General features: G+C 36.5%; 7 protein-coding genes across 18 annotated transcripts; 6 read left to right on the top strand and 1 right to left on the bottom strand.

Moving 5' to 3' along the window:
* Positions 1-25,146: 25,146 nt before the first annotated feature.
* ptgfr (prostaglandin F receptor (FP)) lies at positions 25,147-27,864 on the top strand. Its single transcript, XM_051911903.1, has 2 exons — positions 25,147-25,953; positions 27,224-27,864. The coding sequence occupies exons 1-2, from the start codon at positions 25,147-25,149 to the stop codon at positions 27,539-27,541; spliced, it is 1,125 nt and encodes a 374-aa protein (XP_051767863.1). The 3' UTR covers positions 27,542-27,864.
* Positions 27,865-30,240: 2,376 nt separating this feature from the next.
* Positions 30,241-33,953, top strand: btf3l4 (basic transcription factor 3-like 4). Of its 2 annotated transcripts, XM_051911904.1 has the most exons (6): positions 30,241-30,343; positions 32,099-32,160; positions 32,982-33,095; positions 33,181-33,382; positions 33,466-33,525; positions 33,606-33,953. In XM_051911904.1, exons 2-6 carry the CDS (start codon positions 32,107-32,109, stop codon positions 33,650-33,652), a joined length of 477 nt encoding a protein of 158 aa, XP_051767864.1. In that variant the 5' UTR covers positions 30,241-30,343; positions 32,099-32,106; the 3' UTR covers positions 33,653-33,953. The 2 variants fall into 2 exon arrangements, with proteins under 2 accessions (XP_051767864.1, XP_051767865.1); XM_051911905.1 differs by lacking the exons at positions 30,241-30,343; positions 32,099-32,160 and adding an exon at positions 32,826-32,849.
* A 1,263-nt stretch (positions 33,954-35,216) lies between these two features.
* Positions 35,217-56,500, top strand: zfyve9b (zinc finger, FYVE domain containing 9b). 2 transcript variants are annotated; one of them, XM_051911901.1, is made up of 16 exons: positions 35,217-35,560; positions 39,073-39,672; positions 39,747-39,846; positions 39,938-40,071; positions 41,413-41,527; positions 42,172-42,294; positions 42,565-42,720; positions 43,783-44,013; positions 46,238-46,320; positions 46,427-46,531; positions 47,980-48,130; positions 48,879-48,959; positions 49,134-49,296; positions 49,394-49,499; positions 53,614-53,790; positions 55,263-56,500. In XM_051911901.1, exons 2-16 carry the CDS (start codon positions 39,178-39,180, stop codon positions 55,422-55,424), a joined length of 2,382 nt encoding a protein of 793 aa, XP_051767861.1. In that variant the 5' UTR covers positions 35,217-35,560; positions 39,073-39,177; the 3' UTR covers positions 55,425-56,500. The 2 variants fall into 2 exon arrangements, with proteins under 2 accessions (XP_051767861.1, XP_051767862.1); XM_051911902.1 differs by having other exon boundaries at positions 35,223-35,560; positions 43,786-44,013; positions 55,263-56,496.
* Positions 56,501-59,823: 3,323 nt separating this feature from the next.
* elovl1b (ELOVL fatty acid elongase 1b) lies at positions 59,824-99,325 on the bottom strand. 6 transcript variants are annotated; one of them, XM_051911891.1, is made up of 10 exons: positions 99,274-99,325; positions 98,924-99,008; positions 75,130-75,216; positions 67,801-67,901; positions 65,278-65,468; positions 64,986-65,066; positions 64,818-64,874; positions 64,609-64,714; positions 64,199-64,335; positions 59,824-60,686 (listed from the first exon to the last, which is right to left on the bottom strand). In XM_051911891.1, exons 4-10 carry the CDS (start codon positions 67,859-67,861, stop codon positions 60,348-60,350), a joined length of 972 nt encoding a protein of 323 aa, XP_051767851.1. In that variant the 5' UTR covers positions 67,862-67,901; positions 75,130-75,216; positions 98,924-99,008; positions 99,274-99,325; the 3' UTR covers positions 59,824-60,347. The 6 variants fall into 6 exon arrangements, with proteins under 6 accessions (XP_051767851.1, XP_051767852.1, XP_051767853.1 ...); XM_051911892.1 differs by lacking the exon at positions 99,274-99,325 and having other exon boundaries at positions 98,924-99,026; XM_051911893.1 differs by lacking the exons at positions 98,924-99,008; positions 99,274-99,325 and adding an exon at positions 74,729-74,926 and having other exon boundaries at positions 75,130-75,375.
* A 778-nt stretch (positions 99,326-100,103) lies between these two features.
* On the top strand, positions 100,104-112,922 carry mob3c (MOB kinase activator 3C). 5 transcript variants are annotated; one of them, XM_051911897.1, is made up of 5 exons: positions 100,104-100,234; positions 108,557-109,085; positions 110,252-110,454; positions 111,827-111,917; positions 112,289-112,922. In XM_051911897.1, the coding sequence occupies exons 2-5, from the start codon at positions 108,668-108,670 to the stop codon at positions 112,333-112,335; spliced, it is 759 nt and encodes a 252-aa protein (XP_051767857.1). In that variant the 5' UTR covers positions 100,104-100,234; positions 108,557-108,667; the 3' UTR covers positions 112,336-112,922. The 5 variants fall into 5 exon arrangements, 4 of the variants coding, with proteins under 4 accessions (XP_051767857.1, XP_051767856.1, XP_051767858.1 ...); XM_051911896.1 differs by lacking the exon at positions 100,104-100,234 and adding an exon at positions 105,901-106,227 and having other exon boundaries at positions 108,559-109,085; XM_051911898.1 differs by lacking the exon at positions 100,104-100,234 and adding an exon at positions 105,905-106,227 and having other exon boundaries at positions 111,872-111,917.
* Positions 112,923-116,281: 3,359 nt separating this feature from the next.
* mknk1 (MAPK interacting serine/threonine kinase 1) lies at positions 116,282-126,824 on the top strand. The gene is made up of 14 exons (XM_051912802.1): positions 116,282-116,480; positions 117,560-117,595; positions 119,247-119,334; positions 119,475-119,576; positions 119,800-119,897; positions 120,008-120,087; positions 121,534-121,607; positions 121,691-121,795; positions 121,882-121,937; positions 123,992-124,087; positions 124,197-124,391; positions 124,475-124,639; positions 125,171-125,214; positions 125,294-126,824. Exons 1-14 carry the CDS (start codon positions 116,421-116,423, stop codon positions 125,481-125,483), a joined length of 1,389 nt encoding a protein of 462 aa, XP_051768762.1. The 5' UTR covers positions 116,282-116,420; the 3' UTR covers positions 125,484-126,824.
* Positions 126,825-138,523: 11,699 nt separating this feature from the next.
* atp5f1b (ATP synthase F1 subunit beta) lies at positions 138,524-142,592 on the top strand. The gene is given in 11 exon segments (XM_051912643.1): positions 138,524-138,704; positions 139,342-139,515; positions 139,632-139,806; positions 139,958-140,079; positions 140,984-141,168; positions 141,274-141,345; positions 141,347-141,433; positions 141,521-141,643; positions 141,719-141,931; positions 142,022-142,223; positions 142,334-142,592. Coding segments are annotated over 11 exon segments (1,557 nt in total). The 5' UTR covers positions 138,524-138,598; the 3' UTR covers positions 142,432-142,592.
* Positions 142,593-144,179: the final 1,587 nt, after the last annotated feature.

Here is a 144,179-nt window from a genome sequence, read left to right as displayed (position 1 = left end):
CAAAAGAGTAAGCAGGTGAGAGAGGATGGAAAGTCAAAGGCAAGGAGACATAAACAGACTGAAAAATGTCTGGAAGTGATCTAACAGTGCAGATGAGTAGTGGCAGCCAAACTTAGGATGCTTTCTGCTTATTAATTACAAGAGAGACACTCCGTCTCAGTGTTTGTCCCTGATAGGATGGTGTGTCCTGATTTTGCAAAGTTGGACGCGTTCCTAGGTCAACATATTTTGTTGATCCTGGGACAGCATTCATGTCCGAAAATGTAATCCTAACCATATCCCTTCCCTCTAAACCTAACCCTATCCATAATTTATCCCTAAAATCAGAGGGAAATGATAGGTGAATAACACTGATGTAGAAGCACCAAACACTGGTTTTAAGCCTATACTTGGCATAAAATGCAAACAAAGATGTTGATCCAGGAACATGTTGCACTTGGTGAAATCAGGTTCTGCGATAGGATGAGCCTGTGCTGTTAGACTATGTGGTTAACATTTATTTATCTGTTATACAGACTTAAATGGATAGTTAAATGGATAGTTTAACTGATGTCAGATGATATCCCACTCTGGTGATCTGCAAGAATTTCGACACAGAAACTGAAAACTATGTCCAGTTGCCTAATAAAATTAGATCAAAATTATATTTTAAAAAAAGACTGGTAGATCATCTCTCTGCAAACTGAAAAAAAAAAAAAGACTCAAAAAGTGCATGAAAACAGTCACAAAAAGTCATACAGTGTCCAAACCTTCAGAATACCTCTCTAGCTGTCATTAGACTTAAAGGATTAGTTCACCCAAAAATGAAAATTCTGTCATTAATTACTCACCCTCATGTGGTTCCACACCTGTAAGACCTTCGTTCATCTTCGGAACACAAATTAAGATATTTTTGATAAAATCCAATGGCTCAGTGAGGCCTCCATTGCAGGCAAGATAATTAACACTTTCAAACACCCAGAAAGCTACTAAAGACATATTTAAAACAGTTCATGTGACTGCAGTGGTTCAACCTTAATGTTATAATGTGACGAGAATACTTTTTGTGTGCCAAAAAAACCCCCCACTGATTCGAAACAAAAGATTCGTAAAGCTTCGAAGCTTCATGAAGCAGTGTTTTGAAATCGATATTGTTGAATAAAGTCGTTATTTTGTTTTTTTGCCGCACAAAAAGTATTCTCGTCGCTTCATAACATTAAGGTTGAACCAGTGAAGTCACATGTTTTTAGTATCTTTCTTGGTAAATTAACTTGCTGTCAATGCAGGCCTCTCTGAGCCATCCGATTTTATCAAAAATGAACAAAGGTCTTACAGGTGTGGAACGACATGAGAGTTAGTAATTAATGACACAATTTTCATTTTTGGGTGAACTAACCCTTTAAATGGATAGTTCTCTTAAAAATGAAAAAAAGAAGATATTTTGAAAGATATTTGGGAGCTAATCAATGGCATCCAATGTTTTTTTTTTTTTTTTTTGAGTGAATTATGACAATTTTCAGATAAACTATCCCTTTGAGGCACAAAGCATGCCAAACATTTACTATTAATATTGTACAGAATGACATGCACGTCTTCAGGCTGCTATCAGGCAAACATTAGCATTTTAAAAGAGTGTAAATAAAATATTTATCCATGCTGTTTCCAATCCAGCACACACCTGCAATCCACCAAGAGCCTATCCAAGAAACTGATTAACCATCTGTCTGGAGAGGCAATAAATCAGCCATGGATGACCCACAATGTCCTTATGAATAATACAGATATGAACTGGACATGCATGAAGAGCTTACAATACATTTTCACCAAAACATCTTGGAGATGTGAAATGCTAAATATGAAATGTTTTTCCCCTCACAGCTTACAGCTGACTTATCGCTTTACCTAATAGCAAGACCATGTAGCCTATTTGTTTACCTACAAACACTAATTGTTGGACACAAACCAGCTGCAAAGAGCTATTTTCTGGCTGTGAATATGGCTGTGGTCATCAACATTCATAATTTGTTTCATCAGATGCCATTTGCAAATGCCCACAGAGAACGTTGTCCTCCACGCGAATGAATTCAACCTTGAATCGCAATATCCAGACTTTCATTAAGGTGCTGAGAGAAAAGACCTGACTGAGATATCCTCTCTCTCCCCTCATCTGTCTCTCTCTCTTCCTCTTGTTCACACACTCATATGCTTAAACTCAGACACTCAGGATCAATATCATCCCAATGAATCTGAAATTTCCACACCCTGAATGCTTATCTAACGTAACCACATGTAATATAAAGTTAGCTCTGATCAATAAGGCAGATATGACTTTAACCAAGATTACATAAGAGAGAGCAATTCAATGGTTCTTTAATAGACAGAAATATGAGTTTAATATACTGAATTGCATCACATAAAGCTATTCATGTGATGAATTCATTCTGAATGTACAGCAACACTCATAAAGCAAGCGGATTCCTGAATGTGATGTTCACCTTGAACTTACTGAACTACAACTAATTGTGGATCAATACTGTTCTGGTGTAGGTGCTAGTATCCAGTCATAACACCTGTTCACATATCAGCCCTTCATAATTCTTCACGGTTATTTCTGTGTCATGGAATCAGAATTACATATAAGCAGCACATCTGAGCCCATATATGACCTCTGACCTCAGCAGTGCTCCATACTGTCTGTCAATGCTAAGATTGTGATTGTATGCATGAACATGTTGCTCAGTGACATGACACTGTTTTTTTTTTGTGTGTGTGTGTGTCTATTTTGTTAAAGGGATAGTTCAAATTCTCTCATTTACTAACCCAAGTCACTCCAAACCTGTATGACTTTCTTCTGTGGAAAATTAAATAAGATATTCCAAATAAGGTCTCAGTATTTTTGCCCATATAATGAAAGTTTATAGGGGCCAGTTTTGTTTTCGACCACACTGGTTTTTGGACAGGAACATTCTTCAAACTATCTTCTTTTGTGTTTTTCAGAAGAAAGAAAGTCATACATTTTCATTTATGTGTGAATTATCCTTCATCATTTATGCAATTTATACATATAATGATTTAAATATACTTGTTCTATGATGACCATCTATTTAATTTCTCAGAATTAATTTAGATATTTTTTAGGTACAGTCAAAAATATCAGCATGATACAACTGTCTTGATATAATAATGAAGAAAAAACTCTTCTTCTTGAAAAGTAAACCTTATGTAGTTTGGCTTAATCTTTTTGGAAAATAATCATTGCAATAAAATAAAAAATACACTCACATTTATTCTGTCATGATCCCCCTGTGTTCAATGCATGGACTTTTATTTTGATATTCCTTTGTCTTGCTGTGCCTGTGTTCACTTCCTGTGTATTTAGTTCCTGTTTCCCTTGTTTCCACTGTCTAGTTAGTTTACATAGCTACCCTTTTTATCACCATGACAACTAATCACCTTCACTTGTTCGTTGTTAGCCTCTTGTTACTCAGTGGCTGTGTCCGAAATTGCCCCCTATACCCTCATTCACTATTCCCTACATTAGACCACTAATATAGTTCACTTAAAGAGTTAGTTCACCCAAAAATTAAATTTCTGTCATTAAGTACTCAACTTCATGTCGTCCCAAACCTGTAAGGCCTTCATTCATCTTCAGGACACAAATTAAGATATTTCTGATGAAATCCAAGGATTTCTGAAGTAGAGACCCGCCCGCTCCCGCAGGATTCTGTCCCGCTCCCACCCGCTCCCGCAGGATTCCGTCCCACTCCCGCAAAATTTTTTTATATTTTCCCGCTCCTGCCCGCGACATTCATGTTTTGTCCCGCTCCCGCCCACAAATTCCCGCATAAAAATAGCTTATATAGAATTTTGTCCGTACATCCATGAAATAAGTTATGTCACCACAACATCCCAGGATAAACGCTTCTGATAAAATATTTGTTATTAAAGCATCAACATTCACAAACTACAGTTCGTTTTTACCGAAAAGTAAGCTGCATGGTTTGGTATGGCAGAATGTGTGCAAAGAGCGCTCCCTTTATAATGACTAAAAAGCTGACATCTCAGTTCATCGCGATCTCTCAAAGCTCTGTTATAACACAATGAATATATGAACAATGAATCTTTCATAATGTTTACACTTCGTGTGTTATAATAATAGGATTCGTGAGCGCGCAAATTTCAGCACTGCATAAAAACTCCGGCGTTTTGAGTGATGAGAGGATTCTAACATAAACACCTGATTGTGTTACGTATACATTGCGTCTCAAAAATCAACAGATATGTCTGTGATTGGCTAAACACTGCAAACACAAGTTATAAATAGAATCTCGCTTGCGACTGTAAATCGGTTTTATTTTATATTAGTTATTCTTGTTGCTTTTTTTTTTTTTTTTGCAATATATGAATAACAATTTATTCGTTTTTAGATATTTTATGTTTAGATATTTCTAAGATATATATGCAGGAGTGCAGGTCTCTATTCTGAAGAACACATAGACAGCAACATCATGGCACCTTTTAAGGTTTGTGCGCAAAAACAAAACAAAAATGGCAAATTTATTTACCAATTTGAACTTTTACCATACGCAGTTGACATAGTGAACGCAGTTCAGCGCTTCCGTGTTCTACGCCAGAACATCGGCTCATTATTGGCTGGCTACTGCGTCAGCATCACACACGTGAGTCGTGCTGCTCACGTGTACAGTGTCGGCCAATACTGAGCTGGCATTCGGACATAAACACGGAAGCCTTCGCCGTGCTTACTGCGTCAACTGCATATGACAACAGTTTAAATTGGTAAATAAATTTGTTATTTTTGTTTTGTTTTTGAGCACAAAAAGTATTCTCATCACTTCATAACATTAAGGTTGAACGATGTCTTTATTACCTTTCTGGACCTCAAAAGGTGCAATGACGTTGCTGCCTATGTGTGCTTCTGAAACCCTCGGATTTCATTAAAAATATCTTAATTTGTGTTCCGAAGATGAACGAAGGTCTTACAGGTTTGGTATGAGGGTGAGTAGGCCTACTTAACGACAGAAATTTCATTTTTGAGTGAACTATCCCTTTAAGTGAGGGAATGAAAACGAGTGAGTGAATTCGGACACTGAGTGCGTCGGAAGGGCTGCCACTTTTGCATAGTTTGTGCTTGCTGTTTAACAATTATTTGAAACTTAGCAAACTGTCAGCACCAGTAGTAATAAAAATATTTATGTTGAACTCTGTCACGGAAACTAGCATGTATAAACCTTAATTTAACAATTTTTTAATCGATTAAAAAGGAATTTATACCTGTATGATATTACGCTGTAGCCACATTGGACCAGCGGTTTGGAAAATGGATGGATGATTCAGCTGCAGGCGCCATCTTCTGGTCAGACGCAAGAATTCATTTGGCACGTGACTCTTGAAGTGCATTATAGGTATTCCCTAGCCGTTGAGCACACTTTGGTTGTACACTCATTATTGCGGTGCATTGTAGGATTGAATGAGTGCACTCAATAACATCAACTATGGTTTTGGACACCACTAAAAATGCCTGTCCCCTAAATAGTGCCCTATTTAACAGTATACACTGTCACAAAAACCACAAACTGCCACAAAAAGCAGTCAAACTACCCAACTAAAGGAAACACTGATCACCACAAAGGTAACCAAATATGTTCAATAAAACATCAACAACTAAACCTGTTAATTCTCAGAACTGTGGACAAATGACAAAAAATAAAGTCAGTCTTGTAAGAGATAAGAGAGATTTAATGTCGTTTCAGTTGATTTCATCTAATGCTTTGGCTGAAGTTAGTTGTAGTTCTTGCGTTTCTCTTTCCTTCAGTGATTCTGCTTGTTATCATCAGGTGTCTTCAGTGTTGCCAATAAAAACTAAAGAGTTCTTAATTCATCTTTGACGTCTGTCTGTTATTTATATCTGTATGTCAGATATTTTTGTTTAAATTTTACTCATTTTAAATGGTTGACTTTTAAGGAATTAATTTCATTAATTCTAACTCAATTCTTATTTGTTGAATTTAATTAATAATATTGCTTGTAGTCTGTTGCCACAATTTTATTGAGTAGATATAACACATTACTTTTTACAGTGTAGGGGGTGATTTCAGACACAGCCAGTGTTATACCCCTGTGTTTCAGTCCTTGTTTGTCAGTCATCTTTACAGTTTCATGTGAAGCTGTTGCATCTTCTATATTTCCTAAGTCATGTTTAGATTATTGCCATCGGCTTCTTGTTTGGATTATCTTTGTGTTTGTTTGTTAGTTGAATAAAAACTGCTTGCTAAAAGATCCTCAGCTCTCCTCATCCCTGCTATTCAAGATATAAGGAATGGCAACACTTTTTACGTGGTTACACCACATGACATCTTGAAAATGGTACAAATGTTTTTTCAAAACTGTTCAAAACCAACACGACAGCAAAGAGCACATTTCTTAGAATTCCAGATGTAGTGGTTTAAAGGTATAATACACTCCACTAAAACCTGAAATACTTGAGTGTGAAAGGTTATTTCTACTACATAAATCCTTCTAGTCCAAATTGATTTCATGCTGAAACAGTCCCTCTGTTCCCGCTAAGATGCAAATGAGTTTTTACGCTTGTGAAACACCATCTCTCTCCTTTATTTTTCATCTTTTCTCTTGCCACATGGGGATTAACACCAAACAAATTGATTTTTAAACACAACTCTCCCTGTAGTTTAACCACACACAAAGACAGTGGCGCAGATATCTGTAAATCTATATGATAACAGAGCTGCCAATCAAACGCTGCTACAAGGACTTTTGTTTTAAATAATGAAATCGTATAGAAATCGTTTTATAGAAATCGTCTGCCCCCATATGATACAATCTGAAACACTCAATATATTAATGAATAATTGTATTTGGCTGTCTTTTATTCTAATACAGTACATTTGACGCTTAAATGAATTTCATTAGAATTGTATTATTTAGGACTTATCATTTGATCTGTTTTTCTGTATGCTGTTATTTCATATAACTTCTGAATAAATGCGGAGTCTTTTAGGTTCAGTAGATATTCTTAGATTTCATTTATACTCTGATAAGTATTTAATGCATTCAAGGCTGTATTATGTACATCTTTTTTTCCTTTCTCCTGCTCTCTCCATGTGATGAGATTATGGCCACCTGCTGCAATACTGATGAGGCTGTTGGTTAAGGTTCCAGTGGGACTTTCATGAAAATACATCCGTGATAATTGCAACAATACATGATTTAAGACCTTTAGCTTGAAACTTTAGCTGCAGACTGAAATATCAAATGAGTGAGGAGTCTCTTTCTTGCAGCTGCTGCTAGTAATCAGACTATGCAGTGTAGGTTTTGGATGTTTTCCAGACCTTGACAAACGTCATTAACAGCATTGTCTGTTCTAACTGTGCAGACAAACAAAATTATGGGATTTAGGATCCTCATTCAGATGTTCACTTTTGATAAACTGATATGTATAATTGTTTTAGTTCTCTGCAGAGATTGGACTTTTTCCAAGTTGCCTCTACCAAAAGCAAATTTTCACAGTGAGTAGGGTGATGTCACCACAAATGAACAAATCACTGCAGAGTCAAGACAAACAGTTCTGGATCAAACACCACAGATGAGAACCAACAGACAGGGACTTAACACTGAAGGTTACATTTAATCAAACTCCCACTCCAACTATCAGAAGCTTTCTTTAAAGGTGAAATGTGTGCACTTTTTGCATTACTGGTGTCACCAAACAGAATAAAAAAATAAGGAAAACCTGTTTGTTAAGAGTCATTATATTTTATTCATTCATTGGTCAAAATAACACATAGCCCCGCCCAAACTCATGTATGCCACGCACTCTTTTCACATTTTCGGGGTTGGGGGTTCTCAAAAGTCATCATGGTTGGGTAAACTTCATTGTGGTAAATGGAAACTGTAATGTTGTTATCAAGACCACCTAAACCAAAACCAAGTCAAGACCAAGAGTATGTTGAGACCAAGACTTTAAGGGGTTTAAAGAGTTTTAAAGGATTGGTTCACTTTCAAATAAAAATTTACCACAAGCTTTACTCACCCTCAAGCCATACTAGATGTATCTTTCTTCTTTCTGATAAACACAATCAGAGATATATTAATATCCTGACGCATCTGAGCTTTAAAATGGCAGTGAGCGAGGAGGATCAATGAGTATGAGCTGAAGAAAGTGCATCCATCCACATCCATCCATCATAAACATACTCCACGCGGCTCCGGGGGATTGAAGCGAAGTGAAGCGTTTGTGTAAAAATAACAGAATATCCATATTTCACATTTGAAGTAAAATATCTAGCTTCCGCCAGACCGCCTTCCGTATTACTTACAAAGAAAGTGTAAAACTCTTGCAGTTCAAAAAGCTTACACTACGTCCTACGCTTTCCCTATTCAACTTACGTAAAAAGCTTAACTGATGCGATGCCAGTTCCATTTTTTTCTGTAATTTGAACACAGAAGGCCTTTATTAACCCCCCGGAGCTGTATGGAGTATGTTTATAATGGATGGATGTGGATGGAGGCACTTTCTTCAGCTCATACTCGCTGCTACTACGACCTACGTCTACTGACCAGCCAATGAAAATGCGACATGAAATCAACGCGACATGGCGCTAAAACTTAAAACTGTTTACCTCAAGCTCTTTTCCCTTCTTCTTTCGTCGCTTCCTTTTTTTTCAGCACACATAAAAACTACAACTGCTAGTGTGATTCAACATGGTCTTTTTGTTTACCACTAGCACATGCTGATGATGTTTTATTCTTCTATAGAAACTTGCATCGTAGCCTACGATTCAAGGTGTCATCATCGTGCAGTCTACATGCATGTCGTACCCAAGTTTAATAGATCCATGTCGTGTGTGATAAAGTAATGATCTTATAGGATTGCTAAAATTGTGCAGTGTATCCCGGGCTTTAGTCTGACACAGAGACAAGACTAAAATAGTATGTATACTATATACTATACTATAGTATAATAAGTATACTATAGAAAGTATGTTCTATAGTATGAGTGTGTGTGTAGTATGAATGTAATCCGGACGTACTACATTTGCCATGCTGTCATTATCATGTGACCTACCAGCGTCAGTTGCATCGCTTCACTGTCATTCACAAATCTGTGGCCTCAAAGTGTCCATCGTATGCACACTTCAGAATCTCACCAGAAGTAGTAGGTCATCCGGGTACTTTTTGCCTACCTTTTATAAGTACTGTGAATTCTGACATTCTTCTTTTGTCACATAGCCAACTCTTTTTCGCCTACTAAATAGTAGGGAAGAATGCAATTTCGGATGCAGCCCAAGACAAGTCTCGAGTACTACAACACAAGGAAACTATTCAACAAATAATATTTGCGTTCCCATTTTCTCCAATAGCAAATTAGCAGGGGCTTTAAGATAATATAAAGGTAAGATTATAAAATAATTTCAACTCCACAAACTGTAATTATTTATTTGGTGTGTAGCCACTCTGTGTCGTTGTTCTGATTATTTTGTGATAATAACTGGCTGACTGTACATTATCCCTTAAATATACTCAATACATATTAAATTGGGATAGGGGAAAGTATTTAACATTTTAAAAATGCACACTTTGTTTTTAAATAATGCTTTTAAGTTTTGATCAGGATTATATACTTGTAAATCATGTAATTTTCTGGTTTCTAAAATCAAATGTATTCAGACAAACAACCATATATCAAACACACCAACTAGAAGTTTAAACTGCTTCCTGAACTATTATAAGATGCCGTCAATGGGTTTGCCATCTGGCCTGAATGAGCAATGAATTATTTTGTATACATATTTTTATTATTCCTGCTTTAAGTATGCTGGAGTGGCAGACGGCTGGGATCTGTCAAACTCACCTGGACTCATTAACATCAGCCTTGGTCTATGGCCATGAATCCCCTACTGAATTTTCCACTGTAAAAAGTAATATGCTCTATCTACTCAATAAAATTGTCGCAACAGATTACACGCAATATTATTAATTAAATTCAACATATAAGAATTGAGTTCAAATTAATCAAATTAGTTCCTTAAAAGTCAACCATTTAAAATGTGTAAAATTAGCAAACACCATTACAAAAATCACAAACTGACATAAAAAGCAAAGAGTGAAACTGCCCAACTAAATGAAACACTGATCACCATAATGGTACAAACATTTTCAATAAAGTCAACATCAACATCTAAACCTCTGTTAATTCTTGTGTTTCTCTTTCCTTCAGTGATTCTGCTTGTTTTCATCAGGTGTCTTCAATGTTGGCAATAAAAAATAAGTTATAATTCTTAATTCAACTTTGAAGTCTGTCTGTTATTCAGATATTTTTGTTTAAATTTCACTTAAATTTTACTTGTTTTAAATGGTTGACATTTAAGGAATTAATTTGATTAATTCTAACTTAATTCTATTTGTTGAATTTAATTAATAATATTGCTTGTAATCTGTTGCCAAAATTTTATGGAGTAGATATATCGTATTACTTTTTACAGTGTATAATATATTTCAGCTCTATGCAACTGATGGAAAAAAAAAAAAAAAAAAAAAAAAATACTGAAATAAAAAAAGGCCCAAAGGCAGGGAAAGCAGATCTCCATCAAAGTCCACTAATTATTAATTATATATAATTATAGTAATAAATGATGAAAATATTTGCAACCCTGAGGATATCTGTGATGGATGAGCTGCCAGTGGTTATGCTCTACACTATACAGATTATCAATATTCTTTTATTACAATTAGCTTCATTGTATTTTGGCCCTTTTAAACACAAAAAGCATTGGGTTTTCCTGATGACCTCTAGCGAATCTGCAGGGTCAGTGACTCCAATATCCCGCCAGACGATAGTCAGCAAATACCAGAGCTCTCATGTAACTGATTCCAATAGAGGTGCAATGACCCAGCAAGGGCGTTAAGTGACAGAAAAAGAGACAAAGAGGAAGACAGAGAGAAAGAGAGCAAGAAAATGCGACATATGCAGACTGAGAGATGGAAGAACAGAGTGAAAGACAGATGATTTTTAAGATTCTTGGTCTGAGAAGGGCATCAGTTGAACAGTGTTTTCTACAGGTGCTAATAAAGGCAGGAACTCTGTATCTTTGCTCTTGTGGCTTTGACAGTGGTGACAGATGTCTCAGAGTGGTGCTTCTTTCCTTGCCCTAATAAGAAACAGAAATAGATATGGATACGACCTGGCCACCCACAGTTCAAAAGTATGACATATTTTTAACAAAAGCAATATCTAGAGGAATATCTGCTCGAGAGCACACCTGCACATCCCACACTGCTGCTGCTTCAGAAAGTTCATTGTTACAAGTTCTTATGATATGGTTATCTGCTGGATTCAATGAAATGACAAAATTGAATGTTGTTGTTTTGTTTGTAGTATAATTTCGCACACTGTGCCATATAATAAAACCTCAAGATGCCCTGTGTAAGATCCTTTTTTTTCCCTTTCTGACTGTGATCTAAATTTGAGGGTAGCAGCTGGAATATTATTACTGACAATTGGTGGTTGTGATTTATCAGTCTTTTATGAAAACAAACTTTTTTTTACTTTTGCTATTACCCCTTCTGTTCTCATCTTACAAAATCCCCTCAAAATACAGCCACACAATGGCAGTAAATTATTCATAATTTATTGATTCTCCCTAATTCTTCTTTTTACTCTATAAAATTTCCCTTTCTAAAAAAATCCTGTCAAACCGTTTAGCTTTGAGTATTCACAATATAGAATGGCCATGTAAATGTCATGTAAATAAATTTACAATGCTGCTAATTTTGGGGACAAAAGCACCTCTTATTTACACCATGAGATGAATAATTCTTAATATATCATATGTCAGTGCCATTGTTTTTTCCTCAAGAAAAAAGTAATGTTTTTTCTAAGCTACTTAAATGTCCTAATTGAACTAAGGCCTAATCCTGGCTTAATCTAAGCCCTGTCTGTGAAACCAGGCCTAAAAGTAATCAAAAAGTAGTCAGAATAGATTACCTAAAATAAGTCATTTAGATTACATTACTATGTAATTTGTAATCGGTAACAGAGTACAATTTGCAAGTAATTTGCCCAGCATTGTTAGCTTAATACTACATACTGTACAGTATACACTGCATAGGCTATTGCCTACTAAATTTTTTAAATTAGTAAGTGCAGCAGTATGTAGGCTAAGCAATGCTAAATGTTTAAAATAGTAGTATGCTACATTGCATGGTAGTGGTATCATTTGAGATATACTTTTTTTTTATTATTCAATTTTGTGTAAAAATATGAGAAGAAAATGAAGAACTGTTTCCTATGGAGCCCCACACATGACATGCAAGAAAAAAAAAAAATTTGCTAAATCGTAAATTGAGGGAATGAAATAGTAAATCGTGCACACGACTTAATAAATCGAGGGAACAAATTAGTAAAGCGTGCACACAATTTAGCCTACTATTTATTTCCTGCATGTCATGTGCGGGGCTCCGTAGTTTCCAGTTTATTTGGCACACTTTATTCAGGGGTGTCCAAACTCGGTCCTGGAGGGCCACTGTCCTGCTGAGGTTAGCTCCAATTTGCCTCAACACACCTGCCTAGAAGTTTCTAGCCTATATTAAGACCTTGGTTAGCTGGTTCAGGTGTGTTTAATTAGGGTTGGAACTAAACTCTTCAGGACAGTGGCACTCCAGGAGCAGGACTGGACACCCCTGCTTTAAATGAAAGGTCAAGATGAGCATGTTGAATTCTAAGATATTTTTTATATATTTTGTTGTGCAGTGTGCATAAGCTCCTGCATATTATGGCAAATGTAGTGGATGGCATTCAATGCATTCATTATGCATAATATATACTGTAGAAATAGAAGTATATATCATGCGAACCTGAGTGAAATGATGCAGTGATCTTTTGGTAAAGAAGAAGGGGTTAGGTTGGATTTTCTACTTATTTGACAGTTACATAGACAGACTTTGCCCTCTAGTGGCACTTGACTTCCTTACCGTACTGAAGGTTGCTTGGAACTCTGGATGTGTTATGAAACTAATGTGAGTTTACCACACATTATACATTTAGATGCTTGTTATTTTAGCATTTGATTTTATCCAAAGTGATTTATAGAACCTTAATTGAAGGGGCATGCCTCCTGCAAGTGTTCTGCAAAATAATCAGTGATGACAGAGCAGCTTAACTTTTAACTCTTAACTTTTATTTGGGGTTGAACCTGGTTTGTGTATTGAGGATCTATAACCAATCATGAACCAGAAAGGGAACCAGCCGAAAGTGACCTCAGTCCTTTTGGTGTTCACAATCTAGTGGACTCAAAAGAGAACCCAGTTCTTATTTTGGTCCTCTTCAGCACTGAAGTGATCTCAGACACTTTCTTGTTCACACCACAATTTCATAAGAACTCAGACCCGGGCTTTCTGTGTTTTCAGTAACACTGCTGCATCTTTCCAATTGTTAAAATAAATAAATACAGAAAAAAATAAGCAGTGGATAACTGTTCAGAAGTTTATCACATCAAACGACTGGCTCAACCTAATCAACCTCATACTATAATCTTCATGTCTGCTGTAAATCTTTTGTAGCTCAGAAAAAAGAACAATAATAACACTTCACAATAAGGTTACCTTTGGTAATAATTAGGCTATTTTATGTATCATGAATTAACAGTATTTATATTAGGGGCGTGCAGTGGAGCCTGTATCTGTAACAATATAAAAATTATTAATATCTGTATTCAAAAAAAAAACTGGAAGTGACAGAGCTTTAACCAAAAGTTTTTACAATTACTTGAGAAGACTGTTTGACTTTTTATATGCATACAAAAAAACCCTGTGGAACTTATATGAAATATAAACGTAATGGGTTAGCAAATTTTAATATTAACCAAGATTACATGCTGCTAGTGATCATTAGTAGTTTATATTAAGTGTAACAAAGGAATGCAATTTTTATTTTATATCGCAAATATTAAGCATTCCCCCCGAAACGCGATCGCGAATGGACCTTGTTGTCAGCCGTGACGGAAAAGGCGGAACAGAGAGAATGGCGAGCCTGAAGGTACACTTGTCGAAACGAAACGCAAAGCGGACCGGGACCTCGATGCTTTCACATATCACGAAGAAATCGAAGTATAAACAGACCTACAAACCAACCGGAGGTGGTCTGAGTACGGTTCGCTTTTGGGTCCTTTTAGGGGGGGTCTGAGATCACTTGGTTTGTTCACATATACACACTGAACCGCTCCGAGAGCGTTTGAAAATGAACTAGGTGTGAAAACACCCTAAATGGACAAACCTCCTTAAAAATTACTCCAGTAAGATATTCGCATCTAGACAGGTGTCTTGTAAAATCACACTGCTGTCATTTTACTTTTCAAGAAGCTCATTATGTCTTTTTACCCCTGTGAACCTGATCGCAATGCAGTGTAATTTAAAGACAGACATTCAGAGATATCATTAGATGAAAAATATTCCATTACTGCTGTCATATTCATGCTTTCAGACAGCACTCAGAGCAGCACTATGCTGAAGTTCATCTGAGATTCACACTCTAAAATCAAATGTTAACTAAAAAAAAATTAAAGCAGCAGTTTGCATCAAACTTTGAGTTATGACAACTAATGAAATTACAAGATGCGATAAGGCGTGAACTCACCTTTTAACTCGTATAGCACTTCAGTACAATGAACAAGTAAGACTGTAAGTCAGGGGTGCAAAACTTAATTCCTTGAGGTCCACAGCCTTGCAGAATTTAGCTTCAACCCTAATTAAATGCACCTGATCCAGCTAATCAAGCCCTTTAGGCTTATTTGAAAACTACAGTGTGTTGGAGCAGGGCTGGAACTAAATTCTGCAGGGCTGTGGTCCTCCAGGAACTGAGTTTTGCACCCCTGTTGTGAGTAATTACTTGTCATTAGCATTAGCGCAGTCATTGTTCATATAGGCAATGTAATATAGGCTTCAAGTAGCCACTCACAACCTAATCACGAGCACTACTCTTCAGCACAGTGGTAACATTACTGTCAACAGAACTCATCAAAACAATGTTTGCAAATTAAAAGTTTTAATTAAAACAATAAATAAATATATTTTAACTTGAAACCATGCATTTATTTAAGTTGTGGTAATACAGTAGGTCCCCTAATTTTCCTTTCAGAGTAATGAAGAGAACATCTGAAATTACAGACCACAGATGAGCTGACCAATGGGTTATGACAGAAACTGGACCTAACGGTTGCTGGACCAAAGTACTAGAGTCTGGAGAAACGAACACCACAAAACCACACTCTATTTTTCCTTTTTTATGTGATACAAAGAGTAATGCAGCACATCTCAGTGTGTACTTCTGCAAAGAGATTCTTTCTGACCTGCCCTGAGAAAGATGTCCTCGCTACAATACACGCTAAAGAGATACACTCTTCATTCTCACTTTCGAAGCCTGGAGATGTGTATATCATAATCCATTTTAGTATTACAAACCTTGTTCTCTGCTAGCACAAGTACTCTTTCTCTCCTTTCTCTTTTCAGTCTCTATTATAGTGCAAATCTGTGCTAGACATCTGTATTTCAGAGCCAGAGGTCTCTTTTTTTGTCTGATATTCCATCATTTTCCCCCCGCTTTTTTATTGTTTTTGGCCACATTTATTTTTGCAATCACATTAATGTTTTAAAATGACCTTACATTCACAAGATAAGAGGCCTCCATAGATTTATTTTTATGGTTTTATATTTTCTTTAGGCCACTTAGAAGCCTTTTCCAATAAGTACAACCTGCCATGAGCCAAATATATTTTCTGAGATTGTCCTGCTCTGAACCCATCAGGCTGACTTGTTATCATAAATGTAGTGATTAAAACAATTTGCACCTCAGGTTTCTCTGGTTTAATCATGCAAATTTGGCCCTAATTTAGAATTAAGTTATATTTTAGACTTTGGTTCATCCAGGGTGTATTTTAAAGGCTCTACTGATGTTGACTTGAAGCAAGGGGTTAAAAAACTTGTTGCTTTTCATGCGGACATAACAACCTTTCCGGTACATACTGTGTCCTTGGATACACCTGTTGTTCTAAATGATGATTAGTTTCAAACATTTTTTCATGCTATTAAAAGCTATCTATTTTTTTCTAGTCAAGTCACCTTTATTTATATAGTGTTTTATACAATACAGATTATTTGTATAAGCAGCTTTACAGTGATAAACAGGAAAATAATGATTCAATTATGTAAACAGAGTTCAATTCTGCTGTAATTTACCTCTAAAAAGACAATTGTAATGTTATGAGTAATCTGTGTCTGTTTCTGTTTTGGATGTTTTAGTTCAGTTTCCTGTTTCAGTATGTTTCTATGTTTTTTCACTGATTGATTAAGTTTTACACCTGTGGCTTGTTCGTTGATTAGTTTGCATTGTTTTTTTAAACACTGTGTTTATTCTGTTCATTGCCTGGTCACGTTCATTGTTCATTGTTCTTGATTGTTCTGATCCTGTTTTTGCCCAGCCCAGAGTGTTTTTGTTTTGCTTGTTAAAGTTTATTAAACTCTTACTGCCCGTTCTCTTCTCTTTTCTGCAACCTACCATGACAGCTGAACCAACCGATCTAATGGATCTAGCGGTAGTACAAATCCTCCTCCTCATGCAGGGGGAATGTTCCCTTGAGAGACACACACAGGACTTATTTATACCATTAATACTATTCTAGTCCACTATGACGGCGATAGCCTGTGCAATAGCCTGTTTTCCGGGCAGGTCTCAATGTGGTGACAAGAATGCACCTGACTGGAGACAGTCCTCGAAGGACGTTTGTGGAGTATGTAGAATGGGTGCTTCTACACAGTGGTTCCCCCTTGACCATCTGTGAGAGAGAGAAGGAGTCCAGCGCACCTGTTGCATCTGCAGCCACCAGCCCAGCAAACAGAAAGCCAGAGCCCATTGCAGACATGGAGCCTGAGCCTGCCACGATTTTTATGCCAGAGCTATAGCATTCAATCACAAACAATCATCGGACCCAGAGCTCAGCAACATGTCTGATCAGGTGCGTGAGCTGGCAACATTGTCTGTCCCCAAGGGAATACTGGTGGAATATGAGGGGATGTAGTGGAGCCCTGTGTCAGATGCCTCTCATCAGCCATTCTTCTTCTCCTATGCTGCCTGTTCTGTACTTTGTGGATCAGCCTTGGACTGCTAGTTTGTCAGCTCAGCCTTGGAGTATCATCCCTATAACTCTGCCCAGACCCTCTGAGCCTGTCTCTCCAGTGGACCAGTCAGCTCCACCTGGATTCACCTCAGCCACTCGTTCCCACGGCTCTGTCTTGGTTTTCAGGAGCTTCTGTGTCACCTGGTCTTTTCGGCTCTGCCTGGGTCTCCACCACCATCGGTCGTCCTGTTTCCACCTGTCAAGTCGCCACCATGGCTCCTCCCTCCCTCCCTTGACCCCTGAGATTCCTGCTGGGGGCTCTGCCCTGGCTCCTCCTACCATTGACTCCTCCCTAGCTTCCTTCGCCATCGTTTCCTCCGTGGATTCTTACACTGTTGTCTCCGCCCTGGTTACTATGGTTGTTCTGTGGTCCAGTCTTGCATCCACCTCCTAAGCCCCCACCCTCCTCCTCTGTTGGACTCTTTGCATTTTTGATGTTTGTTGTTAAATCAATTTTGGGTGGATTTGACAGAGCCTGGTCTCATTAGAAAAACGTACCTGTGGGAACGTTTTCGCGAGTCGCAAAATACGTACCAACACGTACATATCACTGCAGTTTCAATGTGAAATGTCCGCTATGAAGTGGCGCTAAAAGCATGTTCATTTTTTTGCCGGAACAGATAAACGTGAATATGGTACGTTTTTATGACATTGGTTTTTATACGAATCACCACAGTTCTGATTTGAAATTTGGTCCGGTGAGTGGTGCTAAAAGTGTAATGCTCCATTATTTTTTAAAATAACATCCCACCAACACTACACCTAAACCTACCCGATAGTGTTAACAAAAGCAAATGTGACATAAAAAGCATCCGTAATCGTGCCGTTATAGCTTGTTTTGATCTCTCATCTTTGAGCTCTTTTACCGTGACTCCTTTTTCCCCCGGATTTGTACCCAAGGCTTCCTCGTCCAAAGTACAACTCCGTACCAGCTGAGCTACCGAGCAAGCTTGTTATGTTAGAAAAGCAAAACATATGGAGCTGGTTAACCGATGCAAAGTCCGAAGTATATTTGTTTACAAATCGTGCACTTTGGTAAAAAGTGTTTTGAAGTCATAACATAATATTGTGCAAGGAGACGTTAAAAACAAGTCTTTATTAATCCATACTCTTTTTTTTATTTTTTATTATTGATTAAGTTATACACATGTGGCTTGTTTAGTTGATTAGTGTGCCTTGTGTATTTAAACCCTGTGTTTGTTCTGTTCATTGTTTATTCATGTTGCATTGTTCTCAGTTGTTCTGTTTCTGTGTTTGCCCAGAGTGATTTTGTTTTGTGTGTTAAAGTTTAATAAACTGTTACTACCTGCAATTAGATCCTGCCTCTCACCTCTTCTTGTTACATTCACCAGCTGGAGTGCCCATGATCTCCAACAGAGGGCACTCCTCTCGACTCCCTTGCTTTCCCATCATGAACTTCAATTCCCATAACCCATTTGACTCATTATTGTGTGATCACTTTCAACTGTGTCTCATTACCTGGTTAAACTCTGCCTATATAAGCCCTGTATTTTAACTTATTCCTTACAAAGTCTTGTATGTTGTTACACTGCGTTTCTGAGCATTCTGACCTGGTTTCCTGTGTCTTGGTTTTTTTGATTCTCTGACTGTTTTCTGGATTACCCTTTTGCTTGTGTTTTCTGCCTGGTTGCTCCCTGTGGCCACGGAGCTTGGCCCACCACAGATTGCAGCACTTCCAAGTCTGGTGATCGCTAGTCCAGTGCTCTCAGCGCTTCCCAGGCCTGTAGTCCCAAGACCAGAGCCTCTTCACAACATGGCCGCTACTCCAGAGCCTCTTTGCAACATGGCCGTCACACCAGAGTGTCCAGCCATCATGGACGCCATGCCAGTGTCTTCAGCCATCATGGACACCACGACAGTGTCTTCAGCCATCATGGACACCACGACAGTGTCTTCAGCCATCATGGACGTCACGCCAGAGTTTCCGGCTGGCTTGAACATTGCACCAGAAGCTAACAAGACGGTCCCTAGGATTTTGAGACTGGTTTCCAGTTTGGCGGACACATCGTTGATGTCGGTGCAAGCAGCTGGCATCTCTGTGGTGGTATCAAGTCTGGGGGTCTCAGAGGTTCTCCCACCATTGATTGCACTCCCTGTAACAGCGATGGCCATTCTGTGTGTCTGGGCTGCATATGCTTCTTCATTTTCTCAAGAGGTGGCGGCACCTGATCTAGTTTTGCCCGAGGCGGTGACATCTGCTTATGAACTCTCTGCCTCACCGTCCGTCTGTGAACTGCCTTCCTGTCCTGTTACAACCTTTGTGGTCGCCTGTGAACTCCCTGTCTGCCTAGATACGACTACAGTGATCATCCTTGAGCTCTCTGTCTGTTCTTTCATGACCACAGAGGTTGTTCCTGAGTTTCCGGTCTGCCTAGAGCTTTTTGTCTGCTTAGATACAACCATGGAGGTCGTTTCTGAGTTTCCTATCTGCCTTGATCTCCCTGCTTGTCTCGTCTAGGCCAGAGAGGCCGTTCTAAGTTCCTAAGTCTCGTCTCAAGAGGCCACGATTAAAGACTTTGTTTCCTTGTCATGGACATTAATCCTGGATGTCTTGCCTGCTCTTATATGGCCTCAGTGGCCATTATGGAACTCTCTGCCTGTTTTTACATGGCCACAGAGGCCAACCCTAACCTCTCTGTGCTCTTTGTTCCAGTTCCGCCTTATCTGCCCTGGTGGTCTTCAGCTCCAATGTGGTGGTCACCAGTCCCATCTTCTCCACGTGGTGGTCCTCAGCTACGCCTTGGTGGTGTTCTGCTCCGCTGTGGTGGTTCTCAACTACGCCTTGGTGGTCTTCAGCTCTGCCGTGATAGTCACCAGCTCCACCTGCTCCACCATGGTGGTCATCAGATATGCTTTGGTGGTCTTCAGCTCCGCTAGCTCTGCCATGGTGGTCAGCAGCCTGTCTGCTCAACTGTGGTGGTCTTCTGCTCCACCGTGGGGATCTTCAGTCCGCCCTGGCTACCTGCTCTGCCGATTTGTAATATGCTCCTTAATATGCTAATATGTTCCTATGTTACATCCACCAGCTTGAGTGACGATGATCTCCACCAGATGCACTGTAAAAAATGAATGTGATTTTAACAGTGAAATATTGTAAAAACACTACGGAAAAAAATTGTAAATAGGTTAACAGTAAGTTCCAGTACTATATACAGGGAAAAACTGTAAAAGCTCTTACCAGACATTTTATGTAATTTTCACAGTAAAATGCTGTAAATTTTACAATTTGTAGAAGTAAAAAAGAACAAATCAATGTATAATTTACAGTCAAAAACTGTAGATATTCCCACAATTCCCTGTGTGACACTCCACATTTGAAAGTATTTTGTTTAAAAAATCATGTTTCTTAATAGTTTTTGTTATCAGTTATGTACATTAGGGTTTTATGTTACATCTTCTGTTGTTTAATGAATGTTTATTGCATTATGTAAGTGTTGTGGGTTACCATGACGGTGTTTTGCGTTTGCGTGAATGACTCTTTGCACCCTCTTTACATTAGTATATACTTCAGCTCGTGGAAAAGCTACTTGTGATGAACTCTGATTCTTCATGTGGCTTTCTCTTTTACCACCTGCATTATTATGGTGGTTGTCAGTATATGTTAAAGGTACAAAACAGATTTTAGTAGTTCAACATTGTTGAATTTACTTGTTTACATTCAAATTTTCTTGTTTGTAAATTACAGTTTTATACTGTAAAATCGAAAGTTTGTTCTGTAAATGAGTTTACAGTTTTTCTGTATTTTTTACAAAATTATTCTGGCAACCACAGCTGCCAAAATTATTTTGTAAAAACTATGGAATATTTTTTACAGTGTGGCACTCCTCTTGACTCCCTTCCTTTCCCATTGTGAACTTCAGTTTTGGATGTAGGTTATCAGTACTGTGATTGACATGACCAATAAAATCTGCAAGGGCGGCATGGGCCTGGCTTCTGATGTCACACTTGGATGTGGGCCAAGTTGGATGTCCACCACAGGCTGCAGTGAGATGCTTCTCTGTGGATGCACGCTGGTGTCCTCACAGGTCCAGGAGAGGAGCAGGGAGGGATTCCCGCGAAATGATTCCGTAGAGCCCCGGACTTGTTGGCCCGCGCCACGATGCCCCGTCAGGCTGAGAATAGCTGGGCCGCTTTGCCCCTTAAGCCTTGCCCCGCAACCCTTCTCAACACTGCCTTTCCCTCACAAACCCCATCACAGCGACGACACCTTGTTAAAACCCTGTTAATTTAGACACTTTATTTCCTTGAACATTTTATTTCCCCTTTGTGGACATTTTATGTTTATTTTTGTTAATAAATGCCTCTCCAAGGCTTGACGCCACACCCACTGTGTCTGTCGTGTGCTCCTCCCACCACAACCTGTCGATGCCTTAGCTAAATTTAATGATAACCCTGTATAATTCCTTTTATTAATAAAATAAAAAACATAGGTTCTATTCAGGGTCTGTTCAAAAGGGAACTGCACATACTGATAATATGCATAAATACAGCAATCACTTAAAACATTATCTATTAAATGCAAGTTTAAGCATTATGCTAAACTAGTTTAAACTTATGCTAAACTAGTTTAAACTATCTTTGCCATGTCCTGGATTCATGGCACTACTGTATTGTTCAACAGAAAATGACAAAATTATATGAACTAGGGTTTGAAGCTCAAAACAGGCAATCAAACCCATCAAACATCATTTTGGTTGCTTATTTTGACCATTTTTAAATTAAAGAACTTATTTAATTAATAAAATATTAGAAATGTATGAAACATTTTTCAATTTTAAGAAATTTTGGTAACACTTTACAATAAAACTTCATTTGTTAACATGAACTAACAATGAACAATACTTCTCAATTTATTTATTATAAATTAATTCATTTATTAATCTTATAGCTAATGTTAATCTCAACATTTACTAATACATTTTTAGGATTAAAATTTGTGTCTCTTAACATTACCTAATGCACTGTGAACTAACATGAATATGAGCATTTTTATTAACTAACATTAACAAAGGTTAATAAATGCTGAAGATATTGCTCATTGTTAGTTCATGTTAACAAGTTAAATTTTATTGTAAATTTATTGTAAATTTTATTGTATTTATATTGTGTTACTGAAAGTTCTATATGTTTGTGGACCCTTTTAAAAAACTTGGCTCTAGAAGATTTGGCCCAGAGCAAGACCTTATGAGGTTTGTCTCTCTGCCAATAAATGACATGAATAGTTTTTTTGTGACCTTGTAAATATTTTTTAGGGCTTTATATTAAGCCTCCTCATCTGTTTCAGTTTTATAAATTACTGCTGTTTGGCCACTTCAAAGAACAGTGGTGGTTGAGTTAGTCTCTTCACAGACAAACTAATTGAAAAGTTACATTCAAGCTGTACTTCATGCAAATCCTTTGTATGATGTAAACTCTATATCCTGCTGTGCACTTGTTACAAAAAACATATAAAACAGAATACATCTAGTTTATGTTTTACTTTTGATGTAAAAGGTTAAAAGGTTCTTTTCTGAATGTTCCAGCAAGTGAATTTGAGCACATTTTAAATCACATTTGTGCCATGTCCTACCAAATCCTCTTTGCTGTAAAACAAATATGCACATTATGATGAAAACAAAATATAAGGAAATAAAAGCTAGCATTGTGTCTTTTTCTTGCTTTTCTTTTTCTTCCTTCCTTTTTCTTCCTTGTCATGAAAATTAAAAAGGACTTAATGGTTAACACTTTATGATAAGGTTCCATTTGTTTAATTGTTTAACTAGCAATGAAAAATACTTCTAAAGCCTTTATTAATATTAGTAAATGTTAATTTCAACATTTACTATTAAAAGTTCTATTTGTTAAAATTATTTAATGGACCTGAGCTAACATGAACTAACAACAAACAGCTGTATTTTTATTAACTAACATTAACAAGATGAACTTTATATTAGGTGTCATTACTATGTACTTACATAAAAATAAGTACAATGTACTTATTGTGTTCATGTTATATGTGGGTAAAAGGTTAGGACAGGTCTGGAGGTTTGGTTTAAGGGTGGGTTAAGGTGTAAGGGAGGGATCAACAGTGTAATTATAGATGAAATTACAGAAAAGAATTACAGCTGTAATTACATGCAGGTATTTTTTTTAAAATATAAGTAAAAACATGTATATACACAATAAGTTCATTGTATCAAATGATTATTTTAAATGTTAGTATGTAGTTGTTAAAGACACCTAATATAAAGTGAGACCTAATGCTTTAACAAATCTATTGCTCCATATTAATTAATGTTAGTTAATGCATTAATTAATGCTAACTTATGGGACCTTATTGTAAAGTGTTACCACTCACCCCCAGGCTGTGCGTCAACCCTATTACCAACACCTTTTCCCCTTGTAAATATTAAATAAATAAGAACTAGGTCATAATGACATCGAAATGCTTTCCTCATAAAACATAAAAACATTTAGTACAATGCAATTTATTAACACTTAAACGTTATTTTATGAAAGAATTTATACAATCTAAGAGGCCAGGAAACATCCCGTGCGTAATGGCGCGTAATGGGACGATTTGGCACGCGCTGCGGGCGTTCTGCTCTTACTGGCCCCGGTAGAAATAGAATGTTGTAATATCTATTAGAGTGATCGATTATATAATCAGACGAAATCATTTATTATATTTTAATGATAGACCAAAAAACATAGGACTGTCTGCTGTATTGAAGAAATTTTGAACAAACCACATCTCGACCAGACTGATGCGTAATGAGGAACTCGTTGGCCACTGTGGTGAATTCAGAGTGCGCATCTCAGTCTGATATTTCAACACAGTACAGCACCGTGGTTTTGCCCAGGCAGCAGCTGTTATTCACACTGGAAGAGCGAATGAACCTAGACCGCTGAGGCTCGTTTGATTAGCAGATTACGGTGAGTAAAACTGAAAGAATTCATTTAGAAAGAAGAGATTAGAATCATGAAGCATTAAAAGTGATTGCTGTAATATGTGCATCATGTTTAATAATTTGTGCGTTCAAATTATGAAAATACATTTTAATAGAAATCTGAACTCAAGACTTATGTTATTTATGAAGATGTAGGTTAAGACTAAAGCAAGTTAGCTTTAAACTTACTTAGTGAGCTAATGCTATTTTTTATATATAGGCTACGTTAATTATAGCTATATTTTAAGCAGAGCATTTTATTTTTATTACTCAATTACGGCTAAACTGTACATGTAACAACAGCACAATAGTTGACTAAATGTTGTACACATGTTATAAATTAATCTGAGAGAGAGAGAGAGAGAGAGAGAGAGAGAGAGAGAGAGATTTAGTTTTTAAGATAGATAGATAGATAGATAGATAGATAGATAGATTTAGTTTTTAAGATAGATAGATAGATAGATAGATTTAGTTTTTAAGATATATAGATAGATTTAGTTTTTAAGATAAATAGATAGATAGATAGAGAGATTTAGTTTTTAAGATAGATAGATAGATAGATAGATTTAGTTTTTAAGATAGATAGATTGATAGATAGATAGATTGATTGATAGATTTAGTTTTTAAGATAGATAGATAGATAGATAGATAGATAGATAGATAGATAGACTGACTGACTGATTGATTGACTGATTGATTGATTGATTGATTTGGTCCTAGATCATATGTAGCCTACTATAGCTTAAAAATGTTTGCATACATGCTGTTTCAAGTAAACAACATATATTTAATAAAACAAACAAAAAGTTATACATATTTGTTTAGTTCTGATTTTGGGATCTGGCTGCACTGAGAACAAAATGAAGGTATTAAAATTGCACACATTCGTTTTTCTAAATTACTGTAAATGAGGGCAGTAGACTTATCTTGAGTTTTGTTTAATATAAATTTTACATATTAATATAAATCACTTGAACTAATAATCTGTTTGTTTGCAGTGCGAAGTGCCGATCATGTCTTATAATGGGTCAGCTAATGCTGGATGTTTGGTGTCGAGAGATGTGTGTAATGGGAGCTGTACCAAAAGGGAAGTGTCTGTGACCTCGACTGCCATCTCAATGACAGTGGGCATTGTTTCCAACACTCTGGCTCTCTTTATCTTGATCAAAGCCTACCACAGGTTCAGATTTAAATCTAAAGCAGCCTTCCTCCTGTTTGCTAGTGGTCTGGTGGTGACTGACTTCTTGGGGCACCTGATCAATGGTTCTCTGGCTCTCTATGTTTACGCCTCACAGAAGAAATGGGAAACATTCGACCCTCACAAGTCTCTGTGTGACTTTTTTGGAGTTTGTATGGCTTTCTTCGGTTTGACTCCTCTGCTGCTCGGGAGCTTGATGGCAGTGGAGCGCTGTATCGGAGTGACCCGTCCTCTCTTCCACACCACTGCGCTGGGGTCCCATCATGTCAAGAGTCTGCTGGGTCTGACCTGGCTCCTGGGTCTGCTGGTGGCCCTGCTGCCCATCCTGTTTCAGCGGTCGTACCAGGTACAGCATTCACGAAGCTGGTGTTTCTTCCGCCTGCAGGGGCCGCGTGACTGGGTGGATGTCCTTCTGTCGATATTGTTCTCTGTGTTGGGTTTGCTGGCTCTCCTTCTCTCACTAGTGTGCAATACCATGACTTTCCTCACTCTCCTGCGAAGTAGGGTACAACTTGACCGTGATCATAATCGACATTGTCGTAACACATCACACCATTCTGAGATGGTCTGCCAGCTTTTGGCAATCATGCTGGTTTCCTGTGTGTGCTGGGGGCCAATTTTGGTGAGAAGGTGCTTCTTATTTCTACTGGCTGGTAAATTACTAACTAATGAAATAAATAAATAAATAAAGAGAAAATTGTCTAATTATTATATTATAGTTATATTATTTATCTGTAAAAGTAAGAATAAAAATATTAATTGAGTAAATAATGAGAGAATTGTAGTTTGTGGGTGAATTTGTGGGATAGGCTATTATAATTCAGTAAAAACAAAAATTATAATCATTATAATTATAATATAATAATTAATTATGATATTATATTATTATTATAATATTAAAATTATAATTACTAAAAATAAATAAAATGTATCTATTTACATGTATAATTACACACACAAATATTATAAAATAATAAATATATATTTAACAAAAATATACGATTATTAAATATAAAAATATAAATGTATAAATCTTAATATAATATAAATCTTCTATATATATATAGTAATAAAATTACATATTACATTTTTTTATCTTCAATAAATGTTATTCTATTTTAAAAATATAATTATATATATATATATATATTGAAGATTTTTTATTTTTAAGAAATGTATAAATATATAGTTCTATTTTTATTCTATATATATATATATATATATATATATATATATATATTTCGTAATAAAATAATATAATTTTATCTTCAATAAATGTTATTCTATTTTAAAAATATAAATACATGTATATATATTTAGTACATAAATAATAAAACATAAAATAATAAATACAATTTTATATTCAAATATTGTTATTGTATTTAAAATATATAAATACATTTATATTTAATTAATAAATAAAATGTATCTAATTATTTACAAGTATCTAATTATACACACACATAAACATTATAAAACAATAAATATATATTTAACGAAAAAATATAAAATTATTAAATATAAATAAATAAATCTTATTATAATATAAATCTTCAATATTTTTATTTGTAATAAATATATAGTTATATTTTAACCTATATATATATATATATATATATCGTAATAAAATAAAATAAAATAATATAATTTTATCTTCACTAAATGTTATTCTATTTTAAAAACAAATACATTTATATATATATATTGTTTAGTATATAAATTAATAACATTTAATATTAAAATAATGTTATTTTATTTAAAATATAAAAATGCATTTATATTTAATAAATGTTTAAAATTGGTTGAAAAATATTTTTTTTCTGCTTAGAGCTACACACAGATGTATAATTTTAGTGTGAAATGGTTTATGCATTGTATAATTTGGTCCCCAGGTAACAGGCATCGTCTTCAGCATACAGGATCATGGTGAAGATCAGGCGTCTTACACTCATATGCTGTTGGTTGTACGCATGGCAACATGGAACCAGATCCTCGATCCATGGGTGTACATCCTCCTGCGCAAAGCGGTTTTGAGGAGACTTTTTCTTGTGGCATTGAGACTTTGTAGTCCTCACTTGAAATTTAAACTCCAGTGGCAGGCCAGCACTCTGGGGAGCTCCACTATAGAGGCCAAGAGCAGACCCGACTTCATCTGCCTGGATGGACCTTTTCTACCAGACGCTGTCATCCAATCAGCTCACCTCCCCTGAGCTGAAATGGGGGATATGAGACCTTGATTCACAGATATTGGATCATTACAGTGGAAAAGACTGTTTCTGAGATCCATGCGATGTCTCTTGTTGAGGAAATTTGCATTCATTTAAAAGTTCAGTCTAAGGTCAATCACAGAGTTGTTCTCATTAAGTACAATGTGTCAGAAAAGTTCAAATAGGGACCAAAAAAAGCCTGCTGCAGACTGCAACTTAAGACATTTGTTCAAATGGATAGCAGGGTCTCTTTGAAGATTTGGTTTGATAGTGTGTTGTGTCAACCAAGTATGTTTTGAAACTTCATGTGAAAAAAAAAATCTGGTTATCAGCAAATTTAACAAATGATCATGGTTAAATGTATCAGTCATGTTATGTGCTGTTTCCATTGTCTCTCAATTACAGCATATAATGTAATTAGGAATGTAGCTTTTGCCTTTTGTAGTTTATGCTGAATTTTTTTTCTTCAAAAATGTTGTCCAAGGTGTTATGCATGTAAGTAATTTACAACCCGAATTTCGGAAATGTTGGGATATTTTTTAAATTTGAATAAAATAAAAAAAACCTAAAAGACTTTCAAATCACATAAGCCAATATTTTATTCACGATAGAACATAAATAACATAACAAATGTTTAAACTGAGAAATTTTACAATTTTATGCACAAAATGAGCTCATTTCAAATTTGATGCCTGCTACAGGTTTCAAAATAGTTGGGACGGAGGCATGTTTACCATGGCGTAGCATCTCCTCTTCTTTTCAAAACAGTGTGAAGACGTCTGGGCATCGAGGTTATGAGTTTCTGGAGTTTTGGTGTTGAAATTTGGTCCCATTCTTGCCTGATAAGTTTCCAGCTCATGAAGAGTTTGGGGTCGTCTTTTTTGACGTATTTTTCTCTGTAGATGAAAGATCTGGACTGCAGGCAGGCCAATTCAGCACCCGGACTCTTCTACGACGAAGCCATGCTGTTGTAATAGCTGCAGTATGTGGTTTTGCATTGTCCTGCTGAAATACACAAGGCCTTCCCTGAAATAGATGTCGTCTGGAGGGGAGCATATGTTGCTCTAAAACCTTTATATACCTTTCAGCATTCATAGTGCCTTCCAAAACATGCAAGCTGCCCATACCGTATGCACTTATGCACCCCCATACCATCAGAGATGCTGGCTTTTGAACTGAACGCTGATAACACACTGGAAGGTCTCCCTTCTCTTTAGCCCGGGGGACACGGCGTACGTGATTTCCAACAAGAATGTCAAATTTGGACTCGTCTGACCATAGAACACTTTTCCACTTTGAAACAGTTCATTTTAAATGAGCCTTTGCCCACAGGACACGACGGCACTTCTGGACCATGTTCACATATGGCTTCCTTTTTGCATGATAGAGCTTTAATTGGCATCTGCAGATGGCACAGTGGATTGTGTTTACCGACAGTGGTTTCTGGAAGTATTCCTGGGCCCATTTAGTAATGGTCATTGACATAATCATGCCGATGAATAATGCAGGGCCTAATAAGGGCCCAAAGACCACGGGCATCCAATAAAGGTCTTCGGCCTTGTCCCTTACGCACAGAGATTTCTCCAGTTTCTCTGAATCTTTTGATGATGTTATGCACTGTAGATGATGAGATTTGCAAAGCCTTTGCAATTTGACGTTGAGGAACATTGTTTTTAAAGTATTCCACACTCTTTTTTTACGCACTCTTTCACAGCTCTGCCCATCTTTACTTCTGAGAGACTCTGCCTTTCTAAGACATCCCTTTTATAGCTTATCATGTTACAGACCTGATATCAATTAACTTAATTAGTTGCTAGATGTTCTCCCAGCTGAATCTTTTCAAAATGTCTTGCTTTTTCAGTCATTTGTTGCCCCCTTTTTTGAGACCTGTAGCAGGCATCAAATTTGAAATGAGCTCATTTAGTGGATAAAAGTGTAAAATTTCTCCGTTTAAACATTTTTTATGTTATCTATGTTCTATTGTGAATAAAACATTGGCTCATGTGATTTGAATGTCTTTTAGTTTTCATTTTATTCAAGTTTAAAAAACGTCCCAACATTTCCAGAATTCAGGTTGTACATATTAAGATACAGCGTGTTTATGTCATCATGATGTTTGTATTTTGTGATATCCATGGATTTTGGCATTTTTTTATGAAATTGTCTCGATTTAAAATGTGAACATTTTGCTTGGCTACTGTAAATGGTCACATGACCAGAGTTGTTTTACTATCAAATATGAATATGTCATAATAAAGACAGCACTACCATATTTAGGACCTATAATGTTTATGTGGTCTATTATTAAATTATTATCAAATTTGCTCTGTCTCATATAAACTGTGGTCATAAGTAAACATGTAATTTGTTACATTTGTGACCAGTAGAATAACACAGAATAAATACTGTATGCATTTATTATTGGGTTATCTTTTCCTAACTGTTAGTAAAAAAAAAAAAACCAATTAAATTATATACAATTATGTAGTTATTGTTTGCCATTTTTATTGGTCATATTTTCTCCAGGAATAAAGCACATACTTCCAGCACATACTTTTTTTCAAAGCATGCAGTTTGTTTATTGGGCTTTGCGTAGAATATTTTCCCGCAAATTTCTACATTTACTATGTCAGCAAGTTCATACAAGTTTTAGCTGTACGTTTCCATTATTTAATCCCGAACCGCTAGGCGGCAGCATCACTGCTGTTCGCCATTACAACAACAAAAACAACGTGACGTTTTTAGTCTGACCACTTCCGCCCTGTTCATTCAACGCATGCTTCTCTGAGCAGCTGCGTTTATCAGGTCAGTAATGAACGCCGTTATGTGTTTACTTTAAATATATTACAACCACGATTGCTTCGTTGTAAGTGTTAAATGTGTTAAAGTCGCTCGGTGCCGTGTGTTTATGATATGATTGTGAGATGTTTGCGCATGTGTGTTATGGTGGACCGATGCACTCACTCAGATTATGCACCGTCAGGATTTGTCTTTATTCTCCATCACTGCGTATGCCATCACGTCATGTGTGAGGGACAGAAACAATATTTAAGATGGAGAAGCCTGGAATGTTCCTCAAACCGACGAGTGAGCGGTTGTACTGAGATACTTTCAATATATGCCGTATTTTTCCTATCTGGGTTTTGTAGCCTCCTGACAGGCGCATCGGCAGCAATTCTCTCTGTAAGGACGACTGTCACTCCACAACTGTGAAAGGGAGAAGAACACAGTTTCACAATACATTGTGTGTTAGTGTAGTTAGTTACGATGTGAAGTTTTATGTATAGTTGCAATGTCGCGTGCCGTTTGTAAAATTTTGTATACAAATACTAATTTTATTAATTGTAAAAATTATTTTAGATAATTAAATGTAAAGGCCTGGTAAAATCATAAAATCTTAAAAGTCATGGATATTTCCATGAGTATACTCTTTTTAATTTATTACGTGCTATAGTTGTAAAAGAATATAAGATGGAGAAATTATAATCCAATACTTTAGACTTTTTTTGCAAAAGTTTTGTACTCCCCTGAGAAATTTTGTTTGTGCCCAAATGTATTGCATCCCCCCAATAAATTGTGCCTTAGCTTGCAAAACTTATTTGATCACATTCTTTGTGAGTGAATGCAAATTTTCTTGGGGGAATGAATGCGAAAGTTTTACAAGAAAACACAAATGTTTTACAGGCAAACGTTATGCAAGCTTTGTATAGCATTGGCTCGAAATTGTTTTTGAGTGTTTTTAAGCATGATTAAATGTACAGAAATCTGACTAAATGTTTCATTAGAAAAATAGATATTTATTTGTGACCCTGGACCACAAAACCAGTCATAAGGGTCAATTCTTTGAAATTGAGATGTCTACATCTGAAAGCTGAATAAATAACCTTTCCATTGATGTATGGTTTGTTAGGATAGGACAATATTCGGCCGAGATAACTTTGAAAATCTGGAATCTGAGGGTGCAAAAAAATTTAAATATTGAGAAAATCGCTTTTAAAGTTGTCCAAATGAAGTCCTTAGCAATTCATATCCACTCACAAAAATACATTTTTGATATTTACAGTAGGAAATTTACAAAATATCTTAATGGAACGTGATCTTTACTTAATATCCTAATGATTTTTGGCATAAAAGAAAAATCGATAATTTCGACCCATATAATGTATTGTTGGCTATTGCTACAAATATGCCTGTGCTACTTATGACTGGTTTTGTGGTCCAGGGTCACATTTATTTATTTGTTTTGGTCTAGTGATAGTTTTCATTTAGCCTGCAGGGGAAACTCAAACTATATATGCAGTCATTTTTTAGTAAACCAGGCCATATTGAAACTTAACATATCACCATGTATTTTAGTTGCATAAATTACAACTAAACATTTTGGTAAAAATGATTACCAAAATTACATCTTTGACATTTTGGTAATGTTCCATGGCGTGGCAAAGTCAAACTAATGTCTAGTGATGTGAGGGTTAGTAGATGATGACAGATTTTTCATTTTATAGCGAAAAGTGAATGGATCTTAAAGCATTTGAATAATGAAGCATCTGTTTGTTTCAGAATTCAGTATGAATCAAGAGAAATTGGCTAAACTTCAAGCCCAGGTCCGAATAGGGGGCAAGGTAAGAAGTATTATCAATGAAACCTGAACGTTAAAGGATTAGTTCACTTTCAAATGAAAATTACCCCAAGCTTTACTTATCCTCAAGCCATCCAACAAATATCCTGACGTATCCAAGCTTTATAATGGCAGTGAACGGGAAATGAGTATGAAGTTCAAGTACTCCACACGGCTTCGGGGGTTAATAAAGGTCTTCTGAAGAGAAGCGATGCGTTTGTGTAAGAAATATCCATATTTAACAAGTCAAAGTAAAATATCTAGCTTCCGCCAGACCGCCTTCAGTATTCAACGTACGAAGAAAGTGTAAAACTCTCGACAATTCAAAACGCTTACGTTACGTCCTATGCCTTCCGTATTCAACTTACAAAAAACGCGCAACTGACACAACATCAGTTAGGCTTTTTTCCTAAGTTGAATACGGAAGGCAGTCTGGCGGAAGCTAGATATTTTACTTTATAACTTGTTAAATATATATATTTTTCTAACACAAACGCATCTCTTCTCTTCAGAAGGCCTTTATTAACCCCCCTGAGCCGTGTGGAGTACGTTTATGATGGATGGATACAGTTTCTTGAGCTTCATACTCATTGCTTCCCATTCGCTGCCATTTAAAAGCTTGGAAGTGTCAGGATATTTATTAATATAACAGCGATTGTGTTCATCAGAAAGAAGGAAGTTATATACACCTAGGTGAGTAAAGCTTGGGGTAATTTTCATTTTAAAGTGAACTAATCCTTCAGTGATTTTGGACATTTATTTTTGTGTTGCTGTTGTTATTTTTCTGTCATTACTCAGTTTTGATTTTTTTTTTTTTTTCTATAGGGCACTGCACGCAGGAAGAAGAAGGTGGTGCACAGAACAGCAACAGCTGATGACAAGAAGCTCCAGAGTTCATTAAAGAAGCTTGCTGTCAATAACATAGCTGGAATTGAAGAGGTAGAGCAGTAGCTCTCCAGTCTTTCTTTACTGATCTCATTCTGTCCCGTTCAGAGGGCATTGAGAATTTGATCTTGTTTTACAGGTGAATATGATTAAAGATGATGGCACGGTCATTCACTTCAATAACCCCAAAGTGCAGGCGTCTCTGTCTGCCAATACGTTTGCCATCACGGGCCACGCAGAGACCAAACAGCTCACGGAAATGCTCCCAGGAATCCTCAGTCAGCTCGGCGCTGACAGTCTCACAAGTCTGCGCAAACTCGCTGAGCAGTTCCCCAGACAGGGTGAGTAAAGAGGTGGCTTTGAAATATGGGCGAATTTACAGTTTAGTGTAGACACTGACGTTGTTGTTTTATTACATTTCAAGTTCTCGACAACAAAGCTCCAAAAGCAGAAGATATCGATGAAGAAGATGATGATGTCCCAGGTATGAAGTTTTGTAGTTTTTCTTTTGAACAAGCAGTAAATGGTAAGATGCAGATTTGTCATTTTATTCTCTCTTCGCAGATCTTGTAGAGAACTTCGACGAGGCATCAAAGAATGAGGCAAACTGATCATTGGACCTTCCGTAACTCCTGTTCAGGACAAAGTCTCCTGCACTATTTTTAAATTAGAGTGACAGACATATCATTTCAACACTATCCAGTGAAACCAGAGACTTTTATATCATAAATTGGCTTTTCCAGATCCATCCCTGACCTTTCTCCTACATTTATACTTTAAGATGGACGGATACATGGTTATAAATCTTAACCACAATGCTAGCTGAAATGCAAGTTTTGATGGCTGTGGCTATGAAATTAGTCTTAATTATTTTTTCTGTTAATTAAATAAAAATAAAACTCATAAACCTTTTCTATATGGTGCTTTGGTTTTCTTATAGAAGATTTAAGAGATTTGTCATTAGTCATATATTATTATAAGAGTAAAATATGTTTTCACTTTGAATTGCTAAGCAGGTTATGCCAAAACATTATCGCTACTACTTTTAGCCAAAATGGTGTTGTACAATTGATAATATCCTATGTATTTAAATGTCATGATTGTTTTTCTTTTAATGATTACAGCATGACAATCACCTAGAAACGCGCAAATGTGTATTTTTATATTAAATATATTTGCAAAGTCCTAAACGCAGAATAAAGGTGGTTAAAGTGGCAAATGCTGATATTCACACATCAACAACTGCTACTTCTGGTGATACTGTAAAACAAAAAAAGTTCATTACGTTTAGCGATGACAGAAGTCACTTTCAAACCAAGCAATTTTCTGTTGTTAAACGCAGAGAATTTGTGTGACCAACCCGATGCAAAATGTGCGGAAATCTTTCGCCAACATTAAGAGAAATTCCAGATCGCATAGATTTCTATTGAAATGACTGGATTTTACCCACGAAAATTTGATGACCGCCTGTAAATATAACCACACCTTAAAAATAGGATATTTTCTAATTAGGGTTTCATTTGAGATCTATAGATTATGAGAAGCATCTAAGAATATTAGTACTATTGCTGGGCAAATGATTAATCGCATCCAAAATAAAAGTTTGTGTTCACATAATATATGTGTGTGCGTTGTGAATACTTATTTTGTATATTTACACACACATGTATACATTTAAGAAATATTTGCATGTGTATATACTGTACATTTATATAATTTATATTATATGTAAATTAAATTTTTCTTAATATATACATGCGTGTGTGTATTTATACATATTATGTAAACACAAACTTTTATTTAGGATGCAATTAATCGCGATTAATCATTTGCCCAGCATTAATTAGTACTATTTCCTGAAGTTTTTCTTCTTCTGTTGACCCATTAACATTGTTTGTGTAGGCTACTGGCATTATTTGTTTATTAATTTGCAGTTATCAGAACATGAATGAGTTCAAGTACGTTCACATTCACCGATGTTCGGCGAATTTTCGCGGGCGAAATCCACAATCAGGTAAAATCTCCCCAGATTTCGCAACGGGTTCAAGTTGGTAAGGCGAATTCGACGCAAACCAACAGAAAGCTGGTTTGAAAGTGACTTCTGTGTGAGCTGTGCTTCATACATTGCCACACTATTGACAATGTACAATGAACCTTTTTTCTTTGCCTGCGAAATTTCGCGTACGTCACCGCACCTTTACGGCTGGTTCAGAACGTGTTATCTGCAATAATGAGACCTGTATCTTATATCGAAGTGATAGAAATAGCAAGGCAATGTTATGTTAAAACGATGGGCAATATTAATAATTATTAAGAAAAAGAGAAGACCTAAGAGAAAATGAAACTTTGTCAACGCAGATAAAAACTCGTCATTGTGCACCTCTTGACTTCTCAAGTGATTGCGACGCCCCTGTGAACGCGCGTTCATCTCGAGCGCCGCTGTACAGCCTCGCGCAGACCTCTGATGGCGCGCACAAGTCAACAGTACACTGAGGTGGCGATGGGATACAGAGATCCTGGTAATTACTTACATTCATTATATTTATTTATTTGATGTGTCATTATCGAGCGCCAAAATGATCTCTATAATTCCTGTGGGAGTTTTCGGGGTTTTATTCTGAGATGATGTCTGTAAGTGAGGATGTGGTAATTGGCTCTTGTTGACGGTACTGTGTCGCATTGCTGTAGTCACCAGCAGCCACAGGCGAGAGTGATGTGCATCAGCCATGAACACATGCGTTTGCTGGTGCTGCTAACCAGAAGTGATGCTGAATTACCACTGGAAAACTGTGTCCATGTCAAAGGCATTGAAGATGTTGTCTTGTGTGAGGGTTGCGGCGGCTTGTCTGCAATGCAGTGCTGAGAGAATAACCAAACGCACATTCAATTATTCCTGCAGTAACAGATGCAACACTAACTTTTTGGAAAACAATTTCGGATTAGACGGAGAATACACAAAAACTATAATGTTTTGACACTTTAGTGCGACGCGCAGACTAGAACGCTCCCCTAACTGCAAGCGCGCGACGCGTTCTAGTATGTCGCGTCGCGTTGCTGGTAGAGTAGATGGGGTGAGGCGACAAACTCGGGCTCTAAATCAGAAAGCGATGCTGCTCAGCATTTTTTTTTTTTTTTTTTTTTTTTTTTTTTTGCAGCTGTTGTTGTATTTATATCTATGAATTTGTATATTGAATACGCAATGAAATGCGTTAGTATTTGGATTTAGTTGCGTTCAAATGCATCATTATGAATAAGTGTATCTGCATACACCCATGCAGACGAGTCATTCTGCCTACTCAGCAAATCCTCACTGTGAAATAGTGATGCAGGACCTGTGTCTGTGCGTCTGAGACAGTGGCACAGCATTAAATACAGAACACCAAGGAACATGGAATTTGGACATATATCATAATTATTACCAAAAATAATTACAATAGCACAGGGGTCTTCAACACTTTTAAGGCCAAGGATAAAGAGATAGAGCGTCATGGTACATATTGTGTAAAAGTAAGTTTTCAAAGGTCAGTAGTAGACTTATCATACAATGTTTATATTGTAAAAATCATTATTCAGCTACTCAGGAGTCATATATTTGTACTTTACATTTAAACTTAACATTTAATGGTAATTAAGTTTGATATATTATGCTTTTTAAGATTTAATAGGCCTATTTAACATTTATTATAATATTGTACTAAATGTATTATAATAATTTATAATATAAATATAGAAGTTTAATCAAAATGTAACAACTGGACCTTCCGGGGAAATAAATTTTTCTCTGGTGATGTATGCAGGACTTCTCCAGTCATTTAGTCCGCTTAAATCCCGCCCCTCCACTTTTGAGTGCAACGCCAACATCTCAAAATCCAATCAACAACCAACGCAAATCCCCATCCTACATTTTTTTTCTTTTTCAATAATCTGTTACACTCATCTTGGAAGAAAAGGGTACATTTCATCACAACTTTAATAGAATAAGTCAGTGTTTTACAATCATCTCCTTTCTTACTCTTTAACCATGTAAAGCCTGACATATTAAAAAATAAAATTCTACAAAAAATTATTGTTTTTAAATGGAACAGTTTATTGAACTTTTAGGCAAAATCTTTTAAAAAAAAAAAAAAGCATGATTTTTTTATTGAGTATCATATTTGATACATCAGGGGCTGTATTCATGAAACATCTTAAGGCTAAAAGTAGCTCCTAACTTGATGATTTAGGAGAAACTCTTAACAATAATGGGCGTGTCAGTCTTAATTTTAGAACTCCTAAATTTTTCCTCTAATATTTCACAAAGCATTTTAGCACTAAAATTAGCTCCTAAATCTGTGAAAAGTTAAGAGTAGTCAAGAGGACGCCTAAGTCACTAATACCAAATCACAAACAATCCTAATGGCCGTTGCTGCCAATCTGCCTAAAGGCACTGTACACCATTGAGACAATAGCATTAGAGCCTATGGTGCTGAACTTTTTCTTCATGAATGCAATACATATTTTGATTTATAGATTTGAAACTGGTAAAACGCCAAAAATAAACCTTTAATAAATAAATGAATAATGTCCGATTTACCTGTAGCAGTTGTTTTCACGAGTTAGAGTAAAAAAAAATGTCCAAGGGAATCGAGGGCTCCGAGCCTGGAATTTATCCCAAACCCAGAGTTCTCCTCCGTATCCCCAGCCAAGAGTGAGGAGTGGCGGAGGGATGCAGAAAACTGTGGAGGTAACTATGTGAGTCGGCTCTCGTCTTGTGTATATATACCTCCTCTCAAGCTGATTATAGACCGTTTGAATGTGCTTCTCCCAAACTTTGTTTATAAAACATAATTTGTCGCTTGAATTCTGCATTCTCTCGAGACGCAGGCATGTAAGAGACTGACAATTAGCTGAACATATACTTGTTTAATTAGTGACACTTAGCCTACATTTTAAAACCTTTATTTGAATATGGCAACATTTTTATTTTAAAACCTTTATTTGCATATGGCAACTTGATACCTCATTCTACAATATTTCTATGATTAAATCACTGACAGAGAACCCTCCCCCATCAGCCAATCACTGTGGTCATAGTTAGTAAGCGTGTTGACATCATCCATAGCAAGGTCAACCCCGCCCTTTCTCTTAGCTTAAGACTTCTCTCTATTCCTTAGTAAAAGTTGGTCCCAGCAGCTTTGTGAATAGGTTTTAAGAGAAAACTCTTAACTAAGTACTTTTACTGCCATTTAGGAGAACTCTCAGTGGTAAGATAAAATGTTTTGTGAATACGGCCCCAGGCTTTTATGGCTCAAATAGTGTGATAAAGTGAGATTGACCCCCGGTTTCACAGACAACAGCTACTTAAATGCCCTAATTGAACTAAGGCCTTATCTTGGCTTAGGCTAAGCCCTGTCTGTGAAACCGGGCCTGAGATTTTTTATTTATTTATTTATTTTTTAATTCATTCTTTTTTTATTTAATTTAACTGTAATCATTTTTCAGTAACTTAAAAAAAAAAAAAAAAAACTCTTATAAAGCTCACACTCGGGGAGGAAAAAACTATTTTATTCAAAGGCTGAACTGAGCAGAAATATCTCTGAACATTATGTCTTAGATGATATTTAAATGTTTAGTTTTATGATCAAAGCTCTTTTATTTCTATTATGGGGGCTTATAATACATACAGTACTTTTTTTTTTTTTTTTAATATTTCCAACAATATAAAAATTATTCTTATGTTTACTTTATAAAAAATCATTAAAGATTTCACAGCAAAAAGACGTGTTCCACAACCTGAAGGTGGACATTTTTACAAATATTCTAAAAGGCCTTTTACTTGCTTTAAAAAGTATAAACTATCAATCAAATGACAGAAGGCATGCAGTCGATTGTGTACACCTGGTATTTTAGCAAAGTTTTGATCATGTTGATAATTTAGAAGAAATTTGTGTATCAAATATGATATACAGGGTTAAAAATGGAGACAGCCAAGCAGTCCTGACAAATCCATTGAGCTGCTGGGAATTAATATATCTGACTCATCTTTTGGCAGGACTTTGTGCAGGCCATGTCGTGATGGTTTGAGGATAAAACACAGCTCGGGTGGGCTAAAATATGATCAGTAACCCTCTCGCGTTGACCTCCCTCCACTGAGACTATGAGGCAAGCAGTAACCGCCACTCTGTCTGTGTGGGGTGAGAGGCGTTTCGGGTACTCCACCCTCAAGGACTCCAGCGAGTCTCTGTTAGACGAGCGCAAGCTGAGGCCTGGGCTGAAAGAGGACTCTGTCATTGAAGAAAAAGAGCGGGCAGAGAATGAGCAGGAGCAGCTGGAGGCTGTGCTGGGACTTCCATCGTCCCCAGTGGAGGACACTCAGCAAACAGGCAGCACGGAGCTTTCAGACTCTACGCTGGAGTCATGCCAGGACCATAAGAAGAGTGGTGGGCTGGAAGCATCACTACTGTTTGGCCCTAAGAACACTGACTCCGCGGGGAGGAAGGGTTCTCTTGGAGCTTTGCCTGTGCAGCGCTGCAGTTCCCTGGGCACCACGGCCCCTCAGTGGGTCCCTGATTCTCAGGCACCAGCATGCATGAAATGTGGATCCAAATTCTCCTTCACCAAAAGACGTCATCACTGCAGAGCTTGTGGGAAGGTGAGAGATGCATGCGATTCTGTAACCAAAATCTTATTCGCCTTCAAAACATGAAAAGTCTGTTTGGTTTGCAGGTTTTTTGTGTGGTTTGCTGTGACCTGAGATTTAAATTGACTCATCTTGGTGGGAAAGAGGGGCGTGTCTGTGTCACCTGTCATTCAACTTTGATTAACCGTGAGTGTCATGGTGGAGTCCCCTACTTGTGTGCTTATATGTACTGTTATTACACATTAATTACAATGTTATAATGATGTCATTTCACCAGGGACACTTCGGAAAGACCAGAAGAAGGTTTGGTTTGCAGATAATCTCCTTCCCCAGTCTGAGAGTAGAAGTGCCAACAGCTCTCCTATTCACAGGAGTGCGTCCCACACACAGAGGGCTGAGCTCGCTCAGGCGGTAGGACGGGAGATCTTTCTGCTTCTCTGCTTGTCTTTTATTTTATTTTATTTTATTTTATTCCCTTTAAACTTTTTTAAAGTCACTTTTAAAAAGCACTCTTGCAATAATCCTATTGAGATTTTATTTTATTCTTATTTTTTATTTAATTTCCCTGTAATCTTCGTTCAGTAACTTTAAAAACACTCCTATAATGATCCTGTTGAGATTATATTTTATTTTATATTTTCATTATTTATTATTTTTATTTCTCTTTTACACTCTCATAATCAGTGTTGGGTAAGTTACTCTAAAAAATTAATTAATTAGCTACTAATTACATATTCAACAGTGTAATTAGATTACTGTACTAATACTAAATACTAAAAAGTATTGCATTACTTATTACTAATTACTTTCTAAATCCCATATCAATCTCGAACAGTTATCACGAAACTGCTCTTTTAATTCTTTTAAATAAATAATATAAAATTGCATAAATTATTCTTAAAATAACCAAAGTATTTAAATGGAGAAAGTTAAAAACATACATTTAACATTAGATGTTAAATTTTGATGTTAAATCCACTATTGGTTTATATGGAATTACTAAATACTAATCTATATAGTATTTAGTGCAATTACATTAGAAGTAACTAATTAAATGTAATTAAACTGTAATTAAAAAAAAAAAAATATATATATATATATATATATATATATAAGAGTAATTCCAGTAATACTTTATTTTACAGTGTCCTTGTTACTATAGTAATAACTAAAAATATGCATAATTATGTGCAACTAACCCTATACCATACTTAATCCTAACCCTAACCCTATAGTAAGTACATGTAGTTAGTTAATATTACTCAGTACTTAAATGTATAATTACACTGTAACAAGGACAGCTTAAAATAAAGGGTTACACTTTATTTTAAGGTGCTCTTGTTACAGTGTAATTATACATTTAAGTACTGAGTAATAGAAATTAATAGCATATACTTAGTAGGCTTAGGGTTTGGTTTGGTTTAGGGTTAGTTGCATGTAATTATGCATAATTTACTGTTATTACTATAGTAAGTACATGTAACTTATGTAACAAGGACACTAAAATAAAGTGTTACCTAATAAAGTGTAACCGTAATCCCTTACTTTACTTTTTCAAGGGAAAAGTAATTAAATTACAGTAATTACTTAGTAACGAATTACACCCAACACTGCTTATAATGACATATTGTATTAGAGAGGACAATTTGTTTTATTTGTAATATTTATATTTGATATATATCTTGAAATAAACTTTAGAAAAAAACTTTTCTAACTCAAAGCACTTTTTTTTGTTTGTTTTTTTTGTTGTAGGAAGTAACTGACCTTAGAGCAGGAGATGAAGTCAGGGGTCTTAGTGGTAACTCCTCAAAACCCACTCCACCAAAGGACCTTCCTCCTATTCTGACATCAACAGGGGTCAAAGGAGGTATGAATGTGTCTACACACTCACTGCTAATAAAGACATTAGCTCTGGCTTAAATTAGGCTTGAAGGGTTAGTTCACCCAAAAATGAAAATTCTGTCATTTATTACTCACTCTCATGTCATTCCACATCCGTAAGACCTTCGTTCATCTTCGGAATACAAATTAAGATCTTTTTTGCGTTGGATCTCTATGGAGGGACAGCAATCTCTCAGACTTCATCAAAAAAATCTTAATTCATGTTCCGAAGATGAACGAAGGTCTTACGGATGTGGAACGACACAAAGGTGAGTAATAGATGACAAAATTTTCATTTTTGGGTGAACTAACCCTTTAAAGGAATAATTTACCCAAAAATGAAAAGCATTTTCCAAACCCTCATTACTTTCTTCTGTGGAACAAAAAGATTGTTCATATAAAGAATGCATACAGTAGGACCACAAGCTACCAAAAAACATAAAAAAAGCATCATAAGTAGTCCTTTTATTGTGGGAATGACATGAGAGTGAGTACTTGATGACAGAAATCACATTTGAATGAACTATTCCTTTAAGACAGGTGGAGGTGTTATTCATACTTACTTCTAAAGTATTTCATTGAAAGTTTGTGAATGATTTTGGAGTTTTGGTGTTTGTGTTTTCTCTGCAGACTATACTCTGGAGGAGAAGAGAACAGAGTCGTCACTCTTAGAGGAGTTGGAGAGAGGTCTTGCAGAGCCTTTGGTCTTTGTGCTTAACGCAAACCTGCTGGCCGTGGTGAAGATTGTCAGCTGTACGTTCCTAATGTCTCACTCCACAGTTGATGGATTTATGGTTTTGGTGATTTGACATGTGGAACCTGTGCGAATCGGTATGGTATAATATACTGGGATTGAAGCTGTTCTGTAGTCTGTGTAGTCAGTCGTTTCCAAACCGTCACGGGTGTGTGTGTGTGTGCGCACATGTGCGTCTGTCTCAGGATGTGTGTGCATGTTCTGTACATCTGATGACAAGATGCTGGTGTATTCATGTGGATCGCTAAGGTGTTTTTGTGTTCCTGTAGATGTGAACCGGCGGTGCTGGTGTGTTATGTCGAAGGGTATGCATGCTGTTGGACAGCCAGAGGTGGTCATTTTATTGCAGTGTTTGCCTGAGGAGAAGAGATTCCCAACGGATATTTTCAGTCATTTCATTCAGATCTACTGGGATGCCCAGACAGGTGACATTTGTATCCAGGGCCTAAAATTAACACTTGCCAAGTGCCAAATGTGAGTAAAAATTGGCGTTGGCGAGTATATGGTGTCACTCACCAGTTGGCCGGTAACATTTTTATGAATATCTAACAATGCATAAACGTGCATGAACAAATGTGAACAACGCTCGGGACAGTTGACGGGCCAGCGCTGCATCGTCACGAAAGTTTAAGCCTTGACAATTTAAATATTTTTTACACAAGAAGATGTGAAAGGGAGCTCATTTCAGGGAGTGTGGAAAGTTTTGTGTGCGCACATATCCGAAGCGCCCGCCCAGAAGTCTCAGACAAATCTCAGAATCTAAACTGAGCTCTCTTTGACGTCTCTTTATGTCTTAAGTGAACGTAAACAGTTAAGAAAGAAAACGCATATATACAGTATCAGTATATTAGATCCGTGCGTTCGCTCTTAAAGTGACAGCAGCCTAATATTCCTGCTGCTGTCTATGATTTTAATGTTAATCACACAACAAAAGGACAAAGAAAAAAAGAGCTCACTGCTCTTGACTGAATAAATTTTGTAACTTTAATAAGGATTAATTAATCAGGATGTTTAATTTATACAGTAAAGAATATATGCAGTGTTATTTTACATTTGCTTACTTTATTAAATTTCTGTACCTGAAAACTACTGTCAGACCTAAATGAAAAACCTGAAAAGCACTGTTTATTTCATTTGTATCTTTGTTATATTGTATTTATTTGTGCTATTGCTTGTAATTTGATTATTTGTTCTTATTTTATTACTGACTGTTACGGGTCTTTAAAAATGCTTTCAATTTATAGTTAGGCTAATAGTTTTAGCTGTGGTTTCGAAATTGAATTTTGGTGTCATTACTGCCTGTTTTTTGCAAAAACAGTTTCATGGCTGGTAAAAAAATATTTATGGTGGTAAAAGTTGCCGGCTATTGGCAGGTGTGGCAAAAAGTTAGTTTTAGGCCCTGCTTGTATCAGATGCTACTTAACCATAAAACTAAGATAAAAAATTAGCAATGACTTGATAAACCTTGATTTTGCTGTTTCTCCAAGCAGCAGGAAAGCTTCTGAATCACCTAAGTCACTCTTTGGTATCCCGGGGGTTTCTGGGTAATAATGAGCATGCAGGCTTTCTTTACGTGCGTCCGACATTCCAGTCTCTGGAGGGCCTGCCGTTACCTGTGCCTCCCTTCCTGTTCGGGCTCCTCATGCTCCGTGCAGAGGCTCCATGGGCCAAAGCCTTTCCCTTGAGACTCATGCTACGTTTAGGAGCCGAGTACAGATGTAAGAAAACAGTCTCAAAATAAGATAAATACGATTTTTTAATGTTTTTGAAAGAAGTCTATGTAAGACTGCATTTATTTGATCAAAAACAAAAAAAACGAACAGTAATATTGTGAAATGTTATTACAATTTAAAATAACTGTTATCTGTTTTAATTTATTTTAAAATGTCATTTATTCCTGTGATGGCAAAGCTAAATTTTCAGCATCATTACTCCAGTTTTGTTCAAAACTTTGGGGTCAGTAAGATATTTAATGTTAAGTACTATTACAAAAGATTTTTTTTATTTCAAATAAATGCTGTTCTTTTGAACTTTCTATTCATCACAGAAGCCTGAAACAAAACATTAAGCAGCACAACTCATAATAGTGATGATATTAAGAAATATTTTTTGAGCAGCAAATCCGCATATTCAAATGTTTTCTGAATTATCATCTGCAGAGTTGGGTGTAACTTGGGTGTAATTAATTTAATTACTTTTCCCTTAAAAAGTTTAGCAAGGGATTACTCTAAATTGTTCTGTAATTTAATTAGTTACTTTTTGGGGACACTTGATATCCACCATGTTTTTGATCTGCCTGAACTGAACTGAGCTGGACGATGACGTCACTGTTTTCTCCAGAGCTGCTGTATAGATAAATTAACTAAATTAATAACCAATTATTTTTTACATCAGAATGAATCAATACTGAACTTACTTAAGCTGGACAATGACACTGTTTTCTTCTAGAGCTGCTTTACAGCTAAAATTATGTTCCCTCTATCACTGTAAAGCTGCTTTGACACAATCTGTATTGTAAAAAGCACTATATAAATAAAGGGGAAAAAAGTTCTGATGTAATTGCATACTGTACAGATTATATAACAATTATATATAAAACAATAGTTGATTTAATATCAAAATGTAACATCTAATGTTAAAATATCTGCTTTTAATGTAGCCTTCTCCCTTTGGTCAGTTCAAGAATAATATATGAAATATTATTTATTAGAATTAAAAAGGCATGTTTCATGTCTATTCTTGTATTGTTCAACTGGTTGAGGTTGATATGGGATTTAGAAAGTAATTAGTAATGGAATACGTTTTACTAATTACACTGTTGAAGATGTAATTAGTATCTAGTAATTAATGACTTTTTTAGAGTAACTTGCCCAACTCTGACCATGTGACACTGAAGGCTAGAGCAATGATGCTGAAAATTCAGCTTTGCCATCACAGGAATAAATTACATTTTAAAATCAAATCAAAATAGACAACAGTTATTTTAAATTGTAATAATATTTTGCGATATTAAGGTTTTTACTGCATTTTTGATCAAATAAATGCAGCCTTGGTGAGCATAAAATATCTTCATTTAAAAACATTATAAAAATCCAATTGACCCCAAATTTTTGAATGGTGATGTAGTATGATTTGGGTTAACTACTTATTTAGCATGCTATTTAAAGGGTTAGTTCACCCAAAAATGAAAATAATGTCATTAATTACTCACCCTCATCTCGTTCTACACCCGTAAGACCTTCATTCACCTTCGGAACACAAATTAAGATATTTTTGATTAAATCCGATGGCTCAGTGAGGCCTGCATTCACAGCAATGACATTTCCTCTCTCAAGATCCATAAAGGTACTAAAAACATATTTAAAACAGTTCATGCGAGTTCAGTAGTTCTACCTTAATATTATAAAGCGACGAGAAAAAAAACAAAATAACGACTCACTGATTCGATTCGCAAAGCTCCGAAGCAGTGTTTTGAAATCGGCCCATCACTATATTGTTGAAAAGTCATTATTTTGTTTTTTTGGCACACAAAAAGTATTCTCGTCACTTTATAATGTTAAGGTAGAACTACTGAACTTGCATGAACTGTTTTAAATATGTTTTTAGTACCTTTATGGATCCTGAGAGAGGAAATATCATTGCTTTGAACGCAGGCCTCACTGAGCTATCGGATTTAATTAAAAATATATTAATTTGTGTTCTGAAGATGAATGAAGGTCTTACGGGTGTGGAACGACATGAGGGTGAATAATAAATGACATTATTTTCATTTTTGGGTGAACTAACCCTTTAAGGGTGGATTATAAATTGAGATGCAATGTTGGTCTCTGCTATCTTAAAATCATTAATATCATTCATAATCTTCTGTATGCATCATTTTAATGAGCGCTGACCTCAGGAAGTACACTAATTGAGTCGTTTGTTCGTTCCACTGTCCTGTAGTCTATCCCTGTCCCTTGTTCAGTGTGCGCTTCAGAGAGCCTCTCTTCGGACCCGTTAACAACAGTATCATGAGACTCTTAGTGGTGAGACTTATGACCTGTTTCATTTACTATTTCCTGTCATACAGCTTCTTATTTAGTTTGTCTGATGTCTTTTAATGTATTTTTTATTCTGTTTTCACTCTCAAAGGATTTCCGTTTTTACCGTTACACACTGCCGACGGTACCGGGGCTCGTGGTTGATCTAGAGGCTAGAAGCACCTGTATAAGAATCCCTAAAACACGTCATCCAGAGGTACCATAACCATGAATTGCTCAAAATAGAAATTGCATCAGGAGTACCATGGTATCATGTCCGAAGTAGATAGGATGATAATAGCATGATATTTTCTGAATATCCGAATATACACAGATCAGGCATAACATTATGATCACCTTCCTAATATTGTGTTGGTCTCCCTTTTTTGCTGCCAAAACAGACCTGACCCGTCGAGGCATGGACTCCACTAGACCCCTGAAGATGTGCTGTGGTATCTGGCACCAAGATGTTAGCAGCAGATCCTTTAAGTCCTGTAAGTTGCGAGGTTTGGCTTCCATGGATCGGACTTGTTTGTTCAGAACATCCCACAGATGCTCGATTGGATTGAGATCTGGGGATTTTGGAGGCCAAGTCAACACCTTAAACTCGTTGTCGTGCTCCTCAAACCATTCCTGAACCATTTTTGCTTTGTGGCAGGGTGCATTATCCTGCTGAAAGAGGCCACAGCCACCAGGGAATACCATTTCCATGAAAGGGTGTACATGGTCTGCAACAATGCTTAGGTAGGTGGTATGTGTCAAAGTAACATCCACATGGATGGCAGGACCCAAGGTTTCCCAGCAGAACATTGCCCAAAGCATCACACTTCCTCTGCCGGCTTGCCTTCTTCCCATAGTGCATCCTGGTGCCATGTGTTCCCCAGGTAAGGCACCCGGCCATCCACGTGATGTAAAAGAAAACGTGATTCATCAGACCAGGCCACCTTCTTCCATTGCTCCGTGGTCCAGTTCTGATGCTCACGTGTCCATTGTTGGCGCTTTAGGCGGTGGACAGGGGTCAGCATGGGCACCCTGACTGGTCTGCGGCTATACAGCCCCATACGCAACAAACTATGATGCACTGTGGATTCTGACACCTTTCTATCAGAACCGCATAAACTTCTTGAGCAATTTGAGCTACAGTAGCTCGTCTGTTGGATCAGACCACATGGGCCAGCCTTCGCTCTTCACGTGCAACAGTGAGCCTTGGCCGCCCATGACCCTGTCACCGGTTCACCACTGTTCCTTCCTTGGACAACTTTTAATAGATACTGACCACTGCAGACTGGGAACACCCCACAAGAGCTGCAGTTTTGTAGATGTTCTGACCCAGTCGTCTAGCCATCACAATTTGGCTCTTGTCAAACTCGCCCAAATCTTTGCGCTTGCCCATTTTTCCTGCTTCTAACACATCAACTTTGAGGACAAAATGTTCACTTGCTGCCTAATATATCCCAGCCACTAACAGGTGCCGTGATGAAGAGATAATCGGTGTTATTCACTTCACCTGTCAGTGGTCATAATGTTATGTCTGATCAATGTATTTGAGTATCAGAAGCATTATCATCAAAATTACATTCAGTAGATAAGTAGACCTGAGAAAGAGTAATTTCTTAATTTCTCGGGATAATGTGTGTTTTGTCTCTGTCACTGCTGGTGTTTTAGCTGCTGAAGGCTCTGAATAAGTCTAATGAGAGAGTGCTGGCCTTGGGCGCCTCCTTTAATGAGCAGGCCGACTCTCATCTCATTTGCGTGCAGACGGCAGATGGACAGTACCAGACCCAGGCCATCAGCATTCACAGCCAACCACGCAGAGGTGAGAGCGAACATCCGAACGCCAAAGTGAGGTTATAGACACAACTATAATATCTGTTGGCTCTTTTTAAATAATTAGTACATGAGCCCCTAAAAGTGTTTGGACACTTTTTGCACCTACAGCTGTAAAAATGTGCAAAAGTATCAAATCTAGTAGCATTTTTAAAACCTAATGAAAGTTTACGCTTGGCAGTGGTCAAAAAGAAATTACAAAACAGCTTTTGGATTGATGCCTTTTTGAGATGTAGATTCAGACGGCAATTAAATTATAGTAGGTATTTGGCTGGGAATTTTTACACGGGTGTTGGGAGAAAAACAGACATTCGGACAGCAATAAAATCTTCCTCATGAGAAACAGTTTGCATCTGAATAGGGCTAAGTGATGAACTACACTGGTGGTTACTCTGCTATGACACCTGAGTGAACTCGAGGACCATTTCATCCAAATTTCATTCATTCACTAAAATGTAGAGTTAAAAAATCACTTTAAATGTATTTAATATTATTATATATTTTTTTAATATGACCCAAACAAAAGAGAAAATGCTAAGGAAAGTTTATGAATGTACACATGAAAACTGCATCAACAAAGGATGATACATTTCCTTAAATGCTCACTGGAGGGCGCTGTCTGACAGTCTTGGAAAGCGCAGTCACTTTGAAAGTGTTCAGTTCACCCGTTTGTTGTATTCATTGTTGACTGGATTTCTCTCACTGAATCTAAATCTTTGTTTTTATTCACCTTACAGTCACTGGCTCGTGTTTTTTTGTGTTCAGTGGAGCGCTCAAGCCTTCATCAGGGTATTTGGCCAAGTCCAGCATTGTAGAAGGTTTTCATTTCTTTGTTTCATCAAATAAGAACATTTCTGTTGTTTCTTGTTTCCCACTTCAACAGTGATATAATGTTAATGCCTATCTTTCTATGTTTATCTAACTTGAATGTGTATGTCTAGAAGTTTAGGTGCGCATGTGCTAAGATTCCATGCGTTTGCTTATCATTACAGATGGTTTGATGGTGCAGGTAACCATGGAGACCATGGCTGAGTTACGCCGATCTCTACGGGACATGAAAGACTTCACAGTCACCTGTGGAAAAATCCACCCAGCAGAGAGGCAGGAATATGTGCACATTCAGTGGCAGGACGAAGAGCCACGCTTTAATAAAGGGTTAGAGACATATATATATATATATATATATATATATATATAGCAGATTAAGTTTAAACCTATGCTGGTTTCCTCTCATTCTGTCTTATATCCACAGCATTATCAGCCCCATTGATGGGAAGTCTATGGAATCTCTCACAAACATCAAGACCCATCAGCGCTTAGAATACAAAGCCAATGGGAAGCTCATACGCTGGACAGAGGTAAACACTAAACTGGATTATGCTTGTGTACTGTTTGCGTTTGTGTTTAAAAATGGGGAAAAAAATCAGTTGGTTCACTCTGAGCAGAATCAGTATTTTAACGTTTCTGTTCATGCGCTCCTTCTGTAACATTATCATTCCGAAAATGGCTTGATTAGAAAAAATACCGGTTAATAATGTTAATTTTTTTAAATCGTTTTTTGGCCTGTACTTTATACAAGAGTTGTGGGCAGTTGTGGCCTAATGGTTAGAGAGTCAGTCTTGTAACCCGAAGGTCTCGGGTTTGAGTCTCAGTACCGGCAGGAAATTGAGGTAGGGGGAGTGAATGAACTTCGCTCTCTTCCAGTCTCATTACCCACAACTCAGGTGCCCTTGAGCAGTGTTGAGGGTAACGCATTACAAGTAACTTGAGTTACGTAACTAGATTACTTTTTAAAGTAACTAGTAAAGTAATGCATTACTTTTTCAATTTACAACAAAATATCTTACTTTTTCAAATAAGTACTACTTTTTCAAATAAGTAACGCAAGTTACTTTTTCACATTTACTGACTGACAGCTCTCCTGTCCTCATGTTGAGAGAAATAAAGTGCAGAGGCGTTGTGTGCGCTGTGTGAACATGATGATTATAGTTCTAGACTAAATGTGAGCATGCATTTACTCATCTCACTTGCACAAAAACATTCAGCATTCCTCGAAATGAATAAAAGCAGTGAAATGCAATCTCAGAATTTTATGCAAACCTGTAATAATTAACTATATTAAAGTACACAAATATACTTTATGTATTTAATCTCACTTTATTAACCAATGTCTTTGCTGCTGACCTTCAATGATCTAATTCAACCATAGTAATAAAGAAAAATTACTTTAGATTAGATTTAGAGTAAGAGTCAACGTCCTTCTCCTGTATCCTATTCTTCTTTAATCCAGAATGGCAGCACAGCTGAAAAGGTTTGTTTGAGCTGCGCCCTCCACTGTACAGGTGTAAATATGCATTTCCTTCAGCCTGAGGCTTATTCACTTCTGGTCTGAAAGGGCCTTAACATTTCCTCGTAAAAACTCATGAGATCCAAAAGCTAATATCAGCACTTTGCCATTGCAACTTGACAACTGAGTGCATGCATCTCACACACGTTGGATGTATCAGCATCACATTTGCATAGGCCATGGGCCTACTATTTGAATTCATGATTGTTTGACTGCCAAATTAAAATATTAAACAGAACGATAAAATAACATTATTAACCGGTTACTGGTAATTTCAAATAAGTGTTTTTGTTCAGAACAATTAAACTGGATTTCACTTTCGTTTTTTTTTTTTTTGTTCCTTGAACTGGTTTAGAGCCCTGGTTTGTAGTATTACTATTACTTAGGCATGAGTGTATACCAGACCCCAGAACCCTAAGATATAAGTATGCAACTTACAGATATATGCAAAAGAATAGATATGTAAGATACTAAAAATCCTGAGGTGCTGTTTCTTTTCTACCAATACAACACATAATTTTCACCTGGTGGCAATAAAACAGGTAAAAAAAACTAATCCTAATGCCTAGAAAACAAACACTCAAGTCAAGTCAAGTCACATTTATTTTTGTAGTGCTTTATACAATACAGATAGTTTCAAATCAGCTTTACAGTGATAACAGGAAAATTATTCAATGATCCAAACAGTTAATTTTGGCTAAGAAAAATAGTGTCATTGTTCAGCTGAAGTCAGTTCAGTCTTGATTCAGTTCCATTGAAAAGATCATCAATTATTAAATCAGTTCATTTTATCTATAAGGCAGTTCTGCAGGAAAACAGTGATTTCATCGTCCAACCCAGTTTAGTTCTCACCCAATAGAGTAAGTGCAGCCAAAGCAATTTAATATTTATTATTAAGTGTCCCCAACTAAGCAAGCCAGAGGCGACAGTGGCCATAGAGTCTGTGTGGAGGACCTGTCTGGTTCTTTGCTGAGGATCTGTGCCACTGTCTGTCATGTCGAACGAGGCCTTCACAGGGGATTGTCTAGTAGACACGGTCTCTGCTGCTTCAGGGCTGCGTTGTGGTCATGTCTAGGATACGGCTGACCCCAGTAACCTCGGGATAAACAGAGAGAATAATATTAGCATATATGCAATTCTTCTTATGATAAAACAAGTACATCGGGTGTTATAGGAAGTGTTCCCAGTTCCAGTTGACCTAATTTATGCAGCCTAACGATCATTTAACAGGATGTGAATTATAGAAATGTGATAACGTGTTATGTGTATTCCAGGTTAAAGAGATGTGTTTTTAATCTAGATTTAAACTGACAGAGTGTGTTTGCTTCCCGAACAAGGCTAGGAAGACTGTTCCAGAGTTTAGGTGCTAAATAGGAAAAGGATCTACCTGCCTGCAGTTGATTTTGATATTCTAGGTATTATCAACTGCCAGAAATTTGAGATTGCAATAGACGAGATAGACTATAATGCATTCTCAAGTATTAGGGAGCTAAACCATTTAGTGTTTTGTAAGTTGTAGGAAACTTTTTCCTCGTCGAAGCAGAGACCAGGAGACGTTGGGATATCTTTCAAGCAGAAGTTACTCTTTATTGAGAAACGCGCTGTGCGTCGCTGTAGTCTTCCAAGTCCAACTAAGGCAGTGTACTTGGTAGTTCATATACATTCAAGGGGGAGGGATACATAGAGTAGAGGTGGAGACAATCTAAACAAAGCATGCAAATGCAGTGCAGGAATCAGCCCATTCCCTACATTTCCCAGCCATGATCTAATCAGCATAACGGTGTCATTCAAATGCATAGGTGCTAATCCACTCAGTCTGACAGTATTGCCCATACCTTTACATTATCATAGAGACAAAGGCACCGCTGTATCTTGAGCTTTGTCCTGCCAAATGGTTAGGAAGTGCATGAAGACAAAAGGTTAATGTTACAGACACCTGGGCTGCCTGCCTTGATCTCCTTAAATTGTCATTATCTTTACCTCAAAATGTTAAATACAATATACTTCACCTTAATATTTCATGTGAGGTTATGTCAGGATGTAGGATCAGCAGATCTTAAACAGATTCTTAAATTTGTAATCCCACAGTAAGTAATTAGCAAGATTTTAAAATGAATGCGATGTTTAATAGGGAGACAGAACTGGGCTCAAAACACCCTAAAGGCCCCAATATACTGGTGTGACATATTTTCTAACAAAATCAGGCCAAAAAGAAGTTCGTTTGGAGAAGTTCGCTCTTGTTGGTAAACACCTTCAAGCTACCATTGGTCCATGGCGATTACGTAATAGGTATGTGCGCTTTCCGCCCCTTCACTTGGAAATCTATTCTGGTTCATTTTCTCTGTTGAGTCCGTCAAGGTCAGATGTCGGTGAGTGAAAACATAAACACTGGAGAGCTGCTTTATAGTAGAAATTGAAGTGTAATCCTAATTGAAAGCACCTACACTGTTTTTTTTTTATGTTTAATACTGTAAAGCTGTTTGGTTTAAAGCATTCTGTTGTATAAAGTGCTATAGAAATAAGCGTAAAGTGTCTGGAGTGTCCAATTGCAGAGCTCGTGCAAACATCCAAATTGGTATTAGCAGATGCTTTCTTAACTGCTGTTTTCTCACCGTGGTCATTTTGGTGTGTTTATTTTGTTATTAAGAGGAAAGAGAGCAGTACATATTTACATATTTATCTAAACGTCACTCTCAGCAACATTGAGATGTTCGCTAACAGTATATTGCTGCAAAGGTATTTCGAACTTCTTTTTACGCCTAAATGAAGAACGAAAAAGAACTTCGCTGTAGGTATATCAGGGCCTTAACAATAGCATAACAATTTAAAAAGGAAAAGGACCCTCTTCCTAAAATATAAAAGGCAGCTATATATCTTAATGTATAAAGACCCTTTTTATACTGTGACTAATAAAAATATTATATATGTAAAATATTATCTGGAATGGATAATATTTTGTTTCTATGTATTTGTTTGTTTGTTTGCTTGTTTATTTGTTATTAATATTAACATAAAATGTAATCAAAATCTACCTAACAAAATAATGTTAATAGTTTATTTGATTTATAGTTATGCTTTTGAAAACCACTTTCAACAATTGGTTAATTCATGTTTTAATGTCACAGGTGTTTTACTTGCTGAAAGACCAACATCCAAATGGTCTTAATAACCACACCAGCCATAACCGTCTAACAGAACGTCTTGCACGTGCGTTCTGCTTGGCACTGTGCCAGTCTCTTTGTTTGCTGAAAGAGGACGGCATGACCAAACTGGCACTGAGAGTAATTCTGGATGGGCAGAAGGTGAGATAGTGATAATGATGTTCACAGCTGTGATGCCAAAGATTCTTTTTTTACCCCCATTGTGCTATTTTATTATACACAGAAAACAATAAACCACTATATTATTATCAACAATATAGTTATTTAGTGTAAAAATGGTGTAAAATTATTATAAATTATATTATTCATTTTTTTATTTTAAAGGGGTGGTTGATTATTTCACTTGTTTAACTTTAGTTAGTGTGTAATGTTTCTGTTAGAGCATAAACAGCATAAATGCAAAGTTACGATGCTCAAAGGTCAATGCAAAGGGAGATATTTTCTTGTACAGCTTTTTAAGGACTACAACAAATGGCTGGTAGGGACTACAACGAGCTTCGTTCTGGGTTAGGGACATCACAAACCCCAAAATTTACATAAACCCTGCCCCTGGGAACACGCAACAAAGGGGGTGAGGCCATGTTGGGCTGCTTTAGAGAAGAGGAAGAGTGCTTCACAGGACTGCTTCACAAACAAGGGTCAATTCAACGCTGCTTTTGCACAAAATATTAACATGGCAGCACATGCTAGTCAATGAGTTGAATCAACTCCAAAGCAACTACATAAATTTATCCACTAACCATTCAGAAACGTCCAGTTGCATTCTAAAAGTTGTAACTTCTTCCTGAGTCTCTCCATCAGTGTCTGACTCCGGTTTGAACAATGTAAGGCTGAACACCGTTACTGAGCATCGACATTTTGACTGCGTGAGATTCTCCAGCTTTGTTGTTGTTGAGCAACCAAAGCGTGAGCTGTTAAAGCCCCGCCCTCTTCTGGAAAGCGGGCTGGGAGCAGCAGCTTATTTGCATTAAAACGACACACACAAAAACGGCGTGTTTTTGCTCACCTCCAAATAGGGGGAAATTTGACAAGCTATAATAAATTATCTGTAGGGTATTTTGAGCTGAAACTTCATTCTGGGGAAACACATTCTGGGGACACCAGAGACTTATATTACATCTTGTAAAAGCATTATAGGTCCCCTTTAATTTATAATATTTTTAACCATTTTTAACCACTAAATATATTGTTATTGTTGATAATTAATCATTTTTATTTACAGATTTTCTGCCCTCATTCTTCAAAAAAAAAAAATTATTTTCATATATTGTATCTTATCTATTGACTTTTCCAAGTCTGCTAGTTAACTACCAGTTATGTCATTTTTATTACTCCTTTACGCATGTACCCAGAACTATATTTTCAATCTTAGATTCAATCTCAGATTCAAGATGTACATTTTCAGTTCTTTTAATTACTGTTGTTCAGTATTGTGTAAGGGCAGGTCAGGAGTGTAGCATGTGAGTATGACGTGTCTGATAGTCTGCCCACAGACGCCAGTGTTCTGCTTTATTTAAATAGTGCTGTATTTTGATTAGATCTCTAGGGTTTTGAACAAAGGTCAAGACATCAAAGGACAAAAGTTATCTTATGTCTTTTCTTTAATCTTTCAGATGGAGTTTTTGGCAGGCAGTAACGGTCAGCGCCTTCCAGCACCGTACCATGACTGTCTTAACCAATCATTAACATCCGTGGTGCAGAGTAACTCTCAGTACCAGGGTCTCGCCGCTTGCCAGCTGGAGCTCATCTTCTATATTCTTGAGGATACGGCATAGAGACAGACCACACCACTGTCACATGTGCCAATACTCCCAGAAACCTCCTGAGCATAACCTTTGAGTTCAGTATAATTTGAGAGTGGAATGTAGTAGACGTCCCCATGGGGCAGCTTATTTTAGAAGTTTATTCAATACCATACTGCTCACTGTGAAAGGGTCTGGGGTTAAGACATCAAATGGCTTTAAAAACTACTAACATTTCTCAGTCATCACTAGTGGTCGACTGATATATCATTTTTGCTGATTGATCAACACCAGTAGTAGCTCTTGAAACTATTATACAATGGCAAAAATGAACACTGATAGTTCACTAGGTGCCACAAGGTTCTTATGGAAGCGCATTTCCATTTCAAAGTTAAAAAAAATTGCTACGTTATTTCTCATAATCGCATCCTCAGATCTGGCTATTGCAACTAATTGAAAAATTCTCTTAATTGTGACTTTATATCTCACAGTTGCAACTTTATTTCTCGTAATTGTAACAGTATCTCACAACTGTGACTTATCTCACATGTGTGACATTTTCGTGTAATTGCAGCTTCATATCTTACTATTGTGACCATTTGTCATAAATGACTTCATGTCTCATAATTGCAACGTTTATTACTCATAATTGTGACCTCATATCACGCCCTTGCGTCTATTTGTGACTTTTGTAATTATGACTTTATTTCTTGTAATTGTAACTTTATATCTCACGTGTGCGACTATTTCTTGTAATTGCAGCTTTCTGTTGTCACCATCTCATAATTATGACTTTATTTCCACCCGCAGTAAAAAAAGAAAAAAATAATTGCGAACTTGTATCTCGCTATTGCTATATTTGTCTTAATCATGACTTTATACAGTTGTAAGAAAAAGTATGTGAACCACTTGCAGAATCTGTGAAATGTGAATAATTTTAACAAAATAAGGGAGATAATACAAAATGCATGTTATGTTTTTATTTAGTTCTGTCCTGAGTAAGATATTTTACATAAAAGATGTTTACATATAATCCACAAGACAAAAAAAAATTGCTGAATTTATTAAAATAACCCCATTCATAAGTATGTGAACCATTGATTCTTAATACTGTGTGTGGTTACCTGGATGATCTACGACTGTTTTTTTGTTTTGTGATGGTTGTTCATGAGTCCCTTGTTTGTCCGGAGCAGTTAAACTGAGCTCTGTTCTTCAGAAAAAATCTCCAAGTCCTGCAGATTCTTCAGTTTTCCAGCATTTTTTGCATATTTGAACCCTTTACAGCAGTGACTGAATGATTTTGAGATCCGTCTTTTCACACTGAGCACAATTGAGGGACTCAAACACAACTTTTAAAAAAGGTTCAAACATTCACTGATGCTCCAAAAAAAAAAACATGATGCATTAATAGATGGGGGGTGAAAACATTTGGAATTTGAAGAGCAAGGTAAATTGTATTTAATTTGTCTTTCGGGAAACATGCAAGTATTTTCTGTTGCGTCCGAAGGGCAGTACTAAATGAAAGAAAATGATATTCAAGCAAAATAAGAAAAATTTGGACCTCTTCATCCTGTTCAAAAGTTTTCAACCCCCGACTCTTAATGCATCGTGTTTCCTTCTGAAGCATCAGTGAATGTTTGAACCTTTTTTAATAGTTGTGTTTGAGTCCCTCAGTTGTCCTCCATGTGAAAAGATGGATCTCAAAATCATTCAGTCACTGTTGTAAAGGGTTCAAATATGCAAAAGATGGTGGAAAACAAGAATTTTTGGGACCTGGAGATTTTTTCTGAAGAACAGAGCTCAGTTTAACTGCTCAGAACAAACAAGGGACTCATGAACAACCATCACAAAACAAAAAAAGTCGTAGATCATCCAGGTAACCACACACAGTATTAAGAATCAATGGTTCACAAACTTTTGAACTGGGTCATTTTAATAAATACAGCTATTTTTTTTTTTGTCTTATGGATTATATGTAAACATCTTTTATGTAAAATATCTTACTCAGGACAGTACTAAATAAAAAATAACATGCATTTTGTATGATCTCTCTTATTCTGTTAAAATTTTGCACATTTTCACAGATTCTGCAAGTGGTTCACATACTTTTTCTTGCAACTGTATCTCATGCAGTCTTCATATCTCACAATTGTGTATGAATTTCTTTCTTCTACTGAACACAAAAGAAGATATTTTGAAGAATGTCTGTAACCAAACAGTTGATGGGCCTCATTGACTTCCATAGAAGGAAAAAAATACTATAGAAGTCAATGGGGTCCATCAACTGTTTGGTTACCCATATTCTTCAAAATATCTTCTTTTGTGTTTAGCAGAAGAAAGAAATTCATACAGGTTTTAAACAACTTGAGGGTGAGTAAATTATGACAGAATTTTCATTTTTGGGTGAACTATCCCATTAAACTTAAAAGGGTTAGTTCACCCAAAAATAAAAATTCTGTCATTAATTACTCACCCTCATGTCGTTCTACACCCGTAAGACCTTTGTTCATCTTCGGAACACAAATTAAGACATTTTTCATAAAATCCAATGGCTCAGTGAGGCCTGCATTGCCTGCAATACAATTAACACTTTCAATGCCCAGAAAGCTACTAAACACATATTTAAAACAGTTCATGTGACTACAGTGGTTCAACCTTAATGTTATCAAGTGACGAGAATACTTTTTGTTCGCCAAAAAAAACAAAATAACGTCTATATTTAACAATATCTAATGATGGGCGATCTCAAAACACTGCTTCATGAAGCTTCGAAGCTTAACGAATCTTTTGTTTCCGAATGAGTGTTTCTGAGCATGAATGTCACGTGATTTCAGTAAACGAGGCTTAGTTACGTCATAAGTGTTTCGAAATTTCAATGGTTCGCATGACTTTGGCAGTTTGATTCACGCTCCGAACCACTGATTCAAAACAAAAGATTCGTTAAGCTTCGAAGCTTCATGAAGCAGTGTTTTGAAGTAGATATTGTTGAATAAAGCCATTATTTTGTTTTTTTAGCACACAAAAAGTATTCTCGTCGCTTTACAATATTAAGGTTGAACCACTGTAGTCACATGAACTGTTTTAAATACATCTTTAGTAGCTTTCTTAGTGTTAATTGTCTTGCTGGCAATGCAGGCCTCACTTTTTATGAGAAATATCTTAATTTGTATGCTGAAGATGAATGAAAGTCTTACGGGTGTGGAACGACATGAGGGTGTATAATAAATTACAGAATTTTCATTTTTGGGTGAACTAACCCTTTAAGTACTAACAGTACTGACTTCAACCAGTCAGTAATTATACTGCTTGAAGTTATTATTCACATTCATTCACAACAGATTTAAAACAAAAAAAGACACTAACTAAAAATGTTAATGTTTCCTATCAATATTTTGATTTCTTAGTTGAGTATCAGCAAAACCTATTGTCGGTCGACCTCTAGTCATCACAAACTGATCATCTGTGACAAATTGAAGTAGCTATCTGTAGTTTGTTCTATAGTCTGGACTCCTTCTAGAGACTTCGGCTTGGTCAGAGAAAGGATTTGAAACCTAAGGTCAGACTCCAGTTTAAAACATGCTGACAAATGAGGACCAAAGTGTGACACGACTCTATTAGAATGACCTTATATTGGAGAGAGACTTAGTTTCTGCTTTTCCTGAATCTTCAGTCTTCCACATGCAGAACTCATTTGTAGCCATGGCGATCTCTGTTGTACTTCCTGATATAGGCGTGAGGATGACATCCTAATGAGTCACTGTACAAATCCCATGTAACGCCCTGTTCTCCCAGCTTGCCGAGAGGAGCGCCCTGAACTCTGCCCTACATTAACGCACACCTGCTGGGGAAAAAAAAGACGGAAGGAATTTAACCAAACAAAGGCGACGCTTGGATAAACAGGAGTGCAGACTCTTGTGCACTGTGAGCTTGAAGTCATTTGTTCCTACACGACCTTGTTGAGCTTTGTTCTGACCTTCTCCCTCGCACACATACGGCGTAGGACGCTTGCTCATCTGGTCTTCCTCTGTTGCTTTTCAGGAACTGAATGGACTTTTTGTTTACATGAACATGCTGCACATACTCGAGATGACAATTGCAGATTATGAAGGAGAAGTGCGACATGCACACACTGCATTTCTTTATAAATCACATCCGATGGAAGCCAACCAACTGCCCTCGAATGGCCGATCAAATCTAAAACACAAGCGCGAACGCCCTGAGGTACTCCTGCATTTATGTAGATGACAAAATGTTATACAAAAAGTATTTTAATATGTCAACCATTTGCACTGGAGATGCCAAATACCATGTTGGAATGTCAGCTGGAATTGTAGGTCAAATTCCTTTGACCTGCACTGATTTTATTCAAGGAGGAACTACAGTGTGCCATCAAACAGCATAACTTAACATGAAATAAACAGATAACAGTGTATTTTAAAATGGAATTTATTATTTTTTGTATTTATTTCAATAGTAACAATATTTTTTACCGTATCAATCCCGTTAGTTTATATGGTGAAACTATTTACAGGTGTAATTCAAATTTACTGATGTTGACTGTACAGTGTCTGCTATTGGGGGAGTATGAAAGACACACAGATGTATGTGTGTGTGTGTGTGTTTGTGCCCATCCATGAATTTGTTCGGTTTAAATGAACCTCATGAGCAACATCAGCGGAGGATGCATCCAGTCAGTACTCTTCCTCTTCTCTTCATACATTTTGCTCAATAATTATATTTTTTAGATTAATTTATGACCAAAAAAAAAAAAAAAAAAAAAAAAAAAATATACAAACGGGGTCAAAAGCATTCATATCCCCATGTACTTGTTTAATGTACACATTAAAAAGAACTCAAGATTTGAAAATGAAAAGTCCCAAAACACTCTTTGGACTCCATAGTGCCATAGTGCAGGTTCTCCTGGTCATCCGTTTTGGGTCGTCTTCTCCTGAGCTCTCAGGCTTTCTTCATCTTTCCGTTGAGAGTGCTTCCATTCTCATGGTGTTTCTTCCCGTTGCTCTGGCCATTTTCATGTACACCGTGGCCGTTTGAAACAACCGACGAGCCGTTGGCCACTGTGGTTGATCCATTAGCCTTGCCATTCTGGGCGAGGTGTTGGGTGTTCTTCGGTAGCCTCTTGCCCTTCACGTACGCCTGGTACCAGAAGTTAGAGAACAGCACGAAGAAGAAGGTTCCGTACATCCAGATGAGGTGAATGAACAGAGGCACCTGGTAGTCGCAGCTCTTCATGAAGTACCACTGGGTTACATGAAGAGACACCAACACAAACTGAATCTGTAGAGAAGAGTAAGAAAGAGTGAGTTTCTGGTATAGTTTGTGGAACACAAATGAAAACTTCTTGAATATTTATGCAGCTCTTTCCATAAAACAACAGTTCACAGTGACAATGCCTTTGAAACTAAAAAATAAATAAATAAATATATATATATATATATATATATATATATATATATATATATATATATATATATATACACACAAACCCGATTCCAAAAAAGTTGGGACACTGTACAAATTAAGAATAAAAAAGGAATGCAATAATTTACAAATCTCATAAACTTATATTTTATTCACAATAGAATATAGATAACATATCAAATGTTGAAAGTGAGACATTTTGAAATGTCATGCCAAATATTGGCTCATTTTGGATTTCATGAGAGCTACACATTCCAAAAAAGTTGGGACAGGTAGCAATAAGAGGCCAGAAAAGTTAAATGTACATATAAGGAACAGCTGGAGGACCAATTTGTAACTTATTAGGTCAATTGGCAACATGATTGGGTATAAAAAGAGCCTCTCAGAGTGGCAGTGTCTCTCAGAAGTCAAGATGGGCAGAGGACCACCAATTCCCCCAATGCTGCAGTGAAAAATAGTGGAGCAATATCAGAAAGGAATTTCTCAGAGAAAAATTGCAAAGAGTTTGAAGTTATCATCATCTACAGTGCATAATATCCAAAGATTCAGAGAATCTGGAACAATCTCTGTGCGTAAGGGTCAAGGCCGGAAAACCATACTGGATGCCCGTGATCTTCGGGCCCTTAGACGGCACTGCATCACATACAGGAATGCTACTGTAATGGAAATCACAACATGGGCTCAGGAATACTTCCAGAAAACATTGTCGGTGAACACAATCCACCGTGCCATTCGCCGTTGCCGACTAAAACTCTATAGGTCAAAAAAGAAGCCATATCTAAACATGATCCAGAAGCGCAGGCGTTTTCTCTGGGCCAAGGCTCATTTAAAATGGACTGTGGCAAAGTGGAAAACTGTTCTGCGGTCAGACGAATCAAAATTTGAAGTTCTTTTTGGAAAACGGGGACGCCATGTCATCTGGACTAAAGAGGACAAGGACAACCCAAGTTGTTATCAGCGCTCAGTTCAGAAGCCTGCATCTCTGATGGTATGGGGTTGCATGAGTGCGTGTGGCATGGGCAGCTTACACATCTGGAAAGGCACCATCAATGCTGAAAGGTATATCCAAGTTCTAGAACAACATATGCTCCCATCCAGACGTCGTCGACCTTGCATTTTCCAACATGACAATGCCAGACCACATATATATAGAAGAAGGATCCGGGTACTGAAATGGCCAGCCTGCAGTCCAGATCTTTCACCCATAGAAAACATTTGGCGCATCATAAAGAGGAAGATGCGACAAAGAAGACCTAAGACAGTTGAGCAACTAGAAGCCTGTATTAGACAAGAATGGGACAACATTCCTATTCCTAAACTTGAGCAACTTGTCTCCTCAGTCCCCAGACGTTTGCAGACTGTTAAAAAAAGAAGAGGGGATGCCACACAGTGGTAAACATGGCCTTGTCCCAACTTTTTTGAGATGTGTTGATGCCATGAAATTTAAAATCAACTTATTTTTCCCTTAAAATGATACATTTTCTCAGTTTAAACATTTGATATGTCATCTATGTTGTATTCTGAATAAAATATTAAAATTTGAAACTTCCACATCATTGCATTCCTTTTTTATTCACAATTTGTACAGTGTCCCAACTTTTTTGGAATCAGCTTTGTGTATATATATATATATTATATATATATATATTATATAAAATCACTCTCTTAATAAGAAAAATAATAATTCAAATATTTAAAGGGATAGTTCACCCAAAAATTAAATTTCTATCATCATTTACTCACTCTCAAGTTGTTCCAAACCTGTATGAATTTCTTTCTTCTGTTGAACACAAAAGATATTTTGATATTTTGAAGAATGTCAGTAACCAAAAAGTTGGCCCCCGTTGTCTTAATTTTTTTTTCCATACTATGGAAGTCATTGGGGTCCATCAACTGTTTGGTTACCAATATTCTTCAAAATATCTTCTTGTGTTCCACAGAAGAAAGAAACTCATACAGGTTTGGAACAACTTGAAGGGTTAGTGAAAGAAAATGAAAATGAAAATGAAAATTCTGTCATCATTTACTCACCCTCATGTCGTTCCACCTTCGTTCATCTTCGGAACACAAATGAAGATCTTTTTGATGAAATCTGAGAGTTTTCTTTCCCCCTATAGACAGCTACATAATTACCACTTTGATGCTTCAAAAAGTTCATAAAGAGATAGTAAAACTAATCCATATGAATTGAGCGGTTTAGTCCAAATTTTCTGAAGTGACTTGATAGCTTTATATGGTGAACATTGAATTTAGGCTTTTATTCACATATAAACATTGATCAGTGAACAAACATAAGCTCAACAGAAACTACTTGACGCGCGAGTACAAACCTCTTCCGGAAGCTCAAACTGCGTAACACACGAGAACAAACCACACTGGTTCTCGCATGCGTCAAGCAAACCTGTTTGAGCGTTTACACAACTGATGTATGAGTTGATGAATGTTTATATGTGAATAAAAGCCTAAATTAAATGTTCATCATATAAAGCGATCGAGTCTCTTCAGAAAATTTGGACTAAACCACTCATATGGATTAGTTTTACGATCTCTTTATAAACTTTTTGAAGCTTCAAAGTTTTAGTAGCGTAGGCTGTCTATGGAGGGACAGAAGCTCTCAGATTTCATTAAAAAGATCTTAATTTGTGTTCCGAAGACGAATGAAAGTTGTACAGGTTTGGAACGACACGAGGGTAAATAATTAATGACAGAATTTTCATTTTTGGGTGAACTAACCCTTTAAAGGTGAACTAAACCTTTAAGTCCTTCTTTGCGTTTCTTCCCATCTAGTGAGCTGTTAAATGAATTTGTGAATTGGATCAACCGATTTACTTAAAAGAACGATTCATGAATCAGATTCTTTGATCTCTGACCTGGTTCTCAAGTTCAACTCATTGATTCAATGATCAGGTTGAAGTGTTTACTGAGTTAACAGCTCACTTGAGTGGATTATCAGCGAATAATTACTTAAATTTCGGTTAGTTTCTCACAACTTCGGAAGCCTTGGAATATTTATTTATTTACGCCATGTATATAGCATAAACAACGAATAAACAACGAAATTCATACAATTAACAAAAAACTATATAAGATATTTCATATTAATACAAGATAGAAATTCTAAAATACATTCAGGTGATGAAGCCTTGGAATAAGTTGAACAGACCATTTTTATAGGCCATTTTGAAGCTTTATAGTCATGGTCACTACAAACGGTCACTGTATTTTGAAGAGTCTTGAAATATATCCTTTTGGTGTTTTGTGTAACAAAACATGAAGGTGAATAAATAAGGACAAATTTTGGGGTGAACGATCCCTTCAACATTACCACAGGCGAATTTTATACTGCTCTACGAATCAAATAAACATACCAGCTGAATTGCAGTCATGTATTTCTTCCACCAGAGGAACTTCTGGAAGCGAGGTCCGGCAGCAGAAAGGCCATAGTAGGAGTACATGATCACATGGACACAAGAGTTGATCATGGCATGGAAGGAGCCCATTCCACCTGCAAGAAACATTGCAGTGAGTTTTAAATGTAAATCACATATGCTACAAGCAGTATAACAACAAAAACAGACTCTGATGACCACCAACACCAAGAGCTTTATTTAAAAGAACCATTAGAACATGCAAAAGTTATTGGCTTGTGGAAAAGCAAGTCTGACTGGAATAGAAATTTGTCAGAGTCCATTAACAGTCATCACGTCAACTGAAACCGCACGTGCCTATCATGTAAATATCTGCTGACTGACCCATATGGGAAGGTGGATTGACTCACCTGGCGCATAGCTCACGCCCCACCACCATGTCCAGGGCATGAAGGAATGGTGGAAGATGTGCAGGAAGGTGATCTGACTGTGTTTCTTACGCAGCACAAAAAACACCTAAGCAAAGACAACAATACACCATTCATCACTACAAGAACCAACCTGCTTTTTATAACTAGTTTAAAATCAGAAGTTTTGGAATAGCGTATTCAAATCTTACCGTGTCCATAAGCTCAATGAACTTTGAAAACAGAAATAACCAGGAGACTCTTGCCATCTGTGAAGAAAAGACATCTTTAATATGGAGAATTTGACTATAATTTGATTATATATGCACAAACTGTAGTAATATTTGAGTATATTACAGGAAATTGAATGCAAATCTTACTCTGAGTCCTTGAGGGCTGTTTGAATAATCACATGGGTCACACCTCCACGTGTATCCTGTCGCCCACCCCGACATCAAGAACTACACATCAAGTAAAGATGAATAAGTATATGAATTTATCTTCAGGAACTGGTTGTGAGCAGCAATTCAAACACACAATGGTGTCTCCATAATGAATAAATATAACACGCCTCTCTCTGAGTCGATACAGACAAACAAACAAGTGTATTCAAGTTCAAACACATCTGCGTGGTCACACCACCTAGCAGAATGAATATCTCTTGATTCTCACCTCATATACTATATATGCAGAGAGGACAACCAAGGACAGGTTGTAAATGATCATAGCTTCTTTCAACTGGTAGGGTTTGCGGTTGGCCATAAACTTAGGGCCGGCGTACAGTACAAAGAAAAGATAAGCAAGCAGAATAGCAGTCATACTGCCAGGACTCTCCATTAGGAGGTAATCCTTCAACCTTGGGTCTAGAAGGAGAGAGAGAGAGAAACACAAAAACACAGCTCTTTTATGTATAGCAATAGCTAATTTAGATATTTCACAAAAAAAAAAAAGATTAAATTTTATTCAAATATTTTAATTGGATGGATTTCCCCAAACACACATTTGACCGTTATGAATTAGTGATGGAGAAATGTCAACATTCTGAGACTGAGTGGTTTAGCTTTAGCAAGTTTAGCTTCCTTGTATCAGTTATAAAAAAAAAAAAAAAAAAAAAAAAAAAATCTACTGATAACCTTGAAAATGCATAAACTATTTCTGATTTAAATTGAGTATATTGTGTAAAATAAATTAATTCCAGAATATTTTATGTACATGCTCTTAAATGGATACTAGCAGCTTAGTAGCTAGAAGCATTAGCATCGACATGTTTTAAATGGATAGTTCACCCAAAAATTAAAATTCTGTCATCATTTACTCACCCTCAAGTTGTTCCATACCTGTATGAGTTTCTTTCTTCTGTTGAAAACAAAAGAAGATATTTTAAAGAGTGTTTGTAGCCAAACAGTTGATGGCACCCATTGACTTCCATAGTAGGAAAAAAATTACTATGGAAGTCAATGGGTGCCATCAACTGTATACCAACATACTTTAAAACTTCTTTTGTGTTCAACAGAAGAAAGAAACTCATACAGGTTTGGAACAACAAGAGGGTGAGTGAATTTTAATTTTTGGATGAACTATCCCTTTAAAACAAGTAGATGCTAATGCTTCTAGCTAGTAAGCTGCCTTCCGTTCTGAAATGTGTCAGACTGCAACTCATAACACTGTTCAATTTGTTGGTTCTACTACAGTCAGTTTCATTTTCACATCTAATAACTGTTTAGAAATCTTGTTGAACATGTTGCAATTTTATTAGCTATTTCAGCTAGCATTTGTTGTTATCAACTTGTATCGTGTAAAATCAGCTTTTTGTCAGAATAAAGTATCAGAATTTACAGCATGAGAAAATAAGGAAAAACTTGCCCGAGACTCTATACAGTTTTTTAGTGTTCCCCCCCAAAAAATGAAAATTCTGTCATTAATTACTCACCCTCATGTCGTTCCACCAGTAAGACCTTCGTTCATCTTCGGAACACAAATTAAGATATTTTTCATAAAATCCAATAGCTCAGTGAGGCCCGCATTGCCAGCAAGACAATTAACACTTTCAATGCCCAGAAGCTACTAAAGATGTATTTAAAACAATTCATGTAACTACAGAGGCTCAACCATAATGTTATGAAGTGACGAGAATACTTTTTGTTCGCCAAAAAAAAACAAAATAATGACTTTATCCAATAATATCTAGTGATGGGCGATTTCAAAACACTGCTTCATGAAGCTTCGAAGCTTTACGAATCTTTTGTTTCGAATCTGGTTCGGAGCGCGTATCAAACTGCCAAAGTCACGCCCCCCAGTGGTAAACCATTGAAATTTCGAAACATGTTTTACCTCGTTTACTGAAACCACATGACTTTGGCAGTTTGATACACGCTCCAAACCACTGATTCGAAACAAAAGATTCGTAAAGCTTTGAAGCTTCATGAAGCAGTGTTTTGAAAAGACACTAGATATTATAATCATTATTTTGTTTTATTGGCGCACAAAAAGTATTCTGGTTGCTTCATAACATTAAGATTGAACCACTGTAGTCACATGGACTGTTTTAAATGTCTTTAGTAGCTTTCTGGGCATTGAAAGTGTTAATTGTCTTGCTGACAATGCAGGCCTCACTGAGCCATAGGATTTTATCAAAAATATCTTAATTTGTGTTCCAAAGATGAACGAAGGTCTTACGGGTGTAGAACAACATAAGGGTGAGTAATTAATGACAGAATTTTTATTTTTGGGTGAACTAACCCTTTCAGTTGTCTGAGGCCACACACACACATTATTTTATGGAACCCATTCAATATATGAATATATACTACTACTACTGCTGCTGCTGCTGCTGCTGCTACTACTGCTGCTGCTACTACTACTACTACTACTACTACTACTACTACTTCTTATTAAGTATTTTTATTTTATTAAATAAGAATTAAACTATTACAGTAATAATAATAATAATAACAATAATATTCAATATATACACTAATAATAATCAGATATTCGATCATTTTATTTTATAGAACAACAGTAAAATTACAAAACTTATACAAGTATGCATCCCTAGTATAGTAGCTAATACAAGATGAAGCCAAAGAAAAAAATAAAGTCACATCGGTTGACCATTAGTCTGAATAAAACAAATTCAGATTATTTCAGGACAACTTAATGTATCTATGGGATCATTTCATGAACATGCATTTTTACCTCTTCCTGCTAAGAGGCTTTCATAGACCTCCAGTACTCTGTCTTTCACCATCTCCAGCATTTTCACTGACGTCAGCTTCACGTTTGACTACACAAAGCACCTGTGAGGGCAAAACAGAGATGTTGTCAGTTCAGAGTATAATGTCACATGGTACAAAACATGCATGAATGCAGATTGCATGAGTGTGATTCGTCAGTCAGTACTTGATCTCCACAATGGGTTTTCTACCAGCAGTCTTATTGAGTTAAATGCCAAACAAAAAATGCAGTTAGTGTTTGTGAGGGAATGAATGAATTCACTGCATCAGGTGACCTTAGCAGCTGAGCTAGTAAAAATGAAAGACCTTGAACCACACACTGGAAACATGTGATGTTCATCTTGTGTCCATTTAACTTCCTCTTGCCAGAATGCTCTTACCAATATGAATTAAAAGAAACACTTACTCGACTATTATAGTTCATTTAAAAAAAAAACAACAACAAAAAAAACACACATGTGTTGTGTCAGAATTAGTCACTTAAAACAGTTGGAAAGCATAACATTTTATTTCATTTTATTCCTGATTCGATTTCTCCATTTATTCCAAATTCTGTTTCATTGTCACTTTCCGTCTGCCTCTTTCCCTCGTCCATGCATTCTTTTTCCTCTTGGCTGCTATGGTCTGATGTTGGGAGGCGTGGCCACAAAAGGGAGTGGAACGGCACAAGTGAGGTAATGCTTCCCTCATCTTAACCTTCATGAAACGCTCGGTCACCTCCACCATGAATGTGTCAATGCTTGAGCTTTGACACAATAAACACTCATGGATTTATACAGCTGACTACACAGAGAAAGGAAGCGGAGTCTGATCTTATCACAGATCTGTGCCCCAGCTGAACTCTGGGTAAATGCACACTTCGGTTTGAAGTCTTTATTTTTAATAGAACAAAGAACTTCCTAAAGAAAGTACAAAGACAGAAAACACTACAGCAAACTCACCACATTCTGGGTTTATTCACTAACCAAATGTTAAATATTAATAAATGCAGTGACAAAAGGTGTAAAAATTCACCTTGGCTCTGCTGCACTGAATGGGCATCTCATTATATGGTAATATAAGTTTTAATCCATAAAAAAAAATATAATAATAAAAAAAAATAATATATATATATATATATATATATATTATAGGTTTGTGTTTACATAATATATGTGTGTGTACTGTGTATAATTATGTATATATAAATACACACACATTCATGTATATATTTAAGAAATATTTGGATGTATATACTCTATATATATTTATATAATTTATATATAAATATAATTTTTTTAAATATAAAATTAACAGATTTTTCTTAAATACATATAAATGTGTGTGTATTTATATATAGATAATTACCAGTAACAGTACAGTACACACACATAGAGCCCAAATTTTTATATTATATTATATTAAAAAAATATTAATATATTTAGCTAAATATGAAGTATTTATACAGTACTGTGCAAAAACTGCACAAAAATGGTTTTAAGACAGTTATTTATATATTTTGCTGTAGTGTGTCAGTAGGAAATGTCAGTTTACATTTCCAATCATTACTTTTGCCTTCAATTGTAATAATCCAGTGAGATTTCTGTATACACAAGGAGTCTGACCACAGCCGGTATGCTCCACACAGAGATCTGATCTCACCATCATAGAGTCTGCGATTACATGAAGAAACAGACAAAACAGTCTAAAACCAGAAGAAGTGCGGCAACAGACGCGTGAAGAAATCTACCTGCAAAGCTACCTGAAAAACTATGTGCAAGTGTACCTAGGACAAAAGCTGCTTTAACGCAAAGGGTGGTCACACCAAATATTGATTTGATTTAGTTAATTTATGACAATGAGTCTATTTATTTAGTCTATTTATTGCATTATTTTTTGAAATCCTCCTCACTACTTTAGGCTCAAATGTAATACACAGACACATTCAGTAGTCATGTGTATGAAGATATATATTTTACAACCGTATATTTAGATAAGATTAACAGTAAATTACTCATTTACAGCCTGGCGATACAATGATGTGCCCGTATCAGCTGGGAAATATATGACCCAACGACTCCGCTATCCTTCTGATAACATATATACACAGACTGACTAGCTCTCATTGGCCAAAATAATGATGCCATCTAAAGGGAAACTATAGCAACAAGAGGGAACAATGTATAAAGGCTCAATAAATGCTGTCTTTACCTTCCGAAGGCTCCGCTCACATGAATAAACAGCTCTGCCTTCCCGCCATCCAACATCTGCTCAAAAGCAACGATGGAGACTTCTCTTAAATAGCACTCAACAAGTTCAGAGTGAAAACTGACAAACCCAGACAGGTTCTCTCACATATTCTCTGTGTAGATCCCTGGATTGGGGAACACAGATGTCATTTGAGATGCTAGTGATTAGAGGGAGAGCTGTGGGCTATCAAGCACATTCACAGACTGAAGGGCTGATCAGAATCATGGACCATGTTACGTCACACACAGAGATGTTCGTAAGAAACGCACCGTGACCTTCAGGTTAAACTGCTTTCTGGAGACTATGTGATTGTAAAAAGGTGATAAAATTCCTTTGCTTTGTGAGGAAAATCTAAGAATTCAAACTACTTCATCATATTGACCAGCAAATGAAAGTCAGGAGACCCGAGATAAGATTAGTGCACTAAGTTTAGGAACAGGAAACGCAGACTGAATGTACACACGAATGCATGTGAACTGACCGACTGTTATCAGAAATATTCCTTCCTTTCAGACTTTGTATAATATAAATTCATATAAAAAAAAAAAAAAAAGCTCATTGATGTTTTACACAATAGTCAAGAATTAGTGGGAGTTTATCATCTCAGAACAAGCCTTCTGGCCAGGAGTGATAGGTGTTGAACATTCAGTTCACATAAACTTGTACAATCTTGTTCTAAAGCAGATCAGTTAACGATAAGATGCGCATGGAGGAAAGGAATATAGTGCAAACTGGTTTTTGAACACAGAAAGTGATGTCATCCTCGTCATGAAGCGACTAAGTGTGGTCTTGTACGTTTGAACCCTGAGATTTACGAAAAAAAACCATGAATGCAAGCAGTGTCTGATCACGGTTGCCAATGTGGGGGAAATCTAATTGTGCGAGATATGAGAGGCATCTGTAAGACGTCTCAGGATTGTCAGTGGCTGTGTGGATGTATTGTGAGGTTTTGGCATGGCTGATGGAACACATGCCTCAAGAACTAAATACTCCAACAGTGGAAACTCATGAAGACACACAAACTTGACTTGACCAGGTCTAATTGGTGTTTATGTTTCAGTGGGTTGTATTTGGATTTGCCTCTGGATTGACTGTCCTGATAAAACTTTAAGCAGTCATTTTCTAGGAAGGGATGCATACTTCAGAATGACAACACTGAGTGTGTGGCCATGATGTTAGTAAACCTCTAATTTACAGAAGGAAATGTCAGTGAGTTTAAGAATTCTGTGAAAGGTGTGAATGTGTCTTCACCAGAAAGTTCTTCTATGGATTTTAGTAATACTGGAATAAAAACATGTGCAGCACTACTCAGTAGACATGAAGTAATTGGAAAATGGATATAATGTTTTACAAAAAACAAGTTTGTCTGAAAACATTCTTCTAATGTTATTCTCTAGGGGTGTGATGAGATCTCGTGCCATGAGATCTTACGATATTAAAACGTGACGACATCTCTTGCAAAGTGAAAAGCTGTCTCGCGATAACAGCATATTAAACCCATTTAAAAATCATAATATAGCATAGTGCTATTGTTAAATCACAAATGCTGCGATTTAACTAAATAAATATATGATACATGTGCTATATGTGGTACATTCGTCCCGAAACTTCACAGTACAGACGTCACAGTTCGGTGCACGCAGTCAGACGACAAATACAGTCAGTCACACTCCAATCCAGAAGGGGGCATGCGTGGTAGTGTAACACTGTTTGCTAACCGCCACAACAGGAAAAAGCGCAGAAGGAGGAGAACAGACAAACTATGCATAGGTATGTTTACGTGTAATCTCTCAACCAGTGTTTCAACCGGGGAAACACAGCAATAAAACAGCTTGGGAATAATCTCTCACGTAGCATTACATTTACCTCATGCAAGTCATTTTTACTGTCCACAGCATGCAAGTTCACTAGAGAAACAAACTCTTGAGGGGAGCATTTCACTAAATATGCATTATATTAGCTTATTTATTCATTATATTTACTCTACCTGTTGGTAATGTCTTAATTATTTAATATATGTTTAAATAAATGTGTCATGAAAACAAATTATGACAGTAACTGTGTAAATGAATGAATTGGAGTAGAAAAATAATTGCAATTTTCTTTTAATAATTAGATTTAGATATAGATACAAAACCAGTCTTATGTGCAATTTACGTTTTTTTTTTTTTTTTTTTTTTTTTTTAGAGCATTGATTATTATGTCTAAAAATAAACAACTGAATTAAATAGTTTGGGCTCTGTTGTTAATTGTAACCTTTAATATTATTATAGTGATGAGCAAATAAGGGCTCCGTGTGTATAGTTTACAGCATTAGCTGAGATTTTTATCCTTAAGAAAATGTTAATTATAATTGAATTTATTTAAAGAGAAAGAGACAATTTGTTCAATAAACCACTTAAAAACAACAAAAAAAGAAGCAACTTTATGCTTAGTTTTCTCTCCCTGCTGTATCGAACCCGTACCGAACAGTGACTTCAATACTGAGGTAAGTACCAAACCTTCAGTTTTGTGTACCGTTACACCCCTAGCTGCACGTGAAGCTTTAGTTACATGCATGCAGGTTACGTGTTTCTCAGAGTGGCTCCATTCACAGTAAATGCTGCTCCACATAAACGCAGTCTCTGCATTTGCTGTTTGTTTGGGTTTCCAATAACGTGCATTTAAAAACGAATATGAAGTCTGATGAACTTTGTGTTTGATAGCGAAGTTTTAGGCTGTTATCATATACATGCATGGAGCGCGTCTCAACAACTCAGTTAACAAACTCCATCTTTACATATGCTGAGAGTTTGGGTTGCTTATAATGTTTATCTGGGAACGCTACATGCGCCATTTCACCAGATTTGTAACGTAAATCATTACAAGCCTACGCCAACACAGGAGAATACATCAATATGTTTCTAAATATCAGGGCTGGAACGATACATCGATTCTCAATCGATCCTGATATTTTCTCTCTCTAATCAATTCTGAACTTAGTTTTAACAGCAGATGGCGCTCTAGGCTAGTTTTCAACCACACACACGCAACTGCTCACGAAAAAGACTGCTAGACAGCGCTTGTGCGCTCGGCGAGTCATGTAAGTGGTCAGAATGCTTCTATGATGCGAGATTTATAATTCACTTTAACCTTTTCGAACTTTATGAATTATTATTTTTAGGTTTAAGTGGTGTGTGTAAAGGAACTGGAAGCAGGCAGTGTACGAGTGTTTCTAAAGCATGTATAGTAGTGCCATCTGCTGTTTAAAAACAAAGCTCAGAATCGATTAGAAAGAGAATTGCGATACATCGGAAAATATCAGAATCGCTCCAGATTCTTTGTATTGCGAATTGATATTCCATGTATTGTCCCAGCCCTACTAAATATGCACGTTGTTCACTGCGATTTCAAAATAAAAGTTTGAACTCTCACTCTGAGTTTGCATGTTTTGATGTCCACATGTTCTTGTTTGAGAAAATACAGTGACTGTACTATTTCTATCGTAAAGAAATGGCCAAATATTAAAGATTAAGTGGAAATTTGAATTAAATGTTGTTTGGCCAATATTAAGCAAGTATTTGATCATGCTGTAAAGTGTAACAACAACAAATCACCAGGCCGTTGGCACCCCATGCAGGCATTTGTTATAATACATAATGTACATAATTAGGTTTATATTATGTATTTAACTATGTATTTTAACAGTGCTTTTCAATAAAACCAAATGATTACTTTATTTGAACCTATTAATATTTTCCTCATTTTTATATGTATTTTAAGTCATTTTAAAGGCTATTGTTCAATTAGGTCTATTTTTATTACCCCCCCCACACACACACACACACACACACACACACACACACAAAAGATCTGATTACTCGATTAATCATCAAAATAATCAACTGAGTACCCAAATAATTGTTACTGACAGCCCTAGATAAGTTAAAACCTTTCAAAATACACCTGAATTGGTAATGAGAATTGAAAAGAAAATGTGCTTAATTTTCATGAAAATAATGACCAAACATCTTAACGTCCCTAAAATATTTTCAGTTTTCTTTAAAGCAAAATATAATGATTATTTCATTATTTACATTTTGGGGTGAAATATGACCCATACACATTCCTAAAGGGTTTTACTTTAGAAATGACCAGTGTCATTCAGCTTCTAGACCAACTCTCAAACTAACTGTCATTCTGAACCTGAATAAATAAAATTAAAGAAAAATCTGATTATAATCAACTAGCGCTCAACTAGTCAAACCTGAACATAATGCAGCAGTGGTCTCTAAAGATTAGACAGGAAAAAGAAACTAACACAATGACCATTTATGGCAACAACACACTCATCAAAGCCCTTCAAATGGAAAAATAAATCATGCCATCGTATGTTAGCATTTAGTTTCACAGAGGTCTAGTCCCTCTTCCTCCGTTACTCTATCACACTTCCCCCACTCCCTCCCTCTCTCAACATAAGGAAAACATAAAACGATATCCGGCCCTTTAAGTCTGCTCTGTGAGAATTAGCGGGCAGGCGTAAAATGACACGGTTGCTAGCAGAGACAGGGAACCACCCTGCTCTCAGCCCCCCCTGTCATGTGACCAGAACTCATCAGGTCAGAAGCCACAGGCAGAAAAAGACAGTAGAAAATCACTATTAACGGAATAATCTGTCTTACCTTTCCTAGACAGTAGGGCACAAATCACTCTCTGAGCAAAGATTTTGATTCCAAAACAAATGCACTTCAGAGTAACACTGCCATTTATGGGCAATAGCGAAAGTTTTAAAGACTCAAAGTGAAGCTCGAGCGACACTGAGCTGCTGCAAGAGCGAATGGTAAGGGTGGGGTTACACACAGGCTGCGGCGACAGGCATCCTGTGAGTGAATCATGCGGTGAAAAAAAAGGGAACATTTTTAGAGTTAATAATAAACAAAAGGAAGAGAAGAATCATGGCATAAAAGCTGTAAGGAGAGGTGACGTCTCCACTTTTACACACTTTATAATAATTAAAAGCAGTCTGCATAGGAAGGGCAGAAAAGGACTTGTGGAAAAAGTCTAATCCAAACGAACGGCTCACCTTACAAACTCCTGCCTCCTATGAGAGTCCTGATCAGTGCTGGCAGCCCAACTCTTATCTTCTCCTTCGGCGTCTGCCCTCTCACTGCTGATAGAGAAAGAAACCAGGACAGCGGTAGTGGAGAGAGGGAGAGGGAGAGGCAGAGAGAGAGAGGGCAGGAAAAGAGAAGAAGAAGTGGAAGGAAAGAGACAGAGTATAAGTGTGTGTGTTAGAGAAATGACGGTGTGACTGGTACGGCTGGCCTCCTGGTCCCTCCCACCCTGACTCACTCTGTGGATGAATAACTGGCTCTGAGACAGCAAACTAGAGGATAGAGACTGAAAATGGGAGTGGGAGGGAGGGAGAGAGAGAGAGAGAGAGAGAGAGAGAGAGAGAGAGAGAGAGAGAGAGAGAGAGAGAGAGAGAGAGAGAGAGAGAGAGAGAGACTCTGTGTATGTTTGACTGAGCAGCTAGTAAGGTAGAACTATTAACCTGCGGCGGTTTAGACATGGTTAGTGGCAGCAAGGATCCTGTTATGAAAGTTGTAGGTCAAACTTTTGCCTGCCCAATTATGGCAAAAATTATAATCACAATTACTTTGGTCAGTATAGTAATCACGATTATGTGTGAGCCGTATGACCAAAACCTTTTACGAGAAATTTATTTAATGATAGTGATATTTATCAAGTATTTTCTGGATATAAGGTTGCTGTGATATCTAAGGGTATTTTCACACTTGGGTCCTCTTTAAAAGAACCAAACTCAGACCCCTTTAAGTGGAACAAGTGTGAAAACACCCTAAATTTAGGGCTGGGCAATACAACTAAAAAAATTATCACAATATAATGTTTCATATTGATCGGTATCAATAATTATTGAAAAAAATTTTAGTAGAAAAATGTGTTTGAATTTAACCAATGCATTTTTAATTAAGGCAAACAACAAATAATTTTTAAAACAAAGCAAAATAAAATGTAAACAAATCTTTTATATTTTATATGAAGATTAAATAAATAAGTGTTAAAGAAACTCAGAGCTGCACATTTCTGGATAAATTGAGAAACTTTTTTTGTTTGTTTCAAACTGAGATCACAATTCTAAATGACAACTCAACGAAATAACGTAATTTAGAGGTTCAAAATATTAACATATAACAAAATATTAAGTGCTGCAGTCTTTTAAAATTTTAAATATATTTAAATTAATTATTTAAAAAAAAAAAATCTGTTTGGATGTATGATTCAATAAATACTCTTGTTTCATTACTGGATGAATCTGCTGAATGAAGATTCAACGTCAAATACATTTTTTAACACTCACTTGTCGCCACCTGGTGGTGAAACAATGTAATCGATAAATGCGTCATTTTCAGCGCGTTCAAGGTTCTTTCAGAAGCTGATTTGCTCTATTTTGATCGATAATATTAGTGTTAATATAAGTATATTAGTATTAATATAAAACATTAGTGTTTTATCTGAACTATAAGCTTTTATCTCAGTACTTCTGTGATAACCTAAATATTTGTAAAACAGAAATAAAGATACTGTGTGATTGAAAGAACTGTTTGTGCAGCTGTTAATAATCTCCTCGTCGCCGCCTGGTACAGCATTCATTTTTATGCGTTTGTGTGATCTGATCTCACGTGCCGATTGCGCAACTGAACTCCACAGCAACTTGTTTGCGTGTCACTCGTAGCGCATCTGTTTGTGATCCAGGGACGGATCGAGCTAGAGAGTTGTTATGCAACCGAACTTAATGTCTGTTTACATTTTAACGCATTTAAGTGAAACTATATCGAGAGTTATATCGAACATTTTTTCTATCGTTATCGATTAAGACGTACCATCGATAAATATCGATAGGCTACCGTTTTATCGCCCAGGCCTACCTAAATTTTAGATAACCAATGAAATTTTCAATTTTCAATTTCACAGCAGGCTAACTAATGCAAGTAAAAATGTCCTCAACAAAAACTAAAAATAAGTAAACAGTCAGTGATGCAATAAAAATAAAGCAAAGTACAAACAATAGGACAAATACAATAGAAAAAAAAAACGATAAAAATGAGAACAGTGCTTTAATTTTTTTCCATGCAAGTCTATAAATATTCTGCTAACAGCTTACTTCAGAAATGTAAAAATCAAATATTAAATAAAAACAGCATAGTCTTCACTGTAAGAATTAAACTTGCTTTGATTCTTATTAAAGCTATAAAAGTCATTCAGTCAAGAGCAGTGAGTGATTTTCTCATTTTCTTAAGTTAGTAACATTTAGTAACAATAAGGACACAGACGGCAGCAGGCATATTAGCCCGCTGTCATTTAAGACCAAATGCACAGATCCAATATACTGATACACATTCTATTACACAGATACATAACTGTTTACTTTTACTTATGACATAACCAATAAGGGTTTTAAGTGAATACTTCCCTTTCTTGCTTTTAAAAAACTTTTTCCTTTGTCCTCATTTTACAAAAGTCACTTCGCCCTAGGTCAACCAACATATTTATTTATTTATTTATTTAATTACTTACTCAAGAACTGCAGAAGGGTGTTATATATATATTTTTTTTAAGTACCGTTCAAAAGTTGGGAATCAATTACAGTATATATATATATATATATATATAATATATATAAGAATTCTTACATGTGTAAACACCACAAAGCATAAAAATATTTATAATTACATTGAATGAGTAACAAGTAATAAGATCATGGTTGATGAGTGATTATTTTCCAATGCTGTTTTAGCTGTGCATCGTGTATATAATATATATATATATATATATATATATATATATATATATATATGTATATATATATATATATATATATATATATATATATATATATATATATATTTTTTTTTTTTTTTTATCATATAAATGCAACTTGGTGAGCATAAGTTACTTAATAAATAAATAAATATTTTTTTTAAAGAAACTTATGTCACCAAGTTGCATTTATATGAAAAAAAAAACAAAACAAAAAAACAGTTAAATCTAAAATATCGTAAAATATTACAATTTAAAATAACTGGTTTAGAAAGCTCAAATGGACAGCATTTATTTGAAATAGAAGTCTTTCATAACAAATGTCTTTACGGTCACTTTGTACAGAAGTGTATAATATGAAAACCTATTTTCACCCTTTTGAAAATATATATACATTTTATTTTTTTATATCTAATATCATAATATATTCTTCTGAAATGGCTTAAATTGTGTTTTTGTAACAGAGTAGATTTTAATTTAATACAAATATAGAGAAAAAAAAAAAAAAAAAAAAGAAAATATAAATCAAGGCATGTTTTTTTTTTTTTTTTTTAGGGATGTTGCGATAAGTATTTTTTTTAACAGATTCCAACTACCGATTTCTTGTCATCATGATTGGCCAACACTGATCCCAATCCCGATCACTGAAGCTTTATATAACTGATATGTAAGCTCTCTGTTGACTGTCACTGTTAATCCCTTACACTCTAAAGGCATTTTTAATGTTTTTTTACATGATTTCAAGTGCCATACTTAAAAGTAATGGGTTATAACTATACAAAAACAAACAAACAAAAACAAGGTATCATCAAGAACATGGTCTCATTTGATAGAATACCTTTGAAATTTTAAAGAAAATAAATTGATCATGTTTGGAGGTTCTTATGTTACAACACTGCTGTGAAAGAGTGATGTAATTTATTGATTTATTTTGTTATTGTTCATGCTTGACATGATGACTATTAGAATACATATATATATATATATATACACATTATATATATATATATATATATATATATATATATATATATATATATATATATATATATATATATATATATATATATATATATATAAAAACAGGTCATAAAATCAAGTTTGCACTTGTTCACAATCATGACAACTGCATCTGAGCCAAATTTTGTGTTGATATCTCAAAGCAATCAAAAGTTATGTCATTTGGAACCATGGTAGACTTTTGATCAAAAGTCCAAAAACCTCTCCAAGTGACCTGAGTGTTAATGAACATAAGAATTCTTACATGTGTAAACACCACAAAGCATAAAAATATTTATCATTACATAGAATGAGTAACAAGTAATAAAATCATGGTTGATGAGTGATTATTTTCCAGTGCTGTTTCAGCTGTGCGTCGTATTTTATGGCGCATGGTAAATCAAGACCTGTCAATCTGAGCGATTGATGCAACCAAAGCACGCTCCAGCTGTAAAACCGTGACACATCGTCCCTACCCACCATACCTGAGATCCAGTTTCCATTGGTTGAAATTTCAAATGATGTTGGAAAACACTGTGTCATGATCACAACATGATCAGATCCCGGAAGTCCTATAGCTTTAGCCAAGCAACATGTCATGTCACTCTGTGAGGATTTTCTCACATCATGCTGTGTGTAGGGATGCACCGATATGAAAATGTTGGCCGATACAATAACCGATAATTCTTGATATTTAAAAGCCGATAACCGATATATTGGCCAATAAATCTAAATCAAATTTTTTAAATAATTTGAGAGCCTGATTACAAAAAAGTCTCACCATTAAAAGCCACGTCCCAAGCAAACAATTATAATGTTCTCATTATAATATTATGTAACCTATATGACAAACTTGTGCTGTACTTAACTGTATTTACCTTTTTGAAGTGGTTTCAATCATATTTCAAGCAATTCAAAATCATAATGGTGAACAATGCACATCTGAAATGTCTCAGCTGAAGGAAATTATCCATTATTTATCGGCTTTTATAATATAACGATAACATTAAAAATGAACATATATATCGGCCGATACTGATATGGCGGCCGATATATTGTGCATCCCTAGTTGTGTGTGGGCTTGTTTGAGACACCCTGCTCTAAATAAACGTGCGATTTATTATGGTTTACTAATGTTACAAAGCAGAACATGGCTCAAAAGTATATGGTTTACATACGCATCAGTGGCAACTTTTTACAGTTTTACGTCATCAAAATGCGATCAGTTCGTGGGATAGGCCAAATTTAGTGACTACCAGTCGAGTCATATGATGTGATTATCAGCCGATACCAATCTGTGGCCAATTGATAGGACCATTCCTAGTTTTTTTTTCCCACTAAATGAACTATCATTTATCATTTATCATTTACTTTTATTGTATGCACTAATATTACAATACAATTAACCTACATATTTTTACTAAAACATTTTTATACATGAAAAAATATAATGCAGACAGTAAACTTTGAGTGATGATGCAAACAAATATTTGAATCAGACGGTTTGAACCGACTCAAATGAGTCTTCCGTTTTAAATGCTCAAGCTCTTAAAAGCAGAATGGATTCTGATTAGCTGTCACTGTTTTTACTGTTCATCAGCTGGGAAAAAAAAGTTCTCACAGTGATTCCAATGATATTGTTTCCCTGTGTCGTTATCGTTATAGTTGTGGTTGGGACACTGCTATTCTTTTATATTTAGAATGATTTTTAGAATATCTTTATCATTATAGTTATTGCCCTTGGTGTGAAAAAGCCTTTAAAGAAGGCTTTAAAGAAGGCTACTGAACTTTAAAGAAGTGTTTTTAAGGGAGTTCACACACAGTGATTAGCAGCAACAAGGTGACTGGACATCAATCATTTTCACTGAGTTGCACGAGACCACAAAACTAGTCACACGACCTGCTTTCTAGGAAACGCAATTGCTAAGAAAATCATGCATTTAAAATAATCTTGATATCAATAGTAAAATCATCCTGAATATATAGTAGTGTTTATTCTAGCACTGAAAACTGAACCCTCCCGGCCTGTGCTTATAATATTATTCACAAGCCGAGGCGAGAAATCAGTGCAATGCTGTAATGATGAAGGGGCTATTGTTGTACACCGCCCGCTCTAACCAGAAGGACAACAGAGAAAGACACCCTGCAACACAAAGCCAGTATCTATAACATCACTAACCCTCATAAATACAAAAACCTCCTCCAGACCAACAAGAGCACAGCCCTCAGTAACCATGCACAGCCCATTATTAAAAACACCCTGTGTTCTTTTTGCATAACCTAAATCTAAAAGCTAAGCTGTCACGTTTATGCAAATAATGTAAACTACTGTGTTCAGTCAAAAAGAAATCTGCATAAACTGTGACACAGAAATGGATGATTTAGACAGATCATTAGAAAATGGCAAACATATGTTCTTTTTTTAGTTCATGCAAAGATGTATAAACAGGTGGCAAACTCCATTTGAATACAAGTAAAGCTGTGAGAATAAACATATTTGGAAAAAAGATCCATAAAAAGGTACTAAAAACATATTTAAATCAGTTCATGTGAGTACAGTGGTTCTACCTTAATATTATAAAGCGACGAGAATACTTTTTGTGTGCCAAAAAATTAAAATAACTTTTTAACAATATCTAGTGATGGCCGATTTTAAACACTGCTTCGGAGCGTTACGAATCTTGTGTGTCAAATCAGTGATTCGGATCGCATATCAAACCGCAAAGTCGTTATTTTTATTTTTTTTTGGCGCACAAAAAAAATAAAAAATATTCTCATCGCTTTATAATATTAAAGGTAGAACCACTGTACTCACATGAACTAATTTAATTATGTTTTTAGTACCTTTATGGATCTTGAGAGAGGAAGTATCATTGCGGTCTATGCAGGCCTCACTGAGCCATCGGATTTCATCAAAAATATCTTAATTTGTGTTCCGAAGATGAACAAAGGTCTTACGGGTGTAGAACAACATGAGGGTGAGTAATTAATGACAGAATTTTCATTTTTAGGTGAACTAACCCTTTAAAATATTTTTGATGAAATCTGAGGGTTTCTTGAACCACACATAGGCAGCAACGTCATTGCACCTTTTGAGGTCCAGAAAGGTATTAAAGACATTGTTAAAATAGTACACGTGACTACACTGTTTCACGTCGCCTCATAACATTAAGGTTGAAACACTGCAGTCACATGGACTATTTTAACGAGGTGTTTAATAGTTAACAGCTGTCAGTGTCATGGATGTATTGCAGTGCAAAATCTGACTGAAAGGATATAGACATAGGATATAGGAAAAAAAAAAAGGTAATTTGCATTTGATATTTTATCTACAGTTATTAGTTTTAGAATTCCATTTTTTTTTTTTTTTTTTGAGCGAGCTAAGGAGAGAGAGCGCGCACGCGCGAGAAAGAGAGTAGCTACAGTGAAGCTTTTGGCTTATAAGAAAAACAACAACACGACGGTCTCTTTTAAATTAACCGGGCAAAGGTTGAAATTGCTGCGAACTGCTGTTGAAAAAAGCTGCGAATTTTTAGTGCGAGTGCATACAAGCACGTCTGCTTCATAATACAACATTGAAGCTACCTTTTAGTGAGCAAATGTGTCGCCCTCGCCTTGTCGTGGCTTGGAATTCCAATGGGAATCGGATATGCGTGTTTAGACGTAGATCGCATGTCCAGAGATCGGATATGCATCGGATTTAAAACCACATTTGGAAGTGGCTCAGATCGGATGCGAAAAAAAAAAAAAAAATATCGGATCTCGTGTGGATTTTTGTGTTTACACGTGTGCAACTAATTCTGATATGTGTCAGATGTAAGCAAAAGATCAGATTTTTTGTGCCAGTGTAAACGCAGCATAAAGTTCATGTGCACATAAGGCAGGCATCCCAAAACTTTTGACTTTTGGCTATATTATATATATATATATATATAATCCTCCTGTATATTTAACTGATCTTCTATCGCCCTACAATCCATCACGCTCTTCAAGATCACAAAACTCTGGGCTTCTGGTTGTACCTAGGATATCCAAGGCCACTAAAGGATATCCAAGCATTCTCACATTTGGCTCCTAAACTCTGGAATAGCCTTCCTGATAATGTTCAGGGCTCAGACTTACTCACCCAGTTTAAATCTAGATTAAAGATGCATCTCTTTAGCCAAGCGTTCACATACTGCATCTTGTATTCCAGTTATATATAAGATCAATAGCACATGACTATCTTTGCTTAATCTTATGAACAGCAGCTAATAATTCTCCATTTGCTTTTCTGTTTTATCTCGGGATGCCCGTCCCGAGGCCACTAAAGTAAATCACATTCGGCTTGGATCCAGCCTCTTATGAAGACTTCAGATGACCAACACCTGTGAAGAGACGCCGCCAACCCTGCGAGGACTTCAGATGATGCAAACTCTGGATCAACATGCACCATTCCAAATTTTGCTATATATCCTAATCATTGCTATGTTTTCATTACTTCCATGAGCTCATTGTTTCTACCTTAAATTAATACACTGCTTAAATTAATACATTGTTAGCTAACTGCGTGATTTGTATATGTACATTGCTGAAATTAGAAAAATTGGACACAGCCATCTCTGATAACAGATTACTCTAAATTGTAATGTTAACATGCATTCTCTGTAAAGCTGCTTTGAAACTATATGCATTGTGAAAAGCGCTATTCAAATAAATGTGATTATAATATATTATATAAAATTAGTGTAAACATCTTAAATTATTATTTAATTTTAATACTTTTTAAATGTAAAAAGTATTGTAGAAGTGTTTAACTTTGAAGTGTTAAGTTTAAAAACTTGTTTTTTTTTTTTTTAGGAAAATAATATTGTTTAAAACCCATGTGCCAAGTTCTTAGAAATGTTCTCTTTGTATTCATGCTGATTTCATATGATTTTAAAAAACTAAATAGTTTGTACTATTTTCAACAAAAAATAAATTTAATGACTAAAAATGTAGTGTAGCCATAATCGTTATTATAAAAAAATTGTTTTTAAAAATTGGGTCAATGGCACTAAGGCTATGCTGCGGTGCTGCCCAATTCAGATTCAGACCTGATCTGTTATATGTACTGTGAACAGCAAATACATACACTGTTAAAAATAATAATAATAATAATAATAATAATAATAATAATAATAATTTAACCTTACATTTAATGTAATTTTACAGTAAAATACTGTTAAATTTACAGCTTATAAAAGTAAAAAATAAAAAGTCACTGTATTATTTATGGTGAAAAACAGTAAATTGACATTCCCAGAATTCCCTGGTTGACACTTTACATTTGATGTATTTTCATTGAAATAACAGTTTCTCCTTAGTTCTTTCTAATCACTTATGTACATAAGGGTTTTGTGTTACAGCGAATGTTGTTAAATTAATGTTTATTGCATTTTATAATGTCGTGTGTAGCTTACTGTTAAACAATTTACAGGTTTTTAATGTTAAAATCACAATAATTTTTTATAGTGTAGAAACCAAATTTTGATCAAACGCTTTTTTTTTTTGCCATTTATGAAGTGATGCATATTTCATATTATAAACCACATGAAATGGTGGAAAAGAATTAGATGATAGCACCTAGATCTACAGTACATACAAGAGCTAGATCTCAGCTTTCCACTATTTCCATACCTCATACGTCACAGTGATGATTGGCCACTCAAAAAAAAAAAAAAAAAAAAAAGAAGTGCTATATACCACCTTCCCAGTTGTACTAACACCCAAGTCAATCCTATAGCAACCGATGCAGCTACACACAAGAAAGTAAACACACAATGATCTGACTTGATGACTAGCAATGTGAACATATGGCTTAAGAGCATTGCAGAACTACCTCGGGATTTCCAAATCATCTAATTTGACCAAAGTTGAATGGTGAAAAACTTGTGATTCACCACAAAGAGCTTTCAACAAGTACACGCCAAATATGAAAATCTGTGAGGTGACTGTGGATCAAATTATTTATGAAGACATATTCAGGTTTGGTCTTGTTCCACAAGGTGTAGGGCTAGAGTGTAATCATTAACAGATTCAACAAACTAGGGGATGGTCTACAGATGGTCTATTAAGAAAGTCAATAACATTTTACTCATTAGCAGAGGAACAAAAATTCTGAACACTCCCAGTGACCACAGCATAAATGGACACAACTGCCCAATAGAACTAGAGGGCCGCTGGTTGTCAATTCGGTGAAAGGTGAGATGCCTGAGGAAGTGCTCTCAGACTTTGAAACAAGTTCACCAGTACAATACAAATACTTAGATCCTCATTGTAAACAGGAGATTTGTGTCTCAGATTATTCAAGCTTGTTGGACTGGTGTATCCACCCCCTTAAGGGTGAGCTCTGTGTGTGTGTGTGTGTGTGTGTGTGTGTGTGTGTGTGTGTGTGTGTGTGTGTGTTTCTGGCTATCTTCTAAATTGAATAACAACTAAATATTGTGAAATTTACATTGTATATTGCAGAGCTTATAGGTACTTTTTTTTTTTTTTTTTTTTTTTTTTAAAAAGGGAGGAAGCTGGTAAAGGAAGTGAAACCGGTACTATCACATGATGTACATGATAACGGGACGCCACTCTTGTAAAATATAATACTTTATAATGTAATACTATATAACACTTTAGTGGCATATTAAAAGTTATAATGTCAATATTTAATGTAATATTAGAGTTATAATGAAGCCTTTTGGGACTCTATAACGACACATAATCAGCTTTAGTTGAGATTCATGCATAAATCTAGCTTAAGTGCTGAAATTGATTAAAGAAAAGCACAATTTCATCAAGTGGAATAAAATCTTTGATCAGAGCAACTGAGAAAACCCCTCAATTTACTGCCACTTGCAAGATGACATGTTGAAAGAAAGAAAAAAACATTTCAGTGCAGACTAAGAACAACACTAAACAAGCATTGACTTCATGCCAAGACACCTTGAGGAACGTCACTCTTGACTAAGAGAACATAAAAGGCTGACTTGAATATGCTAAAAAGAATTTGGATAAGGCTGTGGAGATTTGAAAGAATTTAATGAGACCAAACTGGAAATTTTTGGACCCATGGATCAGGCATGGCTTATGACCAGAAGAACACCATCCCCAGGGTCAAACATTGAGGTAGGTCAGTCTTGTTTTTGAGGGCTTTGCTGCTGCAGGAAGTGAAAATCTTGACCTGACCGGCATCATGGGTTCTTTGAAATATCAGGCCATTTTGGCAAAGATTATGATCCCATCAGTGTGTAAACTAAAGCTTCACTGGATCACTGGACTTTCCAACAGGACAGTGATCCCAAGTATATATCCAAATCAGTTCTGAATGTTCTTGAGACCAAGATTTAAGTTTCCTTGAAAAACTTTGGTGAGATTTGAAGAAATCAGTGGTGGAAACCAAAGAATATTAAGGAGTTGGAAGTTTTGCTCACAAGGAATGGCCTAAGATTCCAGTAGAGAGTGTCAGAAGCTTGTAAGCACTTACAGGCAATGTTTATTTGAGGTTATGAAGAGTAAAGAATTCTGTACAAAATTTGATTATTGGGGGTTGAATAACTTTGTACATGAATGTCTAGAGCCAATTTGATTTTCTTTTTTCCATTAGAAATCAGTAACTCTCAGAATCACTCAAATGTGTATTAAACTTTCTATGATGGTTTACTGACGCCTTAGTTAAGTGTTTTTGTTTACAAAACCAGAATGTCTTGAAGGTCAGGGAGGTTCAATAATTTAGCAGATCTAAATAGGTGGAGGTTTTCTGACAGTGCTCTGCAGAACCAGCTTAAAGCAAACACTGAACCAGACTATTTAAATGTTGAGAAAGCAATTTAATTTTAATGAAATTTCATTTAAAAAAAAAAAAAAAAAAAAAAAAAAAAAAAAAAAAGTTACTTGGTTTATTCTGACTGCCAAGAGTTAAGGAGGACCAGGTCCTCCTGGTATTTTATAGAAGCAGCAAATTTGCATACTGTAGTAGTATGTTAGTATGCTATGCTAACAGTGTGTCATATATAATTATTTATTTTTTTCATTAAGTCTCAGCACCTTCTGCTGGCCAAACAAGCCATACTGGAAATGCGCGGAAATCTCCATCACAGTAAAATGTGAAAAATGTGAACCTTCTTCAAGCATCGTTTTCTCAGTACCAGAAAACAAAAGCTGATGAGAGAAGAGAAGAGACAAGATGAGATGAGATGTTTAAACAACAAATGGAATTTAACCACCACCGCACCTGAATGTGACGTTTCATTGAGTGTCAAATGAATTTACATTCTGAGAAGTCATAAAAGGTGGTCAATTCTTCAGCCGAGAAACGTTCGCCTCATTGGCACTGCTGAGTGTGCGAATTGAAGCGGCACTGAAACAGAACTAGGCCACAAGAAGAATGATCAGGTTAAAGTATTTAATTTGTTCTTTTTTTTTGGGTCTGTCCTGATTTCTTATTACCCTATTTTTATATCTACTGTAACTGGCACACAAACACAGATGCATCCACAGTTGTATGCACACTGAAAGAAACTTTATTCGAATGATCTGTTCATATGACATCATAATATTAATATGTCAATTCTGCCCACGAGCATCTCAAAAGCAATGCATCTGATACCACCTAAGACCAGAAACCTGATATTTACTACAGTTTAGTTAGTAGTGATGAAGATATATGTATTCTGCTTTAAAAAGGCAAAATGCAGTAACAAAGTTTTGTTTTTTATTTTTATTTATTTATTTACTTATTTAAATTAGGAAATGTTGAGCACCAAATCAGCATATTTCTGGATGATGTGACACTGAAGACTGGAGAAACGATGCTGAAAATTCATCTTTACCATCACAATTTTAAAATATATTAAAATAGAAAGCAGTTATTTTAAATTGTAATCATATTTCAAATTATTACAGTTTTTACTGCATTTTTGATTGAAAAAAGCAACCTTACTGAGCATAAGAGACTTCTTTTAAAACGGGGGGGGGGGGGGGAATCTGCGACAGGACAGCTCTCCAAAGAAGTGAATCAAAAGCCGCGTCAATAACAACACAGAGACATGGAAATTATTCTCATTCCAGCTAGTCAAGACCAAAAACTTGACAAGCTTGACAGAAAAGACATTACTCAAGTTTCTATAGCTTATGTGCTTGGCTTATTACTGCCAGTAAATGACAAGTTTCATCTGTAAATTCCTTTTTTTAGCTCAACTAGGCCTTGGAGAGAAACTGTATGCCTTTTTTCCCCCCACACAAACTTTCTAAACAAACACTCATGTACTCACTAAACCAATGGAAATCTGGGACTATCTCATTACAGATGGCCTCTATGTAGGTGTTGAGAGATCTGTGGTTAGGGTGTGGTCACGATTGAACTTCAATGGTTTCAAACAGAAGCTGCGTTCACCTTAGCTGAGTAATCTTAGCACTTAAGCAACATACAGTTGCTTTCCGTTAGGATTAGTATTGTATGTTGACCAATGGTTGACAGTAACAACGTATTTTTACTTTGTTACTCTACTTAAGTACATTTTTCAAGTATCTGTATCATACTTATCTTTTAAATGTATACTTATAAATATCTTCAAGTTTCAAATAGAGCTGGGCGATACAGCTAAAAAAATTATCACAATATAATGTTTCATATTGATCGGTATCTATAATTATTGAAAAAATTTAGAAAAAAAGTTGTTTGAATTTAACCAATGCATTTTTAATTAAGGCAAACAACAAATAATTTTTTAAAACAAAGCAAAATAAAATGTAAAAAAAATCTTTCTTATATTTTATATGAAGATTAAATAAATAAGTGTTAAAGACACTTAGAGCTGCACAATTCTGGATAAATTGAGAAACTTTTTTGTTTGTTTCAAACTGAGATCACAATTCTGAATGACAACTAAACGAAATAACGTAATTTAGAGGTTCTGGCAAAATATTAAGTGCTGCAGTCTATTTTAAAATTTTAAATATATTTGAATTAATTATTTAAAAAAATCTGTTTGGATGTATGATTCAATAAATACTCTTGTTTCATTACTGGATGAATCAGTGTATTTGAAAGAATCTGTTGAATGAAGATTCAACGTCAAATACATTTTTTAACACTCACTTGTCGCCACCTGGTGGTGAAACAATGTAATCGATAAATGCGTCATTTTCAGCGCGTTCAAGGTTCTTTCAGAAGCTGACTTGCTCTATTTTGATCGATAACAGACATTAGTGTTTTATCTGAACTATAAACTTTTATCTCAGTACTTCTGTGATAACCTGAATATTTGTAACACAGAAATAAAGATACTGTGTGACTGAAAGAACTGTTTGTGCAGCTGTTAATACCGACATGACAACTGCTCTCTCAAGACGAACTTTGAAGTAGAGCAACTGTAAGACGTAAGGAAACCATGAAACTGCCACACTGACGAGCTGATATGTCCTTTTTTTTTTATTATTCACAATCTCCTCGTCGCCGCCTGGTACAGCATTCATTTTCATGTGTTTGTGTGATCTGATCTCACGTGCCGATTGAGCATCTGAACTCCACAGCAACTTGTTTGCGTGTCACTCGTAGCGCATCTGTTTGTGATCCAGGGACGGATCGAGCTAGAGAGTTGTTCATGCAACCGAACTTAATGTCTGTTTACATTTTAACGCATTTAAGTGAAACTATATCGAGAGTTATATCGAACATTTTTTCTATCGTTATCGATTAAGACGTAGCCTACCGTCGATAAATATAGATACCGTTTTATCGCCCAGGCCTAGCTTCAAGTATACTTTATCAGAGTATTTTTATTTGGGGGAAATTTTACTTTTACTTAATTAAATTCCAAGTCATAATATGGTACTTTCTACTCCACTACATTTCAGAAAAACATGTAGTTCCTCGTTATTTTGAACTAAAGAAATTGTCACCCACTATCTGTGTCTCTAGTATATTATACTCCCTCCGCCTCACACGCATTTTGAGCAGTAGGATGAAGTATATAAAATTGAAAAATAAACATTAATCAATCAGTACTTTTTACTTTAAATACTTATTTAATACATTAAAAATCAAGTACTTTTGTACTTTTACTCTAGTAAAATTTTTACTGGAGTAATATTTTAATAAGGATATACTTTTACTCAAGTACTTGATTTGTGTATTTTGTCCACCACTGATGTTGACAATACATAAGTCCTGTCATTATTTATCACTTACAGAAATAGATCATTTCTATCACAAGTAAATAAAGAGGCTCAAATACTGAAGTGTTTAAAACATGGATTATTCAGATTAAGGGGATGGTTCACCCAAAAATGAAAATTCTGTCATCATTTACTCACTCTCAAGTTGTTCCAAACCTGTATACATTTCTTTGTTCTGCTGAACACAAACGAAGATATTTGGAAGAATGTTTGTAACCAAGCAGATCTCGCCCCCCATTAACTACCATAGTAGTAAAAAAAAAAAAACCCATGGTAATTAATGGGGGGCAAGATCTGCTTGTTACAAACATTCTTCCAAATATCTTCCTTTGTGTACAGCAGAATAAAGAAATGTATACAGATTTGGAACCACTTAAGACACACACAATAGAGGGTATGCACTGACATCACTTTCCCGCCGGAACACGCTCCCTCAGCTGGACTGAGTGGCAAAAGAGCCTGCTGCATGACTGGATATAATAGGGAAAACTGCGAAAACGGGAGTAAAACAAATGATTACACTAAAGGTTGGGCTCGATGGTGTTTCTTACAACTCGTCAAAGAAACTGAATCCATGCATATTGACATGCAGCCAGGAATCGTGTTTCCTGACATTTATATGTGCCTGATTTTGACGCGAGGGAAATACATAAAGCAAATCTGCCTGTGAATGCTTTATGAATACAATATAGGTAGGTCTAAATCCGATTGATCACTTAAATCAATGTTATATATATATATATATATATATATATATATATATATATATATATATAGCCCAGCCCTAAAATTTGTAGTTTTTTTTTCAGTGTTTATTTAAAAACATCCAATTATGCAGAATATAAGATGGTAATAAATACCAAAATTGATTTGAGTTGTTAATACAATATATAGGGTATTATTTTACCCCAAAATCCAACATTGACAAAATGATAACTGTAAATGTATGTTTCTCTGCCTGGAGTTCAGTTGTTTCTATGAATTGCAGCGATCCATTTACTGCTTCTTTCTGTAGCTCTCGGCAGTCTGCAAAAATATACTTCAGATTTCTTGTCAAATCTATCTGTACAGTCAATCGCAAACTCTTTCCCGTTTTGGATGTGTTTTTTTCCGCGGCATTCACGCTGAAAACCAGTCTTTTTGCCACTCAGTGGGCGTAACCACAGTCATAACGGCCAACAGTGACGTCACGTGCATACCCTCTATACAGCTGTTTTAGAACACTCGGTATAAAATATATACATCAATAATTAATCAAACTTACAGGTTGTGTTTTTGATGAGTAAGTTGCTCCAAATAAAGTGGGTACTGTCCTATCTTTAACCAATGATTTTTCACAGCCTCATCCTTTGGAAGTGAAAATAAACCAAATTTACTTTCAGCACAGTTTTTATTTTTTGCACAGAGCACATCGTTTTGTCGACATGTTATCCACATGAACGAGCTACAGTGTTTGAGGGGGGTTTAAGTTTTTGCGGGATGTCCACACAGAACGTAGGCAGCCATTGTGCAAATGTGTTAACTTGTGGCGTGTGAACTTCACGGAAATGCGATTCAAATTACAAATGACTCGTTTAAGTGGTTCAGAGTTGACTCCTTTTGAGAGACATTAACTTTATGATGCACTTTCAGCTTTACAACTTTGCAGACTGTTTACATTCATATACAGCTACATTACACACCGCATGAAAGGTAATTTTCAAAAATCCATAATAGGGGCACTTTAATTTAGTAGTAATAATAATAATCATTGTGGTATAAAAAGTGATATTTCATACTACAATGATTATTATATTATTAATAAAAAATAACTATTTTATACTGCAATTACTATTTTTATTTACTACTACTATTTATTATTAATTATTATTATTATTATTATAATAATACAAACATGCACAGCAAACCTGGAGAACAAAAAAAAGAAAAAAAGAAAAAAAAAGAAAATCCATATCCATACCAAAATCGTCATCACAACCCCCTAACAACTGACTGCTCTGCAAAATTACTGACAAAGAGTCGATTAAAATGTCAGCTGCTCTGAAGGTCACTGAATAATCCACACACTGCATGAGTGTGTGATTACAGAGTGGTTAATAAATTATGGTGTTGTTGAGGCAATTGTAATAAGTTATGTCACCGTGTGTTGCTCTACAGGGCAGTGTTCGTGGGGGAGTACTTGAGGAAACTGAGGAAGGTGGAAAATAATAAGCACAGGACGTGTTAGCAAAACCACTCTTACAGGCCTGACTGCTTATACGGCAAAAAATGTGTATACACTGAATACTTGTAGTACACTCACGCAAAATGACATCATAAAAGACCCCATTCAGCACCCTGTAGCTCAGGTTTCTGAATTTTTTTTTTTTGGAAAGAATAAAGCCAATTTGATTCTGTAAACCAAACTGCATGGACCACACAGCAAAACCAGCAGGTCCAGGTCAAATAAATATAAAAAAGGGGATGAAATGCATCAATCTGCAAGAGTTTGTAACCAGAGAGGTTTTGGACCTTTTGCAGCTGTTAAGGCTAGTAGGCCATCTTGCTAAACCAGAAGAACACATGGTTGTCCATCCTTGGTGACCAGCTAGAACATCTTAAACAAGCTGAGACCAGCAAACCAATATAGGCTGGTTTAAAAGAGGTTAAGAATGTGTGGTTGTCTCAATCCAGCAACCAGGAGTAAAAACATGCTTTCACATTTCACAAAATCCCTGTTGTACCTCACTGAGGGCTTTTACAACAAATGGCTCATCTAATAACAATGCACCATGGAACCATGGCAACCTCTGAATAATGCTAATGCCAAGATACAAAAGTTTCTTGTAATCTTGGCTATGAAGCGTCCGGTGACATTTCAACAAAGACTTTCAGCAGGTATTTTTGCATTAAGCAGGTTAAAATAGCCTGTCAGTGGTATATGAAAATACAGCGCCAAGAGTGTTTGCAAACAGGTATTTCTCCATTTCTGTGGTACAAGAAAATTTCATCACTACACCAAAATAACCCAAAGCCCTAACCAGTCTGACACACAGCCCCTGTCAGGCCTTCAAAACCTCAAAACTTATCTGTCAAGACAGGTGCTCAGTCCAACAGTCAGTGCATTACCTCTTGGTAATGCAAACTTAAAGTGATACTTCACCCAAAAATGAAAATTGTGATAATTTATGTTATGACTTTATTCCAAAAAATATTAAAGCAGTGTGGGGCTATTCAAACAATTAGTGCACTATATTCTAAGTCTTCTGAAGCCAATGAATAGATTAGTAGATTTGTGTGAGAAACAGAGTGAAATTTAAAGGGTTAGTTCACCCAAAAACTTAATTTCTGTCATTAATTACTCACCCTCATGTCGTTCCAGACCCGTAAGACCTGAGTTCATCTTCGGAACACAAATTAAGATATTTTTGATGAAATCCAAGAGCTATCTGACTCCTCCATAGACAGCAATTTAACCACAACTTTCAAGGTCCAGAAAGATACTAAAGACATTGTTAAAATAGTCCATGTGACTGCAGTGGTTCAACCTTAATTTTATTCTATTTTAAGTGAACAGAATGCTTTTTATGCACAAAAACAAAACAAAAATAATGACTTTATTCAACTAGACATGTGCCGATATTAGGTAATGTGATATATCACGATAATGAATATGCACGATATTGTTATCGTGGGCAGTTCAAAATACCGTAAATAATAAGTTATTACCAATTATTAAAATTTTTATAATGCATTTAAAAATACTTTCCCCATCAACCGTATAAAATGCACAACACCGCTGTATTCTGCGTCAAAGGGACACGCGCTCAGATGTAAACAAGCCCAACTGTGCGTGAGAAGCACATGGCGGAACGAGTGAAGGAGACGCGCTGAATAAAAGTGCATGTTCACTCTTCGACAGCTGAGGGTGCTGATGGAACAGCAGAATGCAGCGGTTACCCCGGAAACCCCGCAAACAAAGCAACTGCCCAAGTGAAGCTTTTAAAATGCTTCAAACAGCCATTAATTTTTTTTGTAATCTCAATGTTGTTCATCACAGCACCAAATACTTCATACTTAAAGACTTAATAGGCTATTTATTTTCAAACTTTAACATTTTTATATTTTAATCTGGACTACAACATGCCCGAATGATTAGAAATGTTCTGATTATTTGTTATTGTTCAGTAAAACTTTGAGATGGTTTCATAAGTTAACATGTTAATTCATTATTACCAAACTGACAATGAAAAATACTTATAAAGCATTAATTATTCTTAGTTAATTTCTTAGTTACTGTTTAATAACATTACTAAAATCAAAAGAACTTATTTAATGGAGCTGAGATAAAACAAACAATGATTAGTTGTATTTCTTAGCTAACATTAACAAAAAAAAAAAAAAAAAAAAAAAACTTTCTTTAACAAATGTGGCTATTGCTCAATCTTAGTTAATGCATTAAATAATGAGACCTTATTGTAAAGTGGTACCTGTTGTTCTTTATAGCCTTATTCTTTTGCACTTTAATCTGTTTGAAAATTGTACTTTATTTTTTGTGTATTGTATTATTGTATTTAAACATTCAGAGTTCTTTTTGATAAAATTGTTCTATTATAAAAGAGTTCTTAAACCTGTTATACTATGACAACAACTTATTTAACTTTTGCAACTTATTTAAATATCGTGATAATACCATATACCGTGATAAAAGCTTCAGCAATTAATCGCAACAATATCAACAATATCTTCTCTTCTGTGTCATTCTCCTACACTGTTTACATCCAGCGCTACCATGCTCTTCATCAGAACGCCAGCTCAGTATTGGCCGGATCCTGCGTCAGCATCGTACGAATGCGTCGTGCTGCTCACATGAACAGCATCGGCCAATGCAGAGTCGGCGTTCTGACGTAGAACCTGGAAGCACTGCATCGAAAATAGCATAGGTGAATGACAGGGGAAAGATGAATTTGTTGAATAAAAGTAGTTATTTTTGTTTTGTTTTTGCACACAAAAAGTATTCTCATCGCTTCATAAAATTAAGGTTGAACCACTGCAGTCACGTGGACTATTTAAACGATGTCTTCAGTATTCACTTTCATGTTATGGAAAAGAGCAGCTTGGACATTTTGCTTTAAATTCCATTTGTGTTACACAGAAGAAAGTCAGTCATAGGATTTTGAAAGACATTTCATTTCTGTATGAACTATGTCTTTAAACAAAATTATCATTAAATGACCATTGTACTTTAAAACTGAAATCCAAATTAAGGTTGCTTATTTTAAAAGGAGGGACTAAATTTTTAAACAAACAAATTGAAAGGACAAAAAAATTATCTAAATTTACATAAAACTAATTTTACCTGCATGCCATTATCGGTGTCATAATCAAGTAAATAAACTACTCAAAAATATTTAAACAGGTGCTCTCCCTGAAATAAACCAGATACCAGACTAACGGAGGACACAGAAGAAAAAAAAAAAAAAAAAATTGAAAAAAAAGTGTGCGAGCTGTCACATTAGGTATGAGCTCTGATGCGTCTTTCTCAGTGCTGTATTATGAGAAGAATGAGTGAGGAACAAGTGTCACCAGGGAATGCCTCATTTCAGGAATGAATGGAATTAAACTACAATGTGATTGTTTGAATCAGCAAGGCAGAGCAATGTGTTTGAAGTGCAGAAGTGTGGAGTGTCAGCATGTACACCTCACACATCGAAACACTGTCAATGACACATGCACCAAACATTCTCATTGCTTTAAGTACTTCACCACACAACATTACACAGATGTCACGATAGGTTTGCAAATACATTCATTTTCCATTAGTTACAATGTCACAATGACAATGCTAATAATCTGATTTGAAATCAATTACACATTTAAAATACACTGCCTGGCCAAAAAAAAAAAAAAAAAAAGGGGGGGGGGGGGGGGGGGGGGCTGTCGCTGTTTGGATTTTAATAGGCAAATACTTAAGAGTCTATGGATGGATCACTATTACAGTGATTATTATTTTGGCAATGGTTCTTTTAACCCTAAAAGTTGGAGTGTGTAGCTTTTAATTTCTTAAACAACCATGTATTAAGATATATCATGGCCATATTCCAGGATGACAATGTCAAGATTCATCAGGCTCAAATTGTTGGGAGGGAGCATGAAGAATCATTTTCACACATGAATTGGCACAGACCTTTCGATGGAAATAAATGTTGTGATGTTATTTCCATCAAGAGGTGCATAAATTTTTGGTCAAGATCTTGTATTGACAATGCAAGAGGTGAGCACTCTGTAAAGTCTACTCCAGCACATCCCAAAAGACTTTCTACTACATCCCAAAGACTTTCAATGAAATTAAGGCCTGGACTCGCACCTCAATTCATGTGTAAAAATGATTCTTCAAGCTCTCTGTACCATTCTTTCACAATTTTAACCCTGGTGAATCTTGACATTTTCATCCTGGAATATGGCCATGATGTGTCTTCCTACATGGTTGTTTAAAAAATGAAAAGCTACACACTCCATCTGTTAGGGTTAAAAGAACCGCTGCCAAACATATAACATGCTAGAAACATAATCACTGTAGTAATGATCCATTCATAGATTCTTAAGTATTTGCCTATTAAAATCCGAACAGCGACTTTTTTTTGGCCGGGCAGTGTATGTATAATGCAATGAGGTCTGAGACAACTAGTAAAAATGCTTATATTTAGCATATTTTTAATTCTCAAAAAAAAAAAAAAAAAAAAAAAATCAGCATAACTTTTCTGGTTTATTTCTCTTACACTGCATGAAGTCCAAGTCTAAAAGTTGTTGATAATGTTCTCCAGCATCATTTTCAAAATTATTCAAAGAGCTGTTGTTCTTGTGCTTCAATGGAAGAAAATCTGGTCTTTTGTACAAAGGAATTCTGTCAATGTCACAATTTCTCTTATTTGATCTAGAAATTGTACAGATTGTTACAGAATCTTCATTTTGCATCATCAACTTTAAAATATGTCTTTGTGTAGTTTTGCACAATTTTAAAAGCATTCCTGTTTCAAAGTGTAAATTAGATTTTGTATCTCACAAAACTACCCAAAATCTCAATACAGTTATTAAAACCAGAACTTCCCAGTCTCTCTCTCTTCTGTTAACAATTGGCAAAAAAGAGAAGTTGGGGTTTACATTAAAAATGCAATGTAGCAGAAGTATTCTCAAACAATTGTACTAAATGATTGAAGAAGTCCTGGACACGTCACCAGAGAGAGTCTGTTGTTTCACCGGAAGGTCCAGTTATGACATTTTGATTAAACATTATGAGGTCAAATGAAACAAGCATTGACGAATCATTCACAATAAGATTTATAATACACTTTTAGACAGATAGGGTGTACATTCATTTCATGCCGACTTTAAAGATTAATCTTATGAACTAATTCTATGCATTCCTTAGACATAATGTTCCAAAAAACCCTAGTGACTCAAAGGCAGCATTGCTTTGTTTTTTGTTTCTTTGCACACTGAAATATTACCAACAATGCATTCAACAGTATACCATCAAGTGAAACTTGACTAATATAAGTGTTCCTAGGCGATCTTTCTTCTTATAGTAACAGAACGCCTACCAGCCCAGAAAGAGAATGCAAAAGGTTAATGGGCGTTTACTGAATGTACAATCTTGGCAAGGTGTCATTCATCTCTTCGGAGGAAACTAACAGAACTGTAAAGAGGAAACTTGCAAAACACTTAGCAAGTGAAACAACGTTTCAACACTAACAGCTAAGGGCTCTTCTATTAGGATCGTTTAAAATATGATCTGCGTCTTTAAGGAGTATACAGCAGTATAAGGGGTTCATTCATTAAGCAAATAAATGGAAAACTAAACTTAAGACAAAATAAACATACATTGTGTTACATGGCACAACACTTATCTGTACAGTAAACACCTCTGTTTTTACTGTAAACAAGTTAGTAAATAAGCTTCTTATTTTAACATTACATAGCATTACCACGAGGGACTGGTCACCTTCACTTGTCTTTGTCCAAAGTCAAACATTTCTGAAAGGGAAATCACCTATTATAATACAGACAAGTGGTGCTTCAAGGGATAGTTCACCCGAAAATTACAATTCTGTCATCATTTAGGTTTATAATGACATGAGCCTGAGTAAATGAGCACAGAATTTTCCCTTTAAACTATAACTTGTAGTCTATTAAAACAATAGTCTGTCGGTTTGACACAAGTAACTTTATGAGATCTGAAAGAAGAGTGATTTAGTGTCTGTGTTTCATTAATATCAGTCCCCATTACTCTCAGATGAAACATATGCGTTTGTTTCTGTAGCTCAACTACATGGGTCTTGTAAGAGGGTTATTTCCAGGGTACACATTATAGCGTATACTTCGAATGCACTGTACGTCACTTCAGATAAAAACTGAGAGGCAACTTGACAAGGCACAAAAAAACAATCCAGCTATATAAACAAGCAGACACAGGAAGCATGGCCAACACAGGAAGACAGCTTGTGTCCACTCTGCGATCACAGCAAAATCGAGACTGCACTTTGACAAAAGCACAATATACACAAACGCTTTTGAAAAAAAAAAATGGATAGAAGTAAACTGAAAACCTAAATATTTATTGTAGTGTATGAGTCATGAAGGATGGTGAATAAACTTGAGTGTCTTCCATCACTAAACCACTTTTTAGAACTTTAAGTCTTCATCATTTATCTTTCTACACTGTTTATTGTTTTAATTTTAGAATAGAAAAATGCATTTCATTTTATGTATTAATATTACTTGTATATTTGCACTATTGGTATTTTACATTGTATAATTTCTCACTGTACGACGTTATACTGCAAATGGTTTTGGACTATGGAAAAACTCACCTGTAACGGGTTCAGCACTCGTTCTTTATCAACAGATCGTTTAAACGCCTTTGGCTCCTTCAGATCTCGTCTTCTTGCGACACACCTGAACAAAAGACAGGAAACAACGCGATCATGAGCTGATATTAAACCAATCGCTGCCCTTCAGAGGCGGAGTAAACAGAAGTCGCTGCACTCCTTCAAAATGTCACTTTTCTGCGTCAAACCACGTGTGAATAGAAATGTCATTGCACGAATTAACGACTTCACTGTTTATCTAACCCTGCACCACAAAAACACATGTTATTTTTTCTAAACTCTCCACAAATATTCCCCTCCTTCTCTATGTACATCTCTCGAGACCGACCAACCTGTAAAATGACGACGCAGGGTTGCCTCTCAGAGCTCTTCAGGTGGGAATGATGGTTCTATCGTCCTGCCTGGCTCCCGAAAACCAACTGCACTTTCGTGTTTTTCCTCAGGTGTTCTGTAGGTTCAACCCAGCCTTCTCAGAGAGAGCGTAGGCACAGGCTGTGTTTCCATACCTACTAACATGTCTACCTAGACTAGACTGGAATTTTTGGGCATCGTAAGCGTGGTGTGAGCGGCGCCTTTTCTGTCTAGGTAGGCAGCACAAGGTTTTGAGACACAACCATAGTGGTAAAACAGCCAGGTATACTACTGCACTTTTTTTTTTTTTTTTTAAATCATTTTACTCTCTTCGCACTCTCTTTATATACAGGCTAAGTGTGGTGTCAACAATATATATATATATATATATATATATATATATATATATATATATATATCCATCCATCCAGTGGCGGCTCGTCAGGGGGAGCACAGCCTACCCATAATTTTGAGGTGAAAATGGGAGAAAGACGATTTTATGTTAATAAAATTTTCCGTTATTCATTTCATTTCATGTCTCGGAAAGTGTATTTCGTGTTTGCAATTTCACCATTGTAACTAACATCTAAAATATTACTGCAGTCGGAACCACCGCAGCTATTCCCCTAACGTGCCGAATCTGCCGATGTAATTACAGTCGTTCGGAAAAGCCTCCTCTGATATATCAACCAATCATCGTATAGACGTAAATTACGTGATATTAGTTTGAATTGCTAGTGCTAATCAACCTTAATTATGGAGAGTAGAGATATTTAATAATTCATCAACAAATTTACCAAGATACCATTTGAGCAGCAGCTACAAGTTAAAAATGACTAAACGGCAGAATGTGCTTTTTAACTAAACGGCAGAATGTGCTCTTTTAACACGGACATTTAAAAGGGCAGAAGGATGGATTTTTTTCTTGAAGTGATAGGCTAGGTGAGTGAAATTATATTTGTATTTTCTTGCTGTAAATGAGTCATTTTCTTTTCTTTTCTTCGTTTCTATCTATCTATCTATCTATCTATCTATCTATCTATCTATCTATCCTTTCAATCTTGTCCTATTTGTCTATTCTTTCTATCTGTTCTGTCCATCTATTCGTTCCTTAAGGCAATGAGGCACACTCTCGAGAATTCTTGTTCTTACTGAAAGCTGTGGTACATGCCACTGTCTGCAGCTGATATGAAAATGAAAATGAAATATACATTAGTGGAACATTAGACATTCACTATTTTCATTCACTGCTTTGCTCTGTATTCCCTGATTAAATCTAAGGTACACCACAAAGTAGACTTTCTTCATGATTGGTAAGACATGTGTCTTTTTACTAAAGCATATTATTGTCATTCATGTTACATAAGTGAAAACATCCAGAATTGCATACACTAAGCTAAGGGTAATTGCTACACATATGACAAGCAAGATGACCAGCACAGATAAGATGCTTGAAATGATGTCGGGGCAATAGTTGAAATAGTTGCGCAGGATAACACAGTTCAGTAAACAGACATCATTCAGGGGCCTTTAATTAAACTCTGTAATTTATTTCTTTTTTTCATTCACCAAAAAAAAGTTAAATATTTGTATCAATTAATATTGCAAAATGAATCCCACAAGTTGTGAGACATATTGCATAATTTGTACATTTTAAAAACACATAAATTAACCTAGGCTAGAACGTGAGGTCGGGGTCATGTATTGCATGACAACGATGCCCTGCAGCGACCAAAGCCCAGTTTGATGAACATTGATGAAAGAGGTTTTAGTTTTGAAACATCTGGTTTCAGGTCATAAATCATCCAACTAAGGCACAGCCGGTTTAGGATGTTTTGCATCACAACAGAAAGAAATTTCAGGCTGCGTCACAAACATGCATATAAATTAGCAAACGTTGCAAAAAACCACTGGCACAGATTTCTTGAAGATCTAGTTTTTGATCTGTAACATAAAGATTTCAAATACAAACAACACACCCACTGTTGAAGAAATTCAGAAAATTGTAGAAATATTGCTCATAGATTTAGAATAGCAACCCACAAGACAAATTCTATGGCTTAAATGGGAAAACATTTTACTTTATTAATTTTTTTTTTTTTTTTTTTACAAAAAACTACTCTCACATACACCAGCACACATTCTTATGTAAATTTCTATTAATCATATTAATTAAGCATATCCTAATTATCTTCATTACTCAAGAGATAAAGATACTCAAAGTGTCTTAAAAAACTTTATAATCTTTCATAATGTATGCTTGTGCTTTTTACTTCATACTTAAAATTTAAACCCAATGTCAATGATTGCGCCACTGTTAATAATTTGGAAACTATATATTTCCATCTAGTGGTCACTAATGGTAATTACATTACTTCACAATTGTGTTTATAGTTATTTCTGGATAGTAACTGATTATATGTAATCTGGATAACGTAATCAGATTTCAAACATTAAATACTTAGATTATATTATGTTTTAAAGTACTCATCAGTTACCTTTTCATTGATTACAAGATTACTTCAAATTCAAAAGATGGCAATAAATTATTTAGAATTCATTGATTCTCCCTAATTATTCTTTTTGTCTTTTAAATTTTCTTTTCTAAAAAATACTTTTGCTTAGTTCAGAAAGTTTAGAAAGTCTTCCAGTTTTGTGGAATTGCACACACAGACTTGTCAGGCAATACATGGGAAATTAAGAGGCCACAAAGCATCAACAAATAAAATATTTCATCTTTTTGTTAGCTCTTGTTCTATCCAGACTGGACTATTGTAATGCTCTCTTGGCAGGCCTTCCAGCATGCACTGTCAAGCCTCTAAAAACTGATCCAGAATGCTGCAGCAAGACTGGTTTTTAACGAACCGAAGAGAGCGCATCTCACACCTCTATTCATCAGTTTGCATTGGCTGCCAATAGCTGCTCGCATTCAATTCAAGGCTCTAATGTTTGCCTACAGAACAACCACTGGCTGTGCATACTTCAGACGTATGCACCCTCCAGAAGCTTGCGTTCTGCAAGTGAACGGCGCCTTGTGGTGCCATCCCAAAGGGGCACAAAGTCACTCTCACGGACCTTCTCCGGGTCTGTTCCTGGCTGGTGGAATGACCTACCTATTTTCAAAAAAAGACTAAAGACATGTCTTTTTCGTCAACACTTGACCCAGTAATATTAGCACTTTTTATTTATATTTGACTTTTTTTTTCTTTCAATTTCTATTCTCTTTCTCCATCTATTTGTATATTTAAAAAAAAAAAAAAACCCTTGCTACGAGCACTTTACTGATGAAACTGTGACTTGACACGGCACTTGCATACTGTTGTACTCATGTTGATTTGATTGCTTCTACTATTCTTATTTGTAAGTCGCTTTGGAGAAAAGCATCTGCTCAATGACTAAATGTAAATGTAGTTAGTGTTTTATTTTGATTGTTTTTATCTTAAAATGACTTCTTCTTTGAATTAAACAATGTTAAGATTTGATTAATTATAATTTAATTTAATCAAATTAATTTGATTTAATTAGCTTTTCATCAGTTTATGAACCCTCTGCAGTTCCTTCCTTCCCAAGCCAGTAGGGCTGTGAATATTTGGGTAGACAACGAATCGATTCGATTCACGATTCGTGTTCGATTCGATTCAAGAATGATTTTTGCAAATTCAGAATGATTCGATTCGAGACGATTCACATTAAAATTCGATGCGATTCGATTAATTCGATTTGATTCTGCATTTTTATATGCATTCTTAGGGTTATTGAAATGCTTCCCCCATTTGTAGAAATTCACATAAGCCAAAATTTTAAAAGGCTTTAAAAGTATTGTTAGTAACTAGTATTGTAACTTTTCTTCACGGAATAGTTATAAAAGCCCTCTTTGTCCTCTTTATACTGAACATTTTCCTTACGATGATTCTGAAAGAAAACGCGCTGTGTTTCTACTGTTGCTATAGGAACGAACACAAATTTAATGCGTATCTGATTGATAGATAAACCGCGCGCTCTTATTTCAGTGTTGATAATGTTGTAGTTGTTTCAGCAGTTTCTTTCGTACATTTAGTTTAACAACATTACGTTAAATTTAATTAATCAGTCTTTGGAACTGTGCGTAGGCATTTAGACACTTACATTATGTGTTTGCTCCATCCGTGCAATAAATGCGCGCCCTTGAATAAGCGGGGTTTTACTTCAACTGCTCAGGTAATGTCAATGGTATGACCCATTTCTGTAAAACGTCAGTATTTTAGACGTCAGAAAATAACGGTGACGTTTCCATGAAAGCGTTTTATTTCAACAGTAGTGACCACGCATGACTTGACAGCTTTATCAATGACTTGAGCAGTTTGACTCAGGACTATTACTGTTTCGAGAGAGAGCTGTCATCTGCTCATGTGAATCGCAGTGGCCGTCCTGAGGAGAGCTCAAACGTAGGCTGCTCAAAAATGTGTCAATAAGCGCTACGGACGGAGCGCGAGAGCAATCCAGTGAAAGGCGGTAAAGAGTGCAGCGCGTGTCTGTGAAGGAGAGCTGTGAGAGCGCGAATGACGGTGCACAACGTCTCCCATCAATTCGCGCATGTAGTAATTTAATGTTTATATATTTTAAAGCACAGAATCGCTATCGAATTGCATTATACATAAGCATTATACATCGATTATCGACCGAAATGAACGATTCACGATTCAAAAAACATGGGCTGTGTCCGAAATCGCCCCCCATACCCTTAAATAGGGCACTATTTGAGGGGACAGCCATTTGTAGTGGTGTCCAAAACCATAGTGGACTATGTTGAGTGCACTCATTCAATCCCACAATGCACCGCAATAACAAGTGTACAACCGATGCACGCTCAACGGCTAGAGAATACGCATAATGGCACTGCGAGAGTCGCGCGCTGAATGAATTCCCATGTCTTACCAGGAGATGGCGCCCGCAGCTGAATCAATCATCCATTCATTTTCCAAACCGCGCTGGTCCAGCATTATCATACAGGTATAAATTCCTTTTTAATTAATCATTAAATCGTTTAAAAGGTTTGAACATGCTAGTTCAACATAAATATTCATTACTACTGGAGCTGCCAGTTTGCTACATTTCAAAAGATTATTCAACAGCAGCACAAACTATGCGAAATCGGCAGCCCTTCCGGTGCACTCAGTGTCCGAATTCACTCACTCATTTCATTCACTCCTTCAAGTGGACTATATTGGTGGAGTAATGTAGAGAATAGTGAATGAGGCTATAGGGGGCGATTTCGGCACAGATGGATACTGTAGTATGACCAAAATAAGAATTTTCACCAGAAAATGTCATCTGAACAAGTAATTAACAAATCTGCCACTTTTGTTCTGACCAACTGAGAAAAAAACGATATTAGAATAAATCACGCTACCAATGGTAATTAAATCTAACGATCGCTTAGCTCATATCACATTAAACTGTGCAAATTATTATTATTGTTATACTTTTTCTCAAATTGTTAAGGTTAACAACATCAGCATTGCGTGTGTATTAGCATTACCTGTAGATTTCAATTTCTGTACAGTCTAATCTCTAATTGTCTATTTGTCATACCATACAATCCTCCATCAAAATGATAAGTTTAATTATTGCAGCTGCTGTGATAAAAAGGCTATAAATGATCTGCCACTTGCAGCATCCTTCCATAGCCTACTAGCTTGGACTCCTCCTTATGTAAACAGACTTAATGTAATGATGCAAAGACAAACGGCGGCATGCTCAAATTTCCCGTGGAAACCTACAAGTACCACTTAAATTATAAAACATTATTACAAGCTTACCATTGTGAATCGGGCTAAGGTAAGGAGATAGTTTTGAACACTGACTGGTTATGTACTTGCTCAAAAAATTGATTTTTTTAACAAACAAAAAAGTTACGCACTGTAGCTTTAATGCACTTCATGTTGTTGATGACAAAAAATGGAATCATTTTTCTTTCTCTTTGTATTTTTTTATCATTATGGTACAAGATAAACTTTATACTATGTGTTATAAACAAGTTAGTTCAAAAGTAATCTAAAAGTAATCAAAAGTAGTCAGATTACATAACCTAAAATGTGTAATGTAATAGATTACATTACTAACTTTTTATCATGTAATTTGTATTCAGTAAAAGACTACAATTTGCAAGTAAGTTTTTTTTTTCTTCTGATTTTATTTATTTATCCATTTTAAGTTAAAAAACAAATTATCTAAGGATAAATACAAATTATCTGTAACAAACTTGGTAAGTTTGGCACTTCACAGTGAATTATAAACAAATATTATTTATCATATTTAATAATGTATTTGATATTTTAACATTACTAAATTAAAATAATAATAAAAATAATAATAAAAGTTAGTGAAAAATATGTTCCAAATGTTCTAAATAGATTTAGGTGGTCTGAGAAAGTGTGAAGCTTGGAGTAATGGGCAAACTGGGATACAGTCCTCTTGTTTGAAGTTTCCATTCATACTGAAGCCCAAACACAACAAAGTTTGGGGGGTGTGGTGCTGGGCAGGGCAAAGGATGTGGCTTGACGTGGGACTGGACTTCACAAACTGCTGCTCCTCCCACCACCACCAATGAAATCTTTTTCTTTTAACTTTACACTGCCCCTGAGCACACATGACGCACACACAGGCACACAAAAACAGACAACAGGGCCTACCAGACAAAATCAGGATATGACATCATACACAGGAAGAGAAGCCAAGTGACTTTTCAGCTTGTTTTTTTTTTATTCTAAACTGTATTCCTAACTGAGTTTTGGAGGGATAAGACCGGCTGATGAGTGGGAAAGAGAAAGGATCCTCACAAGACAATTTGGATTTGAGCTGTTCCCTCTTGGAAAGAACAGGAGACAGAGGAATTCTTTTCAAGTTTCCCACAACATTCCAAGTGTCTAGAGCGGGACTAAAGCCAGGTTCTTTAGGTAGGGACCTTACAATCTGCATTTTTACTTTTCCTCCCTCTGTTTAATAAGATGCTAATTTTGTTTTCATGATCTGTGATAATGTTGTAATGTCAGAGCTCATGTGCCGTGGGGGCTCAGAGAAAGCGTGATCAGACACGTCAGTGTTTGACGTGATTGTTGGAGGGGGTGGATAAATAACTCCTCTGTCCTTTGGTTCCTTACATATATGAATTGAGTTAAATCCAACCTCTACAACTGAGTACTTTTGGTATTTGTTATTCTAAAATCTTTACTTTAACTACCTGAAAAAACTGAAAGGATATTATCACTTAGGTTAGAAAACAGTGATATGTTGATTTTATAGAATTGAAAAATATATAAAAGAGTGACAATGTAGGCTTTTTAAGTGCATTTTAATTGTGTGAAAATACCGTGATATGCATTATCAGTTACAGCAACTAATGGCAGAAACAGACTTATGAGACATCTAAAATGTTCCTGCGAAATATATCTCAATATGGGCTATGAGGGTTGTGCAGAAAATGGTGATTTAACTGGTTTGGTTCTCTAGTAATGGGAGGAGAATGAAAGATAGAGGTAAAGAAAAACAAGACTTATCAAATAGACAAAGAAAGGATGGACTCAAACACGGATATACTGCCAGGACGTTAAATGAAAACAGAGAGGCAGGGTTTGATTGTACGGCTGAAGAGAAACTTTAAAATCCCTCCAACACTTATCTCATTTCAGCCACTTCGAACAAACACAGGAAGTTATGAAAATGGTGATATGGCTAAAATAACACAAAGGGAAACTAAATGCATAGAGATAATTAAATTAATTGTTTGTTTGTAGTGGTCTGTTTATGGAGTTTATATGCATACCATTCAAAAGTTTGGGGCTCAGTAAGATTTTATTTTATTTTTTTAAGAAATAAATACTTTTATTCAGTATATATACTCATATATCGTTCAGGCATAACATTATGACCACTGACAGGTGAAGTGAATAACACTATCTCTTCATCACAGCACCTGTTAGTAGGTGGGATATATTAGGCAGCAGGTGAACATTTTGTCCTCAAAGTTGATGTGTTAGAAGCAGGAAAAATGGGCAAGCGTAAGGATTTAAGCGAGTTTGACAAGGGCCAAATTGTGATGGCTAGACGACTGGGTCAGAGCATCTCCAAAACTGCAGCTCTTGTGGGGTGTTCCCGGTCTGCAGTGGTCAGTATCTATCAAAAGTGGTCCAAGGAAGGAGCAGCGGTGAACCGGCGACAGGGTCATGGGCGGCCAAGGCTCATTGATGCACGTGAGGAGCGAAGGCTGGCCCGTGTGGTCCGATCCAACAGATGAGCTACTGTAGCTCAAATTGCTCAAGAAGTTAATGCTGATTCTGATAGAAAGGTGTCAGACACAGTGCATCTCAGTTTGTTGTGTATGGGGCTGCATAGCCACAGACCAGTCAGAGTGCCCATGCTGACCCCTGTCCACAGCCGAAAGCACCAACAGTGGCCACGTGCCACTAGAACTGCAGTGGAAGAAGGTGGCCTGGTCTGACAAATCATGTTTTCTTTTACATCACGTGGATGGCCATGTGCGTTGGTTACCTGGGGAGCACTTGGCATCAGGATGCACTATGGGAAGAAGGCAAGCCGGCCGAGGCAGTGTGATGCTTTGGGCAATGTTCTGCTGGGAAACCTTGGGTCCTACCATCCATCTGGATGTTATTTTTACACGTACCACCTACCTAAGCATTGTTGCAGACCATGTACACCCTTTCATGGAAACAGTATTCCCTGGTGGCTGTGGTCTCTTTCAGCAAAAATGGTTCAGGAATGGTTTGAGGAGCAAGTTTGAGGTGTCGACTTGGCCTCCAAATTCCCTAGATCACAATCCAATCGAGCATCGGTGGGATGTGTTGAACAAACAAGTCCGATCCATGGAGGCCCCACCTCACAACTTACAGGACTTACAGGATCTGCTGCTAACATCTTGGTGCCAGATACCACAGCACACCTTCAGGGTCTAGTGGAGTCCATGCCTTGACGAGTCAGGGCTGTTTTGGCAGCAAAAGGGGGACCAGCACAATGTTAGGAAGGTGTTTATAATGTTATGCCTGATCGGTGTGTGTGTGTGTGTGTGTGTGTGTGTGTGTGTGTGTGTATATATATATACACACACACACACACACACACACACACACACTAGTAACTGTCTAGATTTAGGCACAGCAAGGGTGACAAGTGTGTCATGGTTATTGTCATAAATGTTTTCTCTTTTCTCTCTATTTATAATCTCTTTCATATATATATGACAGGCATTTCTTTACTTTTTCTGCTTTCTAGAGACTTCCTCATTGGATGGGACGAGGGCCCAGGGAATCATAAGAGTCAACAATCACAACTATCCAGATCCTGACTGGATCTGACTCCTCCATCACCCTGCTCAGTTCAGCAATGGCTCTGTGCTTGGGTCAGGTTTTCAGCAAAGACAAAACATTCCGGCCTCGAAAGCGATTTGAACCGGGAACCCAGCGTTTTGAGCTGTACAAAAGAGCCCAAGCGTCTCTGAAATCAGGCCTGGACCTGAGGAAAGTGGTACAGCTGCCAGATGGGGAGAACATTAATGACTGGATAGCTGTGCACGTGGTGGATTTCTTCAATCGTATCAATCTCATCTACGGGACCGTGAGTGAGTTCTGCACTGAGAAGAGCTGTCCTATCATGTCCGGAGGGCCACGTTATGAATACAGGTGGCAGGATGGGGATCAATACAAGAAACCCACCAAGCTGCCTGCTCTTATATACATGAACCTCCTGATGAACTGGATCGAGTCACTCATCAATAATGAGGACATCTTTCCTACACGAGTAGGTGTGTGATGTCAAATATGTTTTTCAGACATCTTCATTGCTCTGATAGGGCTACTAGTGCAGTCTGTCAATGGCATGACACTCATTTATTTTTTTTTAATTGCTAAATTAATCGTTATATATATTATGTTATACGTTATATATAAAATATATTTTTTAGAGGGCATAAAGTGCCCTAAATAAATATCAGGGTCATATAACTGTCCTATCATAATGAAGAAACATGCCTTATTAAAAGAATGAAATTCTTGAAAAGAAAACCTTATTGAGTAGCATTATCTTTTATTAGAAATAATTTTTTAACAAAACTGCTTCCCTGCTTATTAATATATTTAAAAAAACATTTGAGTCATAGTTCAACCAACATTTGTTCAACCAAACATTTTCAGAAAACTAAACAAAATACAAAACAGGAAATTATATCATAAAGCAGAAACCTGCTGACTGTGTCAAGGTCCCTTAAATAATTCAATAATTTTTATGAATTAACATTTTTTTAATATAAAAAATACCTTAAAATATATTTATCACATGACACAGTATAAGAAAAAAATGTTATTGGTTTATGGTTACAACACATTTTTTGAGTCATAAAACTGCAACTTTTCAAAACATGAAACCAACATGAATACAAAGAGTACATTTCTTTGTGTTTTAAACTAGATTTTAACAAAGTTTTCCTATCTTTTCACACTCCTATATTTGTAACCTTTTTACTGTTTCAGTAAGTAGCTTTGAATAGCTTAGCATATTAATAAATGAGTATGCAAATAAAAGGAATTAGGACAAAAATATTTAGATAGAAATATTAATGGATAACTGGGTTGAGAAATTATCCAGTTAAGTTTCTCAGGAATTGCTGTATAATTCTTGGCCAGGGAACACTAGACATACTTCTGTCTGAAAAAAAAAAAAAAAAAAAATAGCTGGATAGAGTTACAGAAGCTATACTTAAGCACTGCCAACAATTCATAATTCCACAGGCTGAACTTTTCGCTGAAACCCTTGAGACATACTCAGTAGGCTTTTTTCTCCTTAAATACCATTTGAATTTTCTCATGGAAAAAAAATCATGGAGCACAAGTCTACCATCTTAAAATGTGTTTATGATACAGTGCAATACAATGCGATGTGATAAGGGTGACACTGGTTTTCTTCTGTTTTTAGGAGTCCCTTTTCCAAAGAACTTTCAGCAGGTGTGCAAGAAGATTCTGAGTCGGTTGTTTCGGGTGTTTGTACATGTGTATATCCATCACTTTGACATGATCTGTAGTATGGGGGCTGAGGCTCATATCAACACCTGCTACAAACACTACTATTTCTTCATCTCTGAGTTCAGCCTTATTGACCACTCGGAGCTGGAGCCACTGGTGAGAGAGCTGCACTTTCATTACTGTTATAGAGCAGAGGGGCATGATTGTTATTGACTGACTCTCAATGAAGTAATAATGATTGTTAGTAGACACAAGGATGATAGAGGCCATCAGTGTTGGGGGTAACGCATTACAAGCAGTGCTCAAACTGAGGGGGGGCTGGGGGGATCCGGGACCCCCCATAAGATATGATTCAATTCGAGCGCTGATTACAAGTAACGCAAGATAGGTAATCTCAGATTACTTTTTAAACGAGTAATGCATTAATTTTCTAAATTTACAGTAAAATATCTGATTTACTTTTTCAAAGAAGTAACGCAAGTTACTTTTTTTTCCCATTTATTGACTGACACCTCTCCTGTCCCCATGTTGAGAGAAATCAGAAGTAAGTGTAGAGGTGTTGTATGTGCTGTGTAAACATGATGGTTATTGTAATTCTGGACTAAATGTGAGCAGGCATTTACTCAACTCACTTTCACAATAACAGATTCAGTATTCCTCAAAATGAATAAAAACAGTGAAATGTAAACTCAGAAAATTATGCAAACCTACAATAATTAAACATTTTAAAGGATTAGTTCATTAGTTAACCCAAGCTTTACTCACCCTCAAGCCATCCTAGGTGTATATGACTTTCTTCTTTCTGATGAACACAATCTGAGTAATATTAATAAACATCCAGCCTTTATAATGGCCGTGAACGGGACCAACGAGTATGAAGCTCAAGAAAGTGCATCCATCCATCATAAATGTAGTCCACACGGTATATCCATTATCAAATATCCATTTTTAACAAGTTTTAAAGTAAAATATCTAGCTTCCGCCAGACCGAAGAAACTTACGAAGAAAGTGTAACGCCTCTCACAGTTCAAAATACACTACGTCCTACGCCTTCCGTATTCAACTTACGACAAAAACATTTAACTTTTTTGTAAGTTAAATGTGAAAGGTGGTCTGGCAGAAGCTAGATATTTTACTTTATAAATTGTTAAATATATATTTTTCTTATAAAAAACACATCACTTCGGTTCAGAAGGCCTTTATTAACCCCCGGAGCTGTGTGGAGTACGTTTATGATGGATGCACTTTCTCTCTTCACAACTCCTATTGTGTTATTCAGAAAGAAGAAAGTTATATACACCTAGGATGGCTTGAGGGTGAGTAAAGCTTGTGGTAATTTTCATTTTAAAGTGAACTAATCCTTTAAATTACACAAATTTGTATTTAATCTCACTTTATTAACCAATGTCTTTGCTGCTGACCTTTGATGATCCAATTCAACTGTACCAATAGGTAAAAGATTGGTTTAGAGAAACATCACATTTGTGTTCCATTTTTTTTTTTTTTTTTTTTTTATTGCTGAAGTAAGAAGGTTGAACTTTCTTCTCTTGCGTCCTATTCTTCTGCTATCCAGAATGGCAGCACAGCTGAAAGTTTGAGCTGCACCCTCTACTGTACAGGTGTGAATTTGCATTTCCTTCAGCCGGAGGATTATTCATTTCACTTTTGGTGTGAAAGGGCCTTAACATTTGCCAAAAAAAAAAGAACTTTTATATGTTATAAAAAACAAAAAAAAAACAAACAAGCAAGCCTACGTAAAACAACTTACCATAAAAAGTGACACAATTAGTTACTTTTTTAGGGAGTAACACAATATTGTAACGCATTACTTTTGAAAGTAACTTTCCCTTACATTGGTGGCAGTTAGTGTCTTAAAGCAGAATGTACTCAGCCTTAGCTAACTTGCCAGTTTTATGAACAACAATGCTGACAACACATTGCAAATGTGGTATGTTTGTCCTGATAATTGGGTCTTTTTTTGTCTTTACAGAAAGAAATGACAGAGAGGATCTGCCACTGAAAGATGTGGAGGATTGATGTGCATCCAAAAGCACAAAAAACTTCAAACATTCAGACCAAAAGAATAATGTACTTGAGGTCTGATCTAAGACCAGGCGAGATCTAAGACTCTCAAATGTGCTAAACTGCAATACAACTTTGCTTCAATATTTCAGAAATACTATGTGTCCAGAAATTCAGTACATGTTCTAGAGACAGTAAATGTTTAAATAATATATGTCAGATTGTGCAGTATTGATATGAAATGATACATTGATTGCTTAGTATTCTGCATATATTTTTGAGCATTTCACAATGTGACTTCAACGATACTTTAAAAATATTTGTCCCTGAGGGAAACTTGTCTTGAAATGGCATGTCTAAAACTTCTGCTAAGTGTGAGATGTTACATTCTTGCTCTGTTGAGTCTGTGCCAGTGCAGGGGCGGAAGCCTTTGATAGTATTTTTATTTAACCAGGGTATGTGCAGTAAGAAACTATTACCATAGCTGGTGAATGATGATGAATAGTACTCCACAGTATTGTTCTTATTTCAGGACATTTTGATGTGCTGTTTTTGCTATTGTATTTTTGCATGCAAGTTTAAAATACAAACATTTTAAATGACTCTCTTCTTTTTCATTTTTTAAAAACTGGATGGGAAAATACAAACCAGAAGTTTCTCATAACATCACTTTCAGACATTCATTGTACGTAGCCTTCCTTAGTAGCCTATACTGCAACTCTTTATTACAGTATCCATACAATTGACCATATGCACGGTTACTTCCTTGTCGTTAAGCCAGCTTGGACATTTCCAGTGAACTGTTAGCTGATCATTCTGTACTCGCTGTACATCGACACAAAACCATCAGTGGTTGACCTTTTAATGTTGTATTCGTATTTTAATACAGTTATCACATTTACCTAATTTGCCAAAAAAAAGTTTTATTGATTGTAATAAAGACAAAGCTATTGGGACCGTTTAAGAAATGCCGTGTCTGTAATTAGACACGCACACACATTTTTTTCCAGCACTTCAAAGTTTATTTTTAATGTGATGACCACAAACATTATTTGTTCATCCTTCTGAGATAGTCCCCATTTGTAAAACCGAACGTTTCAAAATGTAGGAAATCCAACTTTTGATAGAAAGCACTTTTATTTAAAAACAAAAAAGACATTAATTACCATTATAACCAGCAGGTGGCAGCAGAAATTTGCACATACAGTGGGTACGGAAAGTATTCAGACCCCCTTAAATTTTTCACTCTTTGTTATATTGCAGCCATTTGCTAAAATCATTTAAGTTCATTTTTTTTCCTCATTAATGTACACACAGCACCCCATATTGACAGAAAAACACAGAATTGTTGACATTTTTGCAGATTTATTAAAAAAGAAAAACTGAAATCACATGGTCCTAAGTATTCAGACCCTTTGCTGTGACACTCATATATTTAACTCAGGTGCTGTCCATTTCTTCTGATCATCCTTGAGATGGTTCTACACCTTCATTTGAGTCCAGCTGTGTTTGATTATACTGATTGGACTTGATTAGGAAAGCCACACACCTGTCTATATAAGACCTTACAGCTCACAGTGCATGTCAGAGCAAATGAGAATCATGAGGTCAAAGGAACTGCCTGAAGAGCTCAGAGACAGAATTGTGGCAAGGCACAGATCTGGCCAAGGTTACAAAAAAATTTCTGCTGCACTTAAGGTTCCTAAGAGCACAGTGGCCTCCATAATCCTTAAATGGAAGATGTTTGGGACGACCAGAACCCTTCCTAGAGCTGGCCGTCCGGCCAAACTGAGCTATCGGGGGAGAAGAGCCTTGGTGAGAGAGGTAAAGAAGAACCCAAAGATCACTGTGGCTGAGCTCCAGAGATGCAGTCGGGAGATGGGAGAAAGTTGTAGAAAGTCAACCATCACTGCAGCCCTCCACCAGTTGGGGCTTTATGGCAGAGTGGCCCGACGGAAGCCTCTCCTCAGTGCAAGACACATGAAAGCCCGCATGGAGTTTGCTAAAAAACACCTGAAGGACTCTCTGGTCTGATGAGACCAAGATAGAACTTTTTGGCCTTAATTCTAAGCGGTATGTGTGGAGAAAACCAGGCACTGCTCATCACCTGTCCAATACAGTCCCAACAGTGAAGCATGGTGGTGGCAGCATCATGCTGTGGGGGTGTTTTTCAGCTGCAGGGACAGGACGACTGGTTTCAATCGAGGGAAAGATGAATGCGGCCAAGTACAGGGATATCCTGGACGAAAACCTTCTCCAGAGTGCTCAGGACCTCAGACTGGGCCGAAGGTTTACCTTCCAACAAGACAGTGACCCTAAGCACACAGCTAAAATAACGAAGGAGTGGCTTCACAACAACTCCGTGACTGTTCTTGAATGGCCCAGCCAGAGCCCTGACTTAAACCCAATTGAGCATCTCTGGAGAGACCTAAAAATTTGTCCCCAAATCCAGGTGTGAAAAACTTGTTGCATCTTTCCCAAAAAGACTCATGGCTGTATTAGTTTAAAAGGGTGCTTCTACTAAATACTGAGCAAAGGGTCTGAATACTTAGGACCATGTGATATTTCAGTTTTTCTTTTTTAATAAATCTGCAAAAATGTCAACAATTCTGTGTTTTTCTGTCAATATGGGGTGCTGTGTGTACATTAATGAGGAAAAAAATGAATTTAAATGATTTTAGCAAATGGCTGCAATATAACAAAGAGTGAAAAATTTAAGGGGGTCTGAATACTTTCCGTACCCACTGTATGTTAGTAATTTCTTAGTTTTTCACTTAGTTTCGCTTTTGAATAAATATTAAACATAAAATAACTAGGTTTAAAAATATATATTTTGTCAATGTGAAGTATGAAGTAGGCTACTCAAAATCTCATGAAAACAGCATTTCTCATGAAAAAGTGGATAAGTATTCATACACAGCGCAGATCATAATCAGCCAGCATGTTTTTAAATAAAGTTGTTTTTTTAAACAAAGTTTGAGGAAGCTTGGTGGTGGTGATGTTGATCTGCGACCATGGTGTGCTGCAGTCTGTTTATAGCCTACTGTTAACTTTTTATATCTGACGACTTTATTTAGGCTTCAAAATGTATAAATGTTGTGTTAACTTTTAAAGATTATCTTGATAGACAAAACGTGTAAGTGTCATAACCCTTTGTTAAACACAGAGCTTACTTTTTGCTATTTTCCAAAAGCCTATGGTAAAAATGCATAGGCTTTCGATCGAGGGAACCCGTGCGCCACTAACTTCCGGTTGGCCTACAAAATACGTCATCTCTGAGGTACTCTATTGTCAGCGAAGTCCACTTCATAATCATAAAAAAGAACCGATTCAAAAAGAACAATTCACTATTGCTTGCAAGCAATAAAAAAAACTATGGTAAAGTATTTTTACAGCTGAGCACAACTAGAAAAAGTTATATTCAGTAGACCTGTAACAAATGTTAGGAATTAATAATAAGATATTAATAATTTCCGTGTATTTTCCAGGTTTCTAAGCCTATATGGCAACCCTGAATTCTGCAGGATTAGGATTAAAAAAACGAATTATATAGTAAATTAACAATGTAAAAAGGAATTGAACGGCTGACAAAAGCACAAGTGGGAAACTTTAACCGCAGAGAATTCAGATTAACACTAATAAATCAACTCCATGTCACTGCATAACTCCTTTATGGGGACTCTACCGCGGACACGGTAACGTTAGTCAGCATTAACATTAAAAGAGTTATTCACTGTATGAGTCTAATCATGTCCTGTATTACTTCCTTAAAAATCGCCTAACGCCAGTCAGTGAGTGAAATTGGTATTTCTCCAGTGAGAAATAGTAAATCTATGAATCATATTCGTGGCAGCCCTCTGGTGGCAGCAACGTCTTCGCATATGAATATTCATTAGGTCATGCTTGCGTTATCTCGTAATCTCCCTCGTTCGTCCAGTCACGTAACCTGATTAATATTTATAACCCAACCCGTCACCATAGTGTGATTCGCAAATGCAACGCAGTGACCATCAGTAGGAGGGCAGTTGGCGCGATTTGGGGGGTGGTGCTGTTGTGGTTTCTGTGTTGTCCTCCTCCTCGCTGCTGCTGTTTAGCGGAGGATGGCCCTGACTGCGGAGGCACTCACAACACAGCTAGACCCATTCGGCCGCAATTTTCAGGTTTGAGTCTTTTTTTAATATGCATAATACATATATATATATGTATATAATTGTTATTTTACATGGGGTTAAGTAGATCTAAAGTCTAATAGCTAATGTCTACATCTGTGTCATGTGATAAAGTGGCTTCATCGATTGGGTCGCTCGATTCGCGCCAGATCGCAAAAACAAACGATTGTACTCAATTCTGAAAGCGCGAGTTATCAGTCATATGTTTCATGTATTTAAAAACTAAGATTTTCAGTTACTCAAACACATCTCTTCGGTTAACTTAGCACTATCACAATTCTGCTGACATTGCGACACTATTTTAGTTCTCTGACACTTGTTGCCTGTCTTCGACACTCATTTTTTACAATTCATGTTCTTCATCTCTTAAAGGGATAGTTCACTCAAAAACGAATTCTGTCATTATTCACCGTCATGTTCACCCAAACCGTGGAACATAAAAGGACAGATAACCTCAGTCTCCATTCACTTTCATTGCATCTCTTTTCCAAACAATGAAAGTGAATTATGATTAATGTAATTTTTAATTACAGAAGAAGTCTCATAAGGTTCGTTAGAATTTCTGAATGAACTGTCAATCAGTATCGACTTGCAGCTGTTTCTTTAAATATGTTCATTTTTTTCAGCCCGCTGCTATGCTAACTGGTTTTCCCGCCTATTACCCCCAACCAACGTTATTTATTAAAGAATGGCGATATACAATGATGTATTACATATTAATTTCGTATATGCATTACGCCATATAATTGAATCCTACTTCATTCTCATTATTTCTCTGCATTTATGTACTACAAGTAATATATCCTGTTAAGTGTTCTGGATTTTCCCCTTAGCAGCCAGATGATAACTTGACCAAACATGTCACGACACGAATATATATCTTTTCAATACGGAAACGCGTCGTTAAATGTCTTTGACATGATTTCACTCAACCTACTTTGAAGAAACCCGTATGTAACACTCAGGTGACGTTGCACAGCTGGCGTCACGAGTTTTCCCTGCGGCGCGAGAGCTGTCACTGCTCCGTCTCGCTCAGCTTCTGGAATGATCGTGTCTGTTTTTTCTTTCAGCTCGCGGACCTTCAGGCGTTCCACTGCTCCAGCCAGGTACTGGCAAGGATCGCTACTTACCTTAAAACGAGCTTTTTGACTGGTTTGTGAGTCTCATACTGTGGGAAAGTAAAGCAGCGCTTGTATATGTATTTCGTGGTGGATATGGGGAGACGTTTTGAAACACATTAGTCATTCGAGGCTCGTTCAGAGTGAGAAATCTGATAAGTGCACACTGCAGGTTTCACAGCTTGTGTTCACTTCCTCTTTCTATGATAGAAGTTCACGTTTACAGGACATGATAGTGAAGTCACCATGAAATCAAAATGAACAATTCTAAAAAAAAAATCTTTTTCTTTTAGAATATTGCAGTATTTTACTTAATCAATTGCAAACGAAACAACATAATCAAATTTAAATCTAATTTTTTTATGTTTATTGCAAAATGCATATTATGCATGCAAATATTTAAAGGTATAGTTCTGCGAAACATGAAAATTCTGTCATTAATTACTCACCCTCATGTTGTTCCAAACCCTTAAGACTTTAGTTTATTTTGGAACACAAATGAAGATCTTTTTAATGAAATCTAAGAGCTTTCTGTCCCTCCATAGACGGCCTGCAACTGAAACCTTGACGCTTCAAAAAGTTCATAAAGAGATCGTAAAACTAATCCATACGAATTGAGCGGTTTAGTCCAAATTTTCTGAAAAGACTCGATCACTTTATATGATGAACAGATTGAATTTAGGCTTTTATTCACATATAAACATTCATCAACTAAAAGGAAGCTTAAGCAAGTTTGCTTGACATGTGCGAGAACCAGTGAGGTTCATTCTTGTGTGTTATGCAGCACGTTTCAGCTTCCACAAGAGGTTTGTTCTCGTGTGTCAAGCAAGTACAATTGAGCCTCTGTTTATGTTCACTGATCAATGTTTATATGTGAATAAAAGCCTGAATTTAATGTTCATCATATAAAGTGATCGAGTCTCTTCAGAAAATTTATATAAAACCGCTCAATTCATATGGATTAGTTTTACAATCTCTTTCTGAACTTTTTGTAGCATCAAATTGTCAGTTGCGTAGCTGTCAATGGAAGGACAGAAGGCCTTCAGGTTTCATCAAAAAGATCTTAATTTGTGTTCCGAAGATGAACGAAAGTCTTACAGGTTTGGAACAACATGAGGGTGAGTAGTCAATGATAGTGAGTTTTCATTTTTGGGTGAACTAACCCTTTAAGCAGTTTGAGAGTGTAGGGAGACTTACTCAATTATGTCAATCGTAGGGATTGGATAGGCGCTAAAGAGTTCTTTTGGCATTTGTTTTGGTTGGCATGGATTTGCTTGTTTCGGTTTGGCATGGATTTGCTTTTTGTGAATCTCTGATTGGTGGAGATTTATTTGCAGAATCATGGGGAATTCCACTGTTAAACATGACTACTTAAAAATTAAGTTGAAATAATGCAGACTAATCGCTTCATCAAAGCATATACAATTGAGTAACCACCTCGTAGCTCACAGTAGGTCTGTGGTTGATGGTTTGTAAGTTATCATTCAAAATTAATTCTGCTATGGAGAAAATTAATGGGATTTTTACTTCCTAAACCTCACTGTTTGCACTTTATATGTCTCTAGAAGCACTGGAACATTGCTGTTGTCTACTATCACTTTGTTTTGAGTGTAAATTTCTCTCTGTTTCTTTCTCTCAGATAACCAGTAGCACTTTGGCATCTGGCCAGGTGGAGAGCTGTTGCCCGCTTTCTCATGCCACCAACAGTGCCTCCCAAACCACCGCAGGTACAGATGCTTCAGGCTAAACATTTAAAAACACATCCTTCAAATCTTAAAATCATTTCAAAAACAAAATTCTGTCAGAGTACCTAAAATCTGTGATGTAACTAACATCTGTGGTTTTGTGTTTTTTACTTTGGGATTAGGAATGGAGAGCAGTCAGCCAATCAACATCAATGACGCTGTTACACAGCGGAAGAAGAAACGCAGAACTCGGGCCGCGGACAGCTTCACAGGCAAATTTAGCGGTACTATATCATCATTACAATATTAGGACATTACAAAAAACTCGTATTACTCCTCATAATGTGCTTCCGGTCTTTATTGGGTTTACTCTCAGCATTATTAAATGTGTAAATTGTTATTATGCATTATCATATCTTCAGGATGTTTGATTGCATTTCCTGACTTCCTGTACATTTCCTGATTGGGTAAGGTGTGAGTCAACTCAGAAGTGTGTGTGTGTTGTAGATCTGTACATGCTGACGGATGAGCTTCTAGGTCAGGGTGCCTATGCTAAAGTCCAGGGCTGTGTGAGTTTACAAAATGGGAATGAGTATGCTGTGAAGGTGAGAGGATTTTTTTTTTCATGATTTTTTTTTTTAGATAAATATTGCATTAGTTCTTTGTCAAACAAACATAATAAACCTTGTGTGTAATGCGTGGTTATGTTTCTCAGATAATCGAGAAGAAAGCTGGTCACAGCCGCAGCCGAGTTTTTAGAGAGGTGGAGACACTTTACCAATGTCAAGGAAATAAGTAAGATTATATTCCACTATCCGCTTAAGTTGTGACATATCGAATACTGTCTCCATGTCCAAATTTCCACTCCATTTCATGTGAGCGGAGCAGTAATGTTTCCTCTGGAGCGGAGAGTGCCTTTCTGAAGATTCTGCTCATGGCCGCTTGCTCAACCCAGAATGCTCTTTGTGATATGCTGTTTCGAGAATATGTGAAATAAGCAATAGGTCTAGGGTTATGGAGTTCAAATACTGTTTTAAAGAAGTTGCGAACTTATACATAGCCTAAATGCACAGTAAACATCAAAGTTAGGAATGAAAAAGGAGATGAAATTGAAAGGGAGTGTGAAGAAACTTGAGTTAATGGTAACCCGAAGATTGTGGGTTTGATTCTCAATACCGGAAGGAAATGACTGCGGTGCCCTTGAGCAAGGCACTTAAATGAAATGCTCCCTGGGCGCCACAGCAAAATGGCTGCCCACTGCTCCCTGTGTGTGTGTCTTCACTACTCACTGCTCCTAATGTGTGTGCACTAACTTGGATGGGTTAAATTCAGAGGACAAATTCCGAGTATGGGTTACCATACTTGGCCTTCACATCATGTCATGTTATATACTAACAGCAAAGTTCTTTTTCGTTTTTTGCTTATGGATAAAAAGAAGATTGAAATACCTTTGCAGCGCTATAGCCTACTGTTAATGAACAGACAAATATATAAATATGTGCTGCGCTTTCTCAATAAAATAAATAAACAAAATAACAGCAGTGAGAAAACAGCAGTCAAGAAATCATCTGATCATAGCAATGTGTTTGCACGATCTCTGCAATTTCGACAATATCCAGTCAAGTCACGTCACGTTTGTTTATAGCCTACTACTACAAATTTTGCTTTAAAGCCACAAATATCGTAACTGTTATCTATAGGCCTACTGTAATTGAAACATTTATTCAAGAACTTCATTACAAACAGAAAGACATATAGCACAGAAATTTAATGTTGAAGCGGAATTTGAGCGAACATCATTTTACCGGTGAACGTGAGCTCGTAGTCACTTATAATTTTCCACAGCTCATGTTGTCTTGAGTTTATTTGTCTCCTGAAATTCCTTGGAAAGATTTCTTGCAGTGTTTTGTCAGCAGAACATTACAAAAACACATTAAATAACCGTGTCTATCCCTCACAAAAATCAAACATGGCACTGCTGTGAATAAAGTCTACAGAGGTAAAGGTTAGGATCATGATTTTTTCCCGTAGTACATTAGCACACCGTGAGTGTATATTGGCACGTTTTGTGTTTGCTTTTGGAATCTGATGCATTTGAACCCGGAAACTGGTGTGTGACCTCAGACTTAACAAGTGTATAGTCATTATACTTATTAAAAATTATTCCAGAAAATGCTGTAATTGATTGTAGTTAGTATTATACATAATTGTACAACTGCATCCATTGTGTGTTCTTTACAGGAACATTCTGGAGCTCATTCAGTTTTTTGAAGATGACAGCTGTTTTTATCTGGTGTTTGAGAAGTTACGTGGAGGTACAGTTGTATAGTAGTGAAATACAAATGCGGTCTCATTCTTAGTTAGTTTATTTCTGATTATTTTTCTCTTTTCCTCTTAGGTTCCATTTTAACACACATCCAGAGACGAAAATACTTTGATGAGAGAGAGGCTAGTCATGTAGTCAGGGATATAGCACATGCACTGGACTTTCTGCACAACAAAGGTAAATACTGTAGATTTACTCTGCGGCCCACTGACCATGACTTGTGCAAATCTGTTTACTTTAGACTTGTTTCTGTTTTTCCACAGGAATCGCTCACCGGGACCTTAAGCCTGAAAATATCCTGTGTGAATATACTGATAAGGTAATGCATCCATTTTGTCTTTGGTATCACTTTAGTGCTTTTCACAATTGAACTAAATATCCCTGGGTCATTCTAAACCCTGGGTAAATAGAATCCTGGGTTATCTTGCTTCACTTTTCACACTGCTCGTAATTTTCCCAGGGTGTACAATTAATTCTGGGTAGTCATAAGATGACGTTTCATACTATACATTCCTAAACCCTGGGTTAACATCCTTATTTGCGGTGTCAGCGTCATTGATTGGACGAATGCCGTACTCAACCTGTTTATATAAAGGCTCTATCATTGCGCATCCTCATATTATTTATAGCAGACTGTACAATGAAGTTTTTCCTGAATGGACTAAGGCTGCATCATTTCACACATTGTCGTTCACACAAGTTTGGCACTGTAATGCAGGGTTAACACCAAAAAAGCAGTGCTAACCCCACTTCTAAATTATAAGTGTGAAACATTCCTTTACCTGGGGTTAAAAGCGGGGTTTAGAACAACGATAACCTGGGGTTAAGTGTAGTGTGACAAGCCCTCTTGTGTAGTCTGCAGGGCTACAGAAGGGTCGGGGTTTGGAGAATCCTGAGAGATGTGGTGGAAATTCATCAGTAAAATTAAAGTCGGGCCTCTCCATGGCAAAAATCAAATAAAATGTATTTATCTGAAATCGCGATCCAGGGTGAAGTCTCTCTTACAACCGAAATGTACCTCAGAGAGCTACAAAAATGAGCTCTAAGCAAAACAGTATTTATTCAGTAAAATCACACATATTAATTTATCATTGAACAAAGACTTTCAAAGTTGATTGGATAAACAAATGAACAGATTATCATAAGGCCTCCTACTTCCTTTGTCATGTACACTTTCTGGTTTATCTTCATCCAAATTGGTCTTCCTCATCATCCTACATAAATAATTTTAATTGGAAACATTTTATCTGACTCCCTAGACTCTTCCCAGGCCTACTGACCTTGACTATAAAAGAAAGAAGCATTATACACAAGTTCTTACAGCATTTACAGATTAAACTTGAAACATGAGAAGGAAACAAAAGAGAGAGTAAATGAACAATATATATATGAGTCTTCTACCAAGAGTGTGATGGAAAGAGGGAGCCTTTGCGCACTAGTTATCTAAGGCCTTGCATTTGAGTGCCTCAGATAAACATCTCCATGCTTATCAGTCAAAATCCCCATGACCATTTTGGGCAGCGACCAGCTTGAAACCTTCAGTTCATCCCCTTACATTCTTAATAAGCAGTTAACATTCTCTAGTAACAGTTACTTTGTCCTCCTCAAGTAGAGAGTCTGTTTTCATACATTAAAAATATTGATTTACATACACATATGTCAAAACAGTGACATATGATTTCATGATTAAAAATATATGTAAGGAAATATCTGTACCTCATGCAAAATTAACAAAATTAATCATGTATAAGCAGTAGCATTTATTGAATACACATAGGAAAATAATATTTTCCTTACAGAGACTAGTCTGCAAAAACAGCAAAAAAAAAAAATACATTTTACCTCAAACCGTTCAAATGTTTGGGGTCAGTAAAACTGAAAGTATCTTATGTTCACCAAGTCTGCATTTATTTGATCAAAAATACAGTAAAAACTGTAATATTGTGAAATCAAATTTTCTATTTGGATATATATATTTATAATTTATTCCTGTTATGGTAAAGTTAAATTTTCAGCATCATTACTCCAGTCTTCAATATCACATGATTATTCCAAATCAGAAATCATTCCAATATGCTGATTTGGTGGTCAAGAAACATTTCTTCTTATTATTATCATCATCAACGTTGAAAACAGTTGCGTACATTTTTTTCAGGATTTGATGAATGGAACGTTTAAATGAACAACATTTAACTTTTGTAACATTATAAATGTCTTTACTGTCACTTTTGATCTATTTAATGCATCCCTGCTAAATAAAAGTATTAATTTCTTTTAAAAAAATCTCACTGACCCCAAACTTTTGAACGGTAGCATATGCATGTTTAAAATCTAGTCCGTCTTAATTGTAATGAGTTTCTTACTTTCATTCAGGTTTCTCCTGTGAAGATTTGTGATTTTGACCTTGGGAGTGGAGTAAAGCTGAACAGTGCCTGTACCCCAATAACTACCCCTGAGCTCACCACACCAGTAAACACAACCTCAGATTTGTCCTCAATACTTTTAACACCCTAGAGCTGTGTTAAGTAGTGTTCTAGTGTTGAGTATCACTATTTGAGAGGTCCATTCTCTACTTTAGTGTGGCTCAGCAGAGTACATGGCTCCCGAGGTGGTCGAGGTCTTTACGGATGAGGCTTCTTTCTATGATAAGCGCTGTGACCTCTGGAGCCTTGGGGTCATTCTATACATCCTGCTTAGTGGGAGTCCCCCCTTCACTGGCCACTGTGGCACCAACTGCGGCTGGGAACGAGGAGAGACGTGTCGTGCCTGCCAGGTAAGGCACATGCTAATTTGAATATTTACAGAATTCACTTCATCCATGTAGAGACCTTAGAAGTGTTGTCCTCTCCCGTTCAGAACAACCTTTTTGAGAGGATTCAGGAGGGGAAATATGAATTTAGGGATGGAGTCTGGGCTCAGATCTCAGCCGATGCCAAAGATCTGATCTCGCGGCTGCTAGTGCGAGATGCCACTCTACGGCTGAGTGCCGCCCAGGTCCTGAAGCATCCCTGGGTGCAGGGGGTGAGTCTTCTGTGCTTTTCATTTTCAAGTGTCAATCACTCCACAGGTGCCGCAGCAAAAATGGCTGCCCACTGCTCCGGGGGTGTGTGTGTGTTCAACTGTGTGCTCTTGGATGGGTGAAATGCAGAGCATAAATTCTGAGTATGGGACACCATACTTGGCCACATGTCACTTTCACTTTCATTATCAGAAATTCCACATTGTTCATCCCTATTTAAGTTGAAATCAAAAGACTTGAAGAGCACAGAAAAATTTAAGACTGGAGTAATGATGCTGAAAATTCAGCTTTACCATCACAGAAATAAATTACATTTTAAAATATATTCCAATAGAAATAATTATTTTAAATTGTAATAATATTTTACAATAATATGTTTTTACTGTATTTTTGATCAAATAAATGCAGCTTTGGTGAGCAAAAGAGATTTCTTTCAAGAACCATAAAAATTCTTACCAACCACGAACATTTGAACAGTAGTGTATATTATATTATATATGTGTATATATAAATATATGTATTTTATGTTACAGAATGCACCTGAAAGAGTTCTTTCAACTCCTCGTGTTCTACAAAGGTATTTGATTTGATTCAGTATGAAGCATATTTTTCAGTTCCTGTAATGTTTCTAACCGTCACTCTGGTTGAACCCACAGAAACTGCAGCACTAAAGACCTGACACAGTTCGCAGCTGAAGCCATTGCATTCAATCGACAACTATCTCAGCAGGAGGAAGAGCAGGAGGACTTTGGTATCGTCGTCTGCTCCATGAGGCTCTCTCCTCCCTCCAACTCCAGATTAGCCCGTCGCCGAGCACAGTCTCAAGCACTACGCACCAACACTTGATGCCTGCCCACTCCACAGGTGCTCCAGTGATGCATGTATAGTGCATCACATTATAACCATTCATACACATACGTTCTCTGGCAAACGGAATGGGTTCTTGAGCAAACTGTAAAGCACTCTAACCCTGACAAACACATGTATATGCAGTGCTACCAACTTTTAGAACAGACTAACCTTATGTATACCAACCAGTCTTTCTTTCTGTGTAATGTGAGTTTTGGGTGTTTTAGGCATCAGAAACTTTTTTCCTTTTCTTTTTTTTTTTATATTTATTACCAAATATTTATGGCTGGTGGTGCTTACAGTCAGATATAAAAGGGGTGCTCGGCTCTGAGGGAATTAACATTTTAATTTTGATATAACAACAAGGCTTTTTAATTACATTAGCATGAGTTTTAGCATTTTTAAAATCCAATTTAGTTACTGTAAAGCACTGGACTTCTTCCTCTGTCACTTTTTATTTTCTATTTGTTGTTTATTTTGTTTTAACAAAAGTCTAGTGTTTATAGTTATTGTTGAGTAAGTAATGTTTTGGTTTATTTGAGCTATGTAAAGCCATGCTGCCTGACAGTAGCATATCTTAAAATTACATTATGAAGTGTATCATTATGTATGTCTTATGTGGAAATGCAATCGAGAAGTATGCTGCTTGAATGAGGGTGCAAATGAGGTATTATAGACATTTGACCAATTAGCTCAAACAGTTAGTGAATATTGCACAGTATTTTTGTCTTTTCAGATGATTATATTTTTTAATTTAATGTATATTTTTTCATGGTTCTCCAGTGTGTTTTAGAGTGTTGAACATTATTTTGTTTAAAATGTGAAGTATTTTTCTATGCATCAAGGCAATGAGCCCATTCTGCAGCCGACTCCGTTATTAGGTGGAGTAAGTTTTATATTTTTAGTTTGCATTCAGTGGAAATTGTGCCATCTTTAGGGGTCAGAGCTCCTAATTTGCAAAATAACTAAATGACTCAGTTGCCTTTTGTATTATCAAATTATAAAACATGCACAGTTATTTTTCCTGTTATTTGTTGCTCAAAATGCTACTTGAGTTTAGATGAAATGGAAAGAATTTAGTGGTTATCCATGTATGTACATTTATGGGTATGTGTTGGGAAACATTTCCTGTACCAGGGATGACACCAGAGGGCGCTACCTCATATTAATGGCTATGTTCTCAGTTCTCAGTGCAATGCAGTAGCCTATCTTAGTCTAAATTCAGAAATTATGTCTATGGAATGGCCATTTAAAACCTAAAAACTCTGGGACATATCACAGGTCACAAGTGTTCATTTGGTTTTCCAATTTTGAGAAATAAAGCAGTTTGCACTGAAACACGGCTAAAACTTGAGTCTTTATTTAAGACCTACACATACAGCAGTTTACTGAACAATGTAATGTTAACTGCCTTTATGTGTGGTGCTAAACATACTTTATTGTGGATAACGATAGAAATAGTTTATTTTGAGTTTGGCGATTATGATGTCACTATTATAATCGCACTGAAAAAAAGATGACAATCATGAAGATTTAAGGCTATGAATAAAGGAAAGTGTATATTAGACCCTGTAACTGGTCACCATTTCTTTTACCATACATACCAAGTCACTTTTTCCCCATCACTAGTTCATTTTACATGAGAAATAATTAAATAAGATGATTGATGTCCATCACCTCCAGCGAAACAAAATGCTGTTTAAAATGGTTTTAGATGGAGCATTGGGTTTAGATGGTCTCCATGAAATGATTTTTAAAAATGTCTTGGAAAAAGTCATGGAGAAATTCATTGCTCAAAAGTGTGAGAACCCTGAAAACTTGTTAAACATGATTATTTTTAAAGTATAAAAGTATGATGATAGATTTTAGGTGTGTACTTGTATGGAATAACAGTTTGTCCATTTTTATATTTCATAACAGTGTCAGAACATTCTGGTCCTTCTCGTAAATTAGTTTAAATGATTCCTTGCAAAATGTACCTCAATAACGCTTATAAACCAAACAAAGAAAAGCACAGACGACAAAGAGGAGTGTACTATCTTACTATCTTTAAACGTTTCCTCAAATCTTGCACTGAAAAGAGCGTGTTTTCTTTCCTCACCTGCCATGTGGACGAGACAGAGCAGACAGAATGCATGTCCTTGGAAATGAGTGTCACGAGTACCTGAAGTTGTAACGTTTGTTTCCAAGTGAATTTATATTCTACAAGCCGTGTTTGAACAGATATGATGCATCATGTAAGTTGTAATGTTTCAGCTAAACCTAAAAGCGTTGAAAAAGCATAACAGAATTCATGTATCGTCTCTTGAGTTGGAGTAATCGTGTGGAGATCAAGAGCGCCCCGCGCGGTGATGAGCGGAATGACTCGGTTGTGAAGTGCTCAGCCTAGACGCTCCATCACAAACCTCAAAGAGCGAAACGATGAGCTCCTCCAGCGGAGTTGAAGAGCGAAAGGACATTACCTAAAACTCCTGAAAATTCGTTAAAATAGAGGATAACACCGGGCAACCCTTCGAAATCTCATCTTCTGGTGAGTTTAAAGTCAGACGAACTCATTTTACCTGCAGAGCGGGGAACCGTTCATCTTCAATAGGCTATGCAAGATAAACGAGAGTAATGCCGCCCGCAGTTGACTTTAAATATGTTTTTATTTTGGTTGAATATCTTAATACGTCGTTTTAGATTAAATGAATATAAAGTAGGCCACTGCTAGAACGACAGAACGATAGACAGAACGATAGATGGTGAATAAATAAACCTACAAAATTAAAATTAAAAATGAATAACATAGGCTAATATTTATGATGTTCATGATTACTAAATTATGCAGATATAACATTACGATTAAAACATTTACTTAACCGTTACACGTTGTCATGCAAACATTCTAAGTAATAAAGTTATATGGTAGTGTAATTTCCTCACAGCCAAAGCTTTCTCATCATCAGACTCATCTGGTCTTGATGGCACTAACTGAATTGGCTCTGCCCAGAGCTGGTGCTGACATGACACGCAAACAGGCAGGCAGATGTTCGAGGACCAGCACATTACTCATTACTGTTCTCCGCCTCATTCTCTGTTTTCTCTCTTTATCATTTCCCCTTTTTTTTTTTTTTTTTTTTTTTAAAAAAAAACAGTGGCCGAGAAGGTCAACAGCATTTAGAGAGGATGATTTTCTCTAATGAAGATGCCCACCCTGTACTACAGAAGTCAGGTGAGAGGAGGGCGCTCCGCTCTCCGGGGTTGCCGTCCCCAGCTCTTTGCTGCGCTTGCGGGCTCTGCATCATGCTGGCGGGCATTAACATCACCCTGGTGGGCGCGCTTGCCTTTACTAAACTCCTCCCCTTAAACAACCCTCCCATCATCATCGGACCCATCCTCCTCTTGGTGGCCTTTTCATTTTTTGGAGCGTGTTGCATCTGCAGTCGCCGACCCATCAGACAAACTTCTCGCACATCTGCCGGACGGGACCGCTGGCCGTTGATGAGGATGGGCAGAGCTGTGTTTGAGATGGAGACCAGCGAGCCCACTCTACAGGACACCACAGCCATTCAGTTCAGTCCAACAAACTCTCCAAGCTCCTCCCACCGCTGCAGCCCCAACCACCTTCCTGGTGCTCCACTCCACCCTTCAGAAACTTATGGGTTTTCAAAGGGAAATGATGTGAGAACTCATAGTTTAGACCATGCCATGCTGGATCAAACCCTTCAACCCTCTGAACTGCCTGTCTGACATCCACAGGTCTTTAAGATGTTTCATAGTATGCATGAGCAGACATGTAATAGACCACGAACGAATTCAACTTTCCATCAGCTCACAGGGTCGGTATGACCTTTGGAATAAGGTTTTGAAATAAGAAAAGCATATCATAATTTCATCATCTCAGGCTCAGAATAGTATGAAAAGGAAGACTGGCTAATACAGGATTAATGCAGGATCAATTTGAAAGTGTTTGATCCAGCGCTCCAGTCCTTTCTGACAAATCAGATCTGGCAAATTGACTGTGAGCTGTAGTTAGAATTAGAGAATCTTGAACAAGGCTGGTGATGAATTCTGTTCATGCAGAAAAAGATTGGCTTTACTCTGAAAGACTGCAGTGGAAATTATTTACAGTGCAGCTGTACTTCAAAATGCATTTTACTTCAAAATGCAGCCCCCCCATTCACTGCCATTATAAACCTTGGAGGACTAAGGATATTTTTAAATATATCTCCAATTGTGTTCGTCTGAAAGAAGATAGTCATTTACACCTAGGATGGATTGAGAGTGAGTAAATCATGGGATAATTTTCATTTTTGGGTGAACTATCCCTTTAAGATCCTTTTTTATTTGCAATGTGTATCACACGTTGTTGAGTCTCTGTTAAAGAATGTTGTCATCTGTGGTCTGATTGTGTTGTTTTTGACATCAAAAATGTTTAATTGTAACCATTTCATTATTATTATTATTATTATTATTATTATTATTATTATTATTATCTGTAAACATAAATCTGGAGATGCACAGACATTACAATTTTGGCCGATACCAATAAGCTGCCTATTATTTTCATGTTATGGTGATGTTATATTAAAATGATATACTGTTTAGTCTTAATAAATTAAAAATAAAAGTTACTATCAATCATTTTAAATGCTACAAGTGAATTTAAGCATCACAACAGTTTTATTGCATATTTTATTTAACAACGGAGTTATTAAATTATTATTTTTAAAGATTAAGTGAGCATTAAATAATGGCAGATGTAATGTTACTTTATTTTGTTTTTAGTTACATGAACAATTGAAGATTCAGTATTGACAGATCTTTAAATATCTCAGCTGATAACTGTCATACTGAAAATGTATTGTATATCCTTACTTAAATCTAGAATACATGGTGTTTTGTTGTATTATTTAGTGTCCTGTTATTTATAAATATAATAGACACTTCAAGGGTTAGTTCACCCAAAAATGAAAATTCTGTCATTAATTACTCACCCTCATGTCGTTCCACACCTGTAAGACCTTCGTTCATCTTCGGAACACAAATTAAGATATTTTTGATAAAATCCGATGGCTCAGTGAGGCCTCCATTGCCAGCAAGACAATTAACACTTTCAATGCCCAGAAAGATACTAAAGACATATTTAAAAACAGTTCATGTGACTACAGTGATTCAACCTTAATGTTATGAAGCGACAAGAATATTTTTTGTGCGCCTAAAAAACAAAACAACAACAACTTCAGGCCTCACTGAGCCATCAGATTTTATCAAAAATATCTTAATTTGTGTTCTGAAGATGAACAAAGGTCTTACGGGTGTAGAACGACATGAGGGTGAGTAATTAATGACAGAATTTTCATTTTTGGGTGAATTTACCCTTTAAAGCTGACTGATGTCTCTCCAAATTGTTAATGACTAATTTAACTTTAGCTTTTTTATTTGCTGCAATTTCTTTGTCATATTTTTACATTGCTCATTGGAAGGCTGGTGCTGCCACCTCAATCTCAATGAGTTTGCCTTTTATTATTTTACTATCTATATAATGTCACGTTAAACACAGTATTTCTCTGTTCTTCTTGTCTGTTAGGTGACTTGAATAATCTGTGATAAGGGAAATAAGCACATTCAAAAATTAGCTCAAATATTTACAATGATAAATAGGGAAATATGACAACTTCCTGTCAACACTTTCCAAAAAACATTATGTGTCCTGCTTTTCAACAATTTGTTCCTCCTGACAACCATGACAGACAAAAACCCTCACTGGTCCAAGAGCTACACAAATTACAACAACACTACTGTAAAATCCTCCTCAGATACATGGGTGATTATTCAAAGCCAACCTGAGCAATTTGGATTTATATCACAGAGCACAGAAAACTCTTATCGTACAGGACAAATTTGTACAGGCAGTGCTAGTAACAGCTAAGGTGTGTTTGTTCAGTTGCACTGTTGCACCATCTGTGCACACAACACAATTACTGCTGCCTCTGAGACGCCTCAGCATTTGCTACACATGCACATCAGGGTACAGCCAATGTAACAAGCTTCACTGTATGTGTGCCTTTCATCATATACCCTTCAAACTCTCAGAGAAAAAAGGTACACAAGGGTACAAATAATGTTCCTCGAAGAACAGTTTTGTACCTTTTCAATAACAGTACCTTTAATGGTACAGGAAAGACCTCTGATGATACTGTTTGGTACCTTTCAATGTACAATTTAAATGAAGGTGCATAAATGTTCTCACATCAAGGGTACAAATGATAGGCAAAATTACTGATTACTGCATGATTGATTGCTGTGTTAATTATTAGGCATAGCAACAAGACTCTGATTGGTTGAAGTCCTGCAGCCATTACGGAATTTTCAAATAGAACAGAGAGCGGGAAGCAGACTACTAGTTTTGCCCCTTTATCAACATAAAATCTCTTTAAAGGGTGGATTTTAAACTTGAAGACGATGAAATTTAAAGGTGAGTTTTGACAATTTACGTTTATATTAAGTCAAAAATGTAAATGTTTCAGCCACTCAATGTGAAATTAGTGAGTTAAATGCGAGCTATGCACTCAATGCTTCTAGCCATTTGTATACATTTTTTTTAATCTTTTAAATGCAATGAATGGCTTTAGTATTAAATAATCGCAACTACATATAGATTGTTTGCTTAACACTGCCCATTGCCACAATGGTAATAATGTCCCTAAACTCAGACATACAGTAACAGAAACCCTTTTAAATGACAAAATAACAGATCATTAAACACTAACACATCACCCCCTATATTAATTTTGAGTAAAAACACATAATATAATGCATAATTTTAACATTTACTCTCCTTTAACAGCTGGAAGCAAAGGATTCTGGGAACTAGAAATCTGCTATAACTGCTTATAATTAGTTACTGAGTTCACATACGTTTTTTCTATTAAGTTCAATAAACTTTCAGTAATATTTTAGTAAAATGAACTTGTTTTATTTAGTAAATTTGACTGTTAGGTTTTACAGTTTATAGATATAAATTTGTTTACAGTGTATTACTGTATTTTCAGGTACAGATTATTACTAATTGTCTCGTATTGTCATTTACAGTATTAGTAGGCTACAGTTGAGTTTAATATCATTTATTTTAAACAAAATTCATTTTCTACCTGTATAAAACAATCCTATTGTTTTTGCCACAAAATAAAAAAGGTAATTTTTCTCTCACAATTTGACATTTTTTTTCTTCCAATTGAATTTTGAAATATAAACTCACAATGTTGAGTTATACAGTCAGAATTATCTCGAGATTATAAAATATTTTTTTCAGGATTCTTTGATAGAAAGTTAAAAGAACAACATTTATTTGATAAATGTCTTTACTGTCACTTGAATCTATTTAATGCATCCTTGTTGATTAAGCGTTTGTTTGTTTGTTTGTTTTAAGTTCGGTTCGGGTCCCGTATCCGCCGAGGCGATGCATAGACTTAGATTATGGGGCTCTCAGATGGAGCTGTTAGAGGAGTATTAGAAGGGCCCAGCCCTTTCTCTCCCTCTCTCAACAGACTCTGAGGGTCCCGTTCTGGATCTGGAAGCTCGTTCTGCGATTTGATCCGCTGTGAACATAAACCTGCTTTCAGGGGAGTCTAGCTTAGAGGAGCAAGACGTTGAGGGGGGTTATGAAATGAGTACAGCTGGTGAGCAGTTGTCATCCTCAAAATCTTGTGAGGAGCTGCCTGAGGTTGTTACACGCAGTGGCTAAATTAGTGTGGCCCAATTAAAGAAGGGAAGGACCACGTAGTAAACTGGATGAGCGCTTCCTCACCAGCAGTTGGGCCCAACCACTGAAGCGAAACCTCCCCTTCTTCTGGAAATCCCTGTATTCCACCAGTGTTCACAATCCCACAGCGGCGGATTATGGGTACAAGTCGATGCCTCAGGTAGAAGAGACATTTACAGGCTATCTCTCTCCTGCGTTGGCTTCATCATTGAAGAGGCCGACCTTGCCTTCCAGGCCCTGCAGAATAACATCTCTGGTTGGCAAGGCCTATGAGGCAGCGGGCCATGGAAGTGTTGCAGACCTACCAGGCTGACCTAAAAGAACTGGACACTGGAGAGGGGTTAAGCCTCGATGCGGTTAAAGAACTCTGCAGAGCCACAGATCTGTCTCTTTAGCAAACGGCCCACACCATTTGCCATTCAATGGCTTATGCCTATCAGGCATAAAAGAAAGAAAACTGTACTCTGTGGACTTACAGCTTGAAGATGTTGACAGTAAAGCTTATTGTGTCTTAAATTCAATCCAAGGATTGGTTTGTCATGATAGATTAGAAGGATGCATATTTTCACATAGAGATTCTGCCTGTTCACAGGAAGTTCCTGAAGCTCGCTTTTGGAGGGGAGGGGAAGCTTACCAGTATCGTGTTCTTCCATTTGGCCTAGTCTCGCCTCCTCGAACCTTCACCAAGTGCATGGATGCAGCTCTGGCTCCATTGCGACTCCAGGGCATTCAAGTGCTAAATTATATTGGCCAATTCTAGATCGGTCACAAGAGATGGCGCTTCAGCATCAAGGTGTCGTCCTCGCTCATTTCAAGAATTTAGGTTTGAGGTTGAATCGCAAGAAATGTGTATAAAAATCAACACCATTTTCAGCTGAACAATGACACTATTTTCTTTTTGAGCTACTTTACAGCCGAATTGAACTCGGTTTGCATCACAGAATTATTATTTTCGTGTTGATCACTGTAAAGCTGCTTTAAATCAATATGTATTGTAAAAAAGCTATAAAAAATAAAAGTGACTTGACTTGACTTTGCTTTCTTCTTTTCAGTCGCTCTATCCCCCAGTTTCACAGACAAGGCTTAAGCTAGTCCCAGACTAAAATGCATGTTTGAGCTGTTTTAACTGAAAGCAACTTGTACTGACACATCTTAAAATTTGTCACTGCCATTGTTTTGTCTCAAGATGCACACCAGTAATGTTTTTTTCTAGTGTATGTTTATAAAAGCTATTTTTGTCAATGCGTTGATATGCGGTTCCTAGGTTGTTCTGAGCAGTTTTTAACACTTTGCTACGTGGTTTTCAGTGTTTTGGGTGGCTCCTGTGTGTTGACGTGTTTGCCAAGGTTTTCTGTGCGGTTGTTAACTTGTTTTATGTGGTTGCTGGACTCTTCTGATTGTTTTTTGGTGCTTTGCTATGTGGTTGTTAGGATTTTGAGTGGTTGGTTGAAATTTGGTTGCTATTAAGTTAGGGTAGGTTAGGGTCCCTCACATGGTTTGCAACTTGACGTGCTGTGAAGGCTTGTGGGCATCAGTGATGCCGAGAGCTATGCCACTGGTACTTCACAACTACTGGTAGGGTCACCCAGTGGACAGGTCTCAGCTGAGATGCCAGACGAAGACAAACCACCTGGTTCTGGACACCAGCAGATTGTTCTCACAGGAACATCAGGCCAACAACATCAGATTTACTTGAATGGAAGAAAATTCAAACTGATTCAAGTTACGAAGAAAGTGTATGGTGTCATGTCAGTTACACTTTTTCCGTAAGTTGAATAGGGAAGGTGTAGGACGTAGCTTAAGCTTTGTGAACTGCAAGACTTTTACACTTTCTTTTACGTTGAATACGGAAATTGCTCTGGCGGAAGCTAGATATTTTACTTCATAACTTGTTTAAATATGGATTTTTTTTTTTTTACACAAACGTATTGCTTCGCTTCATAAGGACTTTATTAACCCCCGGAGCTGTGTGGAGTATGTTTATGATGGATGGAAGCACTTTCTTCAGCTCATACTCATTGGTCCCATTCACTGCCATTATAAAGCTTGGATGCGTCAGGATATTTATTAATATTTCGCTGATTCTGTTCATCAGAAAGAAGAAAGTCATATACACCTAGGATGGCTTGAGGGTGAGTAAAGCTTGGGCTAATTTTCATTTGAAAGTGAACTAATCCTTTAAAACTATGATAGCCCTGTGTTGTGGGTTGCCAGAGCATTATTATGTGGTTGATGATGTGAACAAAATATAAAAATGAGATATTTTAGTCAAGTTGTCAAATGTCATTCGCAATGTTTTGATGCATCTATATGCATCTAGACAAAACTGCCCTTAAGGGAATCGTTCACCCAATACAAAAGAAAATATTTGGGAAGTTATTAAGTCAGCGTGGTGTTGTTTTGGATTCCATTACCTTTCATTATGTGGACAAAAACAGCTGAAACATTTAAAATATCTACTTTTCTGTTCTACAGAAGAAACAAAGGGGCTTTTCACACTGCGCTTAATCCCGGGTTATCGTCATTCTAAACACTGCCTTTAACCCTAGGTAAAGGGACGTTTCACACTTGAAATTTAGAAGCAGGGTTAACAACGCTTTTTCTTCGGGGTTGTAAAACCCTGCTCTGGAGCAGAGTTAGCACCTCTTTTACACTGTTAACCCAGCATTGATGTGCCAAACGTGTACAGCGTAAAACGATGCAGTGTTAGAATGTTAAAGCTAGACTCATAGCAACAAACAACCAATTGTGTGCCTTATATTCACATACTTTGGACAGTCATGGAAACAGCTCGCATTGTATATAAACAGTTAATTCAGCATTTAAGAGGAAAAATGTCAAAATGCTGACAGAAAAAGTGACAATTGGAGTGAAGAAAAGAACATTTCATTCTTATATAGTCCGATAAGTATAAACTTGATAGTAAAGTATATAATATGAGGATGTGCAATGCTTGAGCATTTATGTAAACATAAATGCGCCCTTTGTCCAGTCAGTGACACTGACACCCAAATATGCAAATAAGGATGTTAACCCAGGGTTTAGGAATGTACAGTGTGAAACAGAATCTTATGAATACTCAGGATTAGTTGTTAACCCCAGGTAAATTATGATCAGTGTGAAACGTGAAGCAACATAACACAGGATTTAGAATGACCAATGGTTAACTGTTTCAAGTGTGAAAAAAGCCCTAAAGGCATACAGGTTTGGAACTTGTCTATGTGTGTTGAAATCAGTGTAGTGTACACTTACCTGCCACTACTGATGTCAGCGACTATTACTGAACGTCCAAAGATAAACCACCTGATTCTGGACAGCAGCAGATTGGCCTGATGTTCCTGGCAGAAGATCACAGTTCCCGTGACAAGGACAACAACATCAGAATTACCTGAACTGAAAAAAATTCACTCTGATTATATATATTTTATATGTGGAAACCACTGATTGATGGAAGCAACCATTTGAAAATAATATAGAAAATAATATAGAAACAGGAAACAGAATCCTTAAAAACAAAACTCAGGAAAATGAGTATACTTAATACACATTATTGACGAAGACAGACAAACACTGACGGAGAATTGAAGGTTTAAGTTCACAGAGCAAACAAAGGAACTAATGAGATAATTAATGGACGACAGGTGAGTAGGATAACTAATTAAACAGACTGAGGAAAACTAGGTCACAGGACAGAACTAAAAACACAATGAAAACAATAGAACAGGGTATACTCGTTACAATTATATTATATTATATTATATTATATTATATTATATTATATTATATTCTCATATGTGTGTCACTTCTAAACTCAAGCAAACAATCTGAAGTCAAGTCATCTTTATTTATATAGCGCTTTATACAAATTGTTTCAAAGCAGCTTTACAGTGATAAACAGGAAAATTCAGTGATGCAAACAGACTTTAAAGAGTCAGTTCACACAAAATGGAAAAAAGTCAATAGTCAATGAGGGGCGAGATCTGCTTGGTTACAAACATTCTTCCAAATATCTTCCTTTGTGTACAGCAGAACAAAGAAATTTATACAGGTTTGGAACAACTTGAGGGTGAGTAAATGATGACAGAATTTTCATTTTTGGGTGAACTATCTCTTTAATTCTGCTGAAAAGCAGCTCTAAAAAGACAATAGTAAACGGTCATTAATCAGCTAAAATCAGTTTAGTGTTGATTCAGTTCAGATGAGTTCAAAACTGCTGTCGTCATCCAGATCCATTCAGTTGTCATCCAATAGTGTCAGTGCATTCAAATCCATGTTGCTATTGACAAAATCAGAAGTTCAAAACTATAAACAACAGCCTATTTTATGTATATTGCAAAATATGCATCTATATACAAATATTTATGTAGTCTGAGAGAAGTAATGTGTTTTGATGACTTCAATAAAAACAGGCTATCTATTACAACATTGTAGCTCACAGCAGGCCTGTCTCTGTCTCTTAAGCTATTGTGAAAAATCAGTTTTCCTTTTGTTCAAATATTAGGTTTTGCACATTAAACTTATATGAATATGGGATAACTATCCTGAGTCATACATTGCAGATTGGATATTTTTTATCTAATCGAGCAAAAAAAAAAAAATTATAAAATGTTTAATATTCCCATATGTTATAGTTTTATTTCTTCGTCAGAACAAATCATAATGGGCTTATTGGCCAGTCACATACTAAGACAGATGTTTCTTGACAGAGACAGGAACTTGACAACAACTGTCACTCATTCACAACTTTTGACCATTACATTTCCAAAACCGTTCAGTCTTGATAACTGGATAACGTTAAACAACACCGACACCTAGAGGTCACAAGCTAGCAAACATAGGCTAGGAATCGTTCCTTGACATTGAGTTCACTAGGCTATGCATGTAAGAACCTGCGATTTCGACGTAAGGTTTACGGTTATATCTAATGTACTCAAAAGCATTGCATATTTATTGTGTTCTAAAACAGATGTGGAACACGCACACATACTTACTACTACCTGTGTATATTACATCTAAAACAACCGCATTCTAGCCTATATAATAATAATAATAATAATAATAGCATGGCGGTCTGTTATTGATCCATTATTTTTGCGCAAATGCACTCATATATTTATAGGCTACTATGGTATTACATTTGGCCAAAATCTTCCATATTATTGTTCAATGGTTCCCCAGCACATACACTTTAATGCCATTTCAGTTCATTGTAACGATGCCCAGTCTGTCCTTCAGCACTGACGCATGCGTAGACGCTCAGTACCCGTGTCGCCATGTCTGCTACGCATGCGCAGTGTGAGGCTCAAGCGGCACTATATATAAGCTCGTGAGCCTCTGCCCCATTCCACCTTCAGCCATTTTAACAATGTTGGGAGCTGTGGGACGCTGCTGCACTGGGGCTTTGCAAGCTCTCAAGCCCGGGGTGACCCCCCTGAAGGCCCTCAACGGAGCTCCAGCAGCACTGTTTTCTCGTAAGTAGAAATTATTGGTTTTTAGAATAGTTAGTTTTAACGCAGCTCTTCTGACAGCAAACGTCTCCGCCAGCGCGAGACTGCTAAATGGCAGCATGCGGACAGCAAGTGCAGGCCGCAAAGTTTTAACTGGAAGAGTTTCAGTGATTGCTTTCGCCTGATGCACTACATGTATGTTGATTTGTGGTGGAAATATGCTGCCATAATGGAATACTCCATTTAATGACAACAACTAACTCTGTTTTGTAAGAAAACCGGAATGACCTTTATGTGTCATGGAGAGGAGGCTCGCGCTGCTAGCTGTGTTCGCAGCTCGCGAGGTCAAGATACACAGAAGAATGTGGAATTAGATCATGAGTTAATGCAACCTCATTTATGAACCTTTACCAATTTAAGAGCACATTGTAGGGGGGTCCCAACAGATTTTTAACGGCTTTATCTAGAATATCGACTCGCTTACGTTCATTCATTAGCCTGTTTTGACTTCTCATGTCAATAAGCAAACCAAAAACCACAGCGACACAACTTTCAGAATAAGAGCTTCTGAGTTTGTATTTTTTTGTAATTTGGCTTCAGTTATAAATAGGTTACTTTCTATGTCAGTTGCATGTGATACATTTTTCTTCCTTCCTTTTAGGCAGGGATTATGCTGCTCCTGCCGCAGCTGCTGCCGCCGCCAGCGGGCGTATCGTTGCGGTCATCGGTGCCGTAGTGGACGTCCAGTTTGACGAGGGCTTGCCCCCAATTCTCAATGCCCTGGAAGTAGCCGGCCGTGACTCCAGGCTAGTCCTGGAGGTAGCTCAGCATCTGGGTAACATGACTAAATCTCTACTGAAACGATTTCTTTAATGCTAAACCCTGAATTGTAAAGTCATGGTGAATTTGTACATAATGTTGTTTTTTTGTTTTGGTTTTTTTTTTTTATAGGGGAGAGCACCGTCCGTACCATTGCTATGGATGGTACTGAGGGACTGGTGCGTGGTCAGAAGGTTCTTGACACTGGTGCCCCCATCAGAATCCCTGTGGGACCTGAGACGCTTGGCAGGATCATGAATGTCATTGGTGAGCCCATTGACGAAAGAGGACCAATTACCACAAAACAGTGAGTATTTATGAAGACAACTAAAGCAGCCTCGTTGTTTTTGCAAGCTAATTTGATTGGTGTTTAAGCCTCTTGTAAAGTAGATAATTTGAGATGCAGATAGATGTGTGGCAATGTTTTTGAAAGTTGAATATTGTGATCTGTTCTTCAGGACTGCCCCAATCCATGCCGAGGCCCCAGAATTCACAGACATGAGTGTTGAGCAGGAGATTCTGGTCACAGGAATCAAGGTCGTAGACCTGCTGGCCCCCTATGCCAAGGGTGGCAAGATTGGTATGTATTTATACACTACCATACAAAAGTTTAGGAACTGATTTAATAAAAAAAAAAAAAAAAACTTGTATTTTGCAAGGATGCATTAATCAAGTGACTGTAAAATCATTCACATAATTTTACAAAAGATTTAAAATAAATGCTGATCTTTTCACGTTTCTATTTGTCAAATAATCCTGAGGAAAAAAAAGTATAACATTTCCACAAAAAATATTTAAAGGGATGGTTCACCCAAAAATAAAAATTTTCCATTTACTCCCCCTCATGTTGTTCCAAACCTGTATGAGTTTTTCTTCTGTTGAACACAAAAGGAGATATTTAAAAAAAAAAAAAAAAAAAAAAATGTTGTTTATCAGACAGGTGACGGTAGCCATTGACTTCCATAGTGTTTTTTTTTTTTTTTTTTTTTTTTTTTTCTCCTCCCTCCCATATTATGGAAGTCAGTGGCTACCATCAACTGTTTGATAACCAACATTCTTTAAAATATCATCTTTTGTCTTTGGAACAACTTAAGGGTGAGTAAGTGATGACAATTTTCATTTTTGGGTGAACTATTCCTTTAAGCAGCACCGTTGCTTTCAACATTAAGTGTTTCTTGAGCAGCAAATGATTTCTTAAGGATCATGTGACACTGAAGACTGGAGCTATAATGCTGAAAATTCAGCTTTATTACAGGAATAAGGTTTAAAATAGAAAAGTTATTTTAAGTTAAGATCAAACTTGTGTTATTGTATTTGATTCAAATGTAGCGTTTGAGCATTTGTGATCTTACTGAGCCCAAACTTTTGAATGGTTTATTTTTATTATTAAAATTCAAATGGTGGCAAAGGGTGTTTCATGGTTTTTGCTTGTTTTGAACCATGCTATACTTTAGCAAACTAAAGGCACCTTTTCATTTCTTCAGGTCTTTTCGGTGGTGCTGGTGTGGGAAAGACTGTATTGATTATGGAGCTGATCAACAATGTGGCCAAGGCTCATGGTGGTTACTCAGTGTTTGCTGGCGTGGGAGAGAGAACCCGTGAGGGAAACGATCTCTACCATGAGATGATTGAGTCTGGTGTCATCAACCTGAAGGACACCACCTCAAAGGTAACTTGCAGATCTAAATAATCTTGTACAGTTGTTAAATTTGAATTAAAAACTATTACCTATACTTCAGAATTGCTGTTAAGAGGTCCTTTTGGTTCCCATTAGGTGGCGCTGGTGTACGGACAGATGAACGAGCCTCCAGGTGCCCGTGCCCGTGTGGCTCTGACTGGACTGACCTGTTGCTGAGTATTTCCGTGACCAGGAGGGCCAGGATGTGTTGCTCTTCATTGACAACATTTTCCGCTTCACCCAGGCTGGATCAGAGGTCAGTGTTTGGAAGTCTAAACCTGTTTTTTTGTTCTTAGTCTGAAATGATTGTTTTATTGATTGGGATTTATTTCTGTTTTCATAGGTGTCTGCCCTGCTGGGCCGTATCCCCTCTGCTGTGGGTTATCAGCCAACTCTGGCCACTGACATGGGTACCATGCAGGAAAGAATCACCACAACCAAGAAGGGTTCAATCACATCTGTGCAGGTATGCCTCTTTTGTTTGCCCAGCACACTCCGCTTCCTGGATCTCTTCATGTTCTACAATATCATTCTCTCATAGGCCATCTATGTGCCTGCTGATGACTTGACTGATCCTGCCCCTGCCACCACTTTCGCTCACTTGGACGCCACCACTGTGTTGTCCCGTGCCATTGCTGAGCTGGGCATCTACCCTGCCGTGGACCCACTTGACTCCACCTCCCGTATCATGGACCCCAACATTGTGGGATCTGAGCATTATGATGTAGCCCGTGGTGTCCAGAAGATCCTCCAGGTGAGCACCGATGAGTACGGGCTTCATCTGAGCACTTCACACCTTTTTGAATTACAATCATGACCTTGTTCCTGCTCTTCTCTTGTCTAGGACTACAAGTCCCTGCAGGATATCATTGCTATTCTGGGTATGGATGAGTTGTCTGAGGAGGATAAGCTCACAGTGGCTCGTGCACGTAAGATCCAGAGGTTCCTGTCTCAGCCCTTCCAGGTCGCTGAGGTCTTCACTGGACACATGGGCAAGCTGGTGCCCCTGAAAGAGACCATCAAGGGCTTCAAGGCCATTCTGGCTGGTAAGTCTCAATCCCTTCTGTTTATTTTTGCTGTTTCTGTTGCACTTACTTTTGGGAATATAATACTGTTTTTGTTCAGTGTTGTTCAAAGTGTTTTTCTTTTTCCTTAGGTGAGTATGACGCTTTGCCCGAGCAGGCCTTTTACATGGTGGGACCCATTGAGGAGGTCGTCCAGAAGGCAGAGAAACTGGCTGAGGAGCATTCGTAAACGAGTCTGTTTAAATGTGTCAGGGCGGGTTGAATGAAAAGGAGGAGCACTTGGTTTGTAATGTCACATTCAAAAACAAATTGTATCTTTATCGCTGGTCATTCTGAAGTTCTATTTAATGTTTCCAATTAATGGTGGAAATAAAACTGTCTTACCGTGAACAGTTTCTTTGGCTTTTTATTTTTAATTTGGCTGCTGCCCTATAAAGCCTACTCTATTGTATGATGCATGAATTTCTAAGGCCTAAAAATTATCAACATGTTCATCTTTTTTTTTTTTAGCAAAGTTGATAAAGTAATCATAAACTTGTCAATATTTTACATCTCATTTTTCATGTTCATTTCTCAAGTTTCTCTGAGCTTTGATCTTAAAACTAAGTGTTTAAATATCTTACTAAGGTAGACTTATGAAATAAAGTTCTTTACATAAAAACAAAAAACAAACAAATCATTGTCATTTAAAACCATTCTCGTAAAGGTGGGTCAGAATTTATTTCTGCATGCTGGGATACTGGGGCAAAATGGTAACCATGAAAGAATGTAGTATAGTTGGCAAGTCAGTTTTGAACACTGCTGGACAAATATCTTAAAGTGCCCTTATTATGCCTTTTTCAAGGTTCCTAATATGGTTTTGGGAGTCTCCAACAGGTTTACATGCATGCAAGGTCAAAAAACACAAATTTTCTCATATACATTTAATTTCACATCAGTTCTCAATTCATAAACGATTCGTTAGAAGCAGTTCAAAGAATCATTTCTCTAAACCATAGACTGTAAAAAGGACTTCACTTACAGGTTGAGATTCAGAGGAGCAAGCTGATCCAAATAAACTGGGCACTGATCCATATTTTAAGACCAAGCGTTTTGTGAATCCTCAGAGTCGACTCTTACTTTTGAGAGACAATAACTTTATATACGGTGCACTTTCAGATTTAAAACCTTGCAGAATGTTTTCATTCACATATTTAAAAATGCATAATAGGGGCACTATAAGACCAAGCGTTTTGTGAATCCTGCGTTAAACTCCCCGAGGTTTGAGAAGCAGTCGTCAGTAAAATGACGGGAACACAAAAGATTGTACTGCTGTGGTATTGTTGAAAAAAATGAATTTTCTCTGGCATCTGCGCGCACAATACGAGGGCGGGGAATATACTTACGCTTCGTTGTGACTTCACAACGAAACGGCTTAGGATTCGTTTTACAAACGACTCATTTAATTGACTCAGAGTCGACTCTTACTTTTGAGAGACAATAACTTTATATACGGTGCACTTTCAGATTTAAAACTTTACAGGATGTTTTCATTCACTTAAAGCTATGTTACACACTACATGAAAGGTATTTTCAAAAATCCATAACGGGCACTTTAACACAAACTGTATTTTCACAAACTGTATTTTTTGGTGTTTGATATACTGGGTAAAGTATCAGCATACCCATTTGATTTTATATTAAATATCTCCTCACGCATAAAATATTAATTCTGAATGGAGATGTTTGGAAAATCAACTACCACAATTTCAGCTAGTCATGTCTAGGTTGAGCAATCTTTTTATATGTGTATATTGAATAGCAAGGCCTTTGAAATTGCTTGCAGATCTTATGTTTATGCTATTCTTCGTTTCCAAAGTTTTGCTGCTGCTTACAGTCTAAATTTAGATCTGTGTGTCCCAGTTCAAATCGGTAGAAAAGGGGACTACCATGAGCGGTATTAACAACTGACCACATGGTGGAGCCATAGCCCAACAA

This window comes from Ctenopharyngodon idella, chromosome 11, assembly GCF_019924925.1.
Source record: "Ctenopharyngodon idella isolate HZGC_01 chromosome 11, HZGC01, whole genome shotgun sequence".
Classification (NCBI taxonomy): domain Eukaryota; kingdom Metazoa; phylum Chordata; class Actinopteri; order Cypriniformes; family Xenocyprididae; genus Ctenopharyngodon; species Ctenopharyngodon idella.
This window is presented reverse-complemented; position numbering and strand designations above follow the sequence as displayed.

Bases quoted from the DNA above. Each gene is read 5' to 3' on its own strand.
- ptgfr (XM_051911903.1), top strand. From the start codon at position 25,147: ATGTCTTATAATGGGTCAGCTAATGCTGGATGTTTGGTGTCGAGAGAT. The intron at 25,954-27,223 runs GTGAGAAGGTGC...TTTGGTCCCCAG, and splicing joins TGTGCTGGGGGCCAATTTTG to GTAACAGGCATCGTCTTCAG.
- btf3l4 (XM_051911904.1), top strand. From the start codon at position 32,107: ATGAATCAAGAGAAATTGGCTAAACTTCAAGCCCAGGTCCGAATAGGG. The intron at 32,161-32,981 runs GTAAGAAGTATT...TTTTTTCTATAG, and splicing joins AGGTCCGAATAGGGGGCAAG to GGCACTGCACGCAGGAAGAA. The intron at 33,526-33,605 runs GTATGAAGTTTT...CTCTCTTCGCAG, and splicing joins AGAAGATGATGATGTCCCAG to ATCTTGTAGAGAACTTCGAC.
- zfyve9b (XM_051911901.1), top strand. From the start codon at position 39,178: ATGAGGCAAGCAGTAACCGCCACTCTGTCTGTGTGGGGTGAGAGGCGT. The intron at 48,131-48,878 runs GTGAGAGCGAAC...TTCACCTTACAG, and splicing joins TCACAGCCAACCACGCAGAG to TCACTGGCTCGTGTTTTTTT. The intron at 53,791-55,262 runs GTGAGATAGTGA...TTAATCTTTCAG, and splicing joins TAATTCTGGATGGGCAGAAG to ATGGAGTTTTTGGCAGGCAG.
- elovl1b (XM_051911891.1), bottom strand. From the start codon at position 67,861: ATGCTGGAGATGGTGAAAGACAGAGTACTGGAGGTCTATGAAAGCCTC. The intron at 65,469-67,800 runs GTAAAAATGCAT...CTCTCCTTCTAG, and splicing joins AAGCCTCTTAGCAGGAAGAG to ACCCAAGGTTGAAGGATTAC. The intron at 64,875-64,985 runs GTAAGATTTGCA...TTTTCTTCACAG, and splicing joins ACAGCCCTCAAGGACTCAGA to ATGGCAAGAGTCTCCTGGTT.
- mob3c (XM_051911897.1), top strand. From the start codon at position 108,668: ATGGCTCTGTGCTTGGGTCAGGTTTTCAGCAAAGACAAAACATTCCGG. The intron at 109,086-110,251 runs GTGTGTGATGTC...TTCTGTTTTTAG, and splicing joins CATCTTTCCTACACGAGTAG to GAGTCCCTTTTCCAAAGAAC. The intron at 111,918-112,288 runs GTGTGAATTTGC...TTGTCTTTACAG, and splicing joins CTGCACCCTCTACTGTACAG to AAAGAAATGACAGAGAGGAT.
- mknk1 (XM_051912802.1), top strand. From the start codon at position 116,421: ATGGCCCTGACTGCGGAGGCACTCACAACACAGCTAGACCCATTCGGC. The intron at 121,938-123,991 runs GTAATGCATCCA...ACTTTCATTCAG, and splicing joins TGTGTGAATATACTGATAAG to GTTTCTCCTGTGAAGATTTG. The intron at 124,088-124,196 runs GTAAACACAACC...TCTCTACTTTAG, and splicing joins CCCCTGAGCTCACCACACCA to TGTGGCTCAGCAGAGTACAT.